This window comes from Sciurus vulgaris, assembly GCF_902686455.1.
Source record: "Sciurus vulgaris genome assembly, chromosome: X".
In the NCBI taxonomy this organism is placed as follows: domain Eukaryota; kingdom Metazoa; phylum Chordata; class Mammalia; order Rodentia; family Sciuridae; genus Sciurus; species Sciurus vulgaris.
This window is the reverse complement of record NC_136471.1, coordinates 123,546,159-123,673,165: the sequence shown is the minus strand read 5'-3', so window position 1 is coordinate 123,673,165 and position 127,007 is coordinate 123,546,159. Positions and strand designations below refer to the sequence as shown.

General features: G+C 41.7%; 1 protein-coding gene across 5 annotated transcripts; it reads right to left on the bottom strand.

Moving 5' to 3' along the window:
* Positions 1-51,299: 51,299 nt before the first annotated feature.
* PHKA2 (phosphorylase kinase regulatory subunit alpha 2) lies at positions 51,300-124,751 on the bottom strand. 5 transcript variants are annotated; one of them, XM_079125071.1, is made up of 33 exons: positions 124,109-124,737; positions 105,492-105,650; positions 102,138-102,185; positions 100,588-100,756; positions 97,970-98,052; positions 95,580-95,660; positions 94,234-94,332; positions 92,157-92,303; positions 90,084-90,137; positions 89,140-89,262; positions 86,614-86,709; positions 81,889-81,996; positions 80,224-80,302; positions 77,420-77,554; positions 76,428-76,537; positions 75,158-75,302; positions 74,821-74,899; positions 71,290-71,459; positions 70,077-70,250; positions 66,798-66,886; positions 65,654-65,787; positions 64,768-64,924; positions 63,880-63,959; positions 63,615-63,693; positions 63,384-63,513; positions 62,685-62,786; positions 59,893-60,011; positions 59,114-59,143; positions 57,384-57,437; positions 55,304-55,474; positions 53,465-53,518; positions 52,591-52,791; positions 51,300-52,056 (listed from the first exon to the last, which is right to left on the bottom strand). In XM_079125071.1, exons 1-33 carry the CDS (start codon positions 124,184-124,186, stop codon positions 51,886-51,888), a joined length of 3,708 nt encoding a protein of 1,235 aa, XP_078981197.1. In that variant the 5' UTR covers positions 124,187-124,737; the 3' UTR covers positions 51,300-51,885. The 5 variants fall into 5 exon arrangements, 4 of the variants coding, with proteins under 4 accessions (XP_078981197.1, XP_078981198.1, XP_078981199.1 ...); XM_079125072.1 differs by lacking the exon at positions 80,224-80,302 and having other exon boundaries at positions 81,927-81,996; positions 124,109-124,738; XM_079125073.1 differs by lacking the exon at positions 77,420-77,554.
* Between the last annotated feature and the right edge of the window lie 2,256 nt (positions 124,752-127,007).

Genomic DNA, 127,007 nt, shown 5'->3' with positions numbered 1-127,007 from the left:
AATGCAATTAAATTAAAACCCGATTAATGAATGAGTGAAAAAGGAATAAAACTCTAGATCTACCACAAAATGCTAAAAAGAATTTCACAAGAATTCTGTGAATAACTTTATGCCAATGATTTAAAATTTTTTTTTAAATTAAAAAATTTTAACTTACGAAAATTGTAAATAACTTTAAATTAAATCAAACAAAAATTGTAAATATTTATGAAGTTCCATGTGAAACCGTAATTATTTAAACCAAGTGAACGTACTATTTTCTCAGGAAAAACAATTTAGTAAAGCTAACTAAAAAGGAGGATCTGAAGAGACATTTATCCATTGAAGAATGTAATGGTTTTATAATGGGTCACTTTGGTTGCCCTGAACTTCCTTCCTCAGAGTTTCCTTGCTTACATGTTTCTGGTTAGGGTGGGCCAAGGAAAATTCTTGAGAGATCTGGCAGTGGTAGCCATTTTGTACTTTACATATGCTGTTACTGATCTACTGATATCTTATTGGCATAAAGCAGCAGTTAGGCCTGCAGTTGTTCTTCTTTCCCTGACTCTTCTGTTAGCTTCTTTGATTTCTGGGTTGTGAATGTGTGTTTAACCTCATGATATAGAGCTCTGGATTCTGCAGGACACCCCCATCACCAAGGTCAGAGGCAATAAGAATGGACATAAACTTCAGTACCTTCTTGTGGGGTGCCATCTTATGTGTGCAGGTTTCAGCCTGTTTGTGATCTTCCTGGTTACCTGTTCTGTGAATTTCAAGCTTCAGCATCAGATATGGAGGCCATAGCCTTATAGAGACTACTTAACTAACTCCCACATTTACAGAAGTCACTTCTGAGTCTATTTATACATAGAATCAGTACACATGGCATGTGCACACACACATGTAGAATCAGTATGTATACACATACACAATACAGTCATGCGTCACTTAATGACAGGGATACATTCTGAGAGATTCATCACTAGGCAAGTTCATCATGGTGTAAACATCATAGAACATAACAAACTTAACTATGATGTCACTGGGCAAGATAATCTTATGGGACCACCATCATACATGCAGTCTTTCATTGACCAGAATGTAGTTATGCAGCACCTGACTATATATTTCCTACTGGTTCTACCTCTGGTTGAACACTGATACAGAATTTGATACTGATAGTGGTTCCAGAACAACAAAGTCTTAAGAATGAGTGCTCTGAATTTGTCTTAGGTTTTCTGGCATTAGTTCCCTAATCTGATTAGATTTAAAGGCACCAATAACCTTTCCAGTGATAAAGAGGAGTACTTTTAGTCCCTTGCACAGAGCATCAAAAGTATTTAAATTATCACCTTCAATCAAGCACTTATACAAGTCAAGACTCTGGAAGACCAAATATTTGCTACCTTAGAATATCTTTGTCAAACTAAGTAAGGGGAATTGGTTGGTTACTTGCTAAAGAACTTGGAGAAGTACAGGACTTTGAGTTCTCAGCTTAAGGACTTCAAAAAGGACCTGAAAGAAACCCTTATCTCCTATAGCCACAGGGTTGAAATTTCTGAAAGCCAAACCCAAAGTCTAATCCTGGAGTTGGTTGAACACAAATTAAATTGCCAATCTCACAAAGTCACTGCCATAATTTGACTGTTCCATCCAAAAATCTTGTTGAAATTTAATTTCCGTTGTAGCAGCGTTGAGGTGATTTTGTCATGAGGGTTCTGCCATCATGAATGAATGAATACTGTTATCCTGATATACTGATTAAAAGGACATTTGGCCCTATTTTCCTCTCTGTTTCATATGTGCTTTCTTGTCCTTCCACCACATTTGGTGCAGCAGAAAGGCCCTTGCCAGAGATGGACTTCTCAGCCTCCAGAGCCATGAGGCAAGTGTACTTCTATTGTTTATTAATTACTCAGGCTGTGGTTTTTCACTATAGCAACACAAAAAAAGGCCAAGACACTCTTTTTTGTTGCAGTCAGGGATCGTTCATTGGGAAGGAATGACATCCCCCAAATTTAGATGAGATCCTATGGGCAGATTCTAACGTACATTTTATTTTCCAGGAGAAGCCACCCTTCTACCTCTGCCTAAGGAAATTGCTCTTCCCTTTTGCCTGAAGGACCTGTAATGACCTCCTCTGAGGTAGCCATCTTGCAAGGCATTACTGATCCTTCTTGGGACCTACACCCACCACCTCTATTTGAGTATGCTAATCTGACTGTATTTGGAAACCCAGAAGTGCTTGAAGTAATGAAGAGCATCAAAGTGGCAAATGTGTGGGCAAAATATAAATGAATAATAACCTCTTATAAGAGGTAAAATATACAGTGACTAAATGATAACAATGGTTCATAAGTTGAAAAGAATAAATGGAGTCAAAGTTCTAAAATCTGTTAATTTTCCAGAAACAGTAAAAGCAACAATTAATATTAGATTGTAATAAATCAAGAATACATGTTATAATGCTGGGTGTGGTGGTACACACCTGTAATTCCAGCCACTTAGGAGGCTGAGGCAGGAGGATCACAAGTTCAAGGTCATCCTTGGCAACTTAGTGAGACTCTGTCTCAAAAAGGATGGGTTGTAGCTCAGTGTAGAGTGCCCCTGGGTTCAATCTGCACTATTACCAAAAAAAAAAAAAAAAGTTATGGTATCTAGAATAATTGATTTAAACAATAGTATATGATTTCCAATTTATGGAAGAAGAAATGGAATAATAATTTTAAGAAGTCAGTAGTAGTAATATGGTAGATTTAAGCCTGAACACAACAATAATTATGATTGGCATAAATTGATTAATTGACCCAATGGGAAAAACAGGTTTCAATGCTTTAGAAGCATTTCCAACTAAACAAACAGGCTCTGAAGGAAGGCTTAATCATCCTGACTGAATTCATCTTTGAGTAACCCACCTTTTGAGCTAACCCACCAGCTAGCTGGAGATGAATGAGTGAGTTCAACTGAGCTTACCTGAGCCTGATCCAGGCCAGAAGAACTGCTAAACTGAACCTAGCCCAGATTGCTGGTGTATAAAGTTATGTCCAAAAAAGCGATTATTGTTTTAAGATATGAAAATTTAGGGGCAGCTTATAATGTATCAAGAATGAAATGATAAGGAAATTGATATCTACAAATGGGACTCTGTCCTAACAGAAAGCTGAAATATGTGTTGTAATATTTAATTTGAATTGTCAACTTGATAGGATTAAGAGGTGCCAATGATTAAGAGATTTCTGGGTGTGTTGATGAGGGTGTGTCTAGGAATGATTGGAATGTGGGATACTGAACTGAAGTGGAGACCCTCTCTGTGGGCAGCACCACCCAATAGGATGGTGGCTTGGATGGAATAAAAGTTGGAAGAACAAGGAAGCAGATGCAGATGCAAGCTCGACTCTTCTTGAACGGGTTCTTGATTGCTGCTGTGATTGTCTGAAGATTTTGGACTCTCGCTTCTTTATTCTTCCAAAGCGGACTCTGCCAGTGATTCTCCAGGTAGTTTCCAGAAGCCTTGGTCTCAGACTAGGGTAGCACTGTTGATCCCTCTTGTTCTGGGGCTTCCATCTCTTGGACTGCACAGCTACTGGTTCCTCCAGCTCTCCAGTCTGTAGACAGCCATTTGGACTATCCAGCTTCTGGTTGTGTAAGCCAATCTAATAAGTTCACTTTTTATAATTATACGTCCTGTTGATTATGTTCCTCTAGAGAACCCTGACTAATACATGTGTCATTGGCTTTGGAACAAGGCATCAAAGCAGAGGTTGGCAAATTAGTTAGGAAACTGCTATAGTGGGCCACAAAACAACAACAAAACAACCAATTTCCAAAACTGTGATCTTTGTTAGCATGGAAGATGGAAAAGACTCTTAAAAGAACTTTTTATTTGATAAGGAGATCTCCATGCAAAATGTTGAAAGTAACAGCTAGTGGTATATAATAGAGGACTAGAAAAGAGAGATAAGCTGAAGTAAAAACTATTCAGTTTGCAAGCAGAATTTAAGAGGAATATAAAGGGGCCAGAGCAGCAGACTGAGTTGGAAAATAAAAGTGTTTTTCATCTTTATTATCCTGCTAGCAAAAGATTTTCAAAGTGAATTAAAACCTGAAGGCAACTCTTTTTCTGGCTGAGAGAATAACAAGGACCAGATTTATTCTCCTGCCTGAAACAACTAAAACAACAAAAATAAAAACACAAGCTGTATGAAACTACAGTTTTCAAAATACTGGGTATCAGGCAATAAAGGACAATTATCCTGGAGGTACAAGAAACAAATGAGATGAGTCCTACATTATCCCAGCTTACTGCCTTAGGTTAGTTTACAGGCTGTGTTGTGCAGCGAGGGAAAATTCAGGCAAGGCCCAGAAGAATCACTAAATTGCGAGATCCGTGTGGTTAGAGTCTATAGGACATAGTATTGGAGAAAAGACAGTGGGAAGGAACTCTGGAGACTGGCTGAGGATTTCCTCTTAAGTATTCAGCAGGGGACTGAGCAGTGCATGTACATGAGGAAACTGCCTGAGACCAGGGAAACAACCACACAGGACTTCCTAAAATAAGGCCTTATCCCACTAATGAGTGTGGAAAATCTCGTAATGTAGGACATGGGGTAGAGTACTCCAAAGGGCTTTGCCTCAGTGGTGGGGAAAATAACTAACTTTAAGAGTAAACACTGCTCTGATTCTGCCTTACAAATATTAAAAGCAAGACCTGAAAAGGTACAGCAGTTTTCAATTAACTGCATCTCAGAATGAAACCCAAGAATATTTATAGAAATACAAAGATACCTAACACCCAAAAAAGTGAAATTCATAGTGTTTGGCATCCAACCAAAAGTTGACAGGCAGGCAAAGGAGCAGGAAAATATCATAATGAACAGAGAAATCAAACAATTGAAACTGATCCCAAACACACGTTAAAACTGGCAAACAAGGTTATTGAATCACTTATTACAACAGAATTCCATACGTTCAAAGTTAAAGAGACATGGACAATAGAAAAAGATCCAAATAAAATTCTAGATATGAAAACTGCAATATTTGAGATGAAAAATATTTGAATAGGATTAATGGCAAATTAGGCATTATAGAAGAAAAGATCACTGAACTAGAGGACATAGAAACTATTCAAAATGAAACATGGGGAATTTTTGTTTTAAAATGAACAGAGTATCAGTGAGCTATGGAAGAACCTCAAGAGTTCTAATATATATGTGTGTAATTGGAGTGTTCAAAGGAAGGCGACATGAGAAATATTTGAAGAAATAATGGACAAACATTTCCCAGGTTTAATAAAAACTATAATCTTACAGGTTGAAAAATCTCAGTGAAACCCAAGCACAAGAAACTTAAAGAAAAATACACTGACACATCATAAATTTATCACAAATTCTACCCAACAATATATTCTAAAAAAATACATTATGACCAAGGGAGATTTGTCCAAGGAATTGCCAAAGTTTGGTTTAATATTTGAAAATCATTCCATGTAATTAACCTAATTGACAAACAAAAAAGAAAAATTATGATTACCTCTGTAGATTATTTCTGATAAAACCTCTCAACAAACTAGAAATAAAAGGAAAATTCCTTAACCTAATAAAGAGCATCTATGACACACTTACAGCTCTGGCCGATACAATCAAGCAAGGGAAAGAAAGAAAGGCATCCAGATTGGAAAGGAAGAAGAAAAACTGTATTTACAGATGATATGCTCATGTGTGCAGAAAACTTGATAGAATCTACAAAAGATCTATTGGAACTGAGTTTAGCAAGTTTGCAAGATACAAGATCAATATGTAAAAGTTAATTTTACTTTGCTATACTAGCAATAATCAATTTGAAACTTAAAAAGCAATACTACTTAAAATGGCTTCAAAAAAATAAAATATTCTGTGATGAGTGTGACAAAAGATTTGCAAGTCATGCACTCTAAAAGCTACAAAATATTGCTGAGGGAAATTTTAAAAGATCTAAATAAGCCTTGAACTATGCTGTGTCCTTGGGTTAGAAGACTGAATAATGTTAAGATGTCAGTTATCACTAATTATTCCCAATTTCTTGGTCAATATTATCAACATAATCCCAATCAAAATCCCAGCCAGCTTTTTTAAACAAAAATGAACAAGCTAATTCTAAATTCATATGGAAATGCGGAGGACCTGGAATAGCCAATACAATGTTGAAAAAGCAGAACAAACTTGGAGAACTAACACTACCTGATTTCAAGAAGTATAGATCTAGTAATTAAGAAAGACAATGTGGTATTGTTATAAAGATAAATGGATCAATAGAGTTTAGAAATAGCTCCATACATGCATAGGTAACAAACTTTTTGCATAAAATTATTATTTTAGAATAGACTTAACTTTACATAAAAGTTGTGAAGATAGTACACAGTTCTATTTATCTCACCCTCAGCTTTCCCTATTAGTAACATCTTACATTGGTATGATACATGTGTTAAAATTAATGAATAAATAATGATATATTATTAACTGTAGTCCATACTTTATTCAGATTTCCTTAGTTTTTTCATTTAATGTTCTTGTTCCCTTCCAGGATCCCATCTAAGGTACTGTATTACATTTAGTCCATCTTTTTCTTTAGGTTTCTCTTGATTTCCTTGTTTTTGATGACTTTGGCACTTTTAATGAGAACTGATCAGGTGTTTTGTACTCTTTCATTTGGAATTTGTCTTCTCTTTTTCTCATTATTAGCTGTGGTTTTGGGTTTTGGGAAGGAAGATCACAGAGATAAAACGTCATTCTCATCAGATCATATCAAGGGTACCTACTATCAACATGACTTACCATTGTTGGTGTTACCAGTTATTCTAGGAATAGCACTTATACATCTGTTTGGTGACTTGTGTCACATTCCAGGACCCAGAGAGACAGAGGTCTTTTGACCCCAACAGAAAGGAACTCATGCATAGAACCAGATACACCTACTATGTGTACGTACTGTGTGTTGGGCACTGTCCTGAGCAGTTTACATGAATTATCTCATTTTGTCCTCATGCATCCCACAAGACAGATGTCATTTTCCTCTTCTACAGATGAAGGAACTGAAGATCAGAGGTTAAGTACCTTGCACAAATTGGACCACTGGAGCATAATGTTTTTATTCCCACCATCTTTCTCAATTGCAGCTGAAAGGAGGCAGTTCCATCATTGAGTGTGTTAATGGGCAACAACTGGAAGACCTTGCTTATAGTCCCATCAGAAGAATTTTATCAAAGTCTTTCTGATGTCAGGTGTCAGACAGATCCCCAAATGGTCAGCAGTGGTGTTAGTGGGGCAATAATAGGGAGCATCAGTGCTTAGTTCACTGAAGGAGTCTCTCAAAAGCAATATGAGGCCCTTTTATGTAAGAACTGGAGAAAAAGTTCTCAAGGACAAAATCTATTTGTTAGAAGTAGGATGTGCAGAGTGACTTGGAGGCAAAGCCAGCTTGACCCAGAGTCAGCTCAGCTCTTCAAGCTGCCCCAGGCTGAAGGGGATACCATGTTCCTTGGCAGGAAGGTACCAAAGATCTGAGAATTAGAAACAGAGGCCTGGGAACCAGAAGCCAGGCATGTTGTCTCAGTTAATGCTTCAAACATGCTTATGCTGATTAAGTTCTTGTTACAACTTTCTTTTTCTATCCAAATAGCTTTATTGAGGCATAGTTTGGATCATATGATTCACACTTTCAAGTGTACAATTCAATGATGTGTTAGTCAATTTACCAAGTTATGTAACCATCACATAAATCCGTTTTAGGATATTTTCATCAGATCAGTGTGATCCTTCATGCACATTTGTAGTTAGTCCCCAAACCTCTTTCACCTCTACCCACCCCATCAATTCCCTAAGCGACCATGAACATATTTTGTCTATAGATTTGCCTTTTCTAGATATTTCACACAAATGGGAATTATACAATATGGGGCCTCTTGTGTCTGCCTTCTTTCACTAAACAATGTCTTTGAGGTTCATTAATTAGCATGTATTCATAGTTTGTTCCCTTTTGCTGACCACTATACATTGCATGGCTATACCACATCCATTGTTCATTGACTCACTGATTCATAAGCATTTAGTTTGTTACCAGTTTTTGACACTATGAATAATCCTGCTAAGAATATTTATGTGCACATTTGCTTATAAATGTGTTTTCGTTTCTCTGTCCTACCCTCTTTAGCTTTGATTTTTCTTTTCTTCTTTTTTTTGGCACCAGGCATATTGAACCTGGGGCGTTTAACCACTGAGCTACATCCCCAGCCCTTTTTATGTTTTTTTTATTTTGACAAGGGTCTGGCTAAGTTGCTTGGGGCCTCATTAAGTTGCTGAGGCTGGCTTTGAACTTGTTATCCTCCGTCTCATCCTCCTGAGCCGCTGGGATTATAGGCTTGCACCAGGCTGATTTTTTTTTAATTGGGTTTTTTTTCTATTCTTTCTAATTTTATTATCCTTCCTTTCTTCAGTTTTTTTGCTGGCTTCCTGATGTTCTCCAGATAAAACTCAAACTCCTTAGTGTGGTCAGAAAAGGTGCCTTCCTACCTGTTCCAACTTATCTCTTGCCATTATCTTTTGAAGAGATATATCACTTACAGAATGAAGAGACGTGAAAGGAAGAAATCTAGAAGAAGAAATATTTCTCAGGTAATGTTCTAGTGTTACTTATTGCCAATCACTCAGATTAGATAATCTGAACTAATAATAAAATGTTCTTGGGGCTGGGGTTATGGCTCATTGGTAGAGCACTTTCCTAGCATGTGTGAGGCACTGGGTTCGATTCTCAGCACTGCATATAAATACATAAAAAGAAAGGTCCATCAACAACTAAAAATTTTTTTTAAAAAATGTCCTTGATTTGATATAATAACCATATGACCATTTTGAACAATGCCTAGTGCATAGTAGGAACCTAATATTTATTAAATGCTTAAATGAAATTAATTCTTGTGAACAGCAGCAGGCATCGATGAGAGTATATATAAAGTGTGACACACGGTTTTTGTACATGATGATGGTCACAGCCTAGAACAGAATTAGTGAGGATTAAGAAGTGGACTTGAGTGGTTTATGGCTGCCAACTCCTTGTCCAAAGCATGGAAAATAGAATTGTGGTATATCATTGCTATCATATTATGTGCAGAAAAAACGGGAGAGGTGGGGACTTCTCAGTTCTGCTGCCATTTTAAAGATCAAATTCCTTGCTTAGTTAAAGAAACAGCTGCAAAAAAAAAACAAAACAAAAAAAAAAACCAAGAAAAAAAACAAAAACAAAAAAGAGTCTTCAACCTGTGTGTACAGAACTCCTGCCCCATCGTCTTATATGAAAACCCACTGATAATTGCAGGATAGTGGTTTTAAGAATGTCTAAAGCCTTTGGCAGTACCTAATGCGTCTTTTCTATTACTTCCTGAATATCATTTGGTTTTTTATTCTCAACATTGTTTCTGGAACTCTCATTTTCTCCTTAGGGCTCCTAATTTCCAGAATAAGTTAGGAATGCCTTAGAAATTTAACCAAAAAATGCATTTTTACTTTAATAATAATTGTTGTTAAATGTAAAACTTTTGCCTGACACTTCAATTATTCTTAACCACACTAAAATTTTGTGAAGTGTACGTGTGCGCACATGTATATCTCACTTTTTTTTTAAATTCATTTTTATTGTAAACAAATGGGATACATCTTGTTTCTCTGTACATGAAGTAGAGGCATACCATTTGTGTAATCATACATTTACCTAGGGTAATAGTTTTTGGTTCATTCTGTTATTTTTTCTCCCTCCCCACCCCTCCTACCCCTCTTATCCCTCTATAGAGTTCCTCCTTCTTCCATTCTTGCCCCCTTCCCACCCCCTATATGTGTCATCATCTGCTTATCAGGGAGATCATTCGTCCTTTGGTTTTTTTAGATTGGCTTATCTCACTTAGCATGATATTCTCCAACTGCATCCATTTGCCTGCAAATGCCATAATTTTGTTTTTCTTTATGGCTGAGTAATATTCCATGGTATATATATATATACCACACTTTCTTTATCCATTCATCAATTGAAGGAAATCTAGGTTGGTTCCACAATCTGGCTATTGTGAATTGAGCAGCTGTGAACATTGATGTGGCTGTATCTCTGTAGTATGCTGATTTTAAGTCCTTTGGGTATAGGCCGAGGAGTGGGATAGCTGGGTCAAATAGTGGCTCCATTCCAAGTTTTCTAAGGAATCTCCACGCTGCTTTCCAGAGTGGCTGCACTGATTCACAACCCCACTAGCAATGTATGAGTGTACTTTTTTTCCCACATCCTTGCCAACACCTATTGTTGCTTGTATTCTTGATAATCGCCATTCTAATTAGGGTGAGATGGAATCTTAGAGTAGTTTTGATTTGCATTTCTCTTATTACTAAAGATGTTGAACATTTTTTCATATGTTTGTTGATTGCTTGTAGATCTTCTTCTGTGAAGGGTCTGTTCATTTCCTTAGCCCATTTGTTGATTGGGTTATTTGTATTCTTCGTGTAGAGTTTTTTAAGTTCTTTATAAATTCTGGAAATTAGTGCTCTATCTGAAGTATGATTGGCAAAGATATTCTCCCACTCTGTAGGCTCTCTTTGCATTGCTGATAGTTTCCTTTGCTGAGAGAAAGCTATTTAGTTTGAATCTATCCCAGTTATTGATTCTTGCTTTTATTTCTTGTGCTACGGGAGTCCTATTAAGGAAGTCTGATTCTAAGCCAACAAGTTGAAGATGTGGACCTACTTTTTCTTCTATAAGATGCAGGATCTCTGGTCTGATTTCAAGGTCCTTGATCCATTTTGAGTTGAGTTTTGTGCAGGTGAGAGATAGAGGTTTAGTTTCATTCTGCTCCATATGGACTTCCAGTTTTCCCAGCACTATTTGTTGAAGAGGCTATCTTTTCTCCATTGAAGGTTTTTGGCACCTTTGTCTAGTATGAGAAAATTGTATTTATTTGGGTTTGTGTCCGTGTCCTCTATTCTGTACCATTGATCTACCTGTCTATTTTGGTACCAATACCATGCCGTTTTTGTTACTATTGCTTTGTAGTAGAGTTGAAGATCTGGTATTGCAATACCTCCTGCTTCACTCTTCCTACTAAAGATTGCTTTAGCTATTCTGGGTTTCTTATTCTTCCAGATGAATTTTATGATTGCTTGTTCTATTTCTGTAAGGTACGTCATTGGGATTTTAATTGGAATTGCATTGAATCTGTATAGCACTTTTGGTAGTATGGCCATTTTGACAATATTAGTTCTGCCTATCAAAGAACATGGGATATCTTTCCATCTTCTAAGGATTTCTTTAATTTCTTTTAGTGTTCTGTAGTTCTCATTGTAGAGGTCTTTCACCTCTTTTGTTAGATCGATTCCCAAGTATTTTATTTTTTTTTTGAAACTATTGTGAATGGGGCAGTTTTCCTAATTTCTCTTTCTGAAGATTCATCACTTATGTATAAAAATGCATTGGATTTATGAGCATTAATCTTATATCCTGCTACTTTACTGAATTCACTTATGAGTTCTAAAAGTTTTCTGGTGGAATTTTCTGGTTCCTCTAAATATATAATCATGTCATCAGCAAACAGGGATAGTTTGAGTTCTTCTTTTCCTATCTGTATCCTTTTAATTTCCTTGGTCTGTCTAATTGCTCTGGCTAGAGTTTCCAGGACAATGTTGAATAGAAGTGGTGAAATCGGGCATCCCTGCCTTGTTCCAGTTTTTAGGGGGAATGCTTTCAGTTTTTCACCATTTAGAATGATATTGGCCATGGGCTTAGCATAGATGGCCTTTACAATATTAAGGAATGTTCCCACTATCTCTATTTTTTCTAGTGTTTTGAGCATGAAGTGATGCTGTATTTTATCAAATGCTTTTTTTGTCTCATCCAGCGAGTACAACGAAGACTCGGCTCTCAAATGAAGTTTTAAGGTCTTTATTTTTATGGGAGAGCTTCTGAGCCGAGTGCCTGGTTCTTCCTCCTCCTCCACTGCCGCCATCTTCTTCTTCTTCTTCTCTTGTCGCGCAGCTCTCTCTCTCCTTCTTCTCTTGTCGCGCAGCTCTCTCTCTCCTTCTTTTCTCTCGTGCAGCTGCCACTTCTCTTCTTCCTCTCTCGTCGCGCCGCTGCTGCCTCTCCTCTTCTCTTGTCCCGCAGCTGCTGCCTGCCCTCCTTGCCTGCCTCCGCCGCGCAAAGTACGCAGCTTTATGGGATGTAACAGCCAATCACCTTAAAGGGTCAGGCGTTTGTCTTGTGGAGACTTAATGGTGAGTAATGAGGACATGTACTGATCACAAGCTAAGCACGGACGCGGAGGAGATCAGTCAGCCAATAGAAAGCACTTCCTTAAAGTTGTTTTTCTTTGCAGTTGGGCTTCTCGGCGCCATCTTAGGGCGAGGCCAGCCACCACTGTGGGCCCTACAGGGCAGCAGTCTCCAACACTTTTTCTGCATCTATTGAAATAATCATGTGATTCTTGACTTTAAGTCTGTTGATATGATGAATGACATTTATTGATTTCCAGATGTTGAACCAACCTTGCATCCCTGGGATAAAACCCGCTTGATCGTGGTGCACTATCTTTTTAATATATTTTTGTATGCAATTTGCTAAAATTTTGTTGAGAATTTTTGCATCGATGTTCATTAAGGATATTGGTCTGAAATTTTCTTTCCTCAATGTGTCTCTGTCTGGTTTAGGTATCAGGGTGATATTGGCTTCATAGAATGAGTTTGGGAGGGTTCCTTCCTCTTCTATTTCATGAAATACTTTGAGGAGTATTGGAATGAGCTCTTCTTTAAAGGTTTTGTAGAAGTCGGCTGAGAGCCCATCTGGTCCCAGACTTTTCTTTGTTGGTAGGCTTCTGATGACCTCTTCTATTTCATTACTTGAAATTGATCTATTTAAATTGTGTATGTCTTCCTGGTTCAGTTTAGGTAATTCATATGTCTCTAGAAACCTGTTGATGTCTTCGAGATTTTCTATTTTGTTTGAGTATAGATTTTCAAAATAGCTTCTAATTGTGTTTTTGTATTTCACTCGTGTCTGTTGTGATATTTCCTTGTTCATTCCGAATTTTAGTAATTTGAGTTTTCTCTCTCCTTCTCTTTGTTAGTGTGGCTAAGGGTTTATCAATTTTGTTTATTTTTTCAAAGAACCAACTATTTATTTTGTCAATTTTTTCTATTGCTTCTTTTTTTTTTTTATTTTATTGTAAACAAATGGGATACATGTTGCCTCTCTGTTTGTACATGGCGCAAAGGCATACCATTTGTGTAATCATAAATCCACATACAGTAATGTTGTTTGATTCTTTCTGTTATTTTTTTCCCCTTCCCCCCACCCCTCCCACCCCTCTTTACCCTCTATACAGTACTTTCTTCCTCCATACTTGCCCCCCTCCCTAACCCTAACTCTAAACCTAACACTAACCCTTCCCTCCCCCCCATTATGTGTCATCCTCCACTTATTAGCGATATCATTCGTCCCTTGTCTTTTTGAGATTGGCTTATCTCACTTAGCATGATATTCTCCAATTTCATCCATTTGCCTGCAAATGCCATAATTTTGTCATTCTTTATGGCTGAGTAATATTCCATTGTGTATATATACCACAGTTTCTTTATCCACTCGTCAATTGAAGGGCATCTAGGTTGGATCCATAGTCTGGCTATTGTGAATTGAGCAGCTATGAACATTGATGTGGCTGTATCTCTGTAGTATGCTGATTTTAGATCCTTTGGGTATAGGCCAAGGAGTGGGATAGCTGGGTCAAATGGAGGGTCCATTCCAAGTTTTCTAAGGACTCTCCACACTGCTTTCCAGAGTGGCTGCACTAATTTGCAGCCCCACCAGCAATGTATGAGTGTACCTTTCTCCCCACATCCTCGCCAACACCTGTTGCTTGTATTTTTGATAATCGCCATTCTAATTGGGGTGAGATGGAATCTTAGGGTGGTTTTGATTTGCATTTCACTTATTACTAGAGATGTTGAACATTTTTCCATATGTTTATTGATTGCTTGTACATCTTCTTCTGTGAAGTGTCTGTTCATTTCCTTAGCCCATTTGTCGATTGGATTATTTGTATTCTTGGTGTAGAGTTTTTTGAGTTCTTTATAGATTCTGGAGATTAGTGCTCTATCTGAAGTATGATTGGCAAAGATATTTTCCCACTCTGTAGGCTCTTTCTTCACATTACTGATAGTTTCCTTTGCTGAGAGAAAGCTTTTTAGTTTGATTCTATCCCAGTTATTGATTCTTGCTTTTATTTCTTGTGCTATGGGAGTCCTGTTGAGGAAGTCTGGTCCTAGGCCGACATGTTGAAGATCGGGACCTACTTTTTCTTCTATAATCTGCAGAGTCTCTGGTCTGATTCCAAGGTCCTTAATCCATTTTGAGTTGAGTTTTGTGCAGGGTGAGAGATAGGGGTTTAGTTTCATTCTGTTGCATATGGATTTCCAATTCTCCCAGCACCATTTGTTGAAGAGGCTATCTTTTCTCCATTGCATATTTTTGGCGCCTTTGTCTAGTATTAGAAAGTTGTATTTATTTGGGTTTGTGTCCGTGTCCTCTATTCTGTACCATTGATCTACCTGTCTATTTTGGTACCAGTACCATGCCGTCTTTGTTACTATTGCTTTGTAATAAAGTTGAAGTTCGGGTATTGCGATACCCCCTGCTTCATTTTTCCTGCGAAGGATTGCTTTAGCTATTCTGGGTTTCTTATTCTTCCAGATGAATTTCATGATTGCTTGCTCTATTTCTGTAAGGTACGTCATTGGGATTTTAATTGGAATTGCATTGAATCTGTATAGCACTTTTGGTAGTATGGCCATTTTGACAATATTAATTCGGCCTATCCAAGAACATGGGAGATCTTTCCATCTTCTAAGGTTTTCTTCGATTTCTTTCTTTAGTGTTCTGTAGTTCTCATTGTAGAGGTCTTTTACCTCTTTTGTGAGATTGATTCCCAAGTATTTTATTTTTTTCGATGCTATTGTGAATGGGGTAGTTTTCATAATTTCTCTTTCTGAGGATTCCTCACTTATGTATAAAAATGCATTGGATTTATGAGCATTGATCTTGTAACCTGCCACTTTACTGAATTCACTTATGAGTTCTAACAGTTTTCTGGTGGAGTTTCCTGGTTCCTCTAAGTATATAATCATATCATCCGCAAATAGGGATAGTTTGAGTTCTTCTTTTCCTATTCGTATTCCTTTAATTTCCTTGGTCTGTCTAATTGCTCTGGCTAGAGTCTCAAGAACGATATTGAATAGGAGTGGTGAAAGAGGGCATCCCTGTCTTGTTCCAGTTTTAAGGGGGAATGCTTTCAGTTTTTCACCGTTTAGAATGATATTAGCCATGGGCTTAGCATAGATGGCCTTTACAATGTTAAGGAATGTTCCCACTATCCCTATTTTTTCTAGTGTTTTGAGCATGAAGGGGTGTTGTATTTTATCAAATGCTTTTTCTGCATCTATTGAAATAATCATGTGGTTCTTGACTTTAAGTCTATTGATATGGTGAATTACATTTATTGATTTCCGGATGTTGAACCAACCTTGCATCCCTGGGATAAAACCCACTTGATCGTGGTGCACTATCTTTTTAATATATTTTTGTATGCGATTTGCTAAAATTTTATTGAGAATTTTTGCGTCAATGTTCATTAATGATATCGGTCTGAAATTTTCTTTCCTTGATTTATCTCTGTCTGGCTTGGGTATCAGGGTAATATTCGTTTCATAGAATGAGTTTGGGAGGGTACCCTCCTCTTCTATTTCATGGAATACTTTGAGAAGTATTGGAATGAGCTCTTCTTTAAAGATTTTTTAGAACTCGGCTGAGAACCCATCTGGTCCTGGACTTTTCTTTGTTGGTAGGCTTTTGATGACCTCTTCTACTTCATTACTTGAAATTGATCTATTTAAATTTTGTATGTCCTCCTCGTTCAATTTAGGCAATTCATATGTCTCTAGAAACCTGTTGATGTCTTTGAAATTTTCTATTTGGTTAGAATATAGATTTTCAAAATAGCTTCTAATTATGTTTTGTATTTCAATCGTGTCTGTTGTGATATTTCCTTGTTCATTCCAAATTTTGGTGATTTGGGTTTTCTCTCGTCTTCTCTTTGTTAGAGTGGCTAAGGGTTTATCAATTTTGTTTATTTTTTCAAAGAACCAACTATTTATTTTGTCAATTTTTTGTATAGTTTCTTTTGTTTCAATTTCGTTGATTTCAGCTCTGAGTTTAACTATTTCCTGTCTTCTACTACTTTTGGTGTTGGTCTGTTCTTCTTTTTCTAGGGCTTTGAGCTGAAGTGTTAGGTTGTTTATTTGTTGATTTTTACTTCTTTTATTGAATGCGCTCCATGAAATAAATTTTCCTCTAAGTACTGCTTTCATAGTGTCGCAAAGATTTTGATATGATGTTTCTTTGTTCTCATTTACCTCTAGGAATTTTTTAATTTCCTTCTGATATCTTCTGTTATCCATTCATCATGTAATAGCATATTGTTTAATCTCCAGGTGTTGGAGTAGCTTCTGTTTTTTACTCTTTCATTTATTTCTAACTTCAAACCATTATGATCTGATAGAATACAAGGTAGTGTCTCTATCTTCTTGTATTTGCTTACATTAGCTTTGTGGCATAATATATGGTCTATTTTAGAGAAGGATCCATGTGCTGCTGAGAAGAAAGTGTATTCGCTCTTGGTTGGATGGTATATTCTATAAATGTCCGTTAAGTCTAAATTATTGATTGTGTTACTGAGATCTATGGTTTCTTTGTTCAATTTTTGTTTGGAAGATCTGTCCAGTGGTGAGAGAGGCGTGTTAAAATCACCTAGTATTATTGTGTTATGGTCTATTTGGTTTCTGAAATTGAGAAGGATTTGTTTGACATACATGGATGGGCCACTGTTTGGGGCATAGATGTTTGATTGTTATGTCTTGCTGATTTATGGTTCCTTTAAGCTCATTTATTTATTTATTTATTTATTTATTTTGAGACGACTTGGTTCTTCCTTTATTTGACAATTCCTTTAGGATGGTTCCTCCCATTGCTGATTTGTTTCTTTGTTTTTCATCTCTTCCTCATGGAATATTTTGCTGAGAATGTTCTGTAATGCTGGCTTTCTTTTTGTAAATTCTTTTAGCTTTTGTTTATCATGGAAGGATTTTATTTCATCGTCAAATTTGAAGGTAAGTTTTGCTGGGTATAAGATTCTTGGTTGGCATCCATTTTCTTTCAGGGCTTGAAAAATGTTGTTCCAGGCCCTTCTAGCTTTTAGGGTCTGGATTGAAAAATCTGCTGATATCCGTATTGGTTTCCCCCTGAATGTAATTTGATTCCTCTCTCTTGCGGTCTTTAAAATTCTGTCTTTATTTTGTATGTTGGGCATTTTCATTATAATGTGCCTTGGTGTGGGTCTGTTGTAATTTTGTATATTTGGAGTCCTATAAGCCTCTTGTACTTGATCTTCCATTTCATTCTTCAGATTTGGGAAATTTTCTGATAGTATTTCATTGAATAGATTGTTCATTCCTTTGGTCTGTTTCTCTAAGCCTTCCTCAATTCCAATAATTCTCACATTTGGCCTCTTCATGATATCCCATAGTTCTTGGAGATTCTGTTCATGATTTCTTACCATCTTCTCTGTTTGTTCAACTTTGTTTTCAAGGTTAAATATTTTATCTTCAATGTCTGATGTTCTGTCTTCCAGGTGTTCTATTCTATTGGTTATGCTTTCTATGGAGTTCTTAATTTGGTTTATTGTTTCCTTCATTTCAAGGATTTCTGTTTGGTTTTTTTTCAATATCTCTAACTCTTTATTGAAGTGATCTTTTGCTTCCTGTATTTGCTCTTTTAACTGTCGATTGGTGCGATCATTCAGTGCCTGCATTTGCTCTTGCATCTCGTCATTTTCTTCCCTGAGCATTTTAATTATGTACATTCTGAACTCCCTTTCTGTCATTTCTTCTGCCATGCTGTCGTTCGTTTCATTGATGTAACATCTAGATTTGTTTGCAGCATTTTCTTTCCTTGTTTTCTCATATTGTTCAGGTATCAGTTGACCGCTGTGATATTGCAGATTTCCTCTATTGTCTTATAATATCCCTGAAGATTTCTATTATATCCCCTCTTAGTCTTCAGTAGCCTGAAATCTTGGAGGAAGTTGATAATGCGGTGCTCCACAAGGGAGCTGACTCCCTAGGGGTGGTGGCCTTCTGGTGGGGTTTATTCCCTGCTAGTGGGCAGAGGTACCTTCACTTGCTGATGAATGGTCATCCAGAAGGGAAGTAGGTTATGGGCTGATGCAAGACCAGTTTGGGCCTGTGTCTCTGATTTTACGGTCCTTTTGGGAGAACCTCACCCAACAGGGAGGAGTCACCCGGTGGGGAGGTCTCGCTGGTCGGTTTTCCTCCCAGAGGTTCCGTTCAATTCACAACTACCGCCTGGGCTGGGCAGCCTTCTTCTGCAATGTTCCCAGGGTCCCGGACCTACCTCCTGGGCCTGGAAGCCTCACCCTTCGCAAACGAATCTCCTTCGGCTGCCTCTCCTCAGAGAAGCTGCCTGCAGTCCTGGAGCCTTCGCTCTGCCCCTCAGTTTGTCTGTGGGGCCCTTCCACCAAGAAGCCGTCTAGGACCCTGCTCTGCACTTTTCGCCTGGCTATGCGGCCCCTCCTCTGAGCAGCCACCTGGAGCCCCTTACAATCGCTCCAAGTCCCAGTGACCCGCCACACGCCTTTTCCTCCGGCAGCCACCTGTTGTTCCGTGCGGTCGCTCTAAGACCAAGTGACCCACCACGCACCACTTTCTCCACCAGGCAGTCACCCAGAGATCTGGTGCGTCACGAGTCCCAAGAACTCACTGTGCACCTTCTTGTCCCGACTGCCTCCCGTAGCCCTGGTGCAGTCACTTCGAGCCCAAGCACCCCGCCACGCTCCTCCTCCTTCTCCAGACAACCCCCCTATGTTCAGGAGCGGATGCTCTGGGACCAAACCACTCACCACGCTGTTCCACCGGATAGCCGCCCAGAGCCCTGGCGCAGCTGCTCCAATTCCAAGCGACGTGCCGAGCCCGTATTTCTCCTTCTCCTCTGGGCAGCCCCCCGGCTGCTTTGAGTTGGTCCCAAGTCTCTCAATATCTCCTTTTCTTGAGTCCTGAGTCCACACTGCTCCTCCGGATAGCCGCCCGGAGCCCTGGCGCAGCTGATCCAATTCCAAGCGACGTGCCGAGCCCGTATTTCTCCTTCTCCTCTGGGCAGCTCCCTCTTCAATGCTCCCAGCTGTCTGCGATCACTGCTCCGGCGGGGGGAGGGGCGCCTCGCCGGCCATTCTACTTTGCAAAGATCCCTGCTTTTGGGGCTACCGCCCCGTCCAGGACTCCTGCCCCGTCTGGGACGCCTGCCCAGTGGGGGACTTTCGCCTGGCTGCTTTGAGTTGGTCCCAAGTCTCTCTATATCTCCTCTTCTTGAGTCCTGAGTCCTGGAGCAACACGAAACGCAGCCACCCTCTAGTCCGCCATCTTGAATCCCCCTCTATTGCTTCTTTTGTTTCAATTTCGTTGATTTCAGCTCTGATTTTAACAATTTCCTGTCTTCTACTACTTTTGGTGTTGGTCTGCTCTTCTTTTTCTAGGGCTTTGAGCTATAGTGTTAGGTTGTTTATTTGTTGATTTTTCTTCTTTTATTGAATGCAGTCCATGAAATAAATTTTCCTCTAAGAACTGCTTTCATAGTGTCCCAGAGATTTTGATATGTTGTTTCTTTGTTCTCATTTACCTCTAAGAATTTTTAAATTTCCTTCTGATATCTTCTGTTATCCATTCATCATACAATAGCATATTATTTAATGTCCAGGTGTTGGAGTAGTTTCTGCTTTTTACTCTGTCATTTATTTCTAATTTCGATCTATTATGATCTGATAGAACACAAGGTATTATCTCTATCTTCTTTTAATTGCTAACAGTAGCTTTGTGGCATAATATATGGTCTATTTTAGAGAAGGATCCATGTGCTGCTGAGAAGAAAGTGTATTTGCTCTTTGTTGGATGGTATATTCTATAAATGTCCGTTAAGTCTAAATTATTGATTGTTATTGAGATCTATAGTTTCTTTGTTCAATTTTTGTTTGGAAGATCTGTCCAGTGGTGAGAGAGGTGTGTTAAAATCACCTAGTATTATTGTGTTATGGTCTATTTGGTTTCTGAAATTGAGAAGGATTTGTTTGACATACATGGATGAGCCACTGTTTGGGGCATAGATATTTATGATTTTTATGTCTTGCTGATTTATGCTTCCCTGAAGCAGTATGAAATGTCCTTCTTTATCCCTTCTGACTAACTTTGGCTTGAAGTCCACATTATCTGATATGAGGTGGATGCTCCAGCTTTTTTTGCTGTGTCCATGTGCATGGTATGTTTTTCCCTGTCCTTTCACCTTTAGTCTATGGGTATCTCTTTCTATGCGATGAGTCTCTTGCAGGCAGCAAATTGTTGGATCTTTCTTTTTAATCCAATCTGCCAGTCTATGTCTTTTATTGATGAGTTCAGGCCTTTAACATTCAGGGTTATTATTGAGATAGATTTGTATTCCTGATCATTTGGCTCATTTTTTTTTTTTTGACACGAACTTGATTTCTCCTTTATTTGGTTGTTCCTTTAGGGTAGTTCCTCCCTTTGCTGATTTACATCGTTGTTTTTCATCTCTCCTCATGGAATATTTTGCTGAGAATGGTATGTAATTCCAGCTTTCTTTTTGTAAATTCTTTTAGCTTTTGTTTATCATGGAAGGATCTTATTTTATCGTCAAATCTGAAGGTAAGTTTTGATGGGTATAAGATTCTTGGTTGGCATCCATTTTCTTTCAGAGCTTGAAAAATGTTGTTCCAGGCCCTTCTAGCTTTTAGGGTCTGGATTGAAAACTCTGCTGATATCTATAATGGTTTCCCCCTGAATGTAATTTGATTCTTTTCTCTCGCAGCCTTTAAAATTCTGTCCTTATTTTGAATGTTAGGTATTTTCATTATAATGTGCCTTGGTGTGGGTCTATTGTAATTTTATGTATTTGGAGTCCTATAAGCCTCTTGTACTTGATTTTGCATTTCATTCTTCAGATTTGGGAAATTTTCTGATATTATTTCATTGAATAGATTGTTCATTTCTTTAGTTTGTTTCTCTAAGCCTTCCTCAATCCCAATAATTCTTAAATTTGGCCTTTTCATGATATCCCATAGTTCTTGTAGATTCCATTCATGATTTCTTACCATCTTCTCTGTTTGGTCAACTTTGTTTTCAAGATTAAATATTTTGTCTTCTATATCTGAGGTTCTGTCTTCCAGGTGTTCTATCCTATTGGTTATGCTTTCTATGTAGTTTTTAATTTGGTTTATTGTTTCCTGCATTTCAAGGATTTCTGGTTTTTTTTTTTCAATATCTCTAACTCTATTGAAATGATCTTTTGCTTCCAGTATTTGCTCTTTTAACTGCCGATTGGTGCGATCATTCAATGCCTGCATTTGCCCTTTCATCTCATCCTTCAATGCCTGCATTTGCTCTTTCATCTCCTCGTTTGCTTCCCTGATCGTTTTGATTATGTACATTCTGAACTCCCTTTCTGACATTTCTTCTGCCATGTTGTCATTGGATTTTATTGCTATACCATCTAGGTTTGTTTGGGACATTTTCTTCCCTTGTTTTCTCATATTGCTCAGGTATCTACCCCTCTAATAGTGAAACTCTGGGATATTGCAGATTTCCTCTATTCACTAATATTGTCTCTGTAGATTTCCAATAACTCACCTCTTAGCCTTCAGTAGCCTGAAGTCTTGGAGGAACTTGATAATGCGGTGCTCCACTAGGAAGCTGGCCTTCTAGGGGTGGTGGCCTTCAGGGGGGGTATATTCCCCGGTGGCTCTGAGTTGGTCCTGAATCTCTCAATACCTCCTCTTATTGGCTCCTGGGTCTTGTCAAAGGTCCTCTATCCTCCTGTAGATGTCTCAGGAAGGAAGCTGCCCTTCCAATGATGATGGCCACGCCCTCAGGAGTAATTCACAATGCCTGAACCAGCCTATAAAGAAGCCTCTGGCTAACTCCGTGATGGCGACAAACCTCGGCGTGGTGGTCGGGCGGGGTTGTTCAGTGATGGCATCTGTCTTTGGCCTGGAGGTTGGGTCTACCCGCTGCCCAGCTCTGCAAGGCAGGCAGGTTGGGTGCCTGCCTGCTATCTCCACGATACAAGCGGCCTGACTCACCCGCCAACTCACTCCGTGACTGTGACCAACCAGTGATGGCACTGACCTAGGTTGTATGTCTCACTTAAAAAAAAAAAAATTTGTTTTAGTTGTAGATGGACATATTACCTTTGTTTTGTTTATTTTTATGTGGTGCTGAGGATTGAACCCAGTGCCTCACACATGCTAGGCAAGTGCTCTGCCACTGAGCCACAACCCTAGCCCATATATCTCACTTTTAATGTTTCTTGATTGCAAATGATATTGAGCATTTTTTAAAATTAGCTTATTGGCCAGACTTTTTTCTTCATCTGTAAAATCCTTATTCTTATCCTTTACTATTTTTTTCAAGTGGCTACTTTAATTTTTCTTAAGGATTTCTAGGAACTTTAAAACTTTTTTTAAAAAAATTGGTGTTGTGTGTGCCTTTACTGACCAGGAAGACTCCTTGAGGGGGATGAAGAGGATGGAGGGGGTGGCCCACACACCAGGCAGGCTATGCCCTTTTACTGGCTGATCAGCTCAGGCTTGATCTCCCCTGAAGTAAATATCTTGTCATTGTAGACATCAACCATGCAGTTCACCATCTTGGGCAGGATGATTATGTCCCTCACCTATCCTGCAGTTGTGTCTTTGTAGGCAGCGCTTCTTTCTTGACCTTGCTCAGGTACTTCAGCAGGGAGTATTGCTTCCAGCCCAGGCCAGAGTTCAGCCACCATCACTGCCACACATTGTACAGCTCTCTCAGCTGCTCACAGGATGTGTCTAGCAGCTGGTTGAGGTCCATGCCCAGGCAGATGAACTTGTGAAATGACCACTTCTTCTTCACTTCCATGATCTTGGTGGCTCTAACAAAAACACCTAAAACTCTTCTTTATGATAATCCTGTTTCATTTTTGTGGTACTGGGTATGGAACCCAGGGTCTGGCACATCCTAGGCAAGGGCTCTACTACTGAGCTACATTCTGTAGCCCCTCCTTTGTTCTTTATTTGTAAAGCAGCTATATTATTGCAGTCTGTGACTTGATTTTTCACTTTCTAGCATGTTTTCAAACAGAAGTTTTAAATTTTTATTTGTCAGTCTTGTCTTTTATAATTTGTGTTTTTTGTGTCTCGTCTACAGAAAAATCCTTTCTAACCCTAGTAATATAAAGATACAGTTGATCTTTGTTATTTGAACTTCCAATATTTATAATGTTGCCTACTCAACCAAATTTATTTTAATCCAAAGTCAATATATGCAGTGGCCATGTGCAAATGTAGTGAAAACAAAATCGAGTCCTGAATGTTCCCAGTTGAGGTCAAACGAGGCGACATTCTGCCTTCTTGTTTCAGCTCTCAGACTATAAACAAGTGTCCTTCTAGAGATATATTTAGTGCCATGTTTTTCACATTTTTTCTGCTTTTTGTTAGTGATTTTGTCATTTAAAATGGCTCCCAAACATAGTACTGAAGTGCTGTCTAGTGTTCCTAAGCACAAGAAGGTTGTGGGGGGATTTATGGAGAAAATACTTATTTTAAAAATAAGATTAATTCAGTCGTGTGTGATAGTGCTGTTGGCCATGAGTTTGGTGTTGATTTATCAACAATACACAATAAATGAGGTGTCTTTAAACAGAAACACACATAAAACAAGGTATGTATTGATCAGTTGATGAAAACGTGATCAGAAGCTGGCAGGAAACCAACCCTGAATTTCCCTGAAGAGCAGTGTTTCAGTATTTGCTAATTCAATGTTTATAGAGAGTTTATTGAATATAACTACTGTGAATAATGGAATTGACCTTATTCTCCAAAGGTGTTTTTTTTTTCCTTTTAATTTTGAATTTCAAGAGCATTTAGCTCTTTCATCCTCTGAAAATAGTTTTGGGGTATGATGTGGGAACACCATTTATTGAATAATTCATTTCTTTCTACTCCTTTGTGATGACAGCTCTGTCATATAGCAAGCTCCCACATACACATGGATCAGCTTTTAGGCTATTTAGGCTATTTATTATCATCCATAGGGCTCTTGTCTATTCTCTTACAAATACCTCATGTATTAAATACTACAGGGTTATAATAGTCTTGTTATCTGGTAGCATGAGCCCCCCCCACATCCCATCCCCTACCCACCACAACCTTTATTCTTCAGAATTTCGTTGACCTTTTTATCCTCTGTGTGCACATTTTAGGATCAGCGTGTCAAGTTTGCAGAAATCTGTTGAATTTTGATGGCAATTGCATTAAATTTATAAGTTAACCTGAAGAAAGTTGCCATTTTTACTATGTTGAGTCTTCCTATCCATGAACATAGCATGTTTTTCAGTTATTTCTGTATTCTACACTGTCTTTTAATGAAGAGTTTCTTATTGTCATTCCTATAATTTAAAAAATATGTTAATGCTAAGACATATCATTTTTGTTGTTCTCTTTAATTTTTTTCAATTCTGCTTACTTTTTTTCATAGAATTTAATTCTATTTGTAAGATTTGGTTGCTTCTTTTCTAGTCTTCAGTTATTTTATATGTATATCTTTTATAATCTCTTTCTAGTTATCTCTATGTATTCAAGTTTATGGGGGTATAATTGTATGTTTGTAGTATGTATGGACAGTTGATCAGGTTGGATTGTTCATTTATGGACTTTGCAATTTTTTATTGTGAACTCATCATTAGCAATGCTTGATGCTTGGAATGTGGGACCTTCTCTTCCACATCTTTGTTTGCTTCTGCCTTGTACCTCAGAGGTATCAGTGCTTGGGAAATCATTCTTATATTACTTTTTAGTCTAGAGTTTCTGAGCTATGTGGGTAGAGTAAAAGCCATGTAAATTGTGGTCCCCTGGTTTTGAATTCCCAGAGAGCTTTTATTATTTTCCCACCCAAAGACTTGTGTTCTGTGATCTCTCTTGTTTTAAATCCTTTCATAAATAAAATAGTTTTTTGAGGGTCTTGGCTTTATGTGAAATTCTCAGTTCAATTCCCTACCTCCCAAAGCCTTATTTTTTGTGCCTGTGTGGGCATTAAATCCCAGATTCCTAGGTTTTAGAGACAAATACCCCCCATTAGCTCAAGCGCTTACCCCTCTGCTTTTTCATTTCCCTCTTTGTTTCTGGCACTTGGGGATTTGCTTTTATTATTTGTGAGCTTCATTGTACATTTAACATCATTATGTTACACTTGAGTCAGTATTGCTAGGTGATTATAATAAAAGGATTTTCAGGTCACCTGAATCTACCATCACCATATTGCTAGCAGCAGATAAATAGACTTTATCCTTTACTATTTGGTAATAATCTTTAGGATTTATAGTTTTATCCACACAATGACTGAATGTTCACAATATGCCATGTGCTTGAGTTATGTAAGTTGTGTCATTTGCTGGACCTTAATTTTTAAACCTTGGTAGGACTTATTTCTGAATTTCTTTATTTTTACACAAATAACTATCATATTATACATATTTTAAAAAATGAGGCCACATTTGTTTTCTTTTAACCTTTTCTCCCCCAACATCAGCATGGCCCTTACCTAGGGAAGCCATATTAATCTGCTATATGGTCTTCCTTATTTTATCAGTTTGCATATACAGAGCCATATATATCTTCATATATGCGTATGTGTACACACACAGTAATACATAATCAAGGTGGTTCTATTGTATGCTGTATAAAAATGGGATTATGACATATATAATTTTCTGCATTCTGCTTTTCTCAATAAACAATGCCTAGCTGTTATGGCTCTAATTCTTCTTCTTTTATAAAACTGCTATGGTTTGAATGTGTCCTCCAAATGTTCATGCATTGGAAACTTAATCCTCAGATTCATATGTTAATGATATTTGGAGAACAGGCTTTTGGGAGGTAGGTAGGATTAGATGAGGTCATGAGGGTGGGATCTCCATGAAGGCATTAACAGCTTTTTAAGAAGAGGAAGAGAGAGCTGTTTTGGTCTGTCTTGCCATGTGATGCCTCTGCCATATCATGATGCAGAAGGCTCTCACCAGAGCCAGATGCCAGCGCTGTGCTTTTAGACTTCCTAGCCCCCAAAACTGTGAGCCACATCAACTGTATTCTTTATAAATTACCTAGTCTTGGGTATTTTGTTAAAGCAACAAAAAATGGGCAATGACAAGCACACAAATCACCAGGGTACTGCTTAATGAATTTCCACAATGGATACACCTGTGTAACTGGCATCTAGGCCAAGAAACAGAATACTACCAGTGCCCCAGTCACCCCCATCCCCCAACCCATGCCTTTTTCTATTTCTCTCCCACCTCCCCAAGGGTAGCCACCACCTTACTTTAACAGTGTGGATTTCTTTAGTCTGTTTTGTGCTCTATATAAAAGAAATGTGTCAGTACATACTGTTTTGTACAACATATTTATGGCACTCATAGTGCCATAAAAAAGGCCCCATAGTTGTAGTGTTTTTATTCTGGTTACTGTTTAGAGTTCCATGGTATGAAAATACCAGAATTTATCCATTCTAGTACTGATAGGCATTGGGGTTATTGCGGGCAATGCTGCCATGAGCATTTTTATTCATTAATTGATTCTTTTTAATGGTTATAAAATATTCCCCCATTCAACTTAGCCATTCAGCTTTTATTAGGTGATTCTTTCCTGTTCTTGACCTGTAAGACAAAGCTGTAGTAAGTATTATATGTATGCCCCTGAATAGTGGTACTAATCTAACCCTACTGATGAGATGGATCACCAGAGATCAAATTGCTAGTTAGTATGGAAATTGCCTTTTAAAATTAAGAGCTGTTGCTTGATTATATCCCCACCACCCCACCCCACAGAAAAGCAAATCTGTGGCAATGGCATTAGCATCGGCAATGTATGAAAAGTCCTTTTCCCTCATCTCTGCTAGCATTAGATAGTTAAATGTTTTTGTTATTTCTGTGTTTTGTGAATCTGATGGACATAAAATGACATCTCATTAGTATCTTATATTCCTTGACTACCAGAGAATTTGAGTATCTTTTCATGTGTTTGGACTTGCAATTCTGTATATTATATATTCATATTTTTGCTTATCTTTTCTTGTGGGCTGTACATCTTTTTCTCATCAATTTGTAAGATATTTTTGTATACCGTAGAAGTCAACCCTGAATCATTTGCATTATAAATCGTTTCCACCTCTATTGTTTGTCTGTTGACCTTGTTTGTGTTAGCTTTACCATATAAAATTTTTATATTTCAAATAATAAATATATTCATATTATCTTTTATAACTTCCAGTCTTGCAACCTCTCTAGATGATACATTTACTCTCTTGGATTTTCTTGCAAACATTTTATTTTTTATTTTTTGCATTTAAGTCTTTACATCCAGAATTTAGTTTTATATAGCATAATATATGGTTTATTTTTATATTATTCCATATGGATACCCTGTCATGCCAATCTCATTTATTGAATAGTTCATGCTTTTCCTTCTGAATGGAATGACCACACTTGTCATACACTATCTTCTAAAATACACTGGCATTTATCCTAGATTTTCTAGATGTATCCATCAATTTTTGTCTATTTTTATACCAATATATTTTAATTTGATTTTAGTAGCTTCATAGACTTCCCGATATCTAGGAAAGCAAGTCCTACTCCACTGTTCTTTTCATACTTTTGTTGGTTATTACCAGAAATTTAATTCCCTATGGGGAATTTAATATAATTTTATGAAATTTCAGGGAAAGTTCTTTTAAGATTCTATTGAAATTGAATCAAAGTTCTATATTACATTTGGAAAATTTTACTTTTTAAAAAATATTTAGCATTTCTATCTAAGAACAATTTGAAACTTTATTTGTTCATAAATTGTTTTGTTTTTTGTTTTTTGTTTTCTCTTTTTCCCCAGGGGCACTTAACCACTGAGCCACATCCCCAGACCTTTCCTTTTTTATTTAGAGACAGGGTCTCACTAAATTGCTGAGGGCCTCACTATGTTGCTGAGGCTGGCCTGCAATTTGCTGTCCTCCTGCCTCAGCCTCCCAAGTCATTGGGATTACAGGCATGTGCCACTGTGCTCTGTGTGTTTTTTTTTTTAGTAAGATATTATAGTTTTCTTTTCATTGGTCTTATATCTCTTTTTTCTAAATTTATTCATAAATGTTTTATACTTTTTCCCTCTATTACAAATGGAAAACTTACCTTCATTTGCATTTCTAGGTACTTATTGTTAACAGTTATAAAAAGGAAAAAGCTACTTACTGTTGTGGTGTATCTATGTCCAGTCTCCTTGCCAAATATTGTTATTGTTAAATTTTTTTTTCTCCTCATCTGAGGCACCGGGGATTTGAACCACAGCCCTTGTGCATGCTAAGCAAGCACTCTCCAAAACAAGCTATTTCTTTGGCTCCTATTGTTAAGTTTTTTAATAGGGTCACTTGAGTTTTCAAGGCAGACAATTGTAACATCAGCAGAGTCTATATTCTTTCAGGATTGCCAAATTTAGCAAACAGGAATACAGAATGCACAGTTAAAATGAATTTCAGATAAACAACAATTTTTTTAGCATAAGTATGTCCCAAATATTGAATAGGACATACTTTTACTGAAAGAGTATTCATTGTTCATTTGAAATTCAAATTTAACTGGATGTTCTATATTTTATCTGGCAACCCTGCTTCTTTCCCAATGATTATGCCTGCTGTTTTATTTTCTTTTTATGTTGCATTTGCTGAAGCCTTTAAAAACGGTGGTTCTTACCCCAGACTACATATTACCATCAGCCAGGAAGCTTTTTAAAAAAATTCCAATGGCAGGCCCCTAGGCTCAGAGATTTAATTGGGTATATTTTTTAGAAAGCTTCCCAGACAATTCTAATGGGCATCCTGTGTTGAGAGTCACGGCCTTACAACAATGTTAAATAATAATGATGTTAGGGTACACTGAGAATCTCTATTGGTTTTGATGAAATATTTTCAGTGTTTTGATTTTTAAAATAAATATTCTTAATTTTGTTTGCATAGTTTTCATCTAGTCCTATTTTACTTAAAGTGAATATGATTATATGATTTAAGGAATTTCTTCTTTAGTTCATCCATGAAAAGAATTGTGTTGCTAGATTTCTTTACATCGAAGAAACTTCTGATTCTTTTGTTCCATGCCAAGTCTATTTACTAATATTTTATGTAGAAGTTGCACATATATTTAAAATGAAATTGAAGCTGAAGATTTGTTATTGTTGGAATTAACTGTGCCTGATTTTGACCTCCTAAAAATGATTTCCTAAAAGGAACCAGGGAACTTGATATCTTTTCCCTCTATTGCTTGAAATAGTTTAAATCCTTGCTCCTCCACTTGTGGCCCCCAACCAACAGGATCCACCTGATCCATCAGTGTCTACCATAGAAATATGGTCTATTTAGGCCTAGGTCCCCACCCTGTTCTGTCCAATTCAAATTTGCATTTTAACAAAAGCTGTAGGTTCTTTGTGTAGACTGAGAGAAGCAAACACAAGTAGTATTCAACTCATTTGTCCACTAAAGTTAGATAAAACTTAGCTGTTGGGCCCATGTGGTCCTGGTGTCTTTTTCACGGTAGACTGCTACTCTCCTTTCCAAACTCTTCATGGTAATTTTGGTCTATTTAAGTTGTGGGTCTATTTTGGTAGTTTCGATTTTGCAAAGAAATCAACTACTCAGATTTGCTCGTTACCCCTTCTTATGATTCTTTCAATTTCTACTAAATCAAGGGTTATGCCACCTTCCTCATTCCTTTCTCCTCCTGTGAACTGCTTCCTTGCTTTTTCCCTTGATCTGGCTTGTCTCTAATGTTAGTCTTTTCTAAGCACCAGCTTTTGCATTTATTTCTCCTCTCAGCTATGTGAGGAAAGAGTATTTGTTTTTTCTTTCAACTGTTCCAGCTTTTATTGGTACTAACACTTTGTTCTGATTTCTGTTGGTCTATTGTTTTTGCTGTTCTTTGTCTAATATCTTAAGATGGGTACAGGGGGCTGGGGTTGAGGCTCAGTGGTAGAATGCTTGCCTAGCACATGTGAAGCACTATTTCGATCCTCAGTACCACATATAAATAAATAAATAAATAAAATAAAGGTATTGTGTCCATCTCCAACTAAAAAATATTTTTAAAAGATTGGTATAGGTTTTAAATTTTTAGACATTGTCCAAAATAATGAAAATACTAGAGGCTATATATTTCCTTTAAGTCCTGCTTTCACTGTGTGGCATCAGTTTTCATGTGAAGTGTTCTTTTCACTAATTTCTAGGAAGTAATTTCTCTTTTCATTTTCTCTATAAACTAAGGGTTTTCTAGGAGTGCGTTTCTTATTTTCCACATTTAAAATAGTCTGCTTTAAAAATTTTCATCCTTTATTATTCCTTAAAAATTTAATAAGGTTTTTTATTGTGTGTGTGTGGCCATGAACCTGATCTAAAAATGTTTCATGAATATACAAGGAAAATGTATGTTTTTCACTTAAAGAATATGTGATATCATCACCCCATTTCCTGGCATTCAACTCCTAAAGTCTTTACAGTATCCTTGGTAATATCTTTTTTTTTTTTTTTTTTTTTTTTCAGTACTGGGGATTGGATCCAGGGGTGCTCTAACACGGAGTTACACCCCCAGACCTTTTTTTAAATTTCGAGGCAAAGTTTCAGGGTTTTGCTAAGTTGCTGAGTCTGGCCTCAAGCTTGCCATCCTCTGACCTCAGCCTCTGAGCTGCTAGGAATACAGGTGTGTGCCACTGTGCCCGACCGTAATATCTTTTAAAGTAAACCAATAAAGGTGTTTTCTTGAGTTCTGTGAGGCATTCTAGAAAATTAATCTAACCCAAGAGAGGGTTGTAGGAACCCTGATTTATAGCTGGTCAGTCGGAAACACAGGTAAAACAACCTGGGACTTGGGACTGACATCTGAAGGAGTGGGGGTGCAGGCTTGTGGGACCTAGCCCTTAACTAATGGGATCTGACCCTTTTGCTAGTTAGTGTTGGAATTGAATTGAATCAGAGGATGCCCAGCTGGTGTCTGCTGCAGAACTGCAAGCTTGGTGTGTGTGGGAAAACCCCCACACATTTGGTTACAGAATTGTTCTGTGTTGTGAGAATATAGTAGGAGGAGCTGAACTTGTGTGTGTGTTCTGCAGATTGGAGGACACTCTGTGTATTTATTACAACAAATTATTAGTTGTATCAATCACTTTATTTATGCCCTTAATGACTTTCTGCTTATTAGGCATATCCAGTTCTGAAAGAGGGGAATTGAATGATCCCACTAAAACTGTAATTTTTTTTTCTATTCTATTTGTATTTCTGTAGTTCTTTTGCTTTATGCTTCAGGCATCTATACTATTTAGTGCACATCAATTTATGAATATTGTTCATTCTTTATTATTTATTTTTATCACTTATATTGTCCTTTTGGTCCTATTTAGGGTTTTGAGCCTTAACTTTCTCCTTATCTCCTGCTTTCTTCTTGTTGGCATTTTTTCTGATATCTTTTTGGCATATTATTAATTTTTCTGTTTTATTTTATGCATTTTCCCTCTATGTAACATATACCTGGTTTTTTATTTTTTTAACCCTGACACTCTTTTATTGGGTGAATTCAGTTTAATCACCTTTGGTAACCTTGACTAATATACTGGATTTCATTTTACTCATCTTACTCAATATTTATTTATAATCTGTTGTTTGGGGAATTTTCCTTTAATTTTTCTAGTTTACTTAAATTGCCATTCATTCCATTCCCCCTTCTTCATATTTACAGTAGACAAATAGACTTTTAATGGAATTTATGGGGTTTTTAAAAAGTCACATGAAATTTTAATTGACAAAGTAATAGAAATAAATGAATTGAGTTGGAAAGTCAAACCAGTGGACTTTTGACTCTAATCCAAGTGGTCTTTCTACAACACCAGTGTTTCAGAGCAAAACCATGCATTTCTAAATGAAGAAACATGGCTCATGTTCAGCCCAACTTAGGGTTACTCTCTGATGGGCCAAACTGAGCATATTAGGTGAAAAGGGTTGAGCCTCATTGTCCTGTGGATCTGCTGGCCTGGTATGGCTGGAACTGCAGGCCTGTTGGGTATGTCCTGTAAGAGGGTCCTAGACTTCTTGCATTCTGGGACTATGTCCTTACAGCCTGGAATAAATCTTAGGTCTCTGTGTCTAGAGGTCCAGGAAAGTGACATTTAGGGGAACTGTATGACTTATGGGGCTCTCACCAAGAGAAGGGGACCCTGAACCATCAGAGTGGGTAGCCTGCCTTTGGTTCAGTTCTAGCCCCAGTTTCCAGCACCCAGCCATTAGGTCCCTTCCTCTCTGGTACTGCTATATCCTTTATCTTTATGCAACCATTATCCTAGGGGACTTAGACTATACGATGGGATCAGAGCTCCTGGTGGCTCCCTGTTTGGGGTCCCTGGACTTCCTGGGAGGGCAGTCATCTTAACAGGAGTCCCTCAGGCATTGTCATTTTATAAAGCTTTCCAGAGAATGTACATGGAGTTCCAAATAAGATATCTTGGGCCGATGAAAATGTCACATTTCTTTGCTCTTGGCAGGAATCCCAGCTCCTCAGCTTGGGAAAACCATTTATCTCATACCAAATGATTATGTTCCTCTCCAATTAATAAATTACAAGAGAACAAATTAATTTACTTATCACTTGTAGCTCAGTTGATTTTTTTTTTTTTTTTTTTTTTTGGTACTGGGGATTGAACCCAGGGGGCTTTACTTCTGAGCTGTATCCCTAGTTCTCTTTTATTTTTAATTTAATTTAATTTTATTTTTTGGAGACAGGGTCTCACTAAGTTGCTGAGAATGGCCTCAAACTTGAAATCCTCCAGCCTCAGTCACTTGAGTTGCTGGGATTACAGGCACACGCCACCACAACCAGCTCCCATCCCTTTTTATTTATTTATTTATTTTGAGACAGTCTTGTTGAGTTGCCCAGGCTGGCCTTGAACTTGTGATCCTCCTGCCTCAGCTTCCAGAGCAGGATTATAGGTGTGCACCACCATGCCCAGCTATGAGTGATAAAATTATCCTTCCTGGAAAACATTGAGTATCCGTGAAGTCACTTACATGTTGGGTCTGAGTAGATTAAATAATTCTTCATTGAATAGCTCCCTGGGGATCTGCAATAGGGGCAGGGTACTCCCTCCCCATAGCCTCCTGAGATTGGTGTGAGGGTCCAAATAAGTAACCTGTTGTGCCCTGAATGTGTGTGCTCAGTGGCGCCATGGCTGTGGGCATCCTGCCTACATAGCTCTGGTGTGGTTCAACATGGCAGACAGTCCCTTATCACATCCCTGTGCTACAGACCCCACTCTATGTATCTCCTAAAGGGAGAAACTTACTTCCTTCTCCAAAAATGCCAGTGTAATAGGATCCCCTGGAGACACATGAAAGCGCTCTGCTCAGGTGCTACTGGTGTGTGATGGAACTTAGGTTTCTATGCCAATAACAAAAATGACCAGATAGGATGCAGGGAAGGCTCTTCCCCATCCTGTGAATGCCACCTCTGCCCAGTCTCCTGACTGTGGTTACCTAGAAAGCAAGTGAAGCCCTGTTCCCTCAGTGTTCAGTAATGCTACCCAGGTCTGGCGATGGTGATGTTGGCGACAAGCCACACACCGTTCTCAGCACTTCGCACATCTTAACTCATTAACCCTCCCAGCAGCCCATTGAGGTAGAGACTGTCACTATCTCTATTCTATTGAGGAGGAAATGGAGACACAGATTGGGCAGGGCTTTGAACCTCCTGCCAGGCATTTGGGGCTGTGGTCACGAGTCTGTGCTGGCTGGTACCTGTCCTGGGAGCTGAATTAACCAAAAGCTGCACAAGGATCATGAGATTTCATTGCAACCCAGAGTTTCAACCACCTCCCCTTTACCAAATTTTACTTTAAAAAAATTTTTTTAGATACTTACAACAGTCATAATGGCTAGATTTCCACCTACTTTTATTTCCTCTGCTCCCTGGCAGCCCAGGGAGCACCCATATCATGAAAGGAGCTCCTGGTGGAGGTAAGATGATCTTCTTGGTGCCAGCAAGCCCCCATTCCTGCCCTCCTTCCTGGCTGCCTACTTGGACCCTTGGCTATGTCCAACCTTGAGGCTTTGTCCCCAAGAGGAAGGATAAATTGGAGGGATGGACAGAAATCCTGAGCCAAAGTATAAAAGCCCCAAGTACAGCAAATATAAATGGAAACTCTGAGGCTGTGTGATTCACTTCACCAATATGACTCATGTTCTGCTAAGGTTTCCGTGAACAATATGTTCACAGTCTGGTTTAATTATAGCCTAGATCTGCTGCTGCCTGGGTGAGCCTCCAAAGCACACCCTGGCCCTCACCCTCGGGGGCCATGCCAGTTGAAATGCCTCCTAGTGTGAGAGGGGGAGAGGGCATTGGAAATGGTTCTCTGCAGGTGCCCTTGGTCACATCACACATGGTGGATTGCTATTGCAGGGACCTCAACCAGAGGGTGGCCTCCTCAGATGAATTTGAAAAGCTCATACTCACCAGGCTGTTTGTGATTCTTGGGCTTCCCCTTCATGCAGAGGCTCGAGTTGAGATTTGCAAGCACCCAGAGTGGGTGTTTGGAGTGATCAATTGAGAAAGAAATAGGATTTAGTCAAAGCTCCCTCAAGCGAGGGTGGAGGGAACCCCAAGGCTGCCTGCCGAGCTTGGGGGTGGTTCACATGTGGACCTGAGAATTTTGCACAGGAAACTTGCTACTTCCCATCCACTTTGCAGTTTTAATGGGAGCACCCTGGGTTACTGCACTGGAAGGAGGTCATTTTACAAATGTAGGGATATGGTCACATATGAGACACAAACAGTAGCTCCCCACCCCCCTGCAAAGCATGAAAACACCAGTGTGTATTTTAATTTTAAAATGCCTTTATCAAATGAGAGATGAAACTCCATCTGTGTATGAGCTATCAAGATGTATAAATGCATTCTACTGTCATGTACAACAAATTAGAACACATAAAAAAATCAATTTAAAAAAAGAAAATAAATATTGCAAACCCTTTACAAAAAATGTCTTTATCCCCAGTATCTGGCATTATGTGTAAGTCCCACCATCAAGCTATTTGCTTGAGTAACTGAACCGAGAGGGTTGCTTGACTCTATAGGTTTCAGGGTTGCCAAATAAAATATAGAATGCCCTATTAAATTTGCATTGCACATAAATGACACATAAGTTTTTGGTCTCAAAGATTGTATGGGATGTACTTGTACTAAAAATGTATTTACTGTTTACCTGAAATCCAAATTTAATTGGTCATCAAGTATTTTTGTTTGTTAATTCTGGCAACCCTACGTAGACTTTGAAGTTCCATAACCTGGCTTCAGATACTACCTCTGCCACCAACGGGCTGTGAACTTCTGGACAAATGACTTGAGCATTCAGAGCCTCTGTTCCTTATCCTGCAAAATGAGTATAACTGTGGCCATGTCCACAGCAAAGATTAAAGAGAACATATGTGAAGCACATTGCACAGGAAGCACTAGCAGGTTACAGTGGAATCTGTTGATGTCCTGACCTGATCCCTTGCACTGGCTGGTGCACCAATCCCCTGGCTTCTAGGAATGTTGGGTACCAACAGCTCATAGTGGCATCTTTCTCTGGTTGGATTAGTCTGTTTTCTGTTGCTATAGCAAAATACCTGAACCTGGGTACTTTTTAAAATAATTTATTTATTTTGATTCATTATAAACAAATGGGGTACAACTTGTTTCTCTGGTTGTACATGAAGTAGAGTCTCACCGTTTGTGTAATCATACATGTACCTAGGGTAATGATGTTTGTCTCATTCTCTTATTTTTCCTTCCCCCCACCTGTCTTTTTTCTCTATACAATCCATCCTTCCTCCATTCTTACCTCCCTCCCACCCCCCATTATGTATCATCATCTGCTTATTACAGAGATCATTTGGCCTTTGGTTTTTGGGATTGGCTTATCTCACTTAGCTTGATATTCTCCAACTGCATCCATTTGCTGCAAATGCCATAATTTTGTTCTTCTTGATGACTGAGTAATATTCCATTGTGTATATATACCACAGTTTCTTTATCCATTCATCAATTGAAGGGCATCTAGGTTGGTTCCACAGTCTGGCTATTGTGAATTGAGCAGCTATAAACATTGACGTGGTTGCTTCACTGTAGTATGCTGATTTTAAGTCCTTTGGGTATGGGCCAAGAAGTGGGATAGCTGGATCAAATGGTGGCTCCATTCCAAGTTTTCTAAGGAATCACCACACTGCTTTCCATAATGGCTGCACTAATTTTCAACCCCACCAGCAATGTATGAGTGTACCTTTTCCCCCACATCCTCGCCAACACCTATTGTTGCTTGTATTCTTGATGATCGCCATTCTAATTGGGGTGAGATGAAATCTTAGGGTAGTTTTGATTTGCATTTCTCTTATTACTAGAGATGTTGAACATTTTTTCATATATCTGTTGATTGCTTATAGATCTTCTTCTGTGAAGTGTCTGTTCATTTCCTTAGCCCATTTGTTGATTGGGTTATTTGTATTCTTGGTGTGAAGTTTTTTGAGTTCTTTATAGATTCTGGAGCTTAGTGCTCTATCTGAAGTATGTGTGACAAAGATTTTCTCCTACTCTGTAGGCTCTCTCTTTGCATTGCTGATAGTTTCCTTTGCTGAGAAAAAGCTTTTTAGTTTGAATCTATCCCAATTATTGATTCCTGCTTGTATTTCTTGTGCTTTGGGAGTCCTATTGAGGAAGTCTGCTCCTAAGCTGACATGATGAAGATTTGGTCCTACTTTTTCTTCTATAAAGTGCAGGGTCTCTGGTCTGATTCCAAGGTCCTTGATCCATTGTGAGTTGATTTTTGTACAAGGTGAGAGATAGGGGTTTAGTTTCATTCTGCTGCATATGGATTTCCAGTTTTCCCAGCACCATTTGTTGAAAAGGCTATCTTTTCTCCATTGTATGTTTTTGGCACCTTTGTCTAGTATGAGGTAACAGTATTTATGTGGATTTGTCTCTGTGTCCTCTATTCTGTACCATTGATTTACCTGTCTATTTTGGTGCCAATACCATGCCGTTTTTGTTACTATTGCTCTATAGTATAGTTGAAGTTCTGGTATTATAGGGCTCTTATATTTTTAAAAAAGTTTCTTTAGCTCACCATTATGGAGGCTGAAAGTCCAAGATCTGGTGGTCCCATTTGTTCAACCTATTAACAGTACAGTGTAACAACTATTTACATAGCATATATATTGTATTAGGTATCATATATAATCTTGAGATGATTTAAAGTAAACAGGAGGATGTGTGAAGATTACATGGAAATACTTTATCATTTTATATAAGGGACTTGAGTTGCTGCAGATTTGGGTATCCAAGGGAGCCCTGGAACCAATTCCCTATGGGGGGATGCCTGTACTTTGGACACTTCTACTTCATTTCCATTAAGTCTAGCCACCTACTTCCTGGGCCCTTGCCTCCCTGCATGCCCCAGTCCCTCTGTGTGCATCATTTGGCATTTAGCTTCAGTATTGGGATTTTTTTTTTCCTTAGTTACTAGGAGTTGAACCCATGGGCACTCTACCAATGAACAACATTCCCAACATTTTTTTTTAAAGATAGGATCATTCTAAGTTGCTTAGAACCTTACTAAGCTGATGAGGCTGGCCTTGAACTTGTGATCCTCCTGCCTTGGCTCCTGAGTCACTGGGATTGCAGGTGAATGCTACTGTGCCCAGCCATATCAGCTGCTAGGTCCCACAGCATGACTGCTTCCAGGCCCAGTACTGGTGCAAAGGGGCCTAGACAAGGCACAAGGAACTTGAGGAAGCTTCAAAGAGGCCCAGACAGTGACGAAGGAGGCTAAGTGCTCGTGGCAGACTCTATGTTGTCCAGTCAGCTGCCAGTCCTCTTCTTCCTTCTAGAGCAAGACTCCAACTTTGTCTCAGGTATTTGGCAGGTGATATCTCAGAAGGTGGCTCTTTTAGAACCACAATAGTTCTAAGTCTTTCTTGTTAATCCTTATTGCCTTGGCAAGAGGTTAGTCTAAAACAGGCTTGTGACTCAGTCTTGGGCAATTAGAGGTAAAGGAAGGTTTGCCAAGGGGTTTCTGGGAAAGATTTCCCTACCTGGAGCGGGTTGGGGGAGGAGAGATGAGAGGTGTTGGGAGAGGGTAGATGTTCAGGAGGAAAGTCCTGATCATCTCTCCCTTGTTGGGATGATACTTTTTAAAGATGAGATGCTTGGTACTGTGGCAGCAATCTTGCAACCATGAGAGGAGAAATTACCACATTCTGAAGATGATCCAGAAGAAAACTGGGAAGGACATGCGTCTTTCATGACTTTGCTGAGCCCCTGAGCTAACCTTGCAACTGCCCAGCTCCCGATTTCTTACATGAGATGATAAATGTCTTTATTGTTTGAGCCACTGATAGTTGGGTACCCTTTGATGACTAAGTGAAAGTATCCCGAGAGATTACTGTTGAATGTGTCCACTTTTGTGATCCTGCCTTTTTGAGTTTTGGGAGCAGACTGGTCTTCAGAACATCCACTCCAAGCAGTGCCCACTGCTGTTAGGCAGAGAAGATTAGCTTGGGCTAAGGGCCTTTTACCTTCCCTCCCACCTCTCTCCTGTTATTGTCCCATTATACTGTCTACTCAGAGGCTAAAAATTTCTCAGGTTAGAGTGTTCACTGAGACTAACATATGATTTATGAAATGCAAACATTCCTGGGAAGACTCAGAGTGCTCAGTGGCCCTCTGGCTTCTTTTCTCTATGCTCCAGCAATGTGAGTGTCTCAGAGGCAGCATGCTGGCTGGTGCAAGGGCAGAAGGGAAGAGAACGCATTCAGGAATTATTTCTAAGAGGAATTCTTTGAATGTTTGCTAGGTTCCAGGAGCTTCACCCCCCCCATCTTCTTTTATTTAACTTTTATTTAGCACTTACTATGTGCCAAGTGGTATCCAAGCACTATAAAAGTATTAATGTGCTTGATCCTGACAAGAACTATATGAAGCACAGGTGTTATCACTAGGCCTGGTTATAGCTGAGTTGGGAGGCAGCAGCACTTGGGATTTGGCTGGAGCCATTGCTCTGAGCAATTACCAGTGCCAGGCTGCTCTCCTGGTCTCAGGCTGTGGAGTGGGAAAAATGGTTCAGGCAAAGCAATGCTATTTGCTGCCTAGTCCCTGGCACCACGCCTTCCATGGCTGCCTGCCTGGCGGATTGGGTTGGGCCACCTATGAGCTCCGAGTGTGTCTGGTGGCCCAGACAAACGGCAAGGTCAGCTTCCTTGGCCTCCTTCCCAGGGACCTGCCCCCATCGTAGGTGCTCTCCCTTCTCATGGTGGCCGTACTTCTCCCAAGGGAGGGCAGGAGGCTCTGTATCCCTCTGCAACACCAGGCCTGTGGGTGACAAGTGCCCAGAGGAAGAAGGAATGCAGAGGTTGAACATGAAGACAGGGCCTTTAAGCTCTTTGCTTCTTGTCCTCGACATGTTGCCCCTCAGCCTGTCTGCATCAGAGAGCCTTGCTCAGGGCAAACAGGGGGAACCTGGCCTCTCTAGGCATTATCAGCAGATGTTTGAATTGGCCTCATACCAGCTGTGCCAGCTTGAATCCTCAGAGGCTGACCTCTCACCCTCTCTCTCCCTGTCCCTTTTGATTGATTCCCATTAATGAATACACAGTGGTTTCCAAAACCTTCCATGATGAATATGGTTATCTCCATTTGAACAATAAGGAAAAGAGCCTCAGAAGAGTGACTTGCCTTCTGCAGCCACACAGCTCAATGGTTGCCCATATGAATCCAAAGCCTACCTTCAGAAGCATCCCAGGCTGCCTGTCATGGGTACTCGGGTACCTACAGATACCTGGTGCCACCATGGGGTATAGGGGAAGTGACAGCAGTCATTGCCCACAGAGTCTCTGCCTTAGGCCAGCAGTTCATATAAATTATTGTAACCCTATGTCATATATATCATTGTTATTGTATGCATTAATTATCTTGTTGACCTCAAGCCACCAAATGAAGGCAGTTTATGTAATTGCCATGCCATTTCACAGAGGAGGAAACCAAGGTACCAAGAGACCAAGTCTAACCAAAGGGTACCCAGCTCTAAGTGGCGGTGTGGGGACAAGAATTCAGGCCAATCTGACCATGAAGTGCCTGGTGGAGATAGGGCCTGGGAGCCCAGGCAGTAGTCAAAGCCACAGGCCAGGCCTTGAGCCAAATGCTGTTTTGCTCAAGGTCTCTAGAGAGTGCTGTGTCCACTTTAAGAGACCCTAGTTAAGAGCTCTGCAGTTTTCAAAGCACTAGACATGTCTTCTAGCCTTGGAGTAGGCCCTTTGAGATAGGCCTAGTGGGATCTCCCTCTTCTGCTTAACAGCTGGAGAAATGGACTCTGAGGAACTGGGGGCCTCTTTGGGTTGGAGCAGGCCTCAGCCTCCAGGCTGGGCACATTGGGATCTTGAGTTGGGGGCACTATACAGTGCCTCTCTGGGCTGCCTGTTTGCAAACATAATTTTCATCATCCTAGGCTGAATTGAGCTTTTTATTGCCATATGCTAAGCCAAGAAGTCTCTTCCCTTCACTATTTCCCTTCACCTACCATCCAATCCTTATGTAAACCAAGACAAGAGTCTCTCTTCTGGGGTGCCTTTGTAAAGTAAATGCAGAGACATTTGCCTACATCTAGGTAAACATGGAGTTGGGAAACTGGCTTTTGGACTTTTGTGCTCATTTGCCACTAACAAGTGTAAGTGTGTGACATTCACAGCCCTCTGGAGCCTCGATTTTTCCATCTGTGAAGTTCTGGTATGGGTAATGCTCCTCTGGGCAGACATGTGCTGATGGTAGGATGCCACTCCCAGCACCTGAGCCATGTGCTACTGGCCAGATGTGCAGTTCAGCTCTGCCTTCCTTTCCTCTCCAACATACCTGAGAGTTGCCAGATGAGGACCCCAGAGGACTGAGTCATCTATTCCAGGGCCTCTTTGGAGCCAATCCTCTTGGCTTCAACTATCCTAATTCTTATTTCCATTCACTCCACCCCTCAAGTACACACCCCTGGCTAGTGTCCTAGAATGTTCCCAGATGACCACCTCCCAGCAGGGAGCACCTCTCTTCCTCCTGTGGATAACTCACTACATTTCTTTCTTGCTTTCTTTTTTATTAGCACATATTAATTGTGCAGAATAATGGGTTTCATTGTGACATGTTCATGCATGCATGTAACATACTTTGATCACATTTACCTCTACTCCCTTGCTACCCTTCCCCCTCCCCTGATCCTCTTCTTCTTTTCTAGCAGTCTCCCTTCTACTTTCATGTTGTCCCCCACATTCCATGTATAGAGAAAACGTGCAATATTCATCTTTCTGAGTTGGCTTATTTTACCCAATATAATGATCTCCAGTTCCGCCCATTTTTCTGCAAATGACATGATTTCATTCTTTTTCATGGCTGAATAATACTCCATGCTATAGTATATCTATATCTATATATACTGCATATACTAATATATGTATTGCATCTTCTTTATCCATTCATCTGTTGACAGGTTAATTACATAGGTTAGTTATTGTGAATTGTACCGTGATAAAAATGGGTATGTAGGCATCTCTATAATATGTTGACTTTAATTCTTTTGGGTATATATCAAGGAGTGGTATAGCTGGATTATATGTTAGTTCTACTTATAGCTTTCTGAGGAGCCTCCATCCTGATTTCCATAGTGGCTATACTAATTTACATCTCTACTAGCAGTGTATAAGTGTTCCTTTTCCCCTGTATCTTCACTAACACTTATTGTTTCTTGTGGGTGTTTTCTTTTTTGTACAAGGGATTGAACCCAGAGGCACTTAACCACTGAGCCACATCCCTAGTTCCTTTTATATTTTATTTTGAGACAGGGTCTCAATAAGTTGCTTAGGGTCTTGCTAAATTGCTGAGGCTGGCTTTGAACTTGTGATCCTCCTGCCTCAGACTCCCAGGTGCTGGGATTACAAGCCTGGGCCACTATACCTGGCTTCTTTCTTGTACTCTTGATTGTAGCCATTCTGACTAGGGTGAGATGGAATCTCAATGTAATTTTTTCTTTTTCTTTCTTTCTTTTTTTTTTTTTTTGCAGTACTGGGGATTGAACTCAGGGCCTTGTGCTTGTGAGGCAAGCACTCTACCAGCTCAATGTAATTTTTTAAATATATATTTTCTAGTTGTAGATGGACACAATGCCTTTATTTATTCATCTGCGATGCTAAGGATTGAACCCAGTGCCTCATGCATGCTAGGCAAGTGCTCTACCACTGAGCTATAGCCCCAGTCCCTCAATGTAGTTTTGATTTGCATTTCCCTGATGACTAAAAGTATTAGACTTTTTTTCATATAATTATTGACCATAATAATTCTTTTGAGAAGTGTCCGTTCAGTTAATTTGCCCATTTATTAACTGTGTTGTTTGTTTTGTGATGTTAAATTTTTTGAGTTCTTTATATATTCTGGATATTAATCATCTGTGGATAGAGTAATGGAAAGATTTTCTCCCATTCTGTAGGCTGTCTGTTCACTCTGTTGATTGTTTGGTTTGCTGTACAGAAGCTTTTTAATTTGATGCAATTCCATTTATCAATTCTTACTACTATTATTTCCTGAGCTATCAGAGCAATTCAGGAAGTTATTGCCTGTGTTTATGTCCTGAAGTATTTTCCCTGTGTTTTCTTCTAGCGGTTTCAAAGTTTTGGGTCTTCTACTTAGATCTTTGATCTATTTTGAATTGTTCTTTGTCCAGGGGAAGAGACAGTTTCAGTCTTCTACATATGGATATCCAGTTTTCCTAGCACCATTTATTAAAGAGGCTATCTTTTCTCCAATGTATGTTTTTGGCACTTTTGTCAAGAATCAAATGTCTGTAGCTGTGTGGGTTTTTCTGTGTCTTCTATTTTATTCCATTGGTCTCCATGTCTGTTTTTATGCCATTACCATGCAGTTTTTGTTACTATAATTGTGTATTATATTTTGAAATTGAGTATTCTGATAACTCTGGCTTTGCTCTTTTTGCTGTGGATTGCTTTGGTTATTCAGAGTACTTTGTGCCCTCATATGAATTTTAGGGTTGTGAAAAATGTTATTGGTATTTTGGTGGGAATCACAGATCTCTTTTGATAGTTTAGCTATTTTAACAATATTTATTCTACCTGTCCATGAATATGGGAGGTCTTTTCCCTTTCCAATGTCTTTTTCAATTTCTTTCTTCCATATTCTGTATTTTTGTTTGTTTGTTTGTTCGTTTGTAGCAGTCTTTCACTTCCTTGGTTAGCTTTATTTCTAGGTGTTTTATTTAGTTTTTGAAGCTATCATGAATGGAATTGTTTTCCTGATTTCTTTTTTCAATGGGTTCATTGGTTCATTGTTGGTATATAGAAAAACTATTGATTTTCCTGTATTGATTTTATATCCTGCTGCTTTGCTGAATTTGTTTGTCAGATCTAGAAGTCTGGTGGAGTCTTTTGGGTCTTCTAAATATAGGATCAGATCATCTGCAAATAGGGATAATTTGACTTCCTCCTTTCCTATTTGTATTTCTTCTATTTCCTTCTCTTACCTAATTGCTCTGGCTAAAATTTCAAGTACTATATTGAGTAGAAGTGATGAGGGAGGACACCCTTGCCTTGTTCCTGATTTTAGAGGAAATGCTTTCCATTTTTCCTCATGTAGTATAATGTTGGCTTTGGATTTGTCCTAAAGCCTATTACAATGTTAAATTCTTTCTATGCCTAGTTTCTTCAGGGCTTTTATCATGAAGGGATGTTGAATTTTGTCTCAGGCTTTTTCTGCATTTATTGAGATGGTAATGCTTTTTTTTTTGATTGTGCTTTTTTTTTCAGTTTAAAAAAAGAAATATGTCAAATTTAAAACTCAGCCCAGCACATCTATTTAAAGTGCAGAGAAAGCAGCCTTTGAGTTACTTGCAGAATACACAGCCTTTAGAACCTTTGAAGGCTGCAGCCCCCAAACCCGTAACTCAGGCTTTCTAAGGCCCCAACTTGAAGGGCGGGTAGATGCTTAGGGGCATCAAAGAGGAGGTCTGATGTCTACTGGGTTATGATAGGAAAACATCTGAAAGGGCAAATGAGAGCGGGGGGAAGCCAAGGGGGCCCTAGGGACAGATTCCTGGCCACTGACTCCTTGCAACATTTACCGCATAGTACTTGCAAACTCATCCAATAAGCGATGCTGTCACAGTCAGGCGTAGGTATGTGGCCATGTTATCTGTATATGCATGTAAGTATGTGCATGCATATGCTAATGGGTATGTCTGCTTTTAAAGGTTGTAAGGAGCACATGGATTTTCCAGGCTGAGATAGGGAGGAGGTTAAAGGAGGGAATGGCAATGGCTCCTCTCCCGCTTTCCTTCTGTCATTCTGCTGTGGCCATTTTCTAGCTACCAGATTCTTCCTCTAAATAGCAGCAAAGCAGGGACTGCTCCTGGATATTTTGGGCTTCTTAATCGAGATGCAAGAAAGTTAAATCACCTCAGGCACTTGTCTCTTTTCTCACCCTCTCCTAGACACAATTCCTCCAAAATGAACCCCTTTCCCCCCTCTGCCTCTAGCTACTGCCCCATTGCCCTATTTCCCTTTAAAGTCAATCTTACTGGGTGGGGTCGGCAATTCTTACAGCATTCCTCTGCTCAGAACCTTCCAGTGACTTGGGATAAAAGCTTAAGTCCGTGCTTCCCCTTGATGGTGGCACTCCCACCCCGGCCTCCTTGGGGCTCCATGAACATGTTAGGTGTCCTCCTTTCTGCCCTGGTTGTTCCCTTCCCCAGGTATTGCACGGTTCAGGCCCTCACTTCCTTCAGGTCGCGGATCAAATTTTGCCTCATCGGAGATCCTCTCATACAATAGCGTGTCCCTGCCCCCAGGACTCCCTGTCCTTTTCTCTACTTTTTTCTTATCCATGCTCTTGTCACGGCCTGACACGTTATGCCTCTAATGCGCATGCCTTCGTTGTCTGGGAGCGGGGTTGGGGGGTGGGGGAGGGTTCGGGTGGTTTCTCAGGGAGACCAGGAGGGGGCGTGGCCTTGCCTGCCTATCTAACCCCGCCTCGTCACTCAGCTTCTCAGTATCTTGACCAGAATACTTGACAAAAAAAACTTAGGGGAGGAAAGATTGGTTTCGGCTCCTAGTTTCAGGTGTTTCATGTGTCAGCTCACTCCATTGCTTTGGGCCCGAGAGGAGGCAGAACATCGTGGCAGAAGGGTGTGGTGGAGGAAAGCTGCTCAGCTCATGGCAGCTGTGGGGACAGGGGGTAGGAATGACAGGCTAGGGGCAAGATATAGTCCCCAAGGGCATGCCCCCAGTGACCTACCTCCTACAGTTGCCACATTCCCCTAAGTAGTCCTCTCAAATTATTAATCCATCAAAGGGATTAATCCACTGATGACACTGGAGTCCTCAGGAACCAATCACTTCCTAAAAGCCCTACCTCTAGACATTGCCGCATGGGGGGCCAAGACTTCAAAAGACTTCTGTGGGGACATTCCAGATCCAAACCCTAACAGCTCCCCAGCACATGTGTGGATGGTTGTAATCCAAGCTGATGAATTGTTGCTGAGAAGCTCCTGCCCCATGGCTCCCAACTTTCTGCAGGTGACTGTTTACTAATCTTGGACCAGGGGAGGGTGTGGCGGAGCCAACAGGCTCTCAGGCAAACTAGCAGCACTGGCAGGTCCCTCTCCCCCTTGCATCACAGAGCAGAGCCACGCCCAGTGGGGGGGTGGTGAGTGGCAGAGGACACAGGCTCTGCTATAGTCCCCCGACCCCCACTGCCACGTCTGACTCCAGGAACCCCCTATGTCTCCTTGGCTAAGAGCTGGCTATGCCCAGGTGGCCTTGCTGGTTTCTGTTCCTTCTACTGCTCAGAGGTCCTTTGCTGGCCCCACACCCTCTGGGGCCAGCATCATTTACACTGCCAAACCTGCTTTCATCCAGGGCTCAGAGGGAACCTTGCTCCTGTCTCCGCTGTCACACTGGTGACTGGCTTAGGTATGTCTCCTACCCTTCCTAGGTGTGGAGCTTCTGTGCTGTAGCCTGCCAGCCTGGCGCCAGCCACATCTATGTGTGCTGACAGCACCAAGCTGATGGCCAGTCTGTCTGGGTTCAGGATGGAAGCACAAATCAGGTGGGGTGGGTGTCAGCCGTAAGACTAGCGTGAGGGAGCTCCCTGCTTTATGGGATGAGAAACCAAGAACTTTCAGTGAGATTCAAGCCACCAGGGCAACTGAGCCCAATCCTTCTGTGTCAAAATGGTCCGCTTAGTGAAGCTTCTTCACCTCCGCGTGCAAACGGCTGCCTCACTCATATGTGTGGCCCTCTCCATCAGCCTGCTGGGCACCAGCATTCCAGAACTCCTGTGGTCAATGAGGGCAAGAGAAGGAAGGAAGGAATCCTTGTCTGCCTCTCCAGGGGGAAGGGAGAGCGAGGGGGAGGTGGCAGGGCAGCCTGGCCTAGATGGCTATGCCTCGCTTGAGCTGAGGAGAGACCGGGTGTTTACAAGAATGCAGGGAGTGAGCCCTGGTGACAGCTGGGGGAAATTACTCACACTGTCAGGAGCGTGGCTTATACCATGAATTGGTTCCAATTCTTTATTTTTAAATCCCCCAGCTGGTTAAAGGCTTAGAAGGAAAGATGTGACAATCATTTGCATCTTATCCCAGATGGGCTGTCACTAAGGGTCCAGGGAAGTCTAATGGGGCTGGGCTGGTGGTCAGGAAAAATGCAAGTACACTTGGCAGTTACCCGGGCCTTGCTGGGTTGTGTCTTGACAGAGCCTCAGGAGCTGTCCTCCACAGCAGTGGGGATCTGACCACTGGCTCAGTGGCCACACTTCTACCTGGAGAAAACACAACTGCCATGTCTCGAGACTGGGAGTGACACTGGGATGACTTCCTTGTGCCTGGAAGGGGGGTCCCTGCATGCCCCTTGGCTCCTGCTGCGCAGCCTTCCCCAGAAGGCAAACATGCCTCTAAGGCCACTTCTCCAGGGCGGATAGCTGGAGGGGCAAAGGTCTTTCTTTTCTGGACAAAGGAATAAAAACCAAGACTCCTGGCTGGAGAGGACACTGGCATTTGAACCCCCTTCCCGTATCTTGGGGCATCTCCATGTTGTGAAGCTGTGTCCCCCACCTCCACTGTGGAAGGCAGAGCTCTCAGATACCAGCTTTTCTAACCTCCTCAGCTATAGCCTCCCCTCAGCTGATGTGGCACTCTACCTGAGACCTTGCACAGCAGCTAGTGGCTGTTTGCAATGCATTTTTGTGACAGGAGGCTGCTGCGATATTGTTTCCAAAAGAGCAGAAGAGATGGCCCTGGTGGCAGTGCCAAGCAGACTCCTGAGGTGTCTGGGGTGAAAGCCTCAGTGTGTGAGGCTGGGAGTACTGGGGAGTGATAGGGGGTTTTGGTCCTGTCTGGGGAGCTTTAAACCTGTGACTTATCCAATCTTTAAGAAACATTTCCTTAACCCAGCCAGAATTGGTTTGTTATGTGCAAGTAAGAACTCAGACACAATGACAAAGAGTGAGAGATTAGAGTCAGCTACTGGAATTTCCCCTTGGCATGTCCATCCTGGGTTTGTGTCTGAAAAGGTCTTTCGAAAAAGGAGGCACAGAAGCATGACCATTCCTCATGCCCCATGTGCAGATGTAGTTAGAGGTAGAAGGCTCTGGTGGCTCCCAGCAAAGGGACAGGTCAAAGCCGCACAGGATTTAAGGTTGAGAGGTGAATATCTCAATGGACGCAGGTGAGGAATGTTTACCTCAGCAGCCTAGTCAATGTCCTTCCTCAGAGGCCTCCAAAAAATGAACAGGCTGTTTTTTTCATCTGCCACCAGGCCAGTCCACTTTTCTCCATGCCTAGGTATGTAGTAAATGCTTTCAGAATCATTCATTTTTCAGAATAGTTTACATATTGCACTAAAGTGGGGGATAAATTGCATGACTACTGAGTTCATTGGTTCCAATTATTCCAGTCCTTCTAAAAAGGCATTTTTGCCAAAATTGCACATATGTTCCTTTAAACACACACACACACACACACACACACACACACACACACACACACACGGAATGTTCCCCTTTTTCAAACAATTGAACACGCATTAAACTGGAGAATAGTCTTTCTCACAGTTTCTGGTCCTCTTATTCTTTAGAGAATTATCTTGATAACTCAAAGGCCATGGGTTTTTCCTAAGTGGCTTTTTGAGGGACACAACGGGGAGACTGGGCTGTAAGAGGATGATGGGGCTGCTGTCTTTTTGCCTCATAGGCGGATCTTTCCATGGCCAAGTCTGGGAGAACAGAAGGCATTCTGGGAACACGATGCTTTCACATCCTGCAAAATGCAGGGTTGTACAGAGCAGATGGCAGGGACGTCAAAAGCATAAGAGTCACCTTGAAAGATAATGGTGTAAAGGGAGGGTTAGATGGGAGGTTTTTGTACCCTTTGACAAGGAAACAGAAAAGACAAAAGCTATTTGCTAGACTTGTGTGTGAGTCAACAGAACTGAGAGGATTCTGCTGTAATTTACATCAAGGGAGGCCAAGCCTCCTGTCATCTTGTCCAGAAATAAATGGCATCAATCAACTGACAAACTGTTTCTTTTGCCTCCTGTTTTTTTTTTTTTTAACACAGGGAGCATTTGCATCCTCTTTATCCAGGCAGCTGCGGCCTGACAATCTCTCCTTCCTGTCACCATGCCTCAGAAGAGGCAGATCCTCTGACTGACCGGATAGATTTCCACTCCATAAGACACTGGGCATGACAGACAGACAGCTTTCTATCCCCACTTGACCAACCTAGGGTGGCCACAGGGCCTATCCGTTCACCCGAACTGCCAGAGACAGGTAAGTTTGGGGGGCTTAGCCCTGTGTCAGGCCTATGGACCTTTTGCAAATGGGCAAAGTGAGGCACAGAGGTTAACTCACTTGCTCAAGATCAGTCAGTGCAGGGGTACTGAACTCATCTCAGATGAGAGCACCCAGTGGGGCAGCCAGTGGCTTTTCAACCTGAGATGTTCAATGACGTTAGTTCTTTACTTCACATGCTTGTCCTTTGAAACAGAACATTATAACCGGATAGCCTCAGCAAAGGTCAAAGTTGGCTGTTCAGCTCTGAGGGAAGAGCCGGGGAAAAGGCCCCCTCCTGCAGCCCCGGGGTAGGGGAGGTGTTGGTGCAGACCTTAAGGCTCAGGGGCCCATTCTCCAGCGGGGAAACCAAGACCCCCAGGCAAGAATGGTGTCAGCGCTGGACTTCCACCATACCATCCCCCTCAAACATCCGCTCCTCTCCTCAGTGTGGCCTCAGCTGCTCACTAAATGGATCAAGCCCCAGCAGCCGGTTCGCCTTCTTTGAAGCTGACAGCTTGATGCCTGTGGAAACGCAGCCCTATTTCAGGACTTCATTTAGATGTTTCAAAGAGTGACTTGAAAGATCAGTTAAGTCACTTATTGTGGCTCTTCTCCAGGCCCGCAGCTTGCTGGGGCCCAAACACAGCAGCTGTGGCTTTGCACGTCACCATCACCGTCACCGGTAGGCAGGTGACTGTTCTGATTTAGCACCTGGCTAGTTTGGAGGGCTCTAGATTTTCCCACAGCTTCTTCCGTGCAGCGACAGGCACTTTCATGCCTCGAACCCTTTCTTACATCGTGTTTGAAAATGATCCACCAAGGAGTCAGGCAATTACATTGCTCTCTGACTCTTATTGATGTTGGGCATGTCTTGAAGACCCCTCCCCGCCCGCCAAAAAAAAAAAAAAAAAAAAAAAAAAAGCCTATGAAAAACACAGGAAACCAGGGAGGTTGGGACCTGTGGAATGCGGGCAAACGGCAGCAGACTGGACAGGGCTGTTGTCCTGAATCTCCTTCGTGTCCTGCTGCCACCTTGGCTCCCTTAGTGACACTCTCATCCTTCTCTAGGCAGGGAGTGAATAGGAAGGTGCAGGGGTGCTGCAGGAGCCTGGGGGAGGGCATGGTGCCAGGCCTGTGTATGGGCTGCTGCAGGCCAGCTGCCCACACAGTCTGTGGGATCTGTCCCTGTGCAAGGAATGCATAAATCTGTTGTGGCAGGAACTGACAGACTCTGGGGCTTGTTCTTTATGTAACTACTCTTACCTCAGCAGGGAGAGTGTTGTGGTTTGGAAGAAATGGAAACAAAGGCAGCTAAGTCCCTGAGTGACACCCGCACACCACCAAGCCCTGATGAGGACAGGGAGGCTGCTATTGTCACCACAGACTCTCCCAGGAACAACTACAAAGCATCTGGTTCGGCCTGAAGAAAGACTCTGCCGGGGGCGGTCACCTTCCTTTTCTCTGCTTTGAGAATGACAGTCAGGACTGCATGTTGGCTCTGAGGGGTGCTAGGCACAGCTGTGGCCCCTTGAAGCAGCTATAGCATTGTCCTCTCTTTTCCACCTCCACAGAAACTTTGAGGAACTGATCCAATAGTCCCATTTTCATTTCAGAGGCAGATCACCATGAATCTAACCCACCACTCTCACCCAAACAGAGGGTACCCCTTGGTCACCAGATGGCCTGTCTTTCAAGGTGTGTTATTTATGGAAATTGTTCTATTGTTTATTCCCCCACCCCAAGACAGAGAAACTCCATTCACAATGTGGTCACAGCTCATCTTTCTCTACAACCATTGCCTCTAACCACACCCAAGGTGAGGATGCAAAAGCTTCTATGAAAAGGGTTCAAGTTCCCAGCCTGGCTCTATTTTTAAGAGGAAAGCATTGTTTCTGTGGGAACACACCATTAATTTCCATGGCACCTACTGACTCATTCATCACGTGATGGATCCTCTTTAACCTGGGAGGGCAGAGACAGGGGACTCCCTACCTGCTCCAGCTCCAAAACAAGTTTATTTGGCTATTATAAAAGTCAGAGTCTCACCTCTTTTTTTTTTCTTTTCTAGATTCTGGAAGACATGGGAGTTTTTATAAGGCAGGAGACACCCCCAGTTCATGGGCAGCCAGGATGAAATTCTTGAAGATGTGAGCCAAAATTAACTGGGAGCAATTGTAAAAATCTTGGCAACAGAATTGTTACATGAAGTCAGCCATGCTAACAGAGCAGCTAAGAAGAAAGCAGGGTACAAGACAACCAAAATTCCACAGAAAGATAGAATTGTTCTATTTGGTAAACAGTTTGGTCCCCAGACAGACTGCATCCTGTTAAGATGTTCCCTTGTCAAGGTCTGCTTGTCTAGCTATTGCTGCTGGAAGGATCTTTCCATCTTTAAGATGTGTCACTAGCTCATCGAACCTATTTCTGTAACTCTCTGAGAGCCAATTTAAGCTGGCTTCTCAGTTCACTCTGCACTCAAAAGAGACCAATTTCCAATTCCTTCTTAGAGTCCATGAGACCAGATGCTGTGACAAATGTTCCAGCAAAATGAACCTAGAAAATGATCCCAGGGTACTCCTGGGGGGAGCACAGGATTCATCAGCTCGATCTGTGGTTTAAACATACATTGGTTTCGGGTTGAGTGCTGCCATCTCCTCCCAGTGAACATTTCTGATGGGGCATGCTTTTGTGACAGCATAGGGGATCTTGGGGGACAGAAGGAAATTCCCAATGAGGCTAGGAGGCAAGTGACGGATTCAGAGGGTGATCATGTTTACAGTCCTACTGCATCTGACAGCCTGAAATAGGCAGCAGTTCCTGCAAATGAGAAGCCACTGCTTTTGTTAGGTAAGTCATTGTCCCATAAGCTCCACTTGGAGCGCTGTCATAAAAGAAGTGGCAAATTCCCGTGGCTTGGTCCTTCTCCAGGGTATCTGTGGCTCCGATTGACACCTGCAGCAGGAAAGAGCAGAGGGAACGTGAGCAGAGTCCACCTCCTCCCCAACCCCACAAGATTCTTCTGCATGTGGGAGGTGGCCAGGGTGGGTGAGGTTCAAGGCCAGGCTTCACTGAAGAGAGCCAGTGCCTCTCAGCGGGCAGGGCATTGCGCCTGTGCTCTGGGCTGGCCCGTATTCCCACAGACCCTCGTTTGCAGCTCCACACTGACTATGAGAGGGCAGCTTCTTTGCCTAACTTGATTTGGTATACAGGATAAGTGGTTTGCCCAGAGCCACATGTAGCAAGTGGTGGTGTTTAGACTAAAAGCTACACTGATGCAGGCCTGTCCAGAGGTCTTTAGATTTCCCAAGTGGCCGCTGTGCCATTTCCTAACCAAGTGGAAATTTTTTCACCATCTGATGACATTTTCTTTGTAGTATATTCCTTCCTATTGGACACAGAAGCTCCAGTCTCAACAGAGATACATGCTGGCCAACCTGACTACCTGGCTTCAGCTGTGGGGTGAGCAGATGGTCCGGGCACACCTACCTGGTCCTGCAGAAACAGCTGATTGGCCATCTGCACAATCTGATCCACATGGATGATGCCCCCAATGCTGTCCATCTCTGTGTCTGAGAGCAGCGTGAGCACCATGATGGTTTCCACCAGCAGCTGCCGGTACTCGGGCTGGGGCACACGGTTCAGCACTGACTCCACATGGACAGCAAACTTGATCTCATGTGGAGTCATCTGTCAAAGGGACAGGCAGGGGGCCAGCAGTGAGATGAGACAGACACAGCCCTGGAACCAATGCTTTCCCCAGCACCATTGGGACTCAGCTCAAATGCCACCTCTCTCTGGTCACTGCCTTGATTCTGTAGCGGGAACCCTCTGAATAGGAGGTTAAGCACTCTGCCCTAGGAGCCAGCTGGCCTTGTCCTGATCTCCTGTGTCTACCCACTGGACTGTGACTTACACATAGGGACCATTTCCTATGGGCATAGGGACCATTTCTTATTTTTCTTTTCATCACTCCCTGCCTTGGGCAGGGTAAAAACTAGAAACATCCATTTTTGAAAGAATGCATGGGGTAGGAGGAGGGGTAAGCCAGGGGAGATGACTGCTTGCAGCTCAAGAAAAGAGGCCCATGGAGGCCACATGTGGGTCTAGTATGTGTGGGAGGAAGCTTGGCTGGGGTTTTCAGGGGTCCTGGGCAAAATATCAAGAGCTTGATAATCTGGAAATGCTGTTTCTGAACAAGAGAGAAAAGGTGACCAGAAAGAAGCTGCACAATTTCAGGGTGAAGTGGCAGAAAAGAGCAGACCTACAAACAGCCTGACTATTCAGAACAAGTTTGCCAGGTGTGTGAGTGTCCAGAGCCCATAAAATAAACCCATGGAGGTATGGCTTCTCCTCCTCATACCTCTTGGGTTGTTGAGGACGGGAGGACGTAGCCATCGATGGAGAGACCGTGGCACTGGAGGAAGAACACACATTTCAGTCAGATTCCAGGACATGGTAAAAGTGCTCACACGCACTTGCTTGCACAGCTCTCCCTGCCCTGGAAATCTGCACGAGGGCTGGAACACGCCAGACTGTCAGTTATTTTTAGAGCGCTGTTCTCACTGCCCACAGGCTGTGTTTTCGATGGAACAATTCTAGGGAAACCAGCAGGCATCTTTCAGATCCCGCACGAATAATGCCCTTGGGAGCTATGGTGTCCTCCTCCCTGGAGGCTCCATGTTTCACTTGGCAACTGGGCCCTGGAGCCTGCCAGGCACCCTTTGGTGCCATAACGAAGGGAGATTTTCATGGCTCTTGCTGGTGAAATGATGCTTCTGTGCCTTTACGGGCGTCTATTTTCAAGATTTCTATAATAAGCACCAATCACAAAAGACTCGAGCACATGCACAGACATGCACATGCACACCGTGTACATAAATATCAAGCAGGCTCAATACACAGTGCTGCTCTTTCATAATAAAAGCATCTTGGTATTGTGCCAGTGGAAGTCCGGATGGAAGCATGGTGCCCCAGGAAGAGTGGGGAGATTTTCTAGGAACAGTTTTTCCTAGCCTAATGGCCACTTTCTAACTGCTAGTGTACTGGCTGGGCTGGCAGCAGCCACCCTGCCTTCACCCCTGCCTGGGGACTCCTGGAAAGAGGCAGGGGATGGCGCACGAGGGGCATCCACAGCTCTGAGGGCTCCACCCCAGCTACTTGTGGACAGGGCCTGCTCTGAACTCCTCTCACCCAGCTTTGCAGCTGCCCTGAGGAAGATCTCAGACCCAGAAAGTGCAGAGGCCAAAGCTCCATGACTGGCCAAAGGCACTTGCTACAGAAAGAACACAGACCAAATGGTGCTGTGGCTTTGCAAAGGGGGTAGACTACGTTCGGCTTTGGGTTACTGCATCCGCACTTCTCTCCTACTGTGAAATGAGCGAGGAAGAAATCATTTAGGGAAAAAACATCTGTCTCGGTTTGCATAGAAGCTTTTACTGAGGCACACTCCCTCCGTGGGAGAGGCAGGAAAAGCTCTGGTGGGGCCTGGGGAGCTGCGTGAATGTTCTGAGGCCCATGTGGGAGGAGATGGATGGTGGGATGCACAGAACAAAGGGCCCATCCTCCCACACTGCCCCCTCCTTGGCCCCGGGCATTCATACAGGCTCTCCCGTGTTCAGGTGTGCAGTACAGTCTGGCTGTGTCACCTCTCCTTGGTTTCCAGCCACGACCTTCAATGAGAATTTAACAGATGGGAAAACAACCCTGTCTGATAGCCAGAAGAGCAGTGGGAAGCTGGCTAGGGAGGTGAGGCTTGGGGTCCCTGTCCTCCAGGTAAAGAAGCAGGGGCAGCCTGGGATGGGGGGGTGTTGGGGGGAGTGTGCCTTCAGAACACACAGGACTGGGTGCCACACTGGAAGCTCCTGAACACTCTCAGGACCTAACATAGTGTCCTGCAGACACCAACTAATAGGTAGAGGCCAGGGATGCTGCTACACACCCCACAGTGCGTGGGATAGTTCTCAACAGCAGAGACGTACTTGGGCCAGACGTCAACAGTGCCGAGGTGGAGAAACCCTGCTCTAGACTATGAGCTACTCAAGGTCAGGGGCTGTGTGTTTGCTTGTTCTGTAGCCATCTGGTACCTGATACCTGGCAGTGTCGCCATGACCCATAGAGGCAATAGAGGGCTGGCTCATTTGCCTGGGAACACGTCTCCTAATACCAGTGCATGCAGAGTGTGGCCCAGCGCCCAGCTCACCTTCTGAAGGATCTTCCACACCTTCTGGTAGAATCCCACTGGGACCCTGTTGATGGCCCCATCCAGCCTTCTCCTGCGTAGCCACTGGCCCTGCCGCTCCCCCCAGCCAATGTGATATCCTCCCGAGTCTGATGATGATGTGCCCGTGGGTGAGGATGGGGTGCTGGACCTCTGCAAGACAGAAAGCAAGTCGTCTTCACCTTGAGGGCTGCCCAGCAGGCGCCCAAGGGAAAGCTCACCTCCATGAAGGCTGGCTCAGTGAGCTAGTCAAAATCACTAGATGCCACTCACCCAGGGAAGGACATGGTTCCTCGCCCACTTTGTCTGCTCTTTGATGCTGGACTACTATTTTGCTGTCCGGGTTGGTTACTTAATTCCTCCCAGCCTCCAAGAGGTAGTAGAACACTCAGAGGACCCAAACTCAGGGCATTGGCCAAGCAGGGATGACGTGGGTTCTGTGATCAGGTCACAGAGGTGCCAACCCCGACTCGGTAACAGCTGCAGCAGAGACCCAGCTGAGGCTGCCCTGGTCCTACACTAGCACCAACCTCCTCCCTGGTCACATCTGCACAACAGGGAGCTGGCTGTGGGCATTTGCTGAGTGAAGACTGTCTTGTACCGAGTGCTCCTGAGGGGCAGATGTCCTCCTGAGGGCTCTCCCTGAGGAGAGCTCTGAGAGAGATGCTGGCCCTCACAGCAGGTGAGCCTCTCTGGCCTGCAGTCCAGGGAACAAATGCCAAAGTGTCCAGTTTAGCAGCATCACAAAGGAGTGATGGTCACTTCCCCTTATTGCAAGTACCACACAGAATACCACACCTCCTACAACAGGGAAGGACCCAGAGACAAAGACAAAAGTCAAGGCTAGGAATCCCCAGTTAGTGGCAGGGACCTCAGAGATTTTGGCATTTCCACCCATGTTTTTCACTTCTATTTGCTGCTCTCCTGTTCTTGGCCTTGGTGGGGCCACAGCAGCTCTGAGCTGGGATTGGCCCTGGTGACACAAGGTAGGAGGGTGTCATCTCCTTCCCACTCTTCCCAAGGCTGGAATCCTTCTGGGTTCTGTGAGGACAGCACTGTTGCAGGGCTGCCCATGACCAAACAGCAGCTCCCGCTGGGGCCTGGAAACCAGAACCATCCACGTCTCCTTGCCGGAGCAAAGCTTGGCCTGCTGTCTTGCCCAGGATGGGTTCTAGCCACTCAACCTCCAGGTCGGGGCAGGGGTAACCCACGTTCTTATACATGCCTTCATCCTAGATTATTTGGCACTTTGATTTTTCAATGCGCAATATTGAATTTAAAGATTTAAAAGTAAAATCCCAATAGTAAGCACACTAGCAGGGCAGGAGGCGGGCTTCTCTCTGCATTCATCTTGGCTTCAACAGATCTTATTTTGAAAAAGGCAGGCTGGGTTATTCCATTGGGCTCATTACGGCCATTTAAATAAGGCAACAATTAGCTACAAATAAAAGTAATTACAGCCAAGCTCATCAATGACTCAGCTGATTTTCTCTTGGTTTCGGGAGGCTGAGCTTCAGACTTGTCTTTGTGATTAGAACATTTCTTAGGCCTTCACTTGAGCTGGAACCTCACACAGAGCTGGGCCACGTGGGTGTAAAGTGCTGGTCAGCATGTGCTTCCCTGCCGCAGCTCGACACTCAATAAAAAATATGAAATCAAGGCCCTGAAGGTTCCAGAAGCTCCTGGAAACTGGTGAGGAAAGCACTCCTCAACCACACCATGCTGAGGAGCTTAAGCAGAGAGAACTGACAGCTCAAGAGGGAAAACAAAGTTCAGTTCAACAACGTCTCAGCCTTTCTAGAAATTCCTCAAAATGACAGTTGGAGGAGACTGTACACACTGCTCGAATCTTCAGAAGTCAGGGGTGAGGACTGGGATGAAGCTCGGTGCTGGAGCGCTTGCCTAGCAATACAGAGACCCCGGGTTCCATCCCCAGCATTGCACAGGCACAAAAACCCAAACAAGCCAGGGATGCAGTGGGAGCATGAGTAAGGCCAGAAGATTGACACGGTATGAACACAGAAGAGGGGACAGGGAGGGACAAGATGCGACGCATGTTTACCGCAGACTTAGAAGAATGCACGCTGCTGGATGCGGCCTGACCCACAGGAAAGAACTACAAAACAAAAAGAATCGACTCAGTTACCATGAAGACACCAAGAGACACCAGTAGCATAGGTACACAGGCATGAAAAGTGCCCAGGAGCTGTATTGCCTGTCACATAGAACTGTGATACATAAAATTTTCAGGACAATATACTTGATAATAAATGACTGTTACTGGTGTACCTATTTACTACACCATACTTTTTAATCATTAAAAAAAAAAAAAAAAAAAAAAGGGCCCAGGAAAGAGGGTATGGAGAAGGCTGGTTAAAGAGGTTCTCACTCAGCAGCTCAGGTGACCTAGCCTCAGGGCACACCTTGGCACAAAACTGAGCCCCAGCTCCAGGGTCTTTCTTCAGATAGTAAATATTACCAGATGCTGTTTGCTTATGCAAACTGCCTAATCAAGGTGGAATGTTTTCCAAACTCAGCCATGAAATGCTGATGTTTTGAGTCATGAAAATCTAGAGATGGACAAAATGCCCATAACCACCGCTAACTAGCTGGCATCTAACAGGCATCCCATAGGTTATTTGTTAAATGCACACGTGTGATCAGGCTGATGTCCTTTGGCCATACTAGTATTTCCTCATCTAAAAACATAGACTCTACTCTTAGGTTACAAGAGTATGGTCTGTATACCTGGTGTTCTTGCAAAAGTGAATAGAAATTTAAAATGCCATGGCACTGATTAAATTTTTAACAGAGGCTGTTTCCTTAACATAAGTAGCAAATACAAAACTTGTACTGTCTAGTTCAATACAAATCCATCAAAGAAGAAAGGTGATCATTCCATCTGTACCATGCAAGGACAGAATTAAATGAAGGTGGCAGGTACCATCCTTATTCACCCGTGCTCAGACCAGCAGAGCATGGGTAACCAGAGGAATGGCGCCACCAAGTGGCTGACAAAAGAAGACATTTGGAAAGCTGGTTCCTTACTTGGAAGAAGCATAAATTAGAATGAGAGATAAGTATGTTTTATCCATGAACAATGTGTGCAATCTGCATTTACATGTCAATATGTGTTTCCTCTATACTCTTCTGGTCATAGGGACATCGACTCATTAGAAATGTGATTCTGGAAGCCAGGTGTGGTGGTGTGCACCTGTAGTCCCAGCTGCTCAGGAGGGTGAGGCAGGGGGATTGCTCGAGCCCAGGAGTCTGGGGCCAGCCTGCATCACACAGTGAGACTCATCTCTTAAGAAACAGTGACTCCAAATTTCTAGAGGAAGGAAGATACCACAGGGTGGCATAGAAGAACAGTAGCCTTACATTGTTTTCCTTCCAGAGTTAAATCCCCCCAGGTCATCTGGGGACAGGAATAGCCCTAGTCTTTCTATTGATACTTATACCCAATTTAGCTCCTCCTTAGATCCCCTATTTAGTTTCTTCTTTTTGAACTGAAACTCTGAGGCAGAGCCCAGACTTTCTCTTTTACTAAGTATCCTATAAAGCCCAAGAATTTGACAAATGAATTTTTTTGAAGCATGGAGCAAGTCACTTCTGTCTTCAAGTGCTGCTCATTTTCTGTCCCTGGGGATTGTCTGACTGTGCCACTTTGATGGACAGAATCGTTCCTTCACCCATTCACACTCTGCATTTACAGCTTCACTTTCCACATTCAAGCCAGGAAGGACATGAAAGACACACAGTAAAGGATAAAACAAGGCAAAAATGTTTCACCTGGTCATCAGCACTAAATCTCCTTGTCATCTGAAAGTTAAAACATCAGAAAATAAACAAAAACCAAATCAAGAACACCCTGATAACTTCTATCACCCTCTGATAATCCAGGGCAGTGATGGTCAACCTCAGGGGATGATCATTAGTGCCTCACAGACTCAAGCTAGGGGAACATGACCAGCATTTGAAATACAGGAGGAAATCCAAGTACATTGCTCATTGCAGATCTCCACCAGAAGGAAAGTCTATTTCCTACCATGGGTCATGGTCAAGGGCTAGCATGTTGAATCACAGTCCTGTGGGAGTCAGTTCAAAAGGATTTTTATTGTGAATTAAATAAAGTGGGACGAAAAAAGAGACATGGGTAAAAGGTGGGTAACATAGGTATTGTGGTTATTCCAGTCTATTTTCAGATCCTTCTATTTCAATTAAAGGACACATTTGGTGGAGAAATGATTTTTTCTTTCTGCATGTATGACTCTACTTTTTAAATGGCACAAAAACAAACATGAACAAAAGCGTGTTCTGGAATATATATATATATATTGAGGTTAGGGAACAGGCAGGTAGGTACAGATTGCACAGGGGCAGCTAGGGGGTACCTATCTGGGTACAGAGCTTTATTCAGATTCCAGGGCAGAAAGGACCTCACATCCTCTACAAAAAAGCAGGCTGCAGTCTCATTCCCTGGGTTTCTATGGCCTTCTGAGGTGAGACCAGGCAAGGGGAACCACTTCTCTTCCCACTTCCTGCTGCTGCCACTGCCAAGCTGTTCTTACCTGTTTCATCTCACTCCTCAGTCTGGTAATGCCACTTCTCTCAGTTTTGGTGACTCCAGTATGTCCCACCTCATGGATGGAGATGGCAGGGCTGGATGTGGAGGAGTGGATAGGGCGTACTAGAGGGAAAACACACACACATGTGGTTCTCAGGGACTATATATACAGCACCCACCCCGAGGGAGGAAATGTGTGTGATGTGCTTATTTGGGTTTGCACCTGTCTCCCTCACTTGACTATGAACTCTGTCAGTCCAGTCCTGCCTGTCCTGGCTAGTGCTGGGCTTTCAGTGCCAGAGGTGGCACAGGCTTACCACGAGGGTCTTGCAGGGCTGTGCGAAAGTGCAAACGTTCCTTTAGCAGTACACAAAACAGAGTGGCAGAAAACCCTTTATGAATTGAATATGCTTTTAAAAATCATTTTTTACTTTTCCTTGTGGAAAACTGAAACCATGTAACTAAGCAAGCCAGAAATAATAACATCTATTGACATTTTAGTTGTTATCCTGATAGGTTTTTTTCCTATGGTTGTGTTTTTCCTCTGGTAAATGTTTTTACCTTATAAAACAGAATCATCACATATATATAAACATGAGATATACATCATATATATTTATGTCTGATATGTATATATGTAGAGTCTGTGACCTTTCTGCACTTAATATGTTATCATGCCTTCCCAAGCCATTCAATGTCCTATCACCTTACATTTAATGATTGCATGACATCTGATTTCACAAGTAGGGGAATGGTCATGAACATACCCAATCCTATTTGTATTGTTGTAAAGGGTTCATTATGACTCACATGGAGGGCCCACACTGACCGTGCCATGCCCATGACTCTAAGAATGCCAGCAGTCCCTGGGGAAATGACAAAACTACATGGTGCTCATGACTTTTAGGTACCTGTGGCTGTGAGTCAGTCACTGTCTAGACACTGGATGCAGGTGCAAATGCATGGTGCCCAGGGATGACAGGGATCTGGGGCAGAATTTAGTGCTGCAGGGGTGCAGGGAGGAGAGCCCACCCCAGCCACAGGGGTACTGAGCCTACTGGAGGACCATGGGCCATGGGTAAATGTGGGAGAGCCAGGCATATAGTGCTGCAGAGGCCCCAGTGGGCAAGGAGACTCTCCTGCCACCCCGCCCCTTACTTCCAGTCTACTGCACAAGCCTCAGGACTCACACCTGTCCCTGGCCTACCCTCTCCATGGGCCTGGCCTCTGAACTATGGTCACAAGGAATTTCTGTAAAAGGCAAGTTTGATCATGTCCCTGCCCACTTGGAATCCTCCTAGGCCTGGATCTGTCTTTAGGAGAAAGCCCCCCCAAATCCTCTTGATGCCACCTAAAGCCCTACTGAATGGGCCTCACCTGTCCTTCTAGCCCCTCACCTCTGAGCCACACGTGCTATTCTGGGCATTTGTACTGCTGTTCCCTCTCACCCCCTGCCCCACTTTGCAGGCCCAGCTGGAAGGTCATTCCCCACCTGACACCACTGAATCCAGGGGAAATGGAGGGCAGTGGAGAGGGAGGAGAACACCAAGACACACAATGATCAGCCTGATAGGGAAGAGGGGCACCAGGGCAGGTGGAAAGTGGAAGCCAAAAGAGGTCTGGGAAGCTCCAGAAGGGTCTGTATGGGATGTTCACGGGAAACAGCTATCTTGGATATCTCAGGATGTAATCAGAATTCCAAGAATTCTAAGTCTATTTGAGCTTCCTAGTTTATAAAAACTGAATAATTACAAATGAAGAAATGATGTTTTATTTTAAAAAGATAGCTCATCTTCTGTTCTTACTTTTAATCAGCCATTTTTGGGCTTTCAAATGATATTACTCAGTTCCTAGTGTTGTAAGCATCTATAGCTTTACATCTAATGCCAATTATCTGTGTCAAACCATGTACACCACTATGATGAGAACACATTATTTATCTAGTACATTTATATTTCAAGGATTGTGCATTGGAAAGAACTGGAAATTACTTTTGGACAAGGGTCCTGAGCATTCCTGCCTTGGGAAAGGAGAAAAAGCCACCAATAGGCATCTGATTCCTTTTGTGCCTTTGGAAAAATACAAAGTACCCAGTGTCCTTCTTATTAAATAAAAGGAATGACAGCCCACAGTGTATTTTTTTAGCTTGATGAAATAAATCCACCAATGTGGCTGCAAATCGTTTAGCTTTTTTATGAGGAGGAGAAATGATAATTGCTTCAATTATAATTAGGGAGCATTTCAGAACAAGGACTTGGGTGATTATATTTCTTAGCCCTGCAAGTAGGGTTCCGGGACAGATAAACTGAGCAACCAAGACTGGGCTGAGGCAAGTGAACTGGCCTTCAGAGGTTGAAGAGGGTCTTCTTCCTGTCCCATGGAAGATGACATGGGACCTGGCTGAGATCGCATCTACCCAAACCAAAGGCCAGGCCACTTCAGGCGATCTGAAAAACAATTCTTTCATCCTGACACTTGGGGTCAACCCCTACCCCCACAGCACTTGAGCTGCAAGTGATGACAGCTAGTGCTCATGGCCACAGGAGACACAAGATGCAGAGGCATGACACTGTGCCCATGTGCCACTGCAACCTGTGGAAGAAGTGCTGTCTCAGCAAAAATGTGAGGGTGTCCTGAAGCCTTAAAAGCAGGAACATTGAGCCTAGGCCTCTGTCCAGCCCATTAAAACAGGAACAGTACAATCACACACTGCTCAGGTCTGAATCTCAAGTACTGATGTTGATTTGTGTGGCAGGGAAGCAGCTCCCTGTAGGGGTACCCAGAGCAATTACTCACCGCTTCTTTCCACACCAAACTCTTTTCCGCTCAGAATATGGTGCAGGAGATTTTTCATATCAAAAGGGCTAAGGTTCATCAAACTCTCAGAAGCTTCTTCTCCTACAAACAAACATCTTTTAAGTGTCCCAGACCCAGGGCTGGTGGCAGGTGAAGGCATAGTCACAGTACAGACATGGTGGACCTGGGTGGGAGGGGTTGCCAAAGGATGCAGTGGCAGGTCTCCCTGCTCAGGATCGCCTCACTGGCGCTGCAGGGAAAGGCACTGGCCTCTGGGGATTCTAAATGCTGTTGTTTAAATTGGTACAATTTGCTTAATTCCTAGACACATACACATATTTTTTGGCAACGTCCTGATCCCTGATGCTGGGATGTGCCTTGTGATTACTATTTATATTTCAATTGGGAGGACTCTTTCCAGTAAAGTTGTTACTAAATGGAGGATGACATTTCACAGCAAGAATAGCAGGAAGGAGCTTAGCTTTTAGGTACCGAAAGGTTCTCATGGTAAATATCACTAGTGCCTCGTCACTCGTGTCTTAGGAACTTCAGTGCCGTGTGCCTGTATGACCGGACTGGCGGGTGGCATTGGAAGCCAACAGAAATATTGGAACAGGGGTCTCTTCAGAGCAAGGCCTCAAGGCCAGGTGCTGGGGTGGGGCCGGGCAGGAAGGAGCTTCAGAAGCCACTGCCTCTCACCTGAGCAGTTCAGGCTCCGTGCCAGCTCTGTGGCCATCACCTGAATGATCAGCCCAATCCGGAGTCGGAGCATCTCCACGAAGAGGCTAGGCTGGGCCCTGACGTACATGGCAAGGTAAACTACAATCTCCTGGCAAAGATACATGGGGATGGGGCTTCAGAAACCCAGTGACCAAGGGGCCCCCTGGCACTCTGAGGAAGACTGTGACCCCTCCCACGCCAGCCCCAGACCTGTGTGAGGACTGCGATGCTGATGTCCTGCCCGCTGGCCTCGTAGATGAGTTTTGTGAGCTCCTCTGGAGGAAGAGGCCTAGGAAGGAGCAGGCCGCAAACACAATGAGGTGCCTGGGATCAGGGCCTCCTGGTCCTTCATGTAAGATCCCTGTTTTCTGTACTGCCAGTGCCCATGTGACAGAAGGCCTCCGGAATAGTACACAGCCCTGCTGTTTTCCCACTGCTGTCTCACAAACCTGAGGTCCCTGGGTCATGGACTTACGCAGAGATAGTCTTCTCCCGGGGCTCAGGCGGTAACCCCACAGTGAGCTGCTTCTGGTGGGACAGCAGGTCTGCACAGGCCTAAATATGTATTTGGGAGAAAGGGTGAGAGAGAGAAAGGGAAAGGGGGTGGGTAGAAGAGAGATTAGGCAAAGCCAACTGGATCACTGTCAATAAAGTCATAAATTTACCTTTACAAACATATGATCCACATTGCTCTTTGTTTGAAAAATTCATACCCAGACCCCAGACTAAGCAACCCAGGCAGGCTGGGTCTCTATCTCCCAGGTGTTGCCCCAGGCATGGCTCTGCAAGGCTCATCAGTAGGCATTTAATGCCCATCCACTGCAGCAGATGCCTTGGGCTCTCTGATGCTTGACAAGGCAGGATGAGTCCTCAAGTAGTGATGGTAAGAGAGAATGATCACACTGTATTCCCAACTTACCAGTTTCCCCATTTCTCACATATAATAAATACCACCACCTTGCCCGAATACTGAGCTTCAGTGTTGTAGAAAGTGGTTCTGGATTTGGCAGGGGCTCAGGGTAATAAATATTAATGATCACTGTACTGTGGATGTGCACAAATAAGAGAGCTATGTTTCAGAGGCTGCCTGGCCATAGAGTATCTTCATTTGATCTTGGCAAGCCTTTTCTGTGGTTAAGAATGAACCAAACTAATCAACTTGAATGTTCTCTCTGCTTTCCTTCCCAGAGCAATGGGAGGTCAGGGGAGAAGGGCTTGCCCCAGTACTGGATGAGGTCTCCACTTTCCTTTACAGATAAGAGGCACTTCCCTCGAGAGTTTCTGTAACTCCAAGATTGGAAGAGGAAGAGGGCATGGGGCTAAAGGGGATGAAGGACAACCCAGCAGGCATGGCTGCTCTGACCTCGGCAAGGACCTCCACCTTCTTCCTGAGCAGGCCTGAGATGTAGCGAATCAAACCCCACTCCTGGTTCAGGCCAGCTTTCCCATAGAGTTCGCTAAGAAGATTGTGAACAGTGACCCCATGCTGTCCTGAGAGATTAGTGTCCCAGTTGGGACCCCTGTCAAGAGACAGAAAAATGCAGAGATATGGTTCAGAATGTTTAGACTGCAAGAGGAAATGAATGTGCATCTTGTCAAGGAATCTGGCACTCCTGGTGCCTCAGCCTCACTGACAGGGTTCCATACTATTGAAGCATCCCTATGTCCTTTGAAACAGATTAATAAGGACATTGTAGGATCCTGGTCTCACTCAGCCTTCTTGTTCTAGGAGGTCAGCATCGGTAGGCAAAGAAGGGGATGGAAGGCTCATTCCTGGTGATCTTGGGTAACTTGAGTGAATATGATCATGACCCAGGGTTGCTGGAGGCTGAGAGACTAGGAAAATGAATTAATTACGGAGAACTGAGAAGGCTCAACCATAAATTTACTGTTGTGGCCTGAAAGTCTGTGTCCCCCTAAATTTCTATGTTAAAATACTAAAGTACTCAGGGTGATGATATTAGGGGATGGAGCCTTTGAGAGCTGATTATATCATGAGAACAGAGCCCCCATGATTGAGATTAGTGCCTTTATAGAAGGGGCCCAGAGAGCTAGCACATCCCTTCTACCATCTGAGGACACAGAGAAAAGGTGCCCTCCACCAGAAAGCTGGCTCTCTCCAGACACTGGATCTACTTGCACCTTGGTCTTGGATTTCCAGTTTCCAGAACCGTGAGAAATGCATTTCTGTTGTTTATAATACCAATTCTTATTGTGTTATAGCAACCCAAACAGACGAGGACACTTACTTTATTACATAAAGGATGTACAGAATGTCTGCTTGGTCCTGCAGATTTGAACAATCTTTCAGCTGTTCAACCAGCTTCTCACAGTCCAAGTCACCATGGTCATCTCTGGGCCACTGGAAGTCATCTTCAGGAGCCTGGCCATACAAAAGTCAAAAAGCAGGAGAGGGGTTGAGTATAGGAACTTTCAGATGATCAAGAAGTAAAACACCATCCTAGTCTTTGAACTCTGGCTGGACCTATTTTTCAGTGAATATTTTGTACCTTTTTATTTTTAGGCTCTTACTATTTTTGATCAGTGAATCACCATGTTGACCAATGTTTGCAAGAAACTGGAACAGGTTAAAATACGTGTAATTTTTATTAATTCAAAGTTCGAAAACAGGTAAAAATAACCTCTGCTGTTAGAAATTATCTTTAGACTATAGGGGGAGGAAGTGACTGAGAGGGAGCGAGAGGGAGCCACTTGTATATTGGCTCAGTGACAATTCATTTTAGTCTATACTTACGCTTTACATACCTTTTTGTCTTTATATATTATGCTTCAATAAAATTTGGTTTTTTTGGAAGCAAAGCAAACACAAAAATGCATGTTTTAAACAATGTAAAGTTGAAGTTAGGTTAAAATTTCTCCAGCAGGCACTGGATATTTTAATTCATGTGACATAAAATCAAGGAGAGACTTCAAAATAAAATACCAAATTATGGGAAGCAATAAGGAACAGCCTGAGATTTTTATGCTACTGAGAAGGTTCTTCCTGGTTTCCATGACCTTAGGAATATGAGTAACAGAACACTATAGCCTGTGCTGCATGTCTTCTGCCTTGGCTAGTTGACAGACAGGACAGGCCAAGGGGGACAACTAGTTCACTTCCATTAGTACCACTTGGGTTTTGATGGGTCAGCAGAAAGGTAAAATATAAAGGTCTGCACCAAATTTGGAGTACATGATGATGCCAATCATATTCCAGATAACTAAGTGATTGAATTCACATCAAAACTTGGAGCTTCTAAGTGGAAAAGTTCTGGATATCAAGAAATATACTCTTTCTTTTTAGTTTCAACATTTAAGAGAGTTCTTGGGACTAACCCAGCATTATAGAGCATTACACTTTTTAATTTTTTTAAATTATCCCAAATACTTTACCTTTTTTAGGAGTGGTTGAGGAGAATCAACAAGATTCAAAGACTTACGGTGGGCACTTAGAACTTTAGTTGGCAAAGTCATGGGAACGACTAGAAAACAAAATAATAGAGAACGCTTCTGAGGAGGAACTACGAAGTACTTCTTTTGAGAGGTGTGGTGGTTACTCCTCATTTAATACAATCCAAATGAGGAATGACTACTTGGTTTAGCTAATTTCAATGAAAATTTATTATGTAGCCACATCATGTGCTAAATTGGGGAATGAGAAATGAGCAGGAAATAGCTTTTTGCTTTGAGAGAATTTCATTTTTCCCTCCTAGAATTCAGGGGAAATTACTCAACATCTTAGGACTGGAACAAATCTTAGAAGAAATTGAGTCAGACCTCCCCCTCACCCCCATGAGGAAACTGAGATCCAGGGAAGGTAGTTTATTTATTTGTCCAAGGCTGCAATAGTTCCATAATCCAGGTGTCTCCACTTCCTGTTCGTTATGCATTTCATTCTACCACTGCTTTAGGTCTTATTTTTTAACCATCTTTGAATATTATTATCTGTATTCATTCATTAAGCCATCTCTATCTTCCAGGCTATATCATATTATCTCGGGAGACTAGGACGTTTTCAAGATAAAACTGATACATATTTAAAAGTTATTGATAGTTGGGCATGGTGGCACATGCCTATAATCCCAGCAACTTGGGAGGCTGAGGCAGGAGGATTCACAAGTCTGAGGCCAGCCTCAGCAACTTACTGAGGTCCTCGGCAATTTAGCATGACCTTGTCTCAAAATAAAAAATAAAAAGGGCTGGGTTGTGGCTCAGTGATTAAGAACCCCTGGGTTCAATGCTACCAAAAAAGAAAAAAAAAAGTATTTATAAATGCCCAGGTTACACTGGTGAATCTAATCAAACATTGGAATTTTACTTTGTTCCAAATCCCCGCTAAGACTATAGAAAATATTTTTAAAGAGACAAATCCTCAAGAATATGGGAAAAAAGGAGAAAGGTAGTAGTGACAAGATTTTGGAAGTGGAAAATCCAATGGATGAAAGATAACTAATTTAGCAGACATGAGGCAACCAAAGCCCAAGTCTACAGTGAGGAGATCCAAGAACCAATCAGATTTACATTAGAGAATCTTCAGAAGTCTCAGGAACTTGCTGCACCATGTGCCTCTGAAATTGGGGGTCCAAAGAGGGTGAACAAAATAAGGAAGACTGGAGAAAAGCTATGTGAGAAGCTTTGAGCTCCCTAGATGTCCTCCTCAACTCACACAGTGTGGGGACCCACCTTGCTCACTCTGAGAGGAGACTAGAGGGCTTCTCTGAACAGGGTGAAAGAGGGAGGGTGACTAGGTGGGGGCTGACCAGTACATCTGAAGGCCTGAGTACATTCCTTATGGAGACTAAGTAGCTATAGACATCCAGGCAAAAAGACCTTTACCTTTCAAGCAGGAGATAGAACAGGGCACTGGAAAATAGCTTTGGGAAATCTGATCAGTCTACAGCCATGGAATCCTGAGGCCACAAGTCCCATCCACATGCTTGGAGGAGGGACTCTAATGTGAAAAGACGGAAACTTAAAGAAGAAAAGGTGACTTGGGGGAAATGGAAACCATTCAGGGAGAAGAAAATGTAAGCCCAAACAAAAACAACCCACCCCCTCATTAATGTTCTTAGAATAATAAGAAATTATATTACATGCAGAAAACAAGAACAGATGAAATTTGGGAACTAAGATTTAAAACACAAAGGCAATTATACTCAGAACAGACAGAAAAATGGGAAAAAAAGAAGAAGAATGATAAAGACTTCTCTAGGAAATCAACACTGGAATCAATGAAATATTACAAAGCTAGAACTAGGAAAATATAAGGAAGGGAATGATTCAAGAAAGTTTTCAGAAAAATACAGGATGGAAAACCATAAATGTCCAGACTGGAAAGGCCTGCTAAATAATCCAACACAAAGGATGAAAACACCCAGATCACAGTACACCACTCAAATTTCAGAACTGGGAAGCAGGAAAGATCTTAAAAACTTTCAAAGAAAAAAAAACAGTTTATACTGAAAGGATCAAAAATTAGAATGGGTTTAGATTTCTCAATAGCAACACTGGTAGCAAGAAGACAATGAGGTAATGCTTTCAAAAAATCTCAAAAAAAAAAAAAAAAAAAAGGAATTTTCAATCTAGAATTCTACCCAGCCAAACTCTTAAATGGATATAGAATATTTTTAGATATTTTCAGACCTGCAAGTTCTCAACAATATAACCCACCATGTGCTGTTTCTCAGGAAATGACTGGATGTCCTCACTAGAATAAGAGAGTGAACCAAGAAAAAGGAAGACTTGAGAAACAGAAAAGAATAGAGCCAACCCAGGAGACAAGTCAAGGAACCCTCCAGGATGATGGTGAAGGAAGGTCCCAGACATGAGGGCAACCAAGTTAGAAGGGAACTTCAGAAACAAGCAAGTTGACGGCTGTCATTACCATGCCCTCTTTTATTGTACTAATATTTTTAAACTATTAAAAATAGTGAAACTATTCCAGAATGTGTTCCACTAAAAACAAAAAACAAAACAACAACAAAAAACCACCATCACCACCACCAACAACAAATCAGGAAAGAGGAACACATAGGGAACACAACAGATCCAAGAAACAAGGAATACGACTAAAGACATGAGCCCAAGGAAATTTCCAGGATGACAAGTACACAATAGGCTTAGAGTGCAGTTGGACAGAAAGATGGAGACTGTAAATAATGGGATCAAGGGCTTCACTGATATTATTACCTTGTGGAAGTTAGTATTGTGAGGCCATTGGAAGATAGAGAAAGAAATCAAAGCAAATGAAAAGACAGGGCAACTATTAAAACAAAAAGTAAAAATGGTAATATAATCCCAGTTGGTAATAATATTTGCATGCATACAAGAGTGAATACTAATTTAACTAAACTTTCATACAGTTCTCTTGGTAGGTTAAGGGAAGGGAGCAGAAGAGTGGTGAGTTAAGGCAGCTAACCTATCCTTACCCATGAAACAGAAAGTTGATAGGTACCAACACTTTGATACATTAAAGGACAGAAGTGTACACATATTATTTTAGAAATATGGAGATATATAAATGCCAGAAATAGCTAAAGAAATTAAAAATGGTCACTTTCAAGTAGACGGGGGAGGCTTTTGTTATCTTTTAGCATTCTTTTAAATTATGTTCATACATTACTTTGATAAAAGTAAGTATTTTAATAGGCAGAAAAGAGTTCAATAACATACATGGAATTTCCAAACCCTTTGCTTTTGCCATCACAGAAAGTATGTCCCGAGTGGAGTGGATGGCACTGAACATATGGAGGTCTTCAGCCTTTTTACAGAGAGGGGGCAGATAGCACCTCAACGATGTACTTTGCAGAAGGTGGTTCATATACTGGTCGAGTTCGTCTTGGCTTTCTATAATTGGACAAGCAAGAAAAAGAGCCAATGAAAACAAGCTAGAGAAATATCCCAAATGCCTAACAATGACTATGTACAGTGGGCAGCACCAAGTAAAGTTAGAGAAAGAGGGCATTTAGATACAGATATTGACATCTCTACCTACTCCATAAGGTAAAAAGTTAAAATGTATATGTGTTTAAATTTACTGTTTGGAAAAACTTCTTCTCGGGAAAACAAAACGCGGGTCAAGATAATTGTTTACATGACATCATCCTAAGATGAGCTGCATAATACCTGAAGGACAGCAGCCAATGGTCAGTATTTTTGTTTCGTCAAGAGCAAACTAAGCCTTATGGAATTCTCAGCCCTAATTCCAACTTCTATCAAAAAGCAAAAACCAGGTCACTTTGACTCAACTCTCTATTCAGATTGAGAAAGGTTGTATATATGAAGTTTCATCACTCATAATTGAACCTAGAGGGTTCTACCATTCCTTTGACAATTCAAGCAATGTGTTTCTGTCTTCAGAATATATTTTGTGAGGATGGGGGCGGGGTGCAGCTCAGTGGTAGAGTGCTAGCCTAACTGGCACGAAGCCCTTTGTCATCCAGGGTTGTATCTTAGTTTAAAAAGCTGTGAGAATAGTTCAAGGAGTAAATTGGTGCAAATGAACTCAAGGTGCCTGAGCTTCAATAGGCAAGTGGGCTACATCAAAACACACACACACACACACACACACACACACACACACACACACACACACACACGTGAAAAGTTCTCATACTCTTGGTCCCTCTGAGTTTAAAAAAGCCAGGGCATCATTTGTAGTTTAGGTTTTTATTTTATTTACATTTTTTGTAGTTTAGGTTTTAACTGGCATTTTATTCATTATAATACTTGAAAGTTTCAGAAGTTCTTGCTTTTTTTTTTTTTTTTGCTGTTGTTTCCTTTTAGCTTAATCATTTTCTGTACTCAAGTCTTAGGGCAATTTTATCACAGTGCCAAGGTTTAAATAAATTCAAGGAACCACTTGCAAAAGCATTCTACATGGTACCTTGATTACAGGCGTCTTCCACATATCCTCCCAGATCTGAGTCACTATCAGGGCTGAAGTTCCCTTCACTGGCATCATCAAACAACTTCTCATCGCAGTCCGGATCCAGGAAGGTCAGATACGTGTAGAATGACGTGGTGAGAAATTCCGACAGGTTCCCTAATTTTACTCTGCCAAGAAGACACTATGTTAAGAGACACTGATGGAGTGTGGACAAACTTCCACTATGAATCACTGGGGGACCTTTCAACAACCAGGTGGTGCTTCTGCCAGAATCAATAAATATTGATTACTCAGCAGATCACTCTAAGTAGTCAGTTAAGAAATTAAAACAAAAATTCAATAGCATGTATGAAGTGAAAGCATGTAATATATTAAAAGTAAAAAAATCATGCCAATTTCTCACTCCTAAACCCAACACAAATACCAATCTATTTTACTGAACTGACCAAAACTTTTATAAAATAAATTGAGCAAACCACTTTTAACCAGAACCAACCTGCAGTATTTTTTCCCCCTAAAATGACTGGGCCAGAAGCAATCATTCTCTTGGTGCACTTGGCCTCACCATGAAATGTGGTCACACAGGCGTAGGAGGTAGTGTTGGAAGAGGCACATCTTAGAGCCAAAGTTCTCTCTAGAAGGAATTTGATGAACCCACTATCCCCAGACTGGAGCAGATGCCCTGAGCAGCCTATGAAGCTGAAAACAGTTCCATTGGAAACTGGGAGCCAGAATTGGCAGCCTGGGATCCCCACAGAGGCAGCAGCCCCCAAGTTCTGAGGGTCAATCCATAGATGCTGGGAGTGCTTGGGATTTCCACCCTACAAAAACATTCTCAAAATGTCAGACCAGAAGTGAAAACAAGATGTTTCCCTCTGAGCTACCAGCATCAGATTAGGACTTAGCTTAAATAGTTAGGAAAAACTGAGAACCTGAGACCATTTCAGGAGTAAGTTGGAGCAGGCAACGTAACTGAATTCATGGGTGCCTGAGCTTAAGAGGGCAAATGGGCTGAAGATAGCCTCAGGGAAAGAAAAGCCTGCCCTTGCCTGAACAAAAAACTTTGCCCTGGAGAGCTAAGGGGCTACTTCTAAGGACTATTTTGTTTTGCCCTAGGGTTGGAGAAGAGGAGGTGAGCTAGAGCAAAAAAGGCCATGGAAAGTTTTTCTCTGAAGGTGAAGAGAAACAGGTTTATTAGGCTAAAGAGAACTCAAAGGCTGAAAGGCAGTTATTTTTAAAAGCTTTTGATAGCAAGCTACCCCAAGGGGATCCAAGAGGTGAAGTCCAACCTGTAGGGTGAGTTCAGCTTTTTAAAAATCCTCAGACCTAGAGGGAAAGCCAAGATGGGATTCAACCTTAATTATCTAGAACTGAATAGGGGCCTGGGGATGTAGTTCAGAAGTAGAGTGCTTGCCTAGCATGCACAAAGTCCTCAGTTTCATCCCCAGTCAAACAAAATGTTCTAAGAAAGATAGCTGAGAGCCTAGGCATTCTAGTTTCTTCCATGGTTATCTTCATGGTGCTCTATAAACAGAAGACCCTGGGCCCAGGAGTTAGAGGCTGGTTCTGGATTCACGCAGAGCTTGTGCACCTATTTGTCTTGTGCTCCTGGCTCTCTAAGCCTACAGTTCCCATAAAATGGGATTCTGGCCCACATCAAAAAGATTAGTGAAATAACACATAGGACACACTGCAAGTACTCGGTTAACTAGACATGGTGTCCTTTTTACAATGATCAGATTTCAATAAAAGAATGTATTTGGCAAAATGGTTCATTATGGGCCTATAGTATTTTTTGACTGGGTCACGATGCCATACACCAAGTGGAAACTTATCCAAACTGGAGAGAAAATATTCAGAAGTGGATGCTGATTGCAGTTGGGGCACTAGCCCTGGAAATGTAAACAGAGAAACACTGGGGACAATCTCACTGACACTGCCGAGGGACCAGGAGACATCTGCTTGGAGAGCCTCTTCCAGTCTACAGCAAGACCAGCAGTAAGCTCTGTGGATAGAGGCACCGACTTCAGGGGCTGCTGCAAATCGACTAAGGCCACAGTTAGAAATACAGTAACTTAACCTTGAGGGCATTATGTTAGGTGAAATAAATGGTCACACACACCAAAAAATGCTGCATGATTTCACTCAGATGAACTGTCTACCTGAACTCATAGGCACAAAGAGTAAAGTAGAAGGTGGTGCCAAGGCCAGGGGAGGGGAAGTTTAAGGGGTGTGGAGTTTCAGTTTTGCAAGAGGAGAAACGCTGTCTCACAACAATGAATGTCTTTCATGTTACTGAAATGGACATGTAGAAATGGTTAACATGGGAATAATGTATGTATTTTACCACAGTTTAAAAAATGACCTTGACTTTGGTAGCAGGGTCCCTGGGGTAGGATGAAGTGAGAAGGGGCTACTTCAAATCCCAAATGTTCTTAGCAACCAGCATTCTGTCAGGGATCCAATGGAAGGATCCCTGAGCTGGGGGAAGGCTACACAAAGAGGTTCTCTTGGGAGCCTTCTGGAGTATCCCAGAGGATTCAGGAAGGTGAGGCACAATCACTAGAGAAAAATCTTCTGCCCTGTGACACTCAGCGGTACAACACAGGTTGGGGTTTCTGTGGAGGACCAGCACCCTGTCACTCAAGGTGCTTTAGCATAACACTGCAGAGTGAATGCCATACTCTGGGCCTGTAGACCCAAATGAGTCTGATTTCAATAAAACTAGGGGGACAGTGATCTATGCAGGCCCAAATCAGGTGTTCTGCTCCAGGGCTACCAAGGAATGTGTCAAGTTCTAAGAATTGTTCTTTTCTTTTCTCTTCCTTCCTTCCTTCCTTCTTTCCTTCCTTCCTTCCCTTTCTCTCTCCTTCCTTCCTCCCTCCCTCCCTCCCTCACTTCCTTCCTTCCTTCTCTTTCTTTTTTTTTTTTTTTGGTACCAGGAATTGAACCCACAGAGGCTTAACCAATGAGCCATATCACCAGCCCTTTTTATTTTTGATTTTGAGACAAGGTGTCACTAAGTTGCTTAGGATGACCTCAAACTTGGAATCCTCCTGCTTCAGCTTCCTGAGCCACTGGAATTACAGGTGTGCACCACCATGTCTGGATTCTATGAATTATTCTTAAGGTGACAGCATACTACTGTCAAACATTTATTTAGTACTTGATGAGGCCTAGGTGCTGGGTGTTTTCTTCCATGCTTTTTAACAGAACCACAGCACTCCATAAAGGTATTCCAGGCAGAACATCATTTCAGAGAGGTTGATGTGACCCCCTCTCTATGCCCAAGGCAACCTAATGCCTGCAAAAGTTTAACAGACACCAACCGAATGCTGTTTTACACCTGATTCAAATTCTACATGGGAGAAAGGAGTAGATAAATTTTAACTTCCTTTTTCTCACTTTAAAATGCCATGTTTCTAGGTTCAGCAATTGAAATGAAAATTGATACGAAAAATGGGAAAAGGGTAGCAAAAGACCTTAAGAAAGGTCAATGCTACTCTTGTTTTAAAAAATGTCAATTACCTAGCTCCTCCGAAATATCCATCCTCTAGTTTTCTAATTGTAGAAAGAACTGCAGAATGAATGTCTGAGCCATCATTTGCTAAAGAAAAAAAAAAAAGTGATGATGAGTTTACTTAATCTGGGAATACATTTTTTTCCCAGTTATGCACTAAATGTTTTCACCAGCACAATCTAATTAAATTCCTTATGGCACAGAAGACTCCTGAGATAAGAAACCAAGCTGCTAAGGAGTCCCTTCAATACTCAGCTTTGTCCATGGGATCTGTTCTAAACATTTGGAAAAGGACCCAAACCACCCATGGGGCGTGACCCAGCCAGATGGAATTCAGGAAATTACTGAGCATGGTGTGTGTGACGGGGAAGGTAAGTGTGGGTCTGCCCGTCATCCGCCAGCAGGTGCACAGGTAGGCCAGCTCGATCCTCAGCATCTCCACCATCATCTCGTTGTCCAGGGCCAGGTAGAAGTGATGCTGGTCGGTGAACTGAAAGTGAGAACAGGTCAGGTAAAGAGCCACCCTTTGTCTACCTGCACATAACACCAGCTATCTCTCAGGGCAGCACTAATCCTGGAGTTTTGTTGCCAGGGAAGATGCTCAGTGCTGTCCTTAATCCACCCATCATGGGGCCACTCCCCTTGAGATCAGACAAATCATCCTGTCATCTGCCCAGAAGCTGTGGTTAAAATAGCACAGAAGGCAAAGGTGCACTGCTAGATCTGTTTTCAGCTCCTCTGACAGGGGACTTAAGCGCTTTGCCCAATATCACTGTCCCTGAAAGCAAATCAATAACTCCTTAAGTCCTACTCCTTCTGGGGCTACTCAGTTTGGAGATGCTTTCCAAGTGAGACCTTAAGAGTAGGTAAGATATGGAGACACTGTTCACCTGATTGATGCCAACTCAAAGCACTGTTGCCTGATGTCAATGGAAATCAAATTGTTCTCCTGACCTCTGGACTAGAGCACACTCAGCTCTAGACTGAAATTTGGTACTAAGGGGGAAAATTCACAAAGCTTAACTGAGCAGCACAGGCTTGGATGAAAAATAGCAGCTTGGGGCTACTGATCCAAGACACCACAGCCAACCCTGTATCCAAGTAAGCTGGGGCCATGCTGTGCCCCATGCTGACAAAACAACCCTACCATACATCTTTCTAGCAGTCCAAATAGATAAAACATGTTTGATTTGTGCTTCCATAGGGATAGTTTTCTTTGGACACAAAAACACTGAAGATAAGTTCCATAATCATTATATTCTATAGCCCAGTAAGGGGGTTAGGGCTGGAAATCAGACTGAGAAGGGTTATGGACTATTAAGATTAGGAGCGCAAAGATTGCAAGTCAAATGACAAGTCACTAGCAAATTTGTAAAGCAGTGTGACTTTCACTAATATTGATGACTGGAAGTAATGACAGGTGCAATTTGAATCAATCAACATTTATTGAATACCTACTATGAGCAAAGACATGGACAAGATACTGGGTATCACTTCATGTCTCCATCTGAACTTATGCATTGCAGATTCTGCCATGTTCATTGAAGAAAAGCTTACCAGACAGAGAACTTAATAAAAGGATGGTGGTGGGTTTGCACTGGCCTGCTCTTCTCACCTGGGGTGTAAAAGTAAAGATTTGGTTCCTAATCACATAGAGTTTAGAAGTTCCAAGAACACCAATGTGCCGATATGGTCGCCCACTCAGCTTCATATTTTTATTCCGTCCTATTTGAAAAATAAAAGAAACACTGGAGTTAGAGGAAATACAGTAACAAGTAATCTAATGACTTAGGCTAAGGCTGGGCTTATTTTTATGTTAGATAACCCACTTTTTTATTTTTACTTTTTGGAGTGCTGGAGATGGAATTCAGGGTCTTGTGCATGCTACCACTGAGCTACATCTCCAGTTTGGGGTTGTTTTTTCTAGTACCATTGTCCTTTTTAAAAATGTTGACCAAGTTGAATATAGATACAAATTCTACTCCCTTCTGTTCATGCATGTGTATGATCAGCACTGGTTCAAACATGGACAAAATGAAATTATTGAAAGAACTTTAGTAATGCTGACTTTTATTTAGTATTTAGCCATAAAACTAAACAAAGTCAGGTTCTAGAAAACTAAAGAGAACCTCCTTCCATTTTAATGGGTAAATGGCATTTTCTATTCTTTTTTTTTTTTAATATTTTTCAGTTGTAAATGGACACAATACCTTTATTTATTTATGTGGTGCTAAGGATTGAACCCAGTGCCTCACATGTGCTAGGTAAGTGCTCTACCACTGACCTGCATCCCCAGTCCAGCATTTTCTAATACTACAGATAAAAATTAGAAGTAATGTCAAGACACAAATGACTCTTCCTACTGTGAATTTTCAATCGTGGCTCCTTATCATACAATGGATCTGCCAAATGGCCAAGCCAGCCTATGGCAGTACCCGCTGAACAGGCCAGGGAGCAGCTGCTTGTTCATGCACTCTCCTTCACATCATGGTGGAATCACCTGCTTAGTCTTTTGCCCAGCTCTTCAGAACTTACATATTATCAGTCTCCCTCAGACCCCAAACCTAGAACCAAGGTGCTCCCTTGGTAAACATGCCCCCAACCTACCAAGCTTGGCATATATGTGACTGAGAATCCGGCCTGGCTGGACTCGAATTGGATAAATGTCAGCAATGCTCTGGACGTTTACCCCATGTTTCCTCAACAGCTCCTTAATGTGACTGTTTTCTGCCAAAACAGTGACTGTGAACAGGAACATAGAATCGGTATCAGATTGTGCCTCATGTCTCTGCACACTGGCATGCAGTTTATTGTCCTCTCTTCTGCCTGAGAGGCACATTGGCATGCTCTCCACACACTGGTTGGTCTTGGAAATGGTGTCATTGGTCCTGCCACTCTTTCTGGTCCTTTCTGTCCTTGCCACCCCTCAACAACCATGATGTATACTTGTCAAGTGCCCTCAATGTGCACTTCTAGAAACTCTCTTCAATAGGTCCTATGACAAATTACCCCATCTCAAATAATGACTTGCCACTCCTAGATCTGCATTTATTGTAAGCCTGTTTGTCCTTTTCACACTGGGTCAGGAGCGAACACAGCTCCCTTGGGGGATGCCAGGAGAAGCCTGCACCATGCTCCCAAAGAGCAAGAAAAGAACAACAATGTGGTAAAGTCTACTTTTAGGGGACACTGACTGAGGGGGCGGGGGGAGACCTCCTTCCCTCCAGAGAAAAAAGAGTGGGCCTGCTAATAGGGATGCTATGGAAGTGCAGCAGCTTGGCCTACCTGGAACCATAGCATAGGACCCTACAGGTGGGGAAGAGCCCTTTAGAGCTAGCCTAGAACTCACTCCAGTGGGTGAGGCTGGGCACTGGTACACCTGCAGGCCAGGGACTCCGAGTATCTGAGATCTGGGGACCATCGGGGTGGGAGACCTTCACTTGGGGCCACATCAGGGATCAGCTGGGCTGCACCTGTTGTGCTAACACTGACTACCTTTTATAAGAAAGAGCAGTGCTTTGGCAAAGAGAAGGAGTCCAGGTAGGGGATTGTGGAAGGGAAGTACAGCCACAGAGAGAGTGGCTGGTACTTTGTCCAGCTGCACACAGCTTTCTGGGAACTTGGAGTGGGGTGATCAGGCCAGAGAATAAAGGCTCAGCTACTATTAATGTGGCCTCAAGTTCCACCACTATACCCATGGGCTGGGGAAAGGGGGCTGAACATACAATACATATAAATGCCACTGAGAGCTGAATGGCGCCTCCTTAAATTTACATAGCACTTGATGCTTTTAAACATATTTTAATACTCATTATCTCATCTGATCTTCATAACACACAAGAGAAGCCTTGTGTGATTACCTGGCCAGTTATAGCTGACTCAGGACTGGAACCTAATCCCCCAGTCCTAGCAAATGAGGATGCTACCCACACAGGGCTGGCTGAGGGGTTCCTTTAACACTTGTCCCTTCTGAAGCTTTCAGTAACAAGCAGAAATCCACATTTTTTTTTTTCACAGCCGCACAGTGGCCACTCTGTAGGAGTGGCCACTCTGCTCTTTCAGAGCAGTGGTTTGTACTAAGACCTGGGAGCCTCATGATCCAATGCAGTCATATGTGGATAAATTTCTGAAACTGTATTTCCCTTCCCCATGCCATATCCTCTAATAATTTTCACTCTGTTCTATTACATTTAAAAAAATGTGGGCCAGGACCCCTCAATGAGTCCTGGCCTGCAGTTGGAAAGCAATCTTGTAGATTTAAGGCACTAATTAGCAGAATGTGCTCTGGTTAAGCACTGGGACCACGGAGTGCAGCTGGACCAGTCCATCTGGAAGTCAGAAATAGATTCATACCCCAGCTGTCAGCTGTGGGTACTTGAGTAGGCTAACTTCTAAGCCTTGCCTGTAAGATGGAGATGACCATAATCATCACAAATTTTAACTGGTCAGAATGTTGTGATGGTTAGGTGTGTCCCATGCTGGGCCTGCACATAGCATTGACTGGGATGACAACCGCCTGTTTATCTCATTGCATTATGGGCATGCGCAGTGAAATGAGCCAGTGGCCACAAAGAGGAATGCTTTTCATTTGTTTAATCACTGTTTTCAATGTATGCATGTGTATGTGCCAATCACAGAAGCAAATGTGGGTTTTGTCCTAATCATACAGTGGGCTATGGAATTAGATGGCATGTGAGTGTTCTATGAGGCAACATGTAATGGAGCTGCTAGAAGGTCCTCTAGAAGAGGAAGGAAGGAGGAGGAATCGCTGTTCTGGGGGCATATCTCAGGTGGAGCCTTGCACTGCCAGCTTCCCCCATGGCAATCTCAGTTCTTCTCAAGAACATCTGGGGAGCGGGTGGGAGTCCTAACAGTTGAAGATGCACAGCAGTGGAGTCAGGTGCAGTCACTCCATGGCAGCCCAGGCTGGCCTCCCACCTTTCTGGGTGAGGGGCTGGCTAGAGAGGAAGGAGGGGTAGTGGAGGCAGGTGGAAGGCGGAGAGAAGTCGGAACTCCATGGGAGGAGCGGAGGACACTTGCTTGGTTTCTGAGATTTTACCAGGCTCAGGTTCTACTTTTTGAAGAATCACAGTTATGAAAAATGATGCTAAATTAATCATGTGGGCCTCAATAGCAATCAAGATTTAGAGTCAAGAAAAAACATTGCTTTGTAGAAAGTAAATTTATGGTTGGGAAGAATACTGTTCCCTTTGGGAATAACTGAGTTATATAAAGTATCTCACAAAAGTGCTATACGCTAAAAGCACAAGTGCGCACACACACACACACACACACACACACACACACACACACACCCTTTTTTAATTAAATAAGAAACTAGGGAACTATTTGAATGAAAAAATGACATTGGTTTTACAACTTAGAGATGAATAGTAAACACACTCACAAACCTTGTACTACAACATCAGGTTTGACAGAAGTAGAAAATCTTCTATTTAAGGGATCAATTTCACCAGTGGCAAGGAATCCCTATGAAGAGAGGAGCAGTGATACTATGAAATATTGATTTAACTAAAATTTCACCTTATACCTAAGTTAGAAAGTGACACATTTGGGGGCTTAAAACACTCAGGATTTTTTCTTTATGTTTTACGAGTCAATTGCTTACTTTCTTTGACACAAAGTGTGCCATTCAAATTGCCACTGACAGATGGACTGCGTGTCTGACAGCTGGCTCTGCAGGGCTAATCAAATGCATCTCCATCTTGTGTGAATGAAAAGAATGGTAACTAATACTTCCTGAGCTCTTCCAAGTGCCAGGTGCTGGTTGAGCCCCTGTGTGTGCACTGTCCAATTTAGGTCTCTAAACATGTAGGATCTACCTTCATCACCACTTTACAGGTGGGGAAACTAAGGTAAAGGTACCTGAGGGAGTGGAAGAGTGAGGACCTGGCCCAGGGCTGACTGTTTTGAACCACAAAGGTCTGCCTACCCTTGCCAAGTGTATTCTTTGAATATGTATCACCTTGAACTTTCTAGAAATGATCCAGAGCCCCCAAAGAGGGAACCAAGGTGTTCTGGGAACTCTGTGGAGGAAGTGAACCTAATGCAGGCCCAGAGGAAGGCCTTCATGGTGGAGAGGAGGGAGCTGAGGAGCAGAGTTATTTTCCATTTCACTGATATAGAAATCTGAGCTGGAAGGTACAGATAAGGAAACTGAAGCCCAGAGAGGTTAAGAGGTCTACCCAAAATCACAGAGCTAGTCAGAGACAGGGCTGGCTTTCTAAAGGAGATAGATGCTTTTTCCCTACTGAAGAGAGAAGTGTAGAACAAAGTCCATGCTCTCAAGGACATGACCATGAAACTAGACATAGCCTGGGAACCACTGTTCCACATTCTCTTTCATTTAGTCTAGTACACACGAGGAACCCAGAATCATTCTGTCTCACTGCTGCCTCCCCCATTTCTAGAGCCGGTAGAACACACACGGATGAACCAGCCTCAGAGGCTGGCAACCCCTTGCTTTCTTTCCTGGGCTCCTTTTCCCATACCCTTCCCCAAGGGCCCAGAATGCTCCACTAGAGTCATACTTAGGACTGGGGGATTTATTTTGAAGTTGTCAAAAGCATGTGCATTTTACAACAGAAGCCTGGGGGCAAGTTGAAGGTTGTGTGAGGGACCACCTGGGCCTGCTGCCTCCTCCAGTAGAGAAATCTGAAAGTTCTCCTGATTCCTGTGCCTGGGTCTGGGGCTAGGGCAGCTTTACCCTTCTCATCCCGTAATGGTAATCCTGGTTGAGAAATGTCCAGCTCCTGCTGACCATCAATTCATATGTATTCTAGCCACAGACAGGAATGCCAGCAGGGGGAGGGACAGGGAGTTTTGGCACACAGCTGATCTGACCTGGCTTAATGTAACTACGATCACACAAGGCTAGGAGTCAAGCCTGGGAGCCAACACAGTGCATTTGATTTTAAAGGCATGAAGATGCAAAAGACAAGGAGATGCAAAACATACGGACAACCATTCTATGCAGACAACCCCTGTGCTCTTGTGGGACTCCCTACACCTTCATTCAGATGGTTTTCAGTCCGTGAAGTCACCAAGCCCCCTACCTCTGCCAACAGAGAGCTGAGGATGTACAAGGACTGACCCCAGAGATGGGGCAGCTTCCCCAGAGGAACTCTGTCCACCGTGTGAGGATTCTTGTACTCTTCATCCACCTGACAGAGAGAACAAAACCCAGAGTCAGACCATCAGAGGATAAAAAGGTCAGTAATTCCTTACGCTGGGGAGCACACTGAGATTTACAAAATGGTTTTCATTCTCCAGACCAATTCTGTGCAAGTGCCAGGATGTAGGACCAGGAAGGTAAAAAGACCCTCTTCTGGGATAGCAGGACTATAAGCAGCAGAGGAGGATGTCAAATCTAGGCCCGATCCCAGGTTAGTGCTTTGCCTACAAGCACACTACAGGCAGTAGGTGCAGGAGGCCTGGACTGCCTTCTTCATGCACAACTATGGGCATCAAGAAGTTCCACAACTCATACTTCCATCTGGCTGTACTATGGGTAAAAGGGTCAAAAACAGCAGCCTACAGCTGTGGTAGTGCGTGTCTGGGTGTCAAGTCTGGTTTCTTCTCTCTTGCCATTCCCAGGGGTGTGCCTATGCAAGAAAATTACCAGAAGGTGGCACTATTTTTTGCTACTACACCATGAACCCTCCATCAGGCCTCAGAAAACAGAACCCACTGGGGGCTTCTGTCTATCAAAATAAACTTCTGAACTCTGCTGGACAGTGCTGGCTATGTGGGCTTTCAGATCTGGCTCCATGAGAATGTTATAGGCCAGACTCTAAGGGAAATGACTAAACAGACTCCATTTTGCTCTGAGACTCCGTGTTATATAGGAAATAAGCTTCTCCCATGGGAACACCCCACCTCTGTCCCCATCATCAGTTACTTAGTGTGACATGTTTAACAATATAAAATGACAATTCCTATGTAAAGAAAAATTGCTCTTTTGATTCCTATTGCTCTTAAACAATGTACCATGTGAACAGTGATTGTGTGGATGTTAGTAACCATTCTTTAGTTTGTACCTAGGTAAGGGTCACTTTGACCCACTTCTCCCTCTGTTGATGATCTCATGATGTTAGTTTGTAATTTTGAATCATAGCAACAGACACTCAACATTGATGTGATTTTTGGTATAAGAACCCCTACAACCCTACGGTCGGGTCTGTTCTCCCAGTAGCCATTTTTGGGGCATTGTGTGAGACAGTCAGTTGGCTGGCTTAATAGACTCTCAAATTTGGACTTCTCAGTGGTGATCAGTCTGTTAATTTGCACCCCATAACAGCTACACATTGTGAGTTAGTCTGTGACTTTCTCTCTTCTAAACTCCATGTTGCCTTTTGAGTTTTTAGTCACAGCAATGTTGGTTGGGGGTAATGTCACCGACCACTTTCCTCCAGAAAATGTAGGTCAATCCAAGGAAATGGGAAATACTTATCCTTCTCCAAAGAGATCATAACATAAAGAGAGTCACTCTCTTCTTGTGGATTCATCAGTGATATCATTAATGTATTCAGTATTTTTTTTCAATACTACTAAACATTTAAAAAACTAAGTGCATAAACTGAATGCAATTAAATGTCAGTAGTAATCAAATCATCAAATAGGATAATAGCATAGAAGGAGTTTCTCTAAAATGTTATCTTACAGTAGTAGGATTAGAGATAAATATTTTCTTCTTTCTTTACAGAATCCTGGATATTTTGTAGTGTGCAGGGCTACTTTTACAATTAGTATATAAAAGCTATTTGAAATTTAAGCAATATTAAGAAAGACTGCAAAGATCTAGAATGCAAAGAACAGAAAAGAGATAAGGTGTCTGGGCCAAAAGGCAGTCCTGCTCTGCCCTCTTCCCATGGCCAGCTCCTACCTGCAGATGGAGGGTCCCTCTTGCCATTCACTCTGGCCCTTCTGAACTGCTTGCAGGCACTCAGATGCACCATGCCTGTGATCTCCTGTACAGCCTCCATCTCTGGACCTAGCTCCTCTGGCCCCATTAGCTGGCACCTCACAGAGACAGCACTGGTGTGGTAACCACGTTGGTACTCCATTCCTTAGCCTGGCACCTGGCATAAGCAACTGCTCTCTACACACTTGCTGGGGGCATTTTCATTAGTTCCCAGCTGTCCAAAAGGGGACCCTGTGCCTGGCAGTGTCCTGCATAAGTACGCCGGCTGAGATGAGTGAGGATGAAACCAAGCTGAGTGCCACTCTGGCCCCATGCTTTTTCTAATTTGCACAAAGGTGCCATATGGGCCTGTGGTAGTCCTGTCTCCAGAAATCCCTCCCAGTGGTCTCTACATATTATTGATGTAACTGAGGAACCTTCCTAGTTGTCATTTGCAAGCAGTCAATACAAAATGTAATTAAGGTAAAACAGTGTCCAAGACGGGTGTCTAGCACACAAGCATAAATGTGCTGAATACAGGAGGATGTTGTAATGATAAGTAGAAACTGAAAGATCAGTGTGGAACTTAGAAAAGAGAGAGCTACAGAGTACTTTTTACAACGTGTAGCCAGTGCTGTTCATCAGAAAGTGAAGTGCAGGCTAGATGTGGTGCACACCTGTAATCCCAGTGACTGGGGAGGCTGAGGCAGGAGGATTGCAAGTTTGAGGCTAGCCTCAGCAACTCAGCAAGACCCTGTCGCAAAATAAAAAATATAAAGTTCTGGGGACGTAGCTCAGTGATTCAAGTACCCCTGGGTTCATACTCCAGTACCAAAAAAAAAAAAAAAAAGAAACAAAGCAAAATACAGCTTATAACACCTACCATTTACTATGGTCACTGCAATGTGCGTTTCGGTAGAATGGGGATGGTTATTCTCTACCTCAAAACAGGTAAAATACCCCTGAGATGATTTGTTGATTTGTTTTTCCCTTTCTCTGCTTCCAAGTTCCAAATTACCTCCCATTGCTAATTTTAGTTTGCCAATGCCTCAGTATACGAAAAGAAGCAACCTGAACAGGGGATAGGAACATGTAGCTGCTGGAAAGTGACCCAGCTCTACCATCACATCCATAGCACACATAGTAAAATGAATATATTTGCAGGAAATCCAAGTTTTTAACACTTACAAAACAGTCCCTAGCTGGGTACAATGGCACATGCCTGTAATCCCAACTTGGGAGGCTGAGGTGGGAAGATCCTGAGTTCAAGATCAGCCTCAGCAATTTAGTGAAGCCCTAAGCAACTTAGCAGGACCTTGTCTCAAAATAAAAAATAAAAAGGGCTAGGGATGTGGCTCAGTGGTTAAGTGCCCCTGGGTTCAATCCCCAGTACCAAAAAAACAAAAACAAAACAGAGTCCTAGCATGCTCCACAACCTGATCTGTACAGTGAGGGAAAAACAATTCTTGTCCAAAGTCTTGCCCTTAACTCTGGAACAAAATTAGTCCTGAGAGAGCTTGGATGATATAAGCTGTGTGTTCATGCTGGAATGAGGTGGAACTTCAACATTCTGGAGTGCTGGGCCGTGGGTCCAGACTGGTGGGGTTGAGTGAGACCACTAGAAGGATACAGCCACTTCAAGGTGCCAACCAGCAAATCCATTAGGGAACCAGCAAGTCAGATGGGCCGTTATTGGTGTAAAAGAATTGAATGCGCCTAGCAGTGCAACATTCTACTCTCTCAGAAACTCCTTTCTTTTATTTTCTCCTTGTTTTAATTGGTTCAATTATCTAACACTTAATAGTTCCTTCTAGATAAAATAAGACCTAAAGTAATACACAGTGGTACTTTTCTGCTTTAAGGATCAAGTCTCATATTCCTTTAAAATATATTTTCTATGCAAAAGTAAAGTGAAGTCCACCGTACCACTGCTTTTTGGAAATCCAGCGACAGCAGCCACTATGTAGAGATTTCTATTAGGTGAAAATGTATCACTCATTAGGAGGCTTGTGGGGAGGCCTGAACGTGGGGTCTGCTCCCAGGGCAGAGCCCAGTACTGCCTGAGCTTTGCCAGGTTCCAAAACCTCTCTGAACTGAGGCAGATTGTTTCCAAGGTCACTGCAAGTCCCCTGGCCATGTGGTGTGGCCTGATTCAACCTCAGAACACCTAAACCCAAGCTGATGCAGGACAGGCTTCTGCTGGATCCCTCAGGATCTTGAGAAGACCCAGCTTTTGGAAGCTCTTTTATTCTGCAAATGCAATAAGGAAGCTTTAAGGTACCAGGAGTATGGTAAGGATGAATGGCCTTGATGGAGAGTTCTTTTCTTATAAACATGAGATGCTTAACAGGGAAATCCTCCCACTGAGCTATACAGAGGTCCAATAAGACCCAATTTAGAAAACTGGATAGAACAAAACTATCTTCAGTCATCTCCTTAGAACTGGACAGTTTCTCTCTTCCTGATGTAGACTGGCTTATAACTGACAATTACTCAAACTCTAGCTTGGGAACCCCTTGAATCAAAGGAGGAGAGTCTCAATTATCCCCCATAACAGGTTTCTTCCTCTATGACAATGTATAGGAACATGGTGCACAAAAGTGTTTTGTGCTCTGCAGCATTTCTTCTGCCTGGGGTCCAGAGAGGGCAGGTATGTTCTGAGGGTCTTTAATTGCCGCCTCCCTAGGACACTCAAGGTCAAACACATTCCACATGTTTCCCAAAGTTGTAATTCTTGTGATGAGGCTTTAGAAACCACTTCTCCTACAGAAAAAGTGCCCATTAGGCCTGAAAGTGGGATGAAGAATACCAAATGGCCAGGCACCAACCAGTTTAGTTCTAGATGAGCAGTGCAAAGGACTTTGTGCCACCGGGTTACCTTGTCAGGTGGGATGGCATAGAGTTCTGGCACCAAGTGGATCCCATCCTTGCCTCTGATCAATATTCCCTCCAGGGCCTCTCGGTACTCTTGGACCTGGAAAAGAGGACCTTGCCCTCAGTATGAAAAATGTCAAGTGATTAATGCTGCAATAGCAATGCAACTTAGAAAAACAGTTCTCCTGGCAATAAAAAGATTAGAAGTCAGACACAGGGCAAAGAAATACACAAATGAATTCTGTTCCAGGAGCACTAGAGGGACTCCTGCTGACTGCTTATTCCTCCCTTGAGCATGTCTAAGCTCAGTCCCACCTGTGGAGCTTGTGGGGAAAGGAACAGAAGAGTCCATCATGAACTAGCTATTTCTTCCTCAGAATTCCCACAGTACTCACATCTGTCTTTAATTCATCATTTAAATATTTGACTCTTAACTTCTCATATATTTAAATTTAGTGCTAGGTATAAGGGTGCATGCCTGTCGGAGGCTAAGACAAGAAAATGCAAGTTCAAGGACAGGCTCAGTAATTTAGTGGGACCCTGTCTCAAAAAATAGAAAGGGCTGGAGATGTAGCTTAGTGGTAGAGCATGCCTGGGTTTAATCCCAAGTACTGCAAAGAGAAGAAAAAAAAAAAAAAGAATCAGCCACTCAGATATTTAACATTTCTTCTCTGGAGAGCCCGAATATCTTCCAGATCTAGTTTTCTTTTCATTTTATATTTATGGATGGCAAAGCATGATCACAATTGTATCATTTTACAAGTGTCAACAAGTAGAAAAGGCAGCATAGGTGTGTAGGGTGGTAGACTCTGTGAGGCTTACAAAACAAAATACCAAGCACAGTCATTTTGTCTTCTCTCCCTGTCCCCCACCGGCCCATAATTGTTAAGTCTATTCATAGTTGAAATTCAAAGTCAATCCCTTTGAGATCTTTCAATACTGGGATAAAAAGAAGACATAAGATCCAAGACAATTATTAATCTGGAAGAGTAAGAATCAACAAGGAGGGAACAACATTTCAAGCTTACTGCTTTGAATTTCTGAGCAGGGGAGCTTTCAAAACCTAAAATGCATCTGAGATTGCTCATCTCTTTCTCCAAACCAACAGGCTGAGAAGACAGCAAAGTATCTGAGTCAGCAGGGCTTCAAGTACAAATCTGCTCTGTTCAACAAAGTATGCTCAAGGCTCAGCACAGCACCTGGTGCCAAGTAGAAGTCAAAGAAATATGTCTTGAACAAATGACTGCTGCATTAACCAGTACTTACTGAGCACTTACTAAGTACGAGGCCCAGGGAACATATCAGTGAATTGAATAGAGACCGCCTCTGCTAAGGTCCTTTGATAGGGAAGTGGGAGGTTAAATTCAATGTGACCTGTGTTGCTGTAAGTGCCGTGGGGTGTGCAAAAGGGGTGCCCAAACCAGCTTTTAGGGTAAAAGAAGGCTTTCTGAAAAAATCCACAATGAACTGAGTGAAGGAGTGGGGTCAGTTGCAGGCAGAAACTATGTCCTAGGTCTTTGAGAAGAGTGGCAAGTGAGCCTGGCCTGCTATAAGGACTGAGAAGGATTTCAGTGTATTGGTCACAAAACTCAAGGAAGGCAGTAAGCAGAAAGAAGTCAGGCTACAGTGGTGGAAACAGGACCCAAGAGAACACATAAAGAGCTTAGTTAGACTTCATTCCCAAAGAAATCAGAAAGCCATCCAAAGTTTTTAAGCAAGGCAGCAGCATAATCTAATTTGTCTTTTAATGAGATCACTCTGGTTTGGGTACAGAGAATAGAAGCAACAGGGAGTAAGGCTGGAAACTGGGAGGCCAGTTAGGCTGGTACATTAAATAAGAGCTAATGGTAGCAAAACTCGAGCTAAATTTGAGCAAATGACAGCAAAACCACCGACTGATCTGGAAAGAACAGGAACAATAAAACCAGTCTGGGACAGACAGAAACCTTGCCTACTAGTACCCACTAGTACCCATGTCTCTGTCTAGTGTCCTCCTTGAGTATGGGATGGCTGTTTAACTGATAGAATGTGATGAGAATAACATTCACCCAGTTTCAGACCTATGGCTTAAGAAAGCTTGGCAGCCTATGCTTTTGCATTCTGTGGGAAAGGCAACCATCATTGTAAAAAGTCTAATGGCCTAGAGACTTCAATGCTGGGAGAAGCTCGAGCTAGCCATGTGGAGGAGAACAGCCCAGCTGAGTTCCTGGCATCATTTAACAACCAGGATCAACTCATCAGCAGCATGAGTGAGGGCATCTTAGAAGCAGATCCTCTAGGCCCATGGAACCATCCTAGCTGACACGAGGAGAAGCAGAGACAATCTGTTACTAATGGGCCCTGGCAAGTTGCAGAATCATGAGCAAATAAATGAGTTGTTTTAATTCACTAAGTTCTGGGAGATTGTTAAGCAACAACAGACAACTAGAACAATGACTTAAATTCTTGCATAACCTATGTTCTATTAATAATTAGCATGAAAGTAGGGTGAAAAGATTTATTATCAGCACAACACCTGGTATATTCTCACCTGAACAGCATCACCATTGAAGATTCCATCTAAGATGAAGTAAGTCCAGAACACAGGCCACTCACATTCAATGTTTTCAAAGAGCTTGAGTTCAGCAGGGTCATAATGCAGTCGGTTTGGGTCCTGGAATCAAATACATAAAACTTGTTTTCCTTTGATATTTGGGATTGAATTCAGTGTGCTTTACCACTGAGCTACATCCTCACTCCTTTAAAATAATCTAGAAGAAAAAATCTGAGACAAGGTCTCGCTAAGCTGCTGAAGCTGGCCTTGAACTTGTGTTCCTCTTGTCTCGGCCTCTGGAATTACTGAGATCACAGGCATGTGTCACCATGCCTAGCCACATACATAAAGTTTCTTAAAGATGATGTCAGATTATATACACATTACTATCATATCTCACTGGGTTTCCCTTGCTTGTCTGATTCAGTGTGGCTTTCAGGGTGGTATTATTAGGAGCCTACTATAATGAGGAGATGCTATTTTAGACAGTTTTCCATGATAAAATTTCAGAAAGTAAATCAGAAATACACACAAGACTCCTTGGTAGGCTATTACACTACAGCATCCTATCAAACCAATAAATAGCAATTTCCCTATCGCAATGCTTGGCAGACAATCTGTTTTATTTATATCATTATATTACTCACTGTGACAAAGAAACCCAAGGAAGAGGCCATGGATGGTCTTTAAAAAAAAAAAAAACTGTGTGAGCCACAGAACTGTTTGTCCTTGTCTATAAGCTGGCTTTAAACTACCAGCTTGCTGTCCTCTTGATGGTCTTACTATTCTACTGCCTAACTTCAGGCTTGCTGACTCCAAAATTAATTCTTCCCTTTCCAATATTTCAACATATAATTATAATAAATAGATGGAGAACAACATGCTGGCAAGTTAGATATGAAGCAGTCAAAGAACTGTAAGAAACAATATTTAAATACAACCTCTCTTGGGGTTTTATAACCATCTCGAAGGAAGCGACAGCATCCATAACGCCCCTAGTAAGGTAAAGAAATAAAATACATTTGATGAAATCACCAAGAATTTCTTTGCCTTTTTATTTTAATTCAAATCAGTTCTTTACTCTCTTGCCCATGAATCCCTTAGTAACAAAATGTGCCCCAAGTGCTCTCTGCTATTAGTATAAAGGCTTATTTTTTAAGTAGTAAGCAAAGTAAATTCAGGCTTGATCAGTACTTGGAAAGGAATGCTGAAATATTCCATTGGAGTACTGGGGCTATGGCAGTAATTACTAAAAGCTCAGTGAGTGACCATTCTTTCATTCTGATTACTGTGTCACACAAAGATGCAAAGGGAGAAGCTATTTGGAGAAGCCACCAAGGCAGTTAACTTGGATTGGCTAGTTCCTGCTTGAAAGATTGGGAAGCCATAATGACACTCCTCAGACCCCTTGCGGTTGGCTGTGCCATCAGATGTGGTCACAAGGTTTGGCAGGGAGGGAGAGAGGGCCTTGCTACACTTAGGAGTGTGACTGCTGGTTTTCCTGCTGCAGGCTCTAGGCTTCCTCTCTAGCTTCCTGGGTGTCAAGAAAGCAGGGTAAGTGCAGCACTCTTCATCTGACCCCCCAATCCCTGGATGGCAGCTTTGGGTGCCCATTTTCCAGTTTCTCCAGTGTGTGGGGCCTTTGCAGCAGATCTGCTCTAGCACTGCTCCTGGAGGCCTGGAGCAGCGAGCTCCATGGGGTCCTGGGAGTTGTCCCAGGGGGCTCAGCCCAGAACCCACTCCTCTGGCAGGCACTTCATTCCCTGCATTAGCTCCCTTCCTGCTTCAAATACGTCACAAGATTCCTTTCTCTCCACTGAACCTGCCCACTACAGCTGCTTTCTTTTGGGAATAGGATTGGAGACCTTTTAATACCTTTGTTTCCATATTTTTCTGAATCTAAGTGGGAGAATCAACATGCAGATTTAAGCTTAAGAAACATATTCTTGGGTAATTTTACTGATAATTTCAGTTGGGTGAAGTATTTAATAACAGTCTCAGTTTAGAGTAATATGTCATAGTTACTGCATTTCTCTGCAGAACAGAATTTTTTTTTTTTTTTAAACCCGAATTTAACTCTAGAATTGCCAAGTTCCCTGATATTGTGAGTCAAGTTTACGGATATTGGGAGAGATGCATTTTTTTTTCTAGTGGTGACTCTAGAGCTTTTGAGAGATTCTCAAAAGAGTATGTCTGTTATGTCTAAAACGTTAAGTAGCCCTGTTTTAGAAGTATGGTGGTGGTAGGAACTAGGGTTCCAAAGTGCCTGCTTGAGCTCAATTCACAACAGCTAAGCTATGGAACCAACCTAGGTGCCCTTCAACAGATGAATGGATGAAGAAAACGTGGTTCATATACAAATTGGAATATTACTCAGCCATAAAGAAGAATGAAATTATGGCATTTGCTGGTAAATGAATGAAACTGGAGACTCTCATACTAAGTAAAATAAGCCAATTCCAAAAAACCAAAGGCTGAATTGTTCTAATATGTGGATGCTAACATACAATAAGGGACGGGGAGAGAAGTATAGGCATTCTCTGGATTAGACAAAGGGGAATGAAAGGAAGGGAGTGGGGGTAAGGGGGGATGAGAACAGGAAAGACACTAGAATGAAATGGACATAACTCTCCTATGTTCATATATGAATACACGACCAGTGTAACTCCATATCATGTACAACCACAAGAATGGGAAATTATACTCCATGAATGTATGATATGTCAAGATACATTCTACTGTCATGTATAATATAACTAAAAAGAACAAATAAAATAAAAAATACTAAAGACAAAAGTGCCTGCTTGAGTGCAAGTTCTGCTACTTATGAAGAGAACTAAGGCACTTAATCACTTTGAGACTTTGTTTTCTCACCTGTAGACTCAGCTTTGGGTACTACATGAGTCCACTTAAATAAAACAAGCCATTTACCTCACAAATGAGCTATTCCATGTCATCATGTGAAAGTGGTATTTAACACAGGGCAGAGGAGCACAAGTGTAACCAATGCCTACCTGGAGCTTAGAAATAATTTCATTTTTGGTCACATTCACAAGGTTCACATCTTCCACTGCAAAGGCCGGGAAAGAAATAATGGAAAGAAGTCCAGCGTCAATCTCTTTAGATGTCGATGCTCTTGGCAGCATGGAGAACAGAATAGACTAAATGAAAAACAAAAAGGTGGTTTAACCTGGAGAAGCACTTATAGACACAGTATCTAGAGACCATGACCTTAGCCCCAAGGCAACATTCAAATGAGTTTGCCAATATGGAGTAGAGTTTTGTCCTACCAACATGGCACCTGCTGGCCAACTTGCCTATCCAGCAAACACTTCCTGTTTCTTAGAGGACAAGTAGAGCCTGTAGTGGGAACTACTTGACTCCCTTCCTTCCATGCCTTCTGTTGAGTTAGCCAGGCTTCTAGGGCATGCTGGGGAGGAACACAGGGCTACCTATGTCCACAGGTTAAGGTGTCCTGGCTATGAAAATTGCGATCAGAAGGTAGAATGGGACTAGTTGGACTGGGTGACCCAGAAATTGCTTAAAGAAGGAGTCGAATCCAGAAGATTTCATGAATGCTCAGGCAAAATGGTAAACAACAGAATGAGTCTGGGTCCTAGAATCTTTCCAGTTACTTTGAGGCACTATAATATGATGTCAACTATAACATGGCTAGATTAGGTGCTGTCAACTTAGAAGATAGTTGAAATTATAAGGTAACATTTGGGAAGCAAAAAGAACTAACGCTGAGATCTAACGTGTGCAGACACGGGCTAGATCTCTACAAACACAAGCTCCTTAAATCTGCCATGAGAAAAAGAATAAGGGTATTATGTTCAATTCACACATGAGAACTCTGAGACTGTGAGATACAGAAACTCATGCCCAATGGTACACAGCCAACAGGTGACTAAGCTAGGATTCTAACCCAGACCTTATTGGCTACAAAGTTCAGGCTTTTCCACTAGACTACACATCTATAAAAGAACACACCAATGTGTCTCCATTAAAGTATATCCCAGAAGTATCTGATTCCCCATTAAGGACTACTTAATGGGAGAAAAATGGAGTGAAGTGGAGAGGGGGCAAAGATGGATGGAACCCTTCTGCTTCTTTGAAATAAAGCTTTATTTTCACTTTTTTTTTTAACTTCTGGGAGTTGAAGTGAGGGTCTCATGCAGACAAGGCAAGCAGTCTACCACTGAGCCACATCCCCAGCCCCTAAAGCTTTATTTTCTATAGCCAATTGATCCCTGGACCTGGTTCTTTAATTATGGTCATGAGTTACTTAATGACAAGGATACATTCTAAGGAAAACAAAATTAGATGATTTTGTCATTGTTTGAATAACATAGACCTTATTTATACAAACCTACTATACACATATAAATACACAGTGCATGACTGTAGTCAGTTCTCCCTAAGCTTTCTCTGTTTCAAACACAAACTCCCACTAAAAGTTCCCCATCTATAAGTCTTCATGTTTCTGACTCACTTTAGCCCTACCACACAGTGGGCCCTCACTGAGAGTTTGTGGATTGACTAGCAACTGATAATTCCTGTCTGCTTAGTGGAGTCCTCCAGTCTATATCAAAGACTCCTTTTTCTGATCTATATTTCAGGAAAGTTCTATTAATTGCCATGTCTCTTGTCTCATTTCTCTTCCACTACCCATTCCGTCCCACCAAGTGAACTAGTCCTTACTAGTCAATTTGGGGGGCATTGTGAAATAAACCTGAGAAAACCATTTACATTCTCAAAATATATATAACAGATTTTGTCTTCAGCAAAAGAAGGCTGCTTTGATTGTTGACTCCATATATACAGCATTCATGTCTTATGTCTGCATAGTACTATATGGCTATCAAGTGTTTGGACAAACTGTTTACGTTGATTACTCTGATCATTATAGTTATCTTTTGAGGCAGGAGGGGAGGGTCCCAGCGTGCTTACTGTATGGATGAGAAAACTGAAGGTCAAAGAAGTCAAGTAACAGAAAGCTAGAAAGGTGGGGAATCTGAATAAGAGTGCCAGGTCTTCTCCGTGATTCTCCTTTACTACTTTCTAGAGTGCAGGAGATTGAGCTGTTACCTGGCAGTGCTCAACCTCATCAGGCAGGACATGGATCACTGACTTGCGTCCTCCATGGGCTCCAAAAAGGTCCAGTTCATCAATTGCCTCAAGTGCTGCCTACAAACACAGGTATAAATTACTTTTTTTTTTTCTAATACACACACATGGGCTGGAGTTGTAGCTCAGTGGTAGAGCGCTTGCCTAGCATGTATGAGGCATTGGGTTTGATTCTGAGCACCGCATATAAATAAGTGAGTAAAATAAAGGTCCATCGACATGTAAAAAAATATTAATACACACACATTCCAATATCTGAGAGTCCTTTTTCATAAGCAATCTAGCACACGTGACCTTTTCCCAAAGGCCATGAAACACATTTTTAAAATCCAGCTAAGGAGTCCTCTGGTCATGTTCTATGCTCATCTGCAGTGGATCGGAGCTTACCTATATGTTGTTGCTCATTCAGAAACAAGAAAGAGAAAATAGGAAAACATTTCCTAAAATGAAATTAGCATTCTACCATAAACTGAAATGTTAACAAGTTCATATCATCACATGCAGTTGTGTGTTGGGGGGACAAGATTAATGATTGGCTTCTCTTTCACCTATTTTAGCAGTTAACTTCTACCATTAGTACATCTGGCACTTCAGAAAGTTAATTCTTTTAGTCCTAAATGTGTTTTCTTAACAAAGCATATTTATTGTTGCTTTTAAAATTCTCTCTCTGGAGCTTTCACTGTGTCCAAAAAAATCTACTTTGGTCTTGAGAAAGAGGGAGGGAAGGAGGCATGCTGAAATGTCTACAGCATGAGATTCAAATTGGTGGCCCACAGACAGAATCTGCCCAACAGGTGCGCTTCATTTGGTTCCAAGAGTATTTTCTAAATGGGTTTGAATTGAAATACTTTTAGGGAAAGTTTCTCCTCTCCTCCCAATGTCTTCTGATATGATCAGTTTCATTTGTTATTGTTACTTGCCTGATCTTGTGGATTTGAACTTTGAGCTCGACCTACAAAGTGCTCATAATCTTCAGCCTTCTCTATTAACCAGAAAGGAAGACTCGACATTATGCATGCAGCTTCTTAAAACAGGATCAAGAGCTTTGACCCATGGGTGATCACAATAGACAACAAGGATGGAGCACACTCACTTATTTTTTTGCCACATGCAGATTTCAGCACAGGAAACCTACTTTCTTGACCTGTAATTCAATTGGCTGAGGTACATGTGCCTCTTGAATTTCACATACTTGTGGTGGACTTTTGAAAAACGTGCTAATCAGATTAAATTCAAACTCTTAATGAAGAACCCAAGCAAAGCAATGAAAACACCCAGAAGAAAGAACAAACAAGAGGGACTGTCACCTTGGCCATTCCCACAGAGCTTGCATTCAGTTCTGGAATGCCCTGATTAGTCTTATCACCACGCTCCCACATTCCATAATCCTGGGGGAGAAGAAAGTAGTCATCAGAGGGGGAGAGAGAGGTATATGAGACATGCTATGGAAAATGATTCCTTTATGTCACTGCAGGCACAATGAAACATGAGTGTGGCTTCTCAAAGGCTCTCAACTTCATGGCTTTATATACTCACACTCTGGTCCTCCTCAATTTCAGTTCATGTGACCTCTGCGCAAGATATTAGAAGAAATACTCAAGTGGAACAAAAGCACATGCCAAAGCACTCTCAAATTTCCTATTTCTAAAAGGTATTAGTTTATATTTAAAAAATCTCTTGATTTGTAGAGAGCAAAGTATTTTATTTACCTTAAGATCAAATAAAGTGCTGCCCTTCTATTTAGTCAATGCCTTTGAACGTACATTAAATTATAAGATGGAATAAAGAAACTCTGAAGCATGGGTTATAATTAGTTGAAGCCAACAAACCCATTTAAAATAATTTAAGACTTATTTTTAGCATTACCTCTTGGGCAAAAACCTCAGCAAGTGACTGGAGCCAAGGTCAAAAGTGAGGCACAGATCACTGAACAGACATGGTGTTTAAAAAACAATTAATGTGAATTGGCTCAAAACACTCTGTCACACAGAGGACTTCATACTTGTGTACCTAATTTCAGTGATGCATACTTGGCATTTAAAGACCTAAGTACTGGATGCTGTTTTGAAATTCTACGGGCACTACTGAAAGATTATAATCCAACAAGAACAGGATCAATGCCAAACTGTAAGTATTTTTCAATCTCCAAAGAGGATTATTTGCAAAATATAAACACTGAAATTTGGACACACTAAAGCAACTTTATACCCTGCCCTATGAGCAGGCCTTGTAGCTAGGCCTGGGCACCTTTTCTTCACTATTCTTCTTGTCTGGGTCTCCCTTTGCTCCAACCCATTTTTACTTCAATTGCACAGTCATGTGCTCATCCTCAAAGAATTCTTGGATCAGTTCACATCCCCCTACCCAACTTCAGAGTCTAAAGTGACAAATTATGTCTTCCTTAGTGGATATCATCCATCTTTCTTTCTGCATGGTCATACCTTCCTCCATCTGGCCTCTGCCTCCTTCATGCCCATATATTGACCTTATTTTCTACTATTTTCCAATGTTAATTTTCACCTCAAGTCTGCTCCTTAACTCTGCACTCTCTTCCTGAAGCACACCTGCTCCCTGCCCCCCACTCAGTCTGTTCCTTCATCTGTGCTGTTGACCACTCATGCTATTCCCACACCCAAATGCCCTTTCTCCTCCCTTCTGTGTATCTAAACACTGCTCATTGCGTAAGGTCCAACTAAAGGCCTATCTTTCCGCAAAAGTTTCTCAAGGTTCTTTAGACCAGGGTTCATCAACTCTGCTACTGATGACATTTTGACCAGATAATTGTGTCATAGGGGGCTGTCCTGAGCACTGTAGGATGTTTTGAAGCATCCCTGGACTCCTCTACCCATTAGATGTCAGTGGCACCCTCTCCTCCAGGTGTGACTACCAAAAAATATCCTTAGACACTGTTCAGTGTTCCCAGTGAGAGGAAGATTGTCCTTTAATGAGAATCACTGCTTTTGACCTAGGTACAGTGAACTACAGCCCTTGAACCAAATCTTGTCACCTATTTTTGTAAAGTTTATTTTGGACACAGTCATGCTTATTTGTGTACATATGTCTATGCTTCTTTCATGCTACAAAGGCAGAGCTGAGGAGCCACAACAGAAGCTGCAGGGCTTACAAAGTCTGTCTTTTGCAGAAAAAGTGTGCTGACCATTCCTTAAGCCATGGTGACCTTTTTTTTTTTAAACCAACCTGCCTTTCCTTACTGCTACAACTGCTCTGCACTGTTCAGTTGTTGTCTAGAAGTACGTCAGGCTCCAACTTCGAAGCCAGACAGAACCTGGACTTTATAAATGTTTATGTCCCAGCTCAGGCCCCTCCACCTGTGGACCAGCTGGGGTGATCCCCATGGCACCCCAGCTTCCACCAAGGCACCAATGCTACCACCTCTATAGCCTGACTCAGTCTGGCCTATACATATCCCATGGGACATTTTAGGGTCTTATTTAAGATAAACATAATGGATTCAGGCAAAGAATGTGGAGCATTCCAAGAAAGAAAGAAAGAAAAAAAAAAAGCCCACAACCGTATCTCAGAAAAATGCACACTTTACATGTGGAAGTGGCACAATCTCACAGCTCTAGTCTTTTGCTTAGCCCCAAACAGTCTGTCTCTCAAAGAATTCTAGGTTTTTTTTTTCTTTCTTAATCTGGCATACCTGAAAAAGGTAGCTACCAGCATTGATACTTACAGCAACTTTATATGCAGCTTCTATGTAAAAAACAAGATTCTGTATGAAGGCCACCTCATCAAGGGTGAAAATAATACGTAAGCCTAGTAAAGGAAAAAAATAATATTATGATGTTGTTGTGTTTTTGTTTGTTTGTTTTTTGGTACTAAGGATTTAACCCAGGGGCACTTTCACCACTGAGCTACATTGCCAGCCCTTTTTACTTTTTATTTTGAGACATGGTCTCTGTCACTAAGTTGTTTAGACCCTTGCTAAGTTACTGAGACTGGCCTTGAACTTGTGATCCTCCTGCCTCAGCCTCCCGAGTTGCTGGAATTACAGGCATGTGCCATGATGCCTGGCTGAAGTTATGTTGTGAAGAGAGTGGCTGGTTACAAATTACAAGTATGATGCTATGAAACAAATCCTTGTACTCTCATTTTAATTTTTCTTATTATGGCATCAAAAATTAAGTCTGAGGTAAGTCATACAGTTAATCTCAGAAAGAGGAAGGAGGGAAGAGAGGGAGGGAGGAGTGAGAAGAGGGTAGGAAAGAAAGAAAGAAGGAAGGAAATAATGGCTCCATTTGTGTGTATTTCTACTGAGGAGAAAGAATTGAAAGAATTGAAAGAGAAGGTATGGGCCCTCTGGTACAAGCTGGATTTGTTCAGAAAAGGTCACAACAAAGCAAGGATTGGAGCCCAGAACAATCAGGTGCACTGTCCTTATCCTTGAGTGAGTCAAAGGAAAGGGCGCAACTTTTCCCCAATGGCAGGCAGATAGGGCAAGTAGAACCTCCAGAGGCCCTTCCTCCTCTGGGAAGCCCAGCTCTCAGGACCTGCTGGGGCAGCTGCCTTTCTCACCATAATAGGCAGGGACCAAGAAAACTGGTTTTTGTTTAGCCCTTTAAATGTAGTCAATTATAGTAAATACACATATTTTTTAAGTAGGAATTTTTTAAGCACATATGGATACCATAAGATGTGTGCTCTTATATCAATGAGAAGCTTAACTAGCAAGTTAGATTAAAGAACTAGTGACTGAAAATGAAATAGCAATATATATGAGTAGCCTTTGAATGACATCTTCAGAAGGAATAGAGATGGATTAAAGTTGATATTGCAACATTAGTTGTAATACCAAAACAAATAAGGGAATAATTTAATTATATTTAATGCTGATAAAGTTACTAAAATAATGTTTGTGAAGAGTTTGTAAGATTATGGGGGCAATTCTTTATAAAGTATAATGCTATAACTGGGCATTAAACTCTCTTGTTAGGTAATAAAATGACTGTATATAATATGGCACTTAATATATAAAAATGCATAGAAAAAGACGTGGAAGAGACATATCTAAATGAAAAATGGCAGTGTAATTTTTTTCTTTGTATTTTGCCACATTTTCTGAAATATTTATACTGAGCTCATATTAACTTCCATAACAAAAACGTCCTTTTTATCAGTGTGTGTTTTATTCACAAAGCTATAACAATATTACTTGCTGATTTATGGGATTTTTTTTCAAGTTTCACACTTGCAGTCTGAAATAACTGGGAGCCTCAGGCATGTCAGTTCACTGGACTGCAGATGAGGACTCTGAGACACAGCTGGTCCAACCTGGGAAGCATCCTTAGTGGATGCTCCTATGGGAGGGTGGCTGTTTAGTATATGAAAACCAGCTGCAGCCTGGAGCTCTGAGGCCTGGTGTCCCACCTGCCATAGAAGCCAGTGGCTCTGGCTCAAGAGGAACAATGTACACCATCAACAAGTTGCAGGCCTCCTCACAGCATAGGTGCTATGGGCTGTTCAGCCCACTCTGGGGACACCACAGAGTGGAGGGAATGCTGTTGTTCAAAAGTAACTTAGATAAAGGAGGATGTATCTTAGAAAAGGGTGATCAAGGTAGTGAGAGGGAGAGCTGAAGGCAAAGGGTGCTAATCCTGGAAGAAAAAAGTCTAAGAGCAGGCATGAGACTGTCTGCAGGCATTTGAACTGCCCTAGGTTGCTCCAGGAGCTAGGAGAAGGACAGGATGGAAGCTGAGGGTTCCACAGCAACAAGCTAAGAGTTGGCTCAATAGCCCTCATTGGCAAGCACCCGGGAAGAGGCAGACTGTCCTATCTGCAGGTCACAGACCAGGTCCCCACATTCCCTGCCCTATTATAAACACAACTGTATGTGTTATCATAGAGCATGCTTTTCCTTTGCATAAACTGCTTATTTAAAATACTGACTGCTATGGATTGAATGTGTCCCTTCAGCAATTCAGTGTTGCTGATCTACTGGTATTGAGGGAGAGCCTACAGATGATTAGGCCATGAGGGCTCCTTCTTCATGAGTGGGATTCAACTCTTAAAAAAAAGCTTCACACAGCATTCAGTTCTCTTGTCCTTCTGTCTTCTGCCACGTGAGGACAGCATTCCTTCCCTTCAGAGGAAGCAGCCCTCACCAGACAACTGAACCCGTCAGTGCCTTGATCTTGGACTTCGCTCTCAGAACCGTGAGAAAATTTCTCTGTGTTTTAAACTTTTGAGTCTCAGGTATTCTGTTGTAGTAGCAAAACAGACCGACATTTCCCCTCCTCCTCTCTTTCTGGATTGTCACTTTCTGAATAATGGGCTTAAATGGCCCTGACTCACCTGAGGCAGTCATCTGGGACAGGAACAGGAGGAAGAGGGAAGTGGCATCCACCTGGAGGTGACCCCACTGGTCATCACCCACCACAGTACTGCAGGTGGCGGTGTTGTACTTGGCGTGCAGGCTGTCTTTGGTACTCTGAGTGTGTTTGAACTTCTCCACTTTGTCCACCTAAGGGAGAAGGCAAGCTGGCTCCACATAACTACACAGGTTCATGGCTGGCAAAGGTCACACAGGATCAATCAGCTGGAGTTAAACCTCTTATCTGCTACCTCTGGAAGCCAGAGGGGTGGGAGGCAGCTGCTAGTGTGCAGTACACATAGGGACTGTGCTGGGGATTCTTCCAGTCCATTCATGGGAAACTTTCCAGCCCAAGGGGTTTTAACAATTTCTGCAGAGATCAGGGTTGCACCAAAGGATTCCTTGCCTACAGAACCCCAGCTGTGGCACACAGTAGGTACTCAAGGAGGCAGAAAGGGAAAGAAGAAGAACTGTTTAAAATTTCAACTTCTTGTTTCCTAATGTCTTTGAACATACTGACTGAGAATTGGGGACTGGATTACATTTATCTTTGAATCTGTGCAAATTCTAGCATAATGTTCTGTATAAAGTACATGCTCCACCAATTGTTTCATTTACTCCTCACTTAAAATACCAGAAAATAGTAATGGTAAAAACTCAAACACTTCATCTCAAATAAAAACATATCCTTTACAAACTTGATAGAATAAACAAGAGCACATAGCTTTCTAGTAATGGCTTTGTTTTTTCTCTCCTGCACTGGGGATTGAATCCAGGGGTGCTCTATCAGTGAACCACATTCAGATCTTTTTATATTTATTTTTTTATTTTGAGACAGGGTCTTACTAAGTTGCTGAGGCTGGCTTTGAACTTGTGATCCTCCTGCTTCAGCCTCCCGAGTAGCTGGGATCACAGGCATGCATCACCATACAGCCATAAGGAGTGGCTTCTTAAAAAATATATTTTCGACCTTTAGTATTTTGGGATTGGCTTATTTCACTTAGCATGATAATGGGGGAGGGGGGTGGGGAGTGAGAGAAGAATGGAGGAACTTTAGATTATGTAGAAGAAAATGAGGCGGGGTATGAAAAATGGTGGACCGAGACAGACATCATTACCCTATGTACATATATGATTACATGAATGGTATGAATCTACATCATGTACAACCACAGAAATGAAATGATGCACCCCATTTGTGTACAATGAATCAAAATGCAGTCTGTAAAAAATAAAAAAATAAGTAAAAAAATATATATTTTCTAATTTTTTGAAAGGAATGTTCTCCTTTTACACATGTAATTATTTAGAAGAGATTCTCAGAAACGTGTTCTGTGAGACCATGGTTTTGCAGTATAATAAAATTATTGAAGATAATTTTAAAAAGAGAAAGTAAGAGAAATATTTTAAATTTCTCTTCTTCTTGAGAAGAAAAGTTCAAAGCATACCAAGTAAGTTAATTGTCACAATTAAAAATGACACAAAATGCCTACTCAGATGCTTTGTGAGCACATCTGCACATCCCACCTACCTGTCTCATCATGCACTGGAGTAGACCTCGCATTAGCTTCACCACGTTCTGTGGAAATAAAAGTGTTGTCAGTAACCAGGCCTGGCTTCCTTGCTTCTGGAAAACCACCTCCTTGCCTCCCATGTGGCTGGTAAGCCAGTGCTGCCCAGCGACTTCCCTGAAAAGGCATACACACATATGAGTATTCCGACTGGTCACACTACTGCCATTTCTCTATCACAAAGAAAAAATAATTCTGACAAAGTGACCTATCTCAAATAAAAGAGTTGGATCAGATGGAATCTTCCAGCTGTTCAATTCAGTGACTCTTCAATGACATTTTAGAAACTGAATTTTTATAACTCTGGTGCCTGGGAGTTTTATGTCACATTTGTCAGTAATTTATTTTTGTTATATTAAAGATAAATTAAGTCTACCATGCCTGTTCAAAAATAATGATATTTCGCCAAAAGAACCATTTGTGACACCATTACTGGACTATTGAGTAAAGTTCTTACAAAATTTGAGTGGTAGCCAATGTTTCTTAATGCTGTATTGCCACAATTGCGATTATCATCATTATAAATAATAATAGTAATGCTACGTTAATCAGTTAGACACTACATCCAGGCATTGTTTAAAACACTTTATTTAGATTATCTTGAATTCTTGCCCCAGCCTTATGAGGTGGGTAGCATTATGACCCCACTTTATAGAAGAGGGGCCTGAGGCCAAGAGAGCTGATGTAATATTGTTCAAGTCTTCCAGCTGGCAAGGGGTAGAGAGCAAGGACAGAGCTCAGGCATTCAGAAGCCAGAGTTTGAGCTCTTATCCAGTACATTATGTTGCCTCCCATCTTCTCCACAATTCAGCCCATTTAAAGACTAGTCTGTTCAATCCCCAGTACTAAAAAAAAAAAAAAAAAAAAAAAAAAACTAGTCAGAACATGGTCTGCTAAGAACACTATACAACTACTTCATGAGTGGCTGGGCAGCGGGTATTTTGTAGGCCAAAGTAGCCTAAAGGAAAGATGTTTTCCACTCAGGGGCATGAAAATATCCTCTCTTACAGAACGTATATGATTTGCAGGGGGAAGATATAGTGAAAGGGTCCAAAAGTTCATTGTCAATAAACTTCTGCCTCTAAATCCTAGGATTCTAGAATATAATCTTAATTTGTATTGTGAACTCTATTGAGGCATAAAATGTTATCTCATAATTATGAGGTAAAATTAGCAGTATTATAATTAACATTTCCTACAGTGTATATAGAATAAACATTTATCAACTGACTCTCCCACCCCCATAAAGAAAAGTTATTTTCCATTAGGCAGAGGCACAGTGGTTCCGAACTGGGAGTGATAACTGCCATCTCCCAGGAAGTAGGAAAGTATCTAGAAATGTGAGGCAGAGATATTTTAATCATCATGACAAAGGTGGGGGATGCTGGCATTTAGTGAGTAGGGACCAGAGTCCCTAAATGTCCCACAATGCATGAGACACTCACACAATGAAACCAAAATGCAGTAGTGTCCCTGTTGAGTATCACTGGAAGATCACTGTGTTCTTTTCTATAATCAAGGGAGATGTCATTAACCACATTCATCAAATAGTAAAAGACTTTAACTGTTTGTGTCTCTCTATTGTTAGTCAAGGAGCAACAAATCCAGTAAACCTTAACCCAGTCCAGGTAGGAGAGGGAGAGAGTGTGTGTGTGTGTGTGTTTGTGTATGGGGGGAGGGGGACGGAGGGAGGGAGGAGAAGGGAAGAGAGGAGGGGGGATTGGCTACTGCTTTAATTTGGTTTTGTCTCAAAGGGTGACAGGAGATTTGTAAGACATTCACATCAAATTGTTCTATTAATAAATGAATGATTCACTTATGTAAATCTCATCCTTCTTTTTGGAGGACCATTCAAAGATTGCTGTATCCAAATTTTAAAACTTGCCTTACCCCCAAAATTGAGTGATTTCATCACCTTACACTCAGCATGTCTGACCAAATATAAGCCTTGCTCCCACGGATAAGCTTCCTTTCTTAGTTTCCCCAGGGCTCTCAAAGCTTCCCTCATGCTGCCTGCCACTCGTGTCCACTTTGGTTGCTATAAACAAGCACCCACTGGGCTGGAAGAATTCTTTCCAGACCTGACAATCCACTGGCTGTGAGGGTCATCCAGAAATGTATGAATTAAAGACAAATCCTAGGACTGGGGATGAAGCTCAGTGGTATAGTGTGTGCTTAGCATGTACAAAGGTTCAACCCCCATGTACATGTACAAAAGTATCTTTATAAAGATAAATTCTACCAAGCGTGGTGCGCATACCTGTAATCCCAGTGGCTTTGGGAAGCTGAGGCAGGAGGATTACAAGTTCAAAACCAGCCTCAGCAACTTCGCGAGGCACTAAGCATCTCAGTGAGACCCTGTCTCTAAATAAAATACAAAATAGGGCTGGGGATGTGGCTCAGTGGCCAAGTGTCCCTGAGCCATTCAATCTTGGGTATCAAAAAAAAAAAAAAAAAAAAAAAACACACAAAAATAAATAAATAAAGAAATAAATCCCAAAGGCTCTCATGCTTAAAGAATTACACTTTTATATTTCAATGCTCCTTACCTCAATGTTATCAAAATATTTGGAAAATACCTCATATGCTCAAGGACAGAATATTTTCTTCCAAACTCCCTGATGGCAAATCTTTGCTTTGGTGAGTATTTTGGGTTCTGATTTTGGAAAACAAAAAAGGGACTTCATTGTGCTGTACGGTGAATAACAGGCACAAAAATTGTATAATACCAATTTGGTGTGAAAATAAAGGGTGACCATGAATAAATAACTGCTTTCCTGGAGTGACTCAAACTAGAAAGTTAATTTTAAGGTTAAGGGAAGTTTCAAAAATGTTTTAAACAGTGGCAATAATGTTTGGATAAATATTTTTTCAATGTGGCTACCCTGAAGAGTATACACTTTGGAATGTGTAGCTCTGATGTGCTGACTTTTTGGAAATAATCACATTTAGTTTATAATGATGTCTTATATATAAATATGTATAAAATTGATAAAATGTGTGAGAGACATATAACTAATTAGGCAAATCAACACTCTGGGGTTAGAAATTTGAATGCTTTCATTTCCTACCTGGTGTGATTTTTGATGTTGTCATTATTTTATGGAGAGGAAAAAAATATTTCAAACAGAAAGACAAATGTGAGGTAGAGACCATCTAAATGCCTCTCCAAAATACTGTATAGCAGAAATGGAAGAGAGACCTGCACAACTGTTCTGCACAACTGTTCTGCACACACAGCTAATTCCTCCTTGGTTTTCTAGTTCAAGTAAAAGATGCTGAACAGCCAAGAGATGACTGTCAGTCACCATTACCTGTTCCAACTCATAGGCCTTGGCCTTGTCCTCATCCCGGTCGGCATTCTTGCGGTAGGCCATGCCCAGTCCCCACACAGCCAGGATGCTATAGATGTTGTCCCGCACCCAGGCATCCTTCTGCTCATGGCTGGCTGACAGCAGCCCTGTGACAGGATTCTATTAAAGAAAAGACACAGAATGACTGCAACTCCCTTCACATAGCTCCCAGGTAACAAATGCTCACCCAGGAAAACACACAAGGACAGGGACGAGGAATAGAGAGACAAGAGTTCCAGTTCCTGCTCCATCAGTAAAAGTGTGATCTTGAGTGTTAAGTTGGATCATTTCTCTGTGCCTCAGTTTCCTCACCCGTATAACCAGGTGATGAGACTAGAAAATGTCTAAGGAATCTTCTAACTCTTATGTTCTTTTTTCATTTTCAGATCAGACTACACTGTTGTGAGTGACAAAACAGAAGAAAGAACAAACAGAAAAAGGCTGCAAGGCTTTACGAATCTGTGCATTGTGTGCTTTAGGTCTTCTCTGGCCTTCAACCTTCCATATTGGTTGGTAAAGAACTGAAGTTGGGAGCAAGAGACCTGGATGCAGGGCCCCACTCCACTTCCTAGCTATGTGTTCCAGGGAAGTCACATTTCCCCTCTGGATCTTAGCTGTCTTGCCTGCAATTCAGACACTTCATGGGCCTAAAGAAAGGGTGCTAAGCAGGAGGAATATGTGGGAGTCCTATTTAGCTGTGATGTCATTGTTATTTAAAAAGGCAGGAGAGTCACTAAAAAAACAGACCTTCATATAAAAAATTGCACAGAAATGTTCATAGCAGCATTATTCATAAACATCAAAAAGTGGGGCTGGGAAGTGAAAACAAGCCAAATACCCATCAACTGAAAAATGGATAAACAAAATGTAGTCTCTACAATGAAGTATTTGTCAGCAAAAAGGAATTACTAATACATGCTGCAACACAGATGAACCTTGAAAACATAATGCTAAGTGAAGGAAGCCAGTCACAAAAGGTTACTTATTGAGTGATTCCATTTATATGAGAAGTCCAGAATACACAAATCTATACAGGTAGAAAGTTCATTGGTGGCCTAGAGCTGGAGTAGAGGTGAAGTGGGGGAATGAGTGGCTGCTAATAGGCTTTTTCCTTCTCTTTTAAGAGGTGATGAAAATTCTCTAAAATTGATCATGGTGATGGATGCACAATTCTGTGAATACACTACAAATCATTCAATTGTACCTTTGAAACAGGTTAATTGTGTGGTAAGTAAATTGTATCTCAATAAAGTTATTATTTTTTAAGCACCAGTCCTAATAAACTCTGAGCCCAGAAATGCAATGGATAAGATAGAAAATGAGTCACATAAAGTCTCTGTTGGCTTTTCCCAAAAACATAGAAATACGTATCTAATAAAATGCATCATAAGAATCAGAAACCTGCCAGCTTAAAAAAAATTAATCAGGCTGGGGTGTAGCTCAGGGGTAGGGTACCTTCCTGGCATGCATGTAGTCCTGGATTCTATCCCCAGCACCACAGAACAAAACAAAAACAACAAAAAATTATTCAATAAGGGACTGTATTATTTACAAGATGTCTCATGAAAAACTGTTGGGTACTTTTAAAGTGACGGTGCTGAGATTATTGAATTTAAAAAAAAAGGTATCATTTCACATGGTCCCACCTATTAAATATTTGAATTTCTCCTTTTATGAATCTATGCCTTCTACAAAAATATCTAAAACTGAACTGATACTACCCTCAGGGGCAATAGCATTCTGTGTATTGACATAGTTATCCAGCCAATAACTATGAATCAATGATATTAAAGTCAATCAGAACTGAAGTCTAGGATGGCTCAAAGTACAAGTCTTATTCCAATAGTAGATTACTGATTCTTTTTTTTTAATCACTATTCACCAACAATAGATAACATATGTATCTTTATCTGTTCTGACACCTATTGGGTAAGCCTGGGACAGGAAATCATTAGGAGATCCACAGGAAGAACTCAACCCCCTCCAGTGTCTCCACCAACCATGAGTCCACTGAGATAAACAACCTTCAGATGACACAGCAGTGACCATTTACACATAGTGCCAAGTGTGGTTTGGATTATGAAATGTCACCGTCCTATTAACTGAAAGTCTTCTCTTTTATTCTTTAGTTTGGGCTTAACTGTTGGAGTGGATTACTTCATTCCCACTCAAGACTAAACTGTCTATCTTCCCTCATTCAATTACTGAGAAGCAGTCTGGGTGTTTCAGGGGATCCCCACATTCAAAACTATGCATCCAGAAGTCATGTAAAAGTGGGGCGTTATTGCACTCAGCAAAAGGAGTATTTACGACTTGCTTCTCTCTTTAAATCTATAAAACATGATGCATTGTGTTGCAAGAAGATATGGGTGGTTCTATTTTGATATGATTCATAAAAACTGAAATGGCCACAGACTTGCAGATACTCTGTCACTCCCAGTCGGCTGTCCCTTTCAAAAAAGAGAACTCAATGGTTTTGTCTTTGCATCCCTCCCTTACTTGGAGATGGGTTGTGCTGCATCACTTGAACTCTCACTGATTCTTGTGAACCACCCAAACAGGTCCATGGTGTTAGAGCTCTGGGGTCTTTGGTTTCCATTAGACATGTCAATGGAGGGGGAAACAAAAGGCTGAACTCTGGCAAATGCAGACCACAGGAAGAAGGTGGGGAGATTTGTCCAGTCAAAGCGTATGATTTCAGATATGATCATATTAACCACCTGCTGCTTTCTGATCTTTAAAAGTATTATTTAGTTATATCTGTTAAAATATTATTTTTAAATATAACACTGTTGGACTGTGTAACTATAATCATATAGATGAATCTTTTTCAGTTTTTTTCCTGCTCTTTTTTGCTTGCCCTCCTCCTTTTACATCAGCAATCCCATAAACACTGTTCATGTAACAACCTTGTATATATTTCTCCATCTGTTTCTCTATGTTGTGAAAATCAGATATTATATATTAAATCAGACATTTAAATAATATATATACATGCACATGCTTATGTACAAACTTCTCTATGTGCAAGGGCTTTTGTGGTTTTTTTTTTGTGGAGGGGGGGTGTCACTGTTTTTAATGAATGGGATCTTAGGATTACTGCTTATCTGGCATCTCTCATTCAACAGAACCTTATGAGATCCCTTAAGCCCTCTGGTCTAACTCAAACTCATCAGCTTTATAGGCTCCATAATATTCCATGTGGATGCACATAATAATGCATCCAGTCATCCACCCTTGTGATGGGTATTCATTTATTTTCCAGAGTTTTAATTTATTTTTTGCCACTACAAAAATACTGTAATAAATGTCATTATAACATAAGCTCTTTTCAACAGTGCTTTAATTTGTATGAAATAGAATCCCAAAAATGGGGATCGCTAGATTCACAGGCTATATGCATATGCACTTCCAGTTTAAATATATATCCCTGATCCTTGTCAGGAAGTTATCAGTATTTAAAATTTTTATCAGTCTTATGGGTGTAAAATGACAAATCGTAACTGTTTTTTTAATTGTTTCCCTAACTGCCAGTGAATTTAAGCATATATATATATATATATATATATATATATATATATATATTCTTTTTGGGGGAAGAGGGCACTGGATTTTCTGTTCTGTGAGCTAATTTTTAGTTTTTTTTTTTAAATCAGGTATACTATTTCACCATTTCTATCTACAAAGAATGACAACCTTCCAAGTATCATGTTTAAGAGCACAAGCTTTGGAATCGGACTGTTCAAAGCTCTACCACAACACAGTTGACACCTTGTCAAATGACTTTAGCATTCCCATCTGTAAAATGAGGATTTATACCATAGGGTGGTTTGTGAAGATTAAATGAGTTAGTGTGTATGAAGCATTTTGGACTGTGTCTGATACACACGTAAGTGATCAATAACTGCAAGTTATATTTAATATTATTGATTATTTGAACAGCTTTCATTATACTATTTCTTTCTTGCATAATTATAATAATTTCAGGAAATCAGATGAAGATACATGGCTAGGGGAAGACTCTGAAAGGAAGTCCAAATTCATTTTTATTAGGAAAAACTAAGTCTGGGTGCCCTCTTTCATCTTTACCATAAATTTGGCCAGTGGTGATATTTTATCCCACTGATATTTTTGAAACAAAATTCCTGGCAACTCTGCACCCTCTCCCCACCCAGCTCTTGCTTTTCCTCTTCAAGTTTAGCCCTGATTTGTGTTCACTCATATAAATCTTCTGTTTTGCTTTACTAAACTCACTGCACTTTGCCAAAAAAAAAAAAAAAAAAAAAAAAAAAGACTAAAAATCAGTGGCAAATTTTGTAAGAGTATCTACTCTTTCAATCAATGACTTTTCCTGAGGTGACCAGGTATGGGGTCATGGAGGAGGAGGATGGGGCAGATCTCAAGAAATGGCAACTACAAGGATATCTAAGATAATAAAGAGCAATTATCACAATACAGTCTTAGTGGAGATAGCACAGCCCTGCACTTAGACTCAGAGCCCTGCTGCAGACTGACCTGACAATGATGGCCTTAAACTCTAGAAGCAGCTGAGGCAGATGAGCCTCCTACAGATTGTGTTTCATTGAGGATAAGGGCCAGCAGCTGTGTGGAGTGTCCTTTGACTCAAGTCATTTATTTGCCTCTCTTTCCTTCTCTATCTCTTCTCAGTTTCTAATCTAGGGAAAGTGCCCATATTGGCCCCTGTCTGTGAGAACAAAAAGCAGGGCCTGAAAGCCTAGAATGGATTGGGTCCAGGCTTTGGCCTCTGTGCCCTGGTAACAAATAACACTAAAATCTCAGTGGCTTTTTACAAGAAATGTTTATTTCTCATCCAAGCCTGTGTGCATATCTGGTCAGCTGTGATTCTGCTCTGTGTTATTATCCCTCTAGCAACCAGGCTACAGGAAGAGCCTGTTTCTAAAACACTGCTCACCTCGTAGCAGAGGGAAAGAAAGACAGCTAACTAAGAGAGGAGTTTGCCATGAAGACATAATAATCCTAAATGTGTATGAATCTAACAAGAAGTAAAAGAATAGAACATAGATGGATGAAACAGAACCGAGTCCAGAAACAGATTTATACAAATATGGTAAACTAATTCTTAACAAAGTTCTGAAGACAATCCAAGGGAAAGACAAAAGCCTTTTTAACAGATAGTGTTGGGATAACTGGACATACATACACAAGAAAATAAACCTGATTATATTCCACACTTGTAGACTAGTGTGCAGAATATTTAACCATACTGAATCTTCTGATCCATGAACATATCTTTCTGGTACAATCTAAAGCATTATTCCTATGCCATAAGCTTTCCATGGGTAAAATCTTTTCTTCTTTTTGTTTACCACTCTAATCTAAGTCCTGGCCTACTTAAGTATTGAATAAATAAATGAACAAATGTATAATAAAGCTTACATTTTTTTCTGATTTATAGCATGAAATACCTTTTCAAAAATACTTAAAAGGGCATATATATGTATTATTCATAGCTCATAGAAATAATTTGCCATGTAAGAAAGCTTGTTTTATTATTCTTCTTCTGTTCATTCTTTTTCCAGGAAACCCCGAAGAAGCAAATCAGATATGCATAGCATGAACCTTGGAAATGATTCAAGGCAAAATCTTATTTCTGCTTTAAAAGTAGAAAAGTGGGGGATGGGGATGTAGCTCCATTGTACAGTGCTTGCCTGGTATATGTGAGACCCTGAGTTCAATTTCCAGCACTGCAAATAATAATAATAAATAAATGAGAAAAATGGGGAAACAGTGGAGCTGCTTCAAACAGGAAATGGTTTATTTCTCAACTCAGAGATAGATGAAATAGAAAACAGAAACCTCACAGGACAGAGGTGAAAGTTAAGGAGACAAAATTAGGGCAATAAATTTCAGTGGGTGTGGGGGTACAGTGGTAGAGGGTGACCAGAGAAGACCAGTACATAACCCCCTAGGGTGGTGTATGCATACTTTAAAAACACATTCAACATTATAATTTTCTACTTGTAAAAATGAAAACAAAGAGCTCAAGTCTTCATTATACAAGCTTGAGAAACAATCTTACACAATTTTCTTGGCTGGTGGCAATTCAAAGATGATTGTCAAAGTAAGAGTTTAACAACAGTAGATAGCAGAGATGCTCAAATGGTGACATGCTCTGCTCCTAGGAGGGTATGTGCAAGTGGGGGAGGGCTGGGTCAGGGCTGTGGTGTGGATGCTGAGCCAATACTGGAGCAGCAGAACACATAGGAACTGGGATGACAGAAACAAACTAGAAGGAATTCAACAAGGATTTATTTATTGGGCTCACATGTTTAATAAATGTTTGCTGAACTAATTTTATTAGCCATCACTCCCACACTTGAGTTGACTCAGCTCCCTCTATACACGCACCCCACCCCTGGGACCTTAACCAGTTTTTACACAGAGCCTCTTTTTTCCAACCCCCTTCCCCAGCCCAAAAGTCACCCTGTGACCCAGCTGCAGCCTGTTCCAACACTTGAAGTATAAGAAAATTCAATTGTATAACAGTGACTGAAATTTTTAATAGCTACCTACCACCAATAGTGCGAGTAGCACATATCACAGAGCAAAGGTTGTGTTAATAGAAGTAGAGGGGCCATGGGCGTAGGGCGGTGATGGAGGACTTGCTTAGCATGTGTGAGGTCCCGAGTTGGATCTCTAGCACCGCAAAAAAAAAAAAAGAGTGAAGTTTTCAGAACAAGAAGGGGTGGGAAGCCCCAATGAACTGCCAACCTGGCAGGGCAAATGTGGTGTAATTTGTCAAAGTTAAACACCATGTTTTCAAAGGGACATTTACATATATGCTGGGTACAGTGACACACATCTGTAAGCCCAGCAATTCTGGAGGCTGAGGCAAAGGATTCAAAGTTCAGGGGTAGCCTCAGCAACTTAGCAAGGCCCTAAGAAACTTGGTGAGACCCTGTGTCAAAACAAAATAATTTTATAAAGGGCTGAGGATGTGGCCCAGTGGTAAAGCACCCCTGGGTTCATTCACCACTTAAGCATACCCAAAGGAGGGTAATGAAGAGGCTCAAAGCCACATCTCATGGGAAGATGGATGTTTAGAGAAGGCTTAGGGGAGGGCCAATTAGCCACCTCAAGGAGATGAAAGGTTATCCTCCAAAAGAGGGATTTGATTTTTTCTGCTACTGATCTCTTTAGATCTCAACTCGTAAGAACGTCATGACATTTAGGACCATCCAAAGAGAACGGGCAGGGTTGTGGATGATGCGGGCTCTGTCTCTGGTATTCTCTGGGCAGAAGGATCCTGAGGTCCATCTCACATGGGAGGCATCATGGATAATGGTTAAGGGCATGGACCCAACTCTGAGGAAGGCACCTCTAGGTTCAAATCTCTGCTCTGTCACTTGATGGCTATGTGATATGCAAATTATTTAATTTCTCAATTTCCCTATTAAAAGGAGAATTCAAAGGTGATGGAGAATATGTATCTATTTAGACCCTTCACTGCACACCCCTTCATGGAAATGTTGTTACCTCTGCCTGTCCAGCACCTAATCGCCTGTTTTCTGGTAATTGCCTATAATTTTCCCTGCTTTGACTCAGTGTGGTTCTGGTGGGATTAGCCCATCACTGCCTATGCCTTGGCCCTGACCCCATCTGCAGAGAAGGATATGTGATTCAAGCCTGGGTAAGTTTGGGGATGGGCATACAATCCAAGCTAGACCAATTGACAGCCACTCAGTCGGGGTTTGTTCTTGAGCCACTAGAGACAAAGCTTGCTTTCTGAAAAGGCCACCACTCTGAAAGACTATAACCTGGACCTGTCAAGGTGCCACCTCTGCCACCACATAGGATGAGCCTGCTAGAGAATAAAGCCTACTCAAAGTCAGAGCCAAACAATGTAAAGAGACATAGTTTATCATTTGAGCTCCTGAATCCAGCCATTCCTGAGTCTAGAAAAATCTCAGACTTTTCAGGTGAGAAAGAAATTCTCTTTTGTGCTTAAAGGATATTTGAAGTGAGTTTCTGTCATTCGCAACTAAAAGAATCCTGACGAATATAACAATGAATGCTTATACATGGTGAACTAGATACCATAAAGACATTTACTTCATACTATTAATGTTGAGGCAAGATTGTCTCAATAATGCAAGGCGATGTAACTGCCTCAATGTCAATGCAAGGCAACGTGAAGGCAAAATATATAAATGCTTGATGGTAGCACCAAAGTATTTAACAGTTTTTAATTCAGTATATAGGGGTCTGAGATTAATGTTGTCATCTATGCAACCAGATATGGCACAGAGACTGCAAATTCCCTTTCCCAAACTTCTATCCCATGAGAAAACTGAAATAGCTCCTTACTGTTCTCCCTGACTCTACTACCAGTTCCTTCCAATCCAACCTCCACAAAGGTGGTCATAGAAAGATCTACAATCTTAAGACTTTACTGTCTGTTTTTATTTAGCTTTTTTGTCACTGTGACCAAACACCCAACAAGAACAAACTATAGGAAGAAAAGTTTATTTGGAGCTCAGTTTCAGAGGTCTCAGTCCATAGATGGCTGATTTCATTGCTCTGGGCCCAGTGTGAGACAGCACATCATGGGGGAAGGGTCCAGCAAAAGAAAACTGCTCAGCTCATGGTAGGGTAGGGAAACAGAAAGAGAGAGAAGGGACCACAGGGAAGATGTCCAGGGCACATCCCCAGTGACCCACCTCTTCCAGCTATGCCCCATCTGCCTATAGTTAGCCTAGTCAGACCTTTGAAACTAGGATGCACTAATTAGGTTTCAGTTCTCACAATCCAATAATTTTACCTCCAAACATTCTCGAATTAACACAGGAGGCTTTTGGGGGACACCTCATATCCAAACCATAGCACTGTTGTCAGTATTCTCTAATGCCTATCAGATAGAATCTAAATCACTTGAATGGTCTTCTGAGGCTCTGTGCTGGCTCTTCTCACATCCAGCCTAATCACCCAACACTCCCTCCTTAGCTCCCCAGAAAATCCAGCATTAGTGTTTCTTGTACTTTTGGGCCTATACACATGCTCATGCTCCCTCCTCTATGAAGCCTTCCCCAGGCCCCCAGACCACCAATTCCATGTCCTAAGCTGCAGGGCACAGAGTTCAGAGGCTTCAGATCAACCCTAACCCTTGTTCCCACTACTCTGAATTAAGAATCACTAAGTGTATGTCATCACCTTGTTTAGTTCCAAGGGAGGAAAGTACAGTTTAATTATCCAAATAAAACACTCAGAAGAGGCTAGGATAAATGTTGAAAATATATGATTACTTACCACCACCACCCATGTTGGTAAAGCGAAAAACAGAAGGTGAAAAATCCTATTATGAAAACTCCAAAGACTGTTTAAATTCACTTATCGTGCTAGAATTTTATTCTAGCAATCACATTTTAAAATATTTAAGTGGAGTGGGGAAGGGTAATGTTTTGAATGTAAGGTATATGTTAAAGTAGGAATTATAATAGTATTTAAAATGATTGCATATATTGATGAAGTAGCATATAACAGAATGGTCTATTTCTAAATGTATTTTTAAATGAATGCCCAGAAATAATATAGATTGTCTAGATTATCTCTGATTTTTGTGTGTTTGTGACCTTTCACATGACAGAAATAAATATACATTGATTAAAAATTTTTTAAAAAGTAAAAATTCATCAGTATCAGGACCAGTTAATGGTATATTCATGTAATATGATATAGCAGTCCAAAATACTGAAGCAGAGTTGTATATGCTAATATGAAATGCTTTAAAAGGTATACTGTTAAGTGAAAAACAAGATCATCGTGTACAGTTTTATTATTTTTATTTATATATTTCACAATAAAAAAAAGATTTAAAAGGAAAAAAAATCCACAATTGCATCTATAATTGACACTACCAATTGTATAACCCTCTCTTTTTACGTTAGTTTAAAAGATAAAGATTTTATCAAATTTGATCGGTAAGCTTCAGGTGGTTCAGATAATCACTTTAAAAATGCTCTGTTTTTATTATTAGTTCTTGGTGGTGCTGGGGATAGAACCCAGGGCCTTGCACATGGTAGGCAAGTGTTCTACCACTGAGCTACATCCCCAGGCCTGAAAATGGGAATTCTAATATGTAGAAGCCTCATGCTTTCCCTAAGGGGAATCACAGGGATGCAATTCTCCCTTTCCAATGATGTCTTTCTCTTGCTGTTCATTAGCTTTTCAGCCTTTAGTTTTACAAATAATGCATAAGCAGGAAGCTGTCCTGGGCCTAGGCATTTGCACCATGTGATCTGACTGAATGATGGCTATAGGGAAAGACACTGGGTCGGGAGCCAAGTATTGCAGGCATCCACTTCGTTTCAGATTCCAATGCTCATCTTATATTTTTACAAACTCACAGGAACTGCTCTGGACCCCTTAGCTACAATCAAATGACTTTACTAATGCTCTTAGGTGACTAATTCTTTGCTGTTCTCTTGCCAATTCCTGTAGTAAAAAGGGAGGATTACTGAGGCTTTAGTATTTAGTCTAGCATCATGGAAACTTGCAGAACACATTCAAAAACTTTCTCCTGAACAGGAGAACTGCAGATGTCACTCTTTGATACTGTCAATTATAAGAATGACGTTTATTCCATAAATTTCAGGTTTGGGTTTGGATTTGGAGCATGGAGACACCATATATTCCTCCACATCTGGGCTTCTGACCCAGACTCTCCAGATCTGCTGGGAATCTACACATAGGTTTTTGTGGGAAGGGGGGGGAGGTGAAGGTCCATGAGACTCCAGAAATTTCTGTTTGAGCATTTTTTCTCAGGAGAGGACAGTATATTCAACCTTTACCAAATACTTAAAAGGGTCTATAACCCACTTGATTAAGAATCATTTCTCTAGATGTGTCTTATGAGCACTAATTATGTTCTCCTTACCCTTTGTGAGACAGATGTGTTTACTTTATTAATTACTAGAGTCATATCTAAATATAAGTGACAAGCTGGGCATAGTACCATGTGCCTGTAGCTCCAGCTGCTTGAGAGGCCCAGGCAGGAGAATTGCTTGAGCCCAGGAATTTTGGGCAAACCTGGGCAACACAGCAAGACCCCATCTCTTTTAAAATAAATACTTAAAAAAAAATAAATACAGCTGGGTACAGTGGCGCACACCTGTAATTCCAGTAACTGAGGAGGCTAATGCAGGAGGATTCCAAATTCAAGGCCAGCCTTGTCAACTTAGCAAGACCCTGTCTCAAGATAAAAAATAAGAAAGGGGGTTGTGAGCTGGGGATGTAGCTCAGTGGTAAAGCATGCCTGGGTTCAATCCCAGTATCTAAATAAATAAGAACAATACGGCAGAACTAAATTTAGTAGAATATTTAAAGAAATAGCCTATTTAAATTTCACTGTTTTGACACACAAAAACAGTGCAACTTCATTTGCTATTCGCAGCAATCTAGTGTATTTAAAGTATTTATCTTCACGCCTTCTGCCTGGTCCCAATAAGACACGGTGCTTATGACACAGTTGTCAGCTCATGAGAAGGATAACCTCTCCCAGCTGGGATTCTTTATCTATAAAGGGGACTCAATCTGACTAACGGACCTTACAAAGCTTGAAACAATTCTAGATCTTTCCCCTGTATGGGTTATTTCACACCTTTACTTGTGAATGAAGGATTCAAGGCCTTTTCATTTGAATTACTCAAATGTTTTTATTGACACTAAACTATTTAAAGGTTGTCCTGGAAAAGGTACAGCAAAAGCCTTCCTCCTTGCCACACCCAAAAAGGGTTGAAGTAGAAGGTGGTAGAAGGCAGGACCCTGGATTGTACCAGGAAGGAGAAAATGTTTTCCATGGAACACTTCCTTTCTTGCATCCACACAGACCAGACAACCATCTGTCAGATGGTCCCTATGTGAGCTGGAACTAGTAATGTCACTTCTGCCCTTAGTGGACCTAGTGCTGCTCAGAATGCTGGAATGGGTAATGGGTCCCTGGAGAAGCCCATTTTGGCCACAGTAGGGAGAAACACTGGGAAGTGACTGAGAGGCTACAGGGAGAAGACAGGTGGAGAACCTAGTGCATGGGTAGAGACCAGCAAGTATGCTAACTTAGACAAGGGTGGTGGTGGCGGCAGAAAGGAACACAAGTAGCAGACCAATTTGAAAGAGGCTTAGGAGGCGAAATCAGCAGAGCTTGGTGATGAAGTGGATGCAGGTGGGAGAGGAACAAGAAGGAGCCAAACAGATTCTTGTGTTGTCAACTTGGGTGCCTGAATGGGTGGTGCTGCCCAAATATGGGGTAAAATGAGAAGTTGGGGGTAGCTTATCTCATAATCTCCTCCTGGTATTGCTATTAACAAAAGTAAATTTTCAAGTTAGTGGAGCCTGATGTTACCAGGACATCACTGATAGTGAGTGAGGGGACAGTGGAATGAGGGGTAGCTGACATGTGAGGCTGCAGCTGGGTGGCAGAGTCATGTAGGCCACAGGGAGAACTCTACTTTATTCTAGGAATGAAAACAGCCATGGGAAGGTTGCAAGCAGGACAGACTGTGGTGCCTGATGTAAGATCACTCACTGCTGTGAGCAGGAGAGAGCAGGGGATGAATTAGAAGGCCGGGGGCGGGGGTGGCGTGTGTCCATGCAAGATTTGATGGCAATGGACATAGATATCAGTGTGGGGAACTGAGATATATTTTGGTGATACATCATTCATTAGAAAATTCTCTCCATTCTAGGTGGGGAATAAGGGAACAAGAAGGAATCAGCCCAGCACCGTGGCACATGTCAGTGATCCCAACAACTCAGGAGGCTGAGGCAGGAGGGTCACAAGTTGGAGGCCAACTTTAGCAACTTAGTGAGACCCTGTCCCAAAAACAAGGCGGGGGGGGGGCGGTTAGCCTAGGGATGCAGCTCAGTGGTAGAGTGCCCCTGGGTTCAAGCTCAATACTGAAAAAAGAAAAAAAAAAAAACCATCAAAGCTGACTCCTAGATTACTCCCAGAGTATATCAATTAATTTAGACTTGATTAAAAAAAATCTCTCAGGGTTTCCCCTTCTCAGAATTAAGGCCAAATTCCTTAGCCTTCATTGGTGAATGAATAAATAAATCTCTAAATGTTCCTTGGCCCTTTTCTCTGAAACCATCTTAGACCAGGAATTTTTTGACTCATTCCATTTCTTTAATGGTTATAGGTTATATGGGATTTAACTTTTTCTTAACGTTGGTAACATATTTCTAGAAAACTGTCCATTTTTATTTTTAAATTTACTGCCAAAAACTATTCCTAGTGTTCTTCCATTTTCACTCTTAATAGTTTGTTTCTTCCCACCATCTTCCCTCTCATTAAACCTACCAGAAATTTGCCTACTTATTAGTCTTATAAAAAAAACAGTTTTTGGGTTTGTTGATCTTTTGTGTGTGTATGAGTGTGTGTGGTGCTGGGGACAGAAACCTAGGGCTCTACAACTGAGCTACATCTCCAGCCCTTCAAAAAAAGTTTCTTGCACACCTGTAATCCCAGAGGCTCAGGAGGCTGAGGCAGGAGGATCGTGAGTTCAAAGCCAGCCTCAGCAATTTAGGGAGCTCTAAGCAACTTAGCAAGACCCTGTCTCTAAATAACATACAAAGGTACTGGGAATGTGGCTCAGTGGTTAAGTACCCCTGGGCTCAATCCTCAGTTCAAAAAAATTTTTTTTCTTTTCCTACCGTTATTATTATTTCCTTCCTTCTATTTTCTTGGTCATACTCTGTTGCCCTTTTCTCAATCTTGAATTCATTTGTTTTTAAATCCTTCTTCTTTTCTGATATACATATAGGGATACAAATTTCAGGGGTTGGGGTTGTAGCTCAGTGGTAGAGCTCTTGCCTACCATGTGTGAGGCACTAGGTTCGATCCTCAGCACCATTTATAAATAATAAAAGTTCATCAACAATTAAAAAAATTTCACTTCAAACCCCACTTTAACTGTATCCTATAATTTCTTATTTGGAATGCTTTTGTTGTCATTCTAACTATTTCATAATTTGCATTATAATTTCTTTTTCAATCCATGACATACTTAATAAGTGGGCTTGCTAAGTTTCCAAGCACATTTGGGGGGCTTTAGCACTCATTTGCTGTTGCTCTCTCATTTTCTTACATCTTGGATAAATAAGGAAGTGTGCATACAGTTGATTCTTCAGTATTTTTGAGACTCTTAAAATAATCTAATTTGTCATCAATTTTTGAAAAATAATTTGCAAGGTTGAAACATAAGTATTTTCTATTGGCTGAGTGCAGAGTTCTATGTGTGTGTACTTTATCAAGTTTGTTTCTTATGGGGCAAAAATTGTCTATGTCCTCATTATTTCTCTGGTTGATTTATTAATATCTGAGAAATTTTTAAAACTCCCAGAATGACTATGAATGTCAGCTTCTCCTATAATTAGGTCAAGTTTTGTTTTATATACTTTGAATATTGTTGTTAGTATTTTGTGGATTTAAAATTGCTATTTTTTTTTTGCTGAATTATCCTTTTGTGATGTAGTAATATTCTTTATCCCTAATAATATATTTTTAAAAAATTTAAACTCTACTTTGTCTGTTATTAGTAGAATCACATCAACTTTTTTGGGTTAGGATTGGCCTTGTATAGCTTGTCCCTATAGATTACTTTCAACCTTTCAGTATTCTGTTTTAGTTTTGTCTCTTACAAATTACACATACCTTTCTAATTATTTAAAATAATTTCCATTATTTGGATAATTTAAGCATGTACATTTATTGTGATTACTAACATAGTTGGACTTACCTGCATCTACTTCTTCTGTCCTTTAGTTTTACCACACCTTCTTTTTCTTACTTCCTACCCTTCCCAATCACACTTTTCCTTACTTCTCTGAGAGATCATATTTTCTTTATTCCACTATTATTTTAAAAGTTATACGTTCAATTTATATTATTTTAATTGGTAATGCTTAGACATGATCTCTTAAGATATATAATAATATCTTTATTCTCTTTCCTAATGTGATAAAGGCCTTAGAATGCTTTAACTCCAGTCTCTTCTTATTCTTCTACTATATTATTATTTTCTAGTATTTATATCTTTTTTAACCCTACCCCAAACTAGTCTTTATTACTGTTACTATTTGTCCTATACCCCGTGCTTTATTTATTCCATTCTTCTCATTTTAAATTTCATTGTCATTAAATAGCAATATTTAGTTACTGACTTCAATTATATGCCTTATTATACCCAGTAATCTGCAGTTAGAGTGAATACTGCTTTAGTCATTACTTTTTCTTTCTGATTCGTATTCTCTCATCACTACTTCATATTTAACACTTTTATTAATGAGCCTTCAAACAGCTATCACCAAAGAAATGTATATAGTTTTTTTTATTTGAAGCAAAACAAATCTAGAATTTTATTCTTTTAAAAGTCAAACATTGGGGCTGGGGAGATAGCTCAGCTGGTAGAGTGCTTGCCTCACAAGCACAAGGCCCTGAGTTCGATCCCCAGTACCACACAAAAAAAAAAAAAAAAAAAAAGGTCAAACATTTTTTTTGGTAGTACTGGGCTTGAACCCAGGACCTTGCTCATGCCAGACAAACAGTACCACTGAGCTACATCCTCAGTCCATTTTATTGTATTTTTGAGAGAGGGTCTCCATAAATCATCCAGGTTTGCCTTGAACTTGGAATCCTCCTGCTTCATCCTCCCAAGTAGCTGGGATTACAGGTGCGTACTCCTGAGCCTAGTTTAAAGTCAACAAAGTTTTGAAGATACATCCTAGAATATACATTTATAAAATCAAACCTGCAAAAGGACTCTTTTATGGACATAGCTCTTTCCTTTTGTGCCTTAAAGATTCAAGTAGTATTTAGCAGCAGGCATATTTGGCAAAATATGAATAGAAAAACTTCTGCTCTTTCACAGATACAAGAAAAGGAATTATTTGACATGTTAGCTGATATGAACAAACTATTGACTCTAAAGAAAGAATAATGATTAGCTTGACATATTTATCTTGGAATGATTTCTAACCCGTGAACCCAATATAAATTGATCTCAATTTTAAAAGCAAATCAGAAACAGAGTTCAGAGCTTGTACCAACTGACACTGAAAAACATCTCAAACAGCTGCACATATGTACAGAAAATGAGGAAATTCAGCATAAAATTTAGAAACCTAGCTCATTCATTTTTTTTGGCAAAATATATATAACACAGGTGACCTGCCTAAGATGACTGAGAGATGATGAGACCCCAAATGGGTCAGGGTTCTACAACTTTTTTTCTAGTTGTTGGGGCAGGGTGGGGTTAGATGGGAAGGTGTGCAATTCTGTACCCATAGATTCATGGAATTTCCAAGCAGAACTGTGCTCAGAATATTCTTGTTAGTCAGAAGAGCTTGATAATCAGCCAGGAAAGGGAAAAGAGGGCAAATGTGAGGACCTCTCACCAACTTCCCCCAAAATAAATACAACTAAAGGCTCAGACAACCTTTTTTTAATCATTAAAATGTTGGGGAGGAAAGTCCAACCCTACAGATTTGCTTTAGATTTGAGTAGGTCTTTTGCTGCTAAGGGAGGACAAGCCTGGACCAAAAGCTGGGTCATTAGGATGGTTCAGAACCTGCAGGAAGTATTTTACCAAGGATTGAAGGGTACCTTTCATGCACCTGGACACTACATGATGCAAGGGAATGAGACTGGTAAGGTCTCTATACTTAGGATCTCACTGCATCAATAGGGACATTGAAGCAATTAGCAGCTGTGTCAAGGCCTTCAGATGAAGGAGCATCGTGGGTCAGAGTGGTTATGTGAGGACCACTTACTACTAATTTGTGGCCTATATCAAAGCCACAAACCCACCAAGAGCCCTCACTATCTACTGAATGCCCATAAGTTGCCAGGCAATATATGGGTACTAATTTTTTCTTTACAATAACTCAATGAAAGCAGGTGTTACTATCCACATTTTACAGATGGAGGGCATGGACTCAGAATGGATGAGTATACGTTACACATGTTGTTGAAGGCAGAGCTGGGGATTCAAACCAGCCTCATCCATTCTCCTACAGCCCCTCCCATCACAGAACTGAAGGGAAAGGCCTTTCAACTTGGATTTTTAAATATTTTATAGATGTAATTATATTCCAAGAAGAAAGGCAAAAAGTAACTTCCCTTTATCTGCTTACTCCTTCAGCTCTCAACTTGAAAAGTCATCTCTTGTAGGATTCCTCTCTTGCCCCACAAAACTGGATTAGGGGTCTTTCCACAAAGCTCTCCAAATAAAGTTCCAATCTTTCATATGCAAACTCAGAAGTCAATAAGCTCTGGAAATTTATTATTTTCTTAAGCTTACAGCAAGTTCATTTAGCAGCAAAAGATGACCTTTCAGTCTTTACTTATCTTTAAACTCCTTTCAGTCTTTACCTATCTTGCTCAGTGTGAATATTCATATCCTATTGTGGAAATAATAATAGAATACATGATTAAGAAGTGTTGTCCAGACTCCACTGCAGTTATTATAGAATATATAGGATACACATACTACCTTTCTAAATTCCAAACATTTGTCACCTGCAAATCACATCTAGCTTGAAGAGTTTCAAATAGGGGTTCTAGACCCTATGCAAAAATGTCACTGCTTTACGACCATTTATTCTGTTTTTGGAAGCCCAGCACTTTGTACAGTGCCTTGTATATAAGAAGTACACAATAAGTATTTCCTGAATGAGGGTCCAAGGCTGAGAAATTAGCCTTGGAAAAAAAGGTCAGTGGCTTGGGAGTAACCATGGCTCCCAACTTTCAGGCCTCACCCCTAACCACCAAATACCACTTCCTTCTTTGACTCTGAAGGCCCTAAAAATAGTTGCTGTTGATTGAGGGCAAGCAATATAGCTGCTGTCTTCACTAGGAATAAAAATAGTTCAGTGGTCTCACATTAAGGACCCACACATAACTTTAGTCCAGCAATACAAAGCATAGCTGTTGTTATTCATAATCAGACAATATGGGCAAGCTTCACAGGACCCCTTGAACTTGGGAGTAGAAGACCTGCCTTTGGGTTTGACACTCTCCGGGACTTGACCTTTCGGGTCTAGTAGTTTTCTTATCTATAAAGTAGCAACCAGAACAGGCCCTAGGGTCCCCCCCCCCCAACAAGTGGTCTCTAACAAGGTAACTCTTGGGAGGACCAGAGCTTCTTTACTCCAGTCTACAATCCAGAGTTCACCGTCTTTTCAGTGTGCTCTGTCCAATCTATATAAACCTCCTCTCATCTAATAGAAACAGTAAATTAAAAAAGAAAAAGTGGCATTTTGTACCCAGGGCACCGAGGGGACTCATTCTGTCTTCCATCCTAAACAATGGTCAAAGAATTCTGTAGAGTCGCCGCAGCAGCTATTGGGTCGGTCCCCTGACTAATAAGGACAATGGGGTGGAAACGGGGAGGTAATCACTGGCTAGCAAGTACTGGATTCAAATAGGAAACCTCTTAATTGCAAGCTCCAGATCACAGGAGTGGACAGAGGCCTGGGGAGGAGAATGAATGACAGCAGAGGGCAGTTCAGGGCGTTCCCTCCAGGTGGTCTCTGCTTACCTGGTAACACAGGATGGTTTGCTGCACCAGCCTCGCGTACCCGTCCAGGCGGACCCCGGAATTACTCCTGCTCCGCATCCCCCCGACGCTCACGAGCCGAGGCGCAGTACCTGCCGTGCCGCCAGGGCTGCGGACGCCGAGCGGGCCTGATCCCAGAACACACAGCTTCAGTCACTTCTCGGGATGGGGCCGGGCGGGAGGAGGCTGGGAGTTTTCAAAACGACACAACCAAAGTATGATTGGAAAGCAAGCCAACCAGAGTTTCTGCCGGCTGGGCGGCACGGGGGCGGAGACGGGGGCTGGCGTTATGGCGGCTCCGCCTTGATCAGGCCCGCCGCACTCCCGACGGCCGCTTGTTACAGGCGGCCACGGAAGAGAAGCCGGGAACTGAGCACCGGGCCTGAAGGGAAGGCGCCCCTGCTGAACCTCTTTTGTCTTCAGGCTGTCATGAGGAGGCCTCGGGGCGGGAGAAACAGGCCCGCGGGCAGCTGTTGCCAGGGGGCCCACCAGGGCCTGACTCAGCCCCGCCCCCGGCCCCGCCCCCGTCGCAGAGCGGAACCAACCAAGTCGCGGCGTGAGGGGAGGGAACAGGGGATGGCCCAAGGCGGAGAACCCGGCTCTGGAGGTGAACCAAGTCCTCTCCTTGAGCCCCTTCCTTCCCCGGCCGGCCGCCAACCTCAGCCGAGGCAGGAGAAACAGGCCCTTCGGCCACCGCCACCGGTTTGTCCTGGGCCCACCTCCGGGATCCGCCCCCGCCGCGGAGCCCGGCCTGAGGGACACTGGTGAGGGGGCCGCAGGCTCCGCCCCCAACCCGGCCCCTCCACGGAGTCTCAATCCAAGGGGGAATGAAAAGGGGAAGGCCTGCGGGATCCCGGTAGAACTTGGCTTCTGAAGGGCGACGAGTCTGCTTCTCCGGGCGGCGGTGACTAGGGCCCCGGCGCGGTTGCCAACACAGTCCAAGGCAGGAGAGAGAGCCTGGGCCACAGCGGCCGCCTGAGCGTTTCTCCGTGGTCGGAGATGGTAGCCCTGTCCCTATCTTCTTCGCGGGATGGAATCCAAGGAGTGGAACCCAGCCTGGAAGGGAAAGGGGGAGGCCAGAACCTTCCCCCTAGCTACATCCCCGGAATCCCTGCCCTAGCCACTTGGACGCCATTCCCTGGGGTAGGGTCACAGTTCATCTCTTCAACCAAGAACTAACAACTTGAAACTTGTTCTTGATTAGTTTCTTGTGGCTGCTAATTACCTAAAGTCCACAGTCTTTGGCCCAGTATTGATTATCCACCCAAATCTGGGCCACATATGAATTCCACTGGATTGCTAAAACTAAAGTAATCATTGCTTCCGCAAGCTCTTCAATAGAGCATTTAGTGTATTGATCCATTCGGCCCTTCCTCCTCCTACACCCTGGGAAGCCTATCTTTGCCTTAAGGGCTAGCTCAGCTCCTTCCTCCTATTAACCCTCCCCATTCTCTTAATTCTTTTAGCGATTTCTTTAGTAAGAGTTGAGGACTTGGAGTCAGTTCAGATTCCAGCTCTGCTATGTGTGAGTGTTATGACCTTTGGCAAGCTGTTTTAGCTGTGTGAACCTCAATGTTCTCATCTGTAAAGGGGAATATTACTACTTACCTCACAGTGTGACTGAAAATCCAGCCCATTTAGCACAAGCCTGGCTCAGAAAAACCCATTGTAAAAAATAAAATAAAATAAATCAGAGCTGAGGATGTAGCTCAGTTGGAAAGAGTGCTTGCCTCGCAGGCACTAGGCCCTGGGTTCAATCCCCAGCACCATAATGTATTGCCTTTGTATGTTTTCAAGTGTGGAAGAGGCCTGCTTTCCTAACTGGGTTATAAAGTATTCACTGAAACAGTCTGATATCAAGCTGGACATGGTGGTGCAGAGTTGTTACCCTAGAGACTCAGGAGGCTGAGGCAGGAGGATCGTGGGTTCAAAAGCAGCCTCAGCAAATTAGCAAAGCTCTAAGCAACTTAGTAAGACCCTGTCTCAAAATAAAAGAAAAAAATAAAAAATAAAGGGCTGGGGGTGTGGCTCAGTGGTAAAGCACCCCGGGTTCAATCCCTGATACCAAAAAAAAAAAAAAAAAAAAAAAAGAAAAGAAAAGAAAAAATGAAAGTCTATCTCTTACCATGTCTAGTACAGTGTTGGGCATGTGATTGGAGCTCAATTAATATTGACAATGAAGAATGAATGAATGAATGAAAATCAATCCTACTCAGTGGGGTCCCCCTATGTTTGGTTATCCAAGTTCATATCAGATATTTCAGAACAAATCTATAGCTCTACTCTGTCACTCAACTAAAGCATTCAACCAGCCACTCATACTTTCTTTTTAAATATCAGCTCTTAAGTTATGCAGCAACATATGTAGGTATGCAGAATTTGCTATGGTCTAAAAGGTAAATAACACTAGACATTAAATTAAAATTAAATCCCTTTTGGAAACTTAATATGTACTCTTATTAGAATTTTCATGTATTCTTCTGTAACAAAAGTTTCTTCTTTTTATTATGACTTTTGTTCACATTGGGTGCTTCTTAGGAATCCATTTTACAGATCAGGGTCCAAGGTGGAAACTAATGTTCAGATCTTTGATTATAAAGAAAAGCACTCACTTCATCTTTGACCCAGAGAGGTTCAATTCTGAATCAATTTGCTAAAAATAATTAATGTTTCAAATTTTGTTATTTCTACAACAATTTAGTTGACTGGGGATCATTTTGTTTCTCATCACAGTACTTCAAAGAATGTCGAATTTGTGCTCCAACTTCCTGTAACTAGTTTGAGACTAAGAGACGAGGAGAGGAAGTCCCAGGGAGTATAAGATTCCTTCAAGTGAGGTACATATTTATTAAATATATTTAAAAGAATATACCCTGGGGCT

Excerpts from the sequence above, each read along its gene's own strand:
- PHKA2 (XM_079125071.1), bottom strand. The coding sequence starts at position 124,186 with ATGCGGAGCAGGAGTAATTCCGGGGTCCGCCTGGACGGGTACGCGAGG. Across the intron at positions 100,757-102,137 it reads TCCAGTGCATGATGAGACAG|GTGGACAAAGTGGAGAAGTT; the intron begins GTAGGTGGGATG and ends CTTCTCCCTTAG. Across the intron at positions 75,303-76,427 it reads TCTTTACTTTTACACCCCAG|TTCACCGACCAGCATCACTT; the intron begins GTGAGAAGAGCA and ends TCTCACTTTCAG.